Source organism: Elgaria multicarinata, chromosome 1 (assembly GCF_023053635.1).
Source record: "Elgaria multicarinata webbii isolate HBS135686 ecotype San Diego chromosome 1, rElgMul1.1.pri, whole genome shotgun sequence".
In the NCBI taxonomy this organism is placed as follows: Eukaryota; Metazoa; Chordata; class Lepidosauria; order Squamata; family Anguidae; genus Elgaria; species Elgaria multicarinata.
Window position 1 is genome coordinate 94,522,490 of NC_086171.1, and position 144,179 is coordinate 94,666,668.

At 42.4% G+C, this 144,179-nt stretch overlaps 3 protein-coding genes across 4 annotated transcripts in view; 2 read left to right on the plus strand and 1 right to left on the minus strand.

The window, feature by feature from the left end:
- Positions 1–1,149: 1,149 nt before the first annotated feature.
- Positions 1,150–99,662, minus strand: EFTUD2 (elongation factor Tu GTP binding domain containing 2). 2 transcript variants are annotated; one of them, XM_063132965.1, is made up of 29 exons: positions 99,575–99,593; positions 98,802–98,844; positions 97,368–97,482; positions 96,081–96,246; positions 93,556–93,634; positions 83,383–83,458; positions 73,532–73,597; positions 71,365–71,400; positions 68,525–68,615; positions 67,419–67,501; positions 54,657–54,823; positions 53,499–53,623; positions 51,909–51,972; positions 49,683–49,773; positions 47,496–47,631; positions 46,452–46,579; positions 45,145–45,338; positions 38,141–38,252; positions 35,707–35,847; positions 34,598–34,699; positions 34,384–34,466; positions 32,652–32,738; positions 31,844–31,970; positions 30,428–30,515; positions 25,644–25,762; positions 18,699–18,793; positions 2,878–3,031; positions 1,669–1,776; positions 1,150–1,535 (listed from the first exon to the last, which is right to left on the minus strand). In XM_063132965.1, exons 3-29 carry the CDS (start codon positions 97,470–97,472, stop codon positions 1,440–1,442), a joined length of 2,919 nt encoding a protein of 972 aa, XP_062989035.1. In that variant the 5' UTR covers positions 97,473–97,482; positions 98,802–98,844; positions 99,575–99,593; the 3' UTR covers positions 1,150–1,439. The 2 variants fall into 2 exon arrangements, with proteins under 2 accessions (XP_062989035.1, XP_062989026.1); XM_063132956.1 differs by lacking the exon at positions 98,802–98,844 and having other exon boundaries at positions 99,575–99,662.
- Positions 99,663–101,238: 1,576 nt separating this feature from the next.
- On the plus strand, positions 101,239–104,557 carry CCDC103 (coiled-coil domain containing 103). The gene is given in 4 exon segments (XM_063132860.1): positions 101,239–101,709; positions 103,053–103,178; positions 103,816–103,893; positions 103,895–104,557. Coding segments are annotated over 4 exon segments (711 nt in total). The 5' UTR covers positions 101,239–101,572; the 3' UTR covers positions 104,265–104,557.
- Positions 104,558–143,474: 38,917 nt separating this feature from the next.
- The window catches only part of FAM187A (family with sequence similarity 187 member A), a 1,266-nt gene continuing 561 nt past the window's right edge, over positions 143,475–144,179 (plus strand). The window contains exon 1 of the mRNA XM_063116827.1: positions 143,475–144,179. This exon is cut by the window's right edge and continues 561 nt beyond it. Coding sequence (XP_062972897.1) covers positions 143,493–144,179 — 687 coding nt within the window. The 5' untranslated portion in view covers positions 143,475–143,492.

The window sequence follows — 144,179 nt, forward strand, 5'->3', positions numbered from 1 at the left end:
CTCCTTCACGCCATCCCAAGATGCACAAATGGTGAATGGAGACCAGAATGCAGGCAGACACTCTCCTCCTATGCCTTGCTGTCGTTTTCTGCAAAGTGCAGAAATGAGGATGGGGAAAGATTCAAACTCCTGCCACTGCTTGAGAGTGGCAGGAGATCATAGCGTCCCCATTCTCCAGAACGACAGTGGAGTATACAGAAGGACGCTCTCGGCAGAAGGATATCTCCCAGTTTGACATTACATGTCAAGCCGTGGGAGACATCCTCCCCCCCCCCCGGCGATCCATTTGGATAGCGGCTTGAGGGGGCAGCACCCTACCCATGGATAGCATGTGCACGTCCTGGGAAACGTGTGGGGAGCCGCCCATTGTGGCACTCACCAAGGGATGGCACAATCAGTTGCTCCCCACATGCTTCCTGGGATGGGATTATTTCACATGCCTATAGAGCCCCACTGTGCAAGAATGGAAGGGGTTTCTGTGCTCTTGCCTCGTGACTCTGTAGGCATGTGAAATAGTCCTCAGGGCCCAACATATGACACAATAATCAATGATTGTGCAGATAGTCAACTCTGCATACCACTGATTATTTGCATTGGATATTTTTGGGAAATAACCAATCATAGCATGGAAAATGTTTAACTGACAACACAATACTCAATGGTTCACTATTTAACCAACGGGGCACAATTTAAACAACTGTTTATTGTGTCATCTAAACCCAGTCTGTCTCATAAACACACACACATGGGACAGGAACCAAGAGCTAGACCAAAATGGTTTTATCTTATTGCAAGAATTGAAAAATATTAATTCTCTTTACAACCTTCCCTCCATGCAAAAAGCTCATTCAAATGCACAAAGTCAAACTTCAAATGGCTGCCAGGGTGGACATCTAACAGACCTTATCACAGGATGGCCAACATATGTTATCCTATGAAGATATTAAAAAGCCAAATATTTGGGTTGGGTTCTTCTCTTTCTTCATTGCTCAAGCAAGAACTGGTCTGCCCTGGTAGTAATCATGGGTGCACTATGAAATCACAATTCAGTGTGAATGAAAAATATTAAATTTCCCAAGAATCTTTGGTCAGCTCTGCCGATGCTGCTTGGAAAAAAGAAGTGGCTTCAGAAGTGTTTTTTTTTTTAAAAAAAATCCAACAGATGCTTTTATTAGGAAAAGAGTGTTACTGTAAGAAGCTAAGATGACTTGAACATCAAATCTCTCAAGAGACTGAAATGTACTCACAGAAGCAGGTTCTGGGATGGTACAATGCATATTTTACGATTTTAAGTTTGTCCAGGAGAATCATCAAGGGCAGGGATCTGTCCTTACAAAACAACTGTTATGGGGAAAAAGCAGTCTTGGCCATGGGACAACAGCATCAAGAACAAGGGAGTTTTGCCTGTCCGTTAGGGAATGGGAACTGATCCAGCATAATCACATGGGGTAGTTCAGCACCACATCCTGTTTGGCCAGCTCCAGTAACATAGGGTCATCGAAGAACTTGCTGATGCTCACGTCCTCACTTAGTCCCTGAAGAAAAGTGATGTGATGGAAAGCATTAGTTTACGAAAGTTGACTAGATGAGAGAGTATGTGTGTTCTATTGCAGGACGAGAATTGCAGAAGCCAAGACAGATCAAATCGGCCTCCGATTTAAGACTTACCTTCCTGCGCCTGGTCTTGATCATAAACTCTCTGGCCAGATGGGGGGCTGGCTGCGGCTCAAGGGGTCGAATCACAATGCTCTTGTCCAAGGGGTCACCTGGCACAATCTGGAAAGTAGGAAACACACAGTGTGAAGTAAATAATCTTGAGCCAGCCTAGACATACTTTAGGCCTCATCTAGAGTACTGTGTCCAGTTCTGGACTCCACAATTCAAGAAGGATGCAGACAAGCTGGAGCGTGTTTAGAGGCAACCAGGTTGATCAGGGGTCTGGAAACAAAGCCCTATGAAGAGAGACTGAAAGAACTGGGCATGTTTAGCCTGGTGAAGAGAAGACTGAGGGGAGACATGATAGCACTCTTCAAATACTTAAAAGGTTGTCACACAGAGGAGGGCCAGGATCTCTTCTCGATCCTCCCAGAGTGCAGGACACGGAATAATGGACTCAAGTTAAAGGAAGCCAGATTCCAGCTGGACATCAGGAAAAACTTCCTGACTGTTAAGAGCAGTACAACAATGGAACCAGTAACCTAGAGAGGTTGTGGGCTCTCCCACACTAGAGGCATTCAAGAGGCAGCTGGACAACCATCTGTCAAGTATGCTTTAGGGTGGATTCCTGCATTGAGCAGGGAGTTGGACTCAATGGCCTTCCAACTCTACTTTTCTATGATTCCATGACAAGAGAGGTTACTATGAAAATGGCTGTAGAAGTGTATTGTAAAGGCTATAGAAAGCATTCCACTTTTGCCAGCTTCTCCAAAGCCATTAAGAAGTCCGGAGAAAAAGGGGTCAGGCAAGTTGAATAGGGCTTCTATAGCCAGGGAAGTAAAACCTTCAGAACTCCACACAGTTGTTTATCCCTCGCCCATGACTAGCAAAAGTGGATTAAATTTTTGTAAAAAAGAAAAGAAATAGAAGAATTTATGCAAAATAAGCAAACATGCCCATTTGTTTGGCTTGAATATTCAGGACATAGAATTTGTCTTTTCTTGGCACAGAATATGGGGTACGTGGAAGCAGAATACAATTATTTTGTGTACAAAGTGTATGCAGCTCCAGTTCCAAGCTCTATCTGCCATACATAGGGACAGAAAAGCCTGCCATTGAATAATTGAGTATATGGCAGACTGTGAGTTTGAATGAAAGCTTCAGAAATTTGTAGCAATGGCTTCTTCTACTACCTACTGATAAGTCTTCCATGATACTTACTTGCCAGTGGTGGAAGACGGACAGTGAGAATGCTTGTCCCTGCGTATGTGTTCTGAGGTCTGTCTCAAATCCAAATGAGTCAATAGCTGGGATAAAGGCTTTGATGGTGTACAGAGGAGATCCTGGAATTGGTGCATCTTGGGTGACATGGCCTCTACAAAAGAACAAAAAACTTTAATTTTCTCCTTGTTTGCTTGCCTAAGTGTCCCCTCCCAATGTCAACTCAGGAAAGAACAGGTTGCTTACCTGTAACTGTAGTTCTTTGAGTGGTCATCTGTGCAGTCACACATACGGGCTCTGCACTTGCTCTGAGCCTCGTTTTGGGAATATTCCTTAGCAGAGGAAAAAATGTTTTCGGTGGGAACCCCTCCCTCGCCATCTCAGTGCGCACACTCCAGCATGTTCCCGCCTTTCCCCTCAGCTCCTTGAGACCGCCAGTACCATAAACTCAAGACCAAAGGGAACCAAAAGAAAAAAAATCCTTGGTATCGACGTCAGAGAGACATTGACACTGAAGAGGGGATGATGGGCAGGTTGTGTGACTGCACAGATGACCACTCGAAGAACTAGTTACAGGTAAGCAATCTGTTCTTCTTCGTGGTCTCTGTGCATCACACATATGGGCAACTAGTAAGCAAGGCACTTACTGGGGGTGGGAAGGTGTCAGTGCAGGACTGATGAGAGCACAGTTCTTCCGAAGGAACAGTCCTTACACTACCTTGTAATGGTTGGCAAATGTCAACAGAGTTGACTAGGTTGCTGCTCGACAAATGTCATCAAGCGAGACACCCCTCATAAATGCTGCTGACACTGCTACACCTCTTGTCGAGTGTGCTCTAACATGTATCGGAGGCTCCAGCTTAGAAAATTGATAAGTTAACCTTATCATATTGATGATCCAAGACACCTGCCTTTGATTTGGACAAGGATGGTGAGCACCCATGACAGAGGCGTCTGTGTGAACGGCATGCCTCTCAGAAGGTATGGAAGATGAACCCACCAGGTGACTTGGGTTGGGACGGTGAGGTGATAATGCTTTCCATCCTTGCTTGTACTGAAGTTTCGAAATAAACCAGAATTGGATGGGTCTCATATGCCCAGTCAACAATGGCTAAGGTGGACACCATATATCCTAATAGCCGCTGACTTTTGTATGCTGTAAATTGACGGTTCTTCAGAAGCACCTCTGCACTCTGGTCCAGCTTGACTGCCCTCTTGCAAGGGAGGAATGCCCTTGCACTGTCCGCATTGAGTAATGCCCCTATGAATATGATGGTCCGTGTTGGTGTCAAGGAGGATTTCTTGTGGTTGATAGAGTCTCTGAGGTCCTCTAGTAGATTGAGCACAACTACAATGCTGTGTTGCAGGTCTTTCTTGGACTTGGCCACGAGCAACCAGTTGTTGAGGTACAGGTATACCTCACTGCCAAGAGTTCTGAGGTGGCCACATACCACTGCCATGCACTTAGCAAACATGCAGGATGCTGTGGCCAACCCAAACAGGAGTACTTGGAACTCACAGGTGGAAGGGCCGATGGCAAACAGGAGGAAGCATCAGTGGGAAGGATGGATAGTGATGTGAATCTACACACCCTTTAAATCCACTGATGTGAACCAAGCTGTCCTCTTCAAAAGGGAGAGAATCGTTTGTAATGTGGACATTCTGAACTTCTTGGGTCTGATGAACCAGAATCAGAATCAGTCGGACACTCCCATCCCGTTTGGGCACTGTAAAGTATCAAGAGAAAAAACCCTCTCAGGTTCAAAACACAGGTATGCTCCAAATAGCCCCTTCCTTTAGGAGGGCTCGAATCTCTCGAAGCAAAGATTTCAACAGGGCAGTTGTCTTCACAATGTCAATGGGAGGGAGAGTCTTGAAGTCTATTCTGTAGCTCTCTCGGATTATTGTTAGCGCTGAAGAGTCCATAGTTATCCTTTCCCATGCCTCAGTAAAGTTTGTAAGCTGATCTTGGAAGGGTGGGTGACATGTCCCTTCTGCCGGTATGGAGTTGAAGTCAAAGACAACATTTTGGAAAACTGTCCAACTTCCACAGTTGTTTAAACCTATGGGAGGGAGTCACCTTCTTCTGTTGGTTCTGTCCAGCCTGGTATCAAGACACTCTCTTAAAGTGCGGGCGTTGAAAGAAAGGTTGTTGATGGCGTGGCCATCGGCAGTTCTTTCATGCGTGTTGCTGGTACTGTTGGCCAATTCCCATCTTTTACGCAATGTACTTAGTCTTCTGGATACTGTTTATCAGTCTTGGTATTAAAAACACCCTTGCCATCGAAAGGCAGGTCTTCTATTTGGGATCGTGCCTCCAATGTCAAACCCGCTGATTTGAGCCATGCAAATTGCCTTACTGCGATAGTCTCCATCATAAGTTTTGCATCACAGTCCATTTGGTGTTGCGTGGTGTTTAACTAGAGCTTAGACAGATGACCGGCGTTGGACTGGAACACTCTAGCAAGTTCCCCATGGTTCTCAGGGAGGTAGTCACAAAGTGAGCATATCTTATCCTGAAGGAACAGTTGATAAAGGGCCATTAGCATTTGATAGTCATGCAGAGGCCAGGGCTGCCGATGAGTACAGCCTCTGACAGAGAATATTGAGTCAATGTCCCTGCTTGTCAACAAGTGAGTTATATGACTTCAGGGAGCGAATCTGCAACGATTCCACAATGATGGATTCGGGTGGGGGTGCGAAAACAGGAACTCTGTGTCCTTGTTTTACACTCGATACGTTGATTCCAGGCGCCTCCAGGTTGGTGCCGTTGACGAGGGAGCCACCCATGTCTGTTTTACTGTCTGCAACAACATAGGAAGATAGGGTATGAAGATGGGTGGAAGTCTCTGTGAAAATTACATCACACACTGGCTCGTGGATGCGTTCTGCAGGCTGTTCGGTTTCAACTCCCAAAGCCTGAGCCATTCTAAGAATTTGTTTGGAGAACGAGTCCATGTCCTCCGAAGGACATGCACCATCTTGGGGGCCAACCACATCATCAGGTGACCAAGAGATGGATGGACCAATGGTGTCAAAGGAGTCCGACTCATATTCATCCACCGATGTTGGGGAAGAGGGAGGCACTGCCCTTGTCTCAGCAAGGATGATCTCATCCACCCTCGGAGGGGGTTGTGGCACCTTCCCGCTGCCTTTGTGGGGCCTGTGCTGGGTTTGTCGGTGCAGGCAGTGGTAACCTAGGCAGTTCTCATGGGTATGGGGATCAACACTGTGGTGATCCTGATCTTAAGGAGTGATGGCACAGCAGGGGCACGTATCTGATCCTTTCATAGTATGAGTCACGCCTCTTGCGAGGCTGCCAAGGTTCATATCCATATAAATCCGAGAGTGGATAAGACCACTCTGAACATTGTTCCCAGTCTCTCCTGGGGGAATCTAGACCGGTCCCTGTAGGAGTGGTGATAATCAGGATAGCAATTGTCACATCTCATCTGTTTGTGTGGGGATATCTACGTCTGCGATCCCATGAAGGCCGTCGAAGTTCTGCTTCTCTAGACCTTTGTTGCAGTAACCGAGCATGGGGTGGGCGTGGCTTTGAGGAAGTGCACTGTTGACACTGACTGTTGGTATCAACAGGTTTTTGCCATGGCTGCTCAATATCAATGGCCTCCGACGACCGGTCAGGTAGTGGTGGAGCGTGCTGTGCCGAGGATGAGTGATCACGAATTTCCCCTTCTGAGGTTGTGGAAAGCAGTTCGATGGCCAGTGTGTTCCTTATTATTATTATTTATTTATTTATTTATATAGCACCATCAATGTACATGGTGCTGTACAGAGTAAAACAGTAAATAGCAAGACCCTGCCGCATAGGCTTACATTCGGCAAATGTTTCTAGCACCGGTTGAGGTGTTGTGCTAACAGTGGTTGGTAGGAAGATGCCCAATAGATGTGCTTTCTTTTTCTTCCCATTCACATCACTGGGAAATTTTGCCTTTTTCACTTTTTTGGCCAGTTTTTTTGCTGCTGAGATTGCGAGGGAGCAGCCCGGAGTGGGGGATCCCCTCTTACTAGCGAAGTTGCTGCCCTGGTAGGAGACGAAGGTGAAGACGATGCCATCATCATGGAAGCTGTCACTGGTCGCTTGGGTGGTGGGCGACCTGGGGACCGGCTTGGCCACCATTTAAAGGGTCTTTTTCCAGAGTTCAGCACTGAGGCAATCCAATCTGTGTCTCCTTGTCTGTTTGAAGCATGACTGGCAGCGTGGGCAAGCCTTTACTATATGCAACTCGCCCAAGCAAAGAAGGCACAAAGAGTGTCTGTCAGTGGTGGGTAATTTGATGTCACAGCGGAAGCACTTATGGAATGGTGCCTTCAGGGCCATGCAACAAGGAGAAGAGTCCAGAAAAAATCAAAGAAACATATAAAATTAATAATTATTATTTTAGAAAGTACGAACGATATAACAAGAAAAAGAAAAAAAACAGTAGAAAGAACAGTTAGAGAAAAAAACTCAGCTAGGCAATGAGTAAAAACTAAGATGCCTCAAGAACAACAGCTAGTGCCTCAAGGCACTAGCTATGGCGGTCGTAAAGGAACGGAGGGTTAAGGCAGGAACATGCTGGTGTGCACTGAGACGGTGGGGGAGGGGTTCCCGCCAAAAACATTTTTTCCTCAGCTAAGGAATATTCCTGAAATGAGGCTCAACACAGGCGCAGAGCCCATATGTGTGATGTACATGGACTACAAAGAAGAACCAGCTATATACGACTCAGTCTGTCAAAACTAAGATGACAAGTTTACTAGATAGAAAAGAGGTTGAATTGGAAAGAGACACAAATACACCTATGACACATAGTGTAAAGAACAGAACAGAAATTGGATTTTTGGGATGGAAAATTTAAAAGTGCAAATATTTGTTTTGATGAAGTAGACATCAGCCAGCCTAGGTACCCTAACAAAGCATTATGGGGATAGATCAGATGATAATCTCCAACATCTGGTACTAAGACCAGAATGAGCAGTTACAGAGGATACAAAAAACAGCAGTCCCATTTCCTCCTCTCTCCCTGGTAATGTGTAGAACTGCTAGCTCAAATGTTGTTGTTGTTGTTGTTGTTTTGGGGGAGGGAGAACTTTAACCCTGAAGGGCAAAGGCAGGGCAGTGCACCCTGAAAGATGAACTGCTGCTTTGCCCTTCAGGTAATTAAGTCTCCAGCTGGCAATCAAGCAGTTTGCAGAGGTTTGCAGAGGTGCCACACGTGGGCTTGGCCGGGAAACTAGAAGGGAGCCTGGATTGGTTGGTTTGAATCTGAACTGCTGCTTTGCCCTTCAGGTAATTAAGTCTCCAGCTTGCTGGAGGTGTGAGCCTTCGGCGCGAGCCGAAAGGCGAGAGCACAAGGGCTCTCGGCCTGAGGCTCTCTGCCGTGGGCGCAAAGTCGTCAAGCGGAACTGTTACCTCGGAGGAAGAACCCCAGCTGCGGACCGGTCTTCGCTACTTCTGCTTCAGGACATGATCTCCTACAGCGTTGGGTTACTATTTGGCGATGTGACTGCTTTTACATACCCTATCTGTCTGCTTTTCTCTGTGCCTGCCTTCTTGCTTGCATGCCTGCTACTGGTCTTGGCCGGGCTAGTTCTGGTTAATCCTGTCCTGCACTTGTTTTACTTCTCTGCCCACTTGCTATCTCTCTCCTAAATTTCTTCTCTTAATTCCTTTCTCCTCATATCTGTCCTTATGGCTCGTTCCAATTTCATCTCTCCCAACTTAGTTCCTATTCGGTGTCTCCCCTCTTCTCAGCTGCCTTTTTCGTGTTCCTTATGGAATTGTCGCTCTGTTGCTTCTAAGGCCCCTGTCATTCAGGACTTGTTTATTTCGAGGTCTCTTCACCTCCTTGCTCTTACTGAAACCTGGCTTCCTGCCCATGATACCGCCATCTCGGCTGCCCTCTCTCTTGGAGGACTCTCTTTCTCTCACTCGAGTCGCCCAGAGGGTCGGGGTGGTGGTGTGGGTCTTTTATTATCTGGTCTGTGCCAGTTCCAGCCACTTTCCATTCCACCATCACATTGTTTCTCCTCCTTTGAGGCACATGTGGTGAGGCTCTTCGCTCCATTGCGACTGCGGATTGCAGTTTTGTACCGCCCCCCAGGCTCATCCTCAAAATTCCTCTCTGATTTTGATTCGTGGCTGTCCTTTTTCCTCTCTGATAACTGTCCTACTCTTATCTTGGGTGACTTCAATATCCATGTGGATGACCCTCAAGACGCTGCAGCTCTACAGTTTCGCTCCTCATCTTCCTCTTATGATCTTAAGCTTTGGTCTGATGTACCCACACATTCCCTTGGACACTGTCTGGATCTTGTTCTCACTCGGAATTGCTCTGTTTTGGACTTTTCTACTGCTGACTTTCCTTTGTCAGACCATCATCTAGTTTCTTTCAATATTACTCACAATCCTCCTCCTTCACGTCCCGCTTCTCGCTCTTGTCATGACTTGCAATCTATCAATTATGAGGCTTTTTCTCAGTCTCTAGCCTCCTCTCTTCCTTCTGTCTTTTCGGCTGTCTCCGTGGACTCAGCTGTCTCCTCCTTTAATTCCTCCTTATCTTCAACTCTTGATAATCTTGCTCCATCTACAACTCGGATAGTTCGCCCTTCTCAACCCCAACCGTGGCTGACCTCCTTCCTCCGCTACCTTCGCTCTTGTTCCCGGGCAGCTGAACGCCTTTGGCGTAAGACCAGGGACTGGGCGGACTTTGTCCATTACAAATTTGTACTCTCCTCTTTCTCTTCTGCCATTTCACTGGCCAAACAGCAGTACTACTCAACGTTGATCCAGTCAAATGCTAGGCATCCTCAGCGGCTCTTTGCGTCCTTCAATTCTCTTCTGAAGCCTAATCCACCATCTCTCCCCGCCTCTCTGTCTGCTAATAACTTTGCCTCTATTTTCAATGCTAAAATCCAAACTATTCGCTCTGATCTGGCCAGCTCTGCGCCTCTTCCAGTTCCTGTCCCTCATTTGTCAGTTCCTTCTGCAAATTTCTCTGCGTTCCCTTCGGTCTCAGCTGATGAACTGTCTAGAATACTGCGCTCTTCGAAGCCTTCCACTTGTTCTCGTGATCCGATTCCTTCTCGGGTCTTTATAAATCTTATTCCTGCTATCCTCCCTTCCTTTAATTTTTCTTTGTCCTCTGGTTCATTTCCTTCTGCTTTTAAACATGCTACAGTCTCTCCCATTCTCAAGAAACCTACTCTTGATAGGCTATCTCTGTCTAACTACCGACCTGTCTCTTTGTTGCCTTTTGTTTCAAAGATCCTAGAGCGTGTGGTCTACTCTCGTTGTCTTGACTTTCTTTCTAGTAACTCTGCTCTGGATCCTTTTCAATCTGGATTCCGTCCTTTGCATTCCACTGAAACAGCCCTTACTAAGATTACCAATGATCTTCTTATTGCCAAGTCTAAAGGCCTTTATTCTGTTCTTATTCTCCTGGACCTTACTGCAGCCTTTGACACGGTTGATCATGATCTTCTTTTAGATTCCCTTCATGACCTTGGACTTTGTGGCTCTGTCTATAACTGGTTTGCCTCCTATCTAGCGGGTCGCTCTTTCAGCGTGTTGGCTAATGGCAGCTCGTCTTCCTCCTTTCCCCTTTCAGTAGGGGTTCCGCAAGGCTCGGTGCTTGGCCCGTTACTGTTTTCTTTATACATGTTGTCCTTGGGTAAGCTTATTCAATCTCATGGCCTCCAATATCATCTGTATGCCGATGATACTCAATTATGTCTCTCATCTCCGGAACTTTCTTCTGATGTTCACGACCGTATCTCGGCATGTCTTTCAGATATCTCAGCTTGGCTGCTTCATCGTCGTTTGAAACTTAATATGGCAAAGACTGAACTGCTTGTTTTTCCTCCTTAACCTTCTCCTCATTTCTCATTCTCTCTTACTGTCAATGATGTTACGCTTACTCCGGTCAAGGAAGCTCGTAGTCTTGGCTTTATATTTGATTCCTCGCTCTCCTTTATTCCTCATATTGAGGCAGTAGCTAAATCTTGTCGTTTTTTCCTGTATAATATTGCCAGGATTGGATCATTTTTGTCTGTCTCTTCTGCCAAAATGCTTGTTCATGCACTGGTTATTTCTCGGTTGGACTACTGCAACTTCTTCTCTCTGGCCTTCCTTCTTCTCACATCAGTCCGTTGGTTTCTGTCCAGCACTCTGCCGCTAAGATCATCTTCTTGGCTCGCCGCTCTGACCATGTTACTCCACTTCTGAAATCTCTTCAATGGCTTCCAATTCACTTCAGAATCCAATATAAATTTCTCCTGTTGACCTTCAAAGCTTTTCACGGTCTAGCTCCTTCCTATCTCTCCTCTCTTATCTCACACTATTGCCCTGCTAGTGCTCTTCGTTCCTCTCATGCGCTGCTTCTCGCCTGCCCAAGGGTCTGTACTTCCCTTGCTCAGCTTCGTCCATTTTCTTCTGCTGCCCCTTACGCCTGGAACGCTCTTCCAGAACATCTGAGATCCACAAGTTCAATTGCAGCTTTTAAAGCTCAGCTAAAAACTTTTCTTTTTCCTAAAGCTTTTAAAACTTGATGCTGTTTGGACTTTATACTGTTATACTGTTAGTTTTACCCTACCCAGTGCCTGTTTGCATTCTCTTCCCCTCCTTATCGCTCTACTATGATTTTAATAGAATGTAAGCCTATGCGGCAGGGTCTTGCTATTTACTGTTTTACGCTGTACAGCACCATGTACATAGATGGTGCTATATAAATAAATAAATAAATAAATAAATAATAATAATAATTAAAAATCTTTAAAATAAGTAAAAAGAAGAATTCTCCTGCACCACTTTCTGATTATCTTTCTATGCAAAGTGAGAGAGTGGTGCATTGTTGGGGCAGTGAGTCCTTTGCAGTGGGCAAATGACTTTTAAAAAGCGTTTTACACTCATAGCCATCACTACATGCTGGTGGAGGAAATTGATGGGCAAGAGCTAATGCTGTTGGCGTCTTTGCTGAGAGACGCAAGTTTCTATGTTAATGCTGGTATTTCTCCATTTCTTTTCTAATCAAGCTAAGCAATTATGGCGGAGAACATTTAAAGAAGAGGAGCTAAAATACGTTGCCATTACCTATACTTTGGCTATTGGGCAGTATAGAAATGTAGTAAATAAAATAAAAAATAATATAAAAATATTCTTCATGCAGACAAGGAAGGGCATCCCTTTCCCTCTATTCCTCTTTCTGCACACACATAAATAATAAATGCTGTTTTAACTTTGTTTTGTTTTCTTCTGTTGCAAAAAGGGGAGGATTGTGTGCCCTTCCTTGTCTGCATAAAGAAAACAGAAATTTTCTTAGCATGAATTTTTTCCCTCAGAGCTCCATGGAGGACTTTCCTTTACTTTGGGATGCCACCTGCCCCTGGGCCATGTAGACAGAGTTGATTTGTCGCTTCTTCAGGGGAATGAGCCACCGTGCCCTCCCAGACCAGGCTGGTAGAACAGAAGAAAACTCAACGCCACAACTAAAAGGAGTTAAAGTAAACCTATGCCAATGGCATATGAATATGAACCTGATCAACTTGAAAACAAGTTTAAAAAACAGCCTATAAACAAACAAAGACAAACATGCTGGGCAGTAGTGGGAAACAGCCCAGGAATCCCTGCCTATCTCCCCATGTGTATGGCAGCAGCAGAAGCCATAACCACCCCAAAGTCTTCCTCCTTAACAGAATAATACGCTGGGACCATAGCAGGGCAGGCAGAATGCCCTCGTAGAGCTCTGAAAACAAAAATCCACGTTAAGAAAATTTCCTGTTTTCTCCAGAGCTCCATGGAGGGCATTCCTTTACTTTGGGACATAACAAAACATTACATCTACAGGGTGAGTAAGGGACCAGCATCCAATGCACCAGTACTTTCTGCAACATTTTGCACCCAAAAGCAGCATTGGCTGAAGAAGCGGTGTCAATCTTGTAATGCTTAACGAATGTGTGAACTGATGCCCATGTGGCTGTCTTAGTAATAGGATGGGAAAATACTCTTTAAAAATGGCAGATACTGATGACCCCCTCAGGGAATGACCAGTGATCCCCCAGGTGGATCCTTCCCTAAAGTTTGATAGGCCAGCACAATGCATTCTTTCAACCACCTAGAAGACTTCAACACCTTAGGCCTTAATGTCATGGAGTCAAAGGAAATGATCAATGAATTATTTATTTATAACATTTATATACCACTTTTTTTCCTCCAAGGAACCCAAGGCGGTGTACATAATCCTCCTCCTCTCCATTTTATCCTCACAACAACAACCCTGAGAGTTAGGCTGGGCTGAGAATCTGTGATTGGCCCAAAGTCACCCAGTGGGTTTCCATGGCCGAGTGGGGACAAGAACCGACTTCCAGTCCAACACCTTAGCCACTACACCACACTGGCTCTCAGTGTAAGAAATCCTTCCAAGTGGTACTACAGGTCCTATTAATGGAACTTCGTCTGGAAGACAGAAGGCTTTTAAGAACAGATTCCTGATACCCCAGGTTCAACAACCACTGCCTTTTAGCCTCCAGGCTGTTAGTCAGAAGTGGTCTGGATGAGGACCCTGGAGAAGCAGATCCTTCCTGCTGGGCAGTCGCCACGGATCCTGGATTGATATGTTTATCAGTTCCAGAAACCACGGAAGCATGGGCCAATATGGAGCCACCAGGATGACTTCTGAAGTTCTCTAAATTTTGCGTATCATCTTGGGAAAAGTGCTACTGGGGGAAAAGGCTACAGTTCCACAACAGCATCTGTTCTTGCTGCTGTATGACAAGGGAACCTTGACGAACAGATCCCTTGATGGTTTTCCAAGCCTTCTGGTCAGGATCTGAAAGATTTGAGGGTTGAGAGCCTGTTCAGATTCCTTGAGAGATGCCTGACTCAACCAATTTGTTGTGAGATTGGACACCCGCGCTAGATGTTCCACTGAGATGGACTTGTGGAAAGCCTCTGCCCACATTAGGGGTTTCCGGGCCAACCTGTTCAATGTATTGGTCAGAAACTGGGTCAAACAGTACTGGGTTCAGGAATGCGCCCAAGAGTAGTCAGAGTCTGGTCTAAGGTCAGGTTAGGTCCAGGCAAGGTTCAGGAGCTGATCTGCAAGGAACAAGGGCAAAGGCACGGAAGAACAACAATTGCTTCCAGCACCACTCAGGGGCCCTTGCATGTCTTTCATCAGATACACCATTCATAAAAGAAGGGAGAGGGTTATGCATAGGTTTCAAGAAAAGCAGACCAAATATCCGTATTTTTATCCACTTGCAAGTGGTATCGATATACCAGCTGTTCAAATGTTGATAACGTTAAGTCCTCAATCCATTGCATTATAAGGAGGTGAAGATTTATCCTTCTAGAGTAGTAATATCAATCTTTTAGCTGTAGGGCTCAGAAAATCCATTTGTGCTGACCCTGTGTTAACTTTCAAGAAACTGATAGGTAGTTTACGAGGACATGTACATCATTCTATATTAAAGACTGTTTCAATACAAAGTTTATCCTTATTATGATCTCCACCGCAAAGGGGGGGAACTATTGGGCATTGCCAGAACATATGAACAATCATGCAAATTAGACAAACCCTTATTACAGAGGTATTTAACACCTCTGCCCACAGATCCGTCTGTTCAGAACTGAAATCAGCATCGAGGGTGTGACCTGCTGAATATGTGGGTCCAGAGACCAATTGTGATAGGCCCATATTTGTTATGGATGCCATGAACTCCTGAGCTGCACCTGACAAACTGGTCTCAAATGGAATATTAAAGACACCCAGGACCAAAAGCTTGGGTGATTTCGAGACCAGTTCCGTGAGCTCGGCCAGGGAGTCTGATAGGCAGTGGTGTGGGTAGTATACTAACAGAATCCCTACTTTATCCCTGGTCTTCAGACTCAGGTACACACACTCGATGTGATTCAATTCCCGTACAGGGAGTCTGGTCAGGTTAAGATTATCTTTGTAAACCACAGCTACTCCACCTCCCTGCCCACTTTCCCTCACCTGCTCTCTAACACAGTACCCAGCTGGGAGGGCCAGAGCCCATGTCTGGACCCAGGGATTTCCCATTGTTCATACTTATTATTGCTTTTGTAATTTCTCTGAGTCGTACAGAAGCCATAAGATGTTGCCTTTGCATGGGAGCTTCATCTGAGCAAAAGAAGTATTCATATCCTGCTCCGATATCTTGCTACCTTTACTATTCCACTTCATATAAATTCTTAAAAATTTTAAATTTATATCCATGGGTGAAGTATGCATCATTTTATTCTCATCTTTAATAGTGGAAATGACATTTCAATGTTTTTGATGTTTAAGATGGTGTGCCAAAATTTAACTGGAACATTCCATTTTTACCAGTATGCCTGTTGTAGGCAAGTTAAGGAAGATTTAACTTGAGATGTGAAGGTACCTGGACCCATGTGTAAGATAACTGTGTGATCTGGTTCTGGAATGGGAGAAGATGGCATTGAAGCATCTGCACATGTAATCCTGCCCATGACACCAGTTCCTGACAGGGCACCAACAGGCTCAGGAATTTGGTCCATGAGGTCTGTCCAATTCGCTGCCATTATGGTTGACAAGCAATTCTGGATCTTGACATGTCTCTCCTCTGATAAAAACATCCTGAATTTCTTTGTGTCTAGCAGGACCCTTAAATAAGTCAGCTGCTGGGTGGGAATCAGATGACGTTTCTCCATATTGACCACAAAAACATGTTGATATAGGCATGACACTGTGGTCTCCAACAGTCACTTGTTTCTCAAAGGAGACCTGATCAAGATGTCTTCCAGATAAAGGTAGATCAATATCCCTTGGATTCTGACGTCAGCTATGAGAGTTATCAATACCTTGGTGAACAGACATGGCACAGAACACATGCTGAAGGGCAACACTCAATACTGGAAATGACAAAACCTCAAGAATCGGCAATGGCAGTCCCTTATCAGGATGTGCAGATGTGCCTCTAACAGGTCTATCGGTGCGAGGAACTCTGCTTGTTCCAATGTTTCTGCAACTGATCAGAGCATCTCCAGTTTGAAGTGACTTTTCCCTGAGGATCTTGAAACCACCTGAGTAATAGATTCTGTGTGGTCTTGTTACCTTGAAAGAAGGCTGCTGCCTGGTCCTCATTTTTACTGGTTAGGAAGATCTGTTTACAGTCCTTTATTTCAATCAACACTGACTCCAGTGGACTGCCAAAAAGTGTGGCTCCTTTGAAGGCAGAATTAACAAGCTTGGACTATGAACCAAGGTCACAGTGACGTGGCCAAATGTTCCTTCTGGCCAGGGAATTGGATGCCATGACTCTAGCATTGAACTGTAGAGCATCCAGGGCCACATTTGCAAGGAAAGCAGTGGTATATACATTTTTTTTGAGACTATCCTTTAAAGCTTTTTGTATGGACTCTGCCCCTGCCATATTCTCTACCCATAGATAAACTGCACTGGAGAAAAAGAAATTGGTAGATGAAGTCCTGAAAGCTGCAGCAGAGGATTCGAAATGCCTGAAGAGTGCTCCCTCCAAGCGTCTATCACATGGATCTTTAAGCCCCTCTTTCCCATCAGTGGGAATGGCTGCATAGGAAGTGAGTGTTGTAACTGGGAGCACAGTTTATTTGCCATCTTATGGACTGACTTGATTTAGAAGGGTTAGCCCACTCTGCTTTCCAGGCCTCCTTGAAGGACTGGGGTAGGGGACCATCATTGGCTTTGTAGAGGCCTGAGAGAAAGCAGACTCTTTTTGCACTGAGGTGCTTGTGGTCTCAGATGGCACAGTGGTGTCCCCAGAAAGCTGGAGTCATCTAGAAGCTTTGATCAGCAGTGCTGGGAACAGTTCTGGATTAAAGAGTCTGCTCTTTGAATTGGAAGGCTCAAGCTCACTGTTTTCTGAGTCAGACCCATCCCCAACAGAAGAATGTTTGAGCCTTTTTATTACTGTTTTTCTCCCCTGAGCCCTTAAGTGGGGTGTTGCCTTATTGGGACTATTTTGGGCTGCATTAATAGAAGCATAGTTTCTAAATTGCACAAGGCACTAGTTCCCCTCTATTCAGCACTGGTTAGGCCTCATCTTGAGTACTGTGTCCAATTCTGGGTACCATACTTCAAGAAGGATTCAGATAAGCTGGAGGGGATTCAGAGGAGGGCAATGAGGATGATCAGGGGTTTGGAAACAAAGCCTTATGAGGAGAGACTGAAAGAACTGGGCATGTTTAGCCTTTAGAAGAGAAGACTGAGGAGAGACATGATAGTATTCTTCAAATACTTGAAAGGTTGTCACACAGAGGAGGGCCAGGATCTCTTCTCGATCATCCCAGAGTGCAGGACATGGAACAATGGGCTCAAGTTACAGGAAGCCAGATTCCAGGAATAACTTCTTGACTGTTAGAGCAGTACAACAACAGAATCAATTACCTAGGGAGGTTGTGGGCTCTCCCACACTAGAGGCATTCAAGAGGCAGCTGGACAGCCATCTGTCAAGTATGCTTTAAGACAGATTCCTGCAATGAGCAGGGGGTTGGACTTGATGGCCTTATAGGCTCCTTTAAACTCCACTATTCTATGATGTCTCTCCCTTGCCTTGTTGACTGAGTAGGAGGAGGAAGGAACCCCTTGAAATCGATGCCAAAGGGCAGCCCTCATGGGATATAGAGGAGAGGGAGGGGGATCTACGGTCACATTTGTGGCTGAGGGAAGACCTACGCCTAGGTCTACGTTGCTTCTTCTTTTTTCCTTTCTTTTACGGCGAGAAAGAAAAACTAAGGAAGGTCCCTCCTCAGGGGTATCCCGCCCTCTAATTGGTAGGGCCTTTGAAACCAGTATGGGTTCTGAACCCAGGCTGAAAACTGAGCCATGGCCACTTCCCCTACAAGGTCTGGCATTGGGGGGTGGGGGTGGGCCTGCGAAACTCTTGATGCCAAACATGCACCCTGACTGTCAGGCCTGTCTCCACCTGCTCAACGTTTGATTGAGGCTTCTGAGTTTGATCCAGGAGTCTGATCCTGGACAAGTACTTCTTTCTGCCATGGTTGAGAGGGCCAGCAGAGTGAATGGGCCTCAATGTTCTCTGCCTGCCCTGTAGATAGGAAAGGGAGAGGAGCAGAGCATAGTCGGTTGTCCTCCTGGCCGCTGCAGCTGTTGCTTGTTCCAAAGCCACAGTGAAAAGACCTGGGAAAAGCAGTGGGGCAGCAGCATGAGCATGCGCTCTGACAGCTAGCTTCCAAGCTGAATGGAAGCCGGCTGCTTGTGAGTCCACCCCTGGGGAAGCTATGTGAAGCTGGATCCCTGTTATGGAGAGATGGGGAGGAACAACTAGCTGCCCAAGGAATAAAATCAAAAGCTAAAGTAAAATAAAAACTAGGCCTAAAGCGACTGAAAAGCTGGACTGTTAAGAGCACAAGTTTGACTCAACCACATGGCTCATTAGACAGAACTGGTCTGGGAAGGCAGAATAGCTCCTCCCCATGAAGAAGAGGCAAATTGACTCTGTCTACATGGTCCAGAGGGAGGTGCAAACAAAAGTGAAGGATTGCCCTCTGTGGAGCTCTGGAAAACAGGTAATGGGCAACATCTTTAAAATCAACCTCATTTACTGTTTTCTAGCATAATTGCTTAGTTTGACTCAAAAAGTAATGAAGAAATGCCACCTTGACAGAGAAACTTGCACATGTATATTTAACTATACATTTTAACTGCTAAATTTCCATCAACTGCTAATAGGTTTCAGAATACAGGTCCCCAAGAACATACCAAATGGGATTACTTCTAATCTCATCTTAAAACAACAAAGCAACAAAAAGGTTAATGAACATGACTGGCACTTACCTACGCCTGGCCAGGACTGTGTATACTGCAGACACGCAGTCAGCAGGGGCCTGGACCTCCACAAAGTAATATGGCTCCATTAATCGTGGAGTGGCCTAAGGAAAGTAGAGAACCACCACAGAGCAGTGTTCAACTTTCAATCAACATTCCTATAACATTCAACATAAGGCTTAGGGTTTTCAATTCTTTGCCCCAGATCTTTCTCCACCACTTTCATCCCTCCTTTCTCACTCCACCTATAACAATGCCAGACCTCTATATACATCAGATAGATTACAACAGCAAAGTATTCTAAACAGGTGCTGTCTTTGCTCCACTAATACATTCTTTAAAAAATCAGATTTATTAGCAAGATTTTAAATCAGAAGCCAAAAGTGAGCTAGACATGATGAAAACAAGTCCCTGAATAAATAGAGATGTTTTGCATAGAAATATCTATCCATGGCAATAAATAAGACTATTAGTGGCTATATATTACCTTCAGTATCAAAGGCACTATGCCTCTCAATCCCATTTGCTGGGTAACATGAGGGGGAGGGGGCAATGGTGTACATGCACCGTAACAGAGAGAATAGCTCTAAGAGTGCCCCGAAATAGTCTTCACAATAATGTAAGAAAGAAGCCAGACTATAAAGCACATGGTCTTTAATGTCTATATACTCATGCCCATAACACAGAGAACAGCTCTAAAAGTGCCCCAAAATAGTGTTCACAGCAATGTAGGAATGAAGCCAGACTACAAAGCACATGGCCTTTGATGTCTATATACTAATGCCCAGAATATAGGAAACAAACAGAATGAACTTGAACTCTTAATATATGAAGGCTGGATAAGCATCTGTCAGCTGGACAAGCATCTGTCAGGGATGCTTTAGGGTGGATTCCTGCATTGAGCAGGGGGTTGGACTCGATGGCCTTGTAGACCCCTTCCAACTCTGCTATTCTATGATTCTATGATTCTAAGGCAAATATGACTTGATAGGTATAACAGAAACTTGGTGGGATGACGCCCATGACTGGAATACAGCAATTGAAGGATATAACATGTTCAAAAAGAACAGAAGAAATAGAAAGGGAGGCAGAGTTGCACTATATGTTAAAAATACCTATCCCTGCACAGAAATACAGAAGGATGAGCCTGGGAGAAAACAATTACAAACAATTTCAACAAGGAAAAAAGATAGAAGACAACAGAAGAAACCAATGTGGTTTCACAAAAAGCTTAGAGATGACCTGAAAAAAAAAGGATAGATATAGGAAGTGGAAGGAAAGACAGGCTACAAAAGAAAAGTACAGACAGGTAGCACAGAACTGCCAAAATGGCGTCAGGAAGGCTAAAGCTGACAATGAGCTGAGACCACCGAGGGATGCTAAAAGCAATAAAAAGGCTTTCTTCAGACAGAGGAAAGAAATGGTAGTTCATAGAATCATAGAATAGCAGAGTTGGAAGGAGCCTAAAAGGCCATCGAGTCCAACCCCCTGCTCAGTGCAGGAATCCACCCTAAAGCATCCCTGACAGATGGTAGTCCAGCTGCCTCTTGAAGGCCTCTAGTGTGGGAGAGCCCACAACCTCCCTAGGTAACTGATTCCATTGTCGTACTGCTCTAACAGTCAGGAAGTTTTTCCTGATGTCCAGCTGGAATCTGGCTTCCTTTAACTTGAGCCCGTTATTCCGTGTCCTGCACTCTGGGAGGATCGAGAAGAGATCCTGGCCCTCCTCTGTGTGACAACCTTTGAAGTATTTGAAGAGTGCTATCATGTCTCCCCTCAATCTTCTCTTCTCCAGGCTAAACATGCCCAGTTCTTTCAGTCTCCCTTCATAGGGCTTTGTTTCCAGACCACTGATCATCCTGGTTGCCCTCCTCTGAATACGCTCCAGCTTGTCTGCGTCCTTCTTGAATTGTGGGGCCCAACTGGACGCAATACTCTAGATGAGGCCTAACCAGGGCCGAACAGAGAGGAACCAGTACCTCACGTGATTTGGAAGCTATACTTCTATTAATGCAGCCCAAAATAGCATTGGCCTTTCTTGCAGCCATATCGCACTGTTGGCTCATATTCAGCTTGTGATCTACAACAATTCCAAGATCCTTCTCGTTTGTAGTATTGCTGAGCAAAGTATCCCCCATCTTGTAACTGTGCCTTTGGTATCTATTTCCTAAATGTAGAACCTGGCATTTATCCCTATTAAATTTCATCCTGTTGTTTTCAGCCTAGCACTCCAGCCTATCAAGATCACTTTGAAGTTTGTTTCTGTCTTCCAGGGTATTAGCTATCCCACCCAATTTGGTGTCATCTGCAAATTTGATAAGCGTTTCCTGCACCTCCTCGTCCAAATCATTTATAAAAACGTTGAAGAGCACTGGGGCCAGGACTGAGCCTTGCGGTACCCCACTCGTTGCCTCTCCCCAGTTTGAGAAGGTTCCTTTGTAAGTACTCTTTGAGTCCGATTCTGTAGCCAACTGTGAATCCACGTAATAGTTGTTCCATCTAGCCCACTTTTAGCTAGTTTGTTAATCAGAATGTCATGTGGTATTTTGTCAAAAGCTTTGCTGAAGTCAAGATATATGACGTCCACAGCATTCCCACAGTCCACAAGGGAGGTTACCTTATCAAAAAATGAGATCAAATTTGTCTGACAGGACTTGTTCTTGACAAATCCATGTTGGCTTCTAGTGATCACCGCATTGATTTCAAGGTGTTTACAGATTGACTTCTTTATAATCTGCTCCAGAATTTTCCCAGGGATGGATGTCAGACTGACTGGTTTGTAGTTCCCAGGTTCCTCCTTTTTGCCCTTTTTGAAGATAGGGACAACGTTAGCCCTCCTCCAGTCATCCGGCACCTCACCCGTCTTCCATGATTTTGCAAAGGTAATAGACAAAGGTTCTGAGAATTCTTCCGCTAGCTCCTTCATTACTTTAGGATGCAGTTCATTGGGCCCTGGAGATTTGAACTCATTCAAGGAAATTAGGTGTTCTTTGACCATTTGTTTATCAATCTCACTGTTCAACTGCTTAATAAGGATGGCAAATTGATAACAGATAACAAAGAAAAGGCTGAAGTGCTCAATTCCTACTTTGGCTCAGTCTTCTCCAAAAAATGGGTCTATGACAACCCCCCGGAAAAAGTGAAGTACAAGCTGAAGGGGCAGTATTGCACTTTGGGATTGATAAACAAATGGTCAGGGAACACCTAATTTCTTTGAATGAATTCAAATCTCTAGGGCCCGATGAACTGCATCCTAGAGTAATGAAGGAGCTAGCGGAAGAAGTCTCAGAACCACTGTCTATTATCTTTGCGAAATCATGGAAGACGGGTGAGGTGCCGGACAACTGGAGGAGGGCTAAAGTTGTCCCTATCTTCAAATAGGGCAAAAAGGGGGAACCTGGGAACTACAGACCAGTCAGTCCGACATCCATCCCTGGGAAATTTTTGGAGCAGATTATAAATAAGACAATCTGTAAGCACCTTGAAAATAATGCAGTCAATACTAGAAGCCAACATGGATTTGTCAAGAACAAATCTTGTCAGACTAATCTGATCTCATTTTTTGATCAGGTAACCTCCCTTGTGGACTGTGGGAATGCTGTGGACATAATGTATCTTGACTTCAGCAAAGCTTTTGACAAAGTGCCCCATGATATTCTGATTAAGAAACTAGCTAAAAGTGGGCTAGAGGGAACAACTCTTAGATAGATCCACAGTTGGCTACAGAATCAGACTCAAAGATACATCAACGGTACCTTCTTAAACTGTGGGGAGGTAATGAGTGGGGTAGCATTGGGCTCAGTCCTGGGCCCAGTGCTTTTCAACATTTTTATTAATGGATGAGGAGCTACAAGGAATGCTTATCAAATTTTCAGACAACACAAAATTGGGTGGGATAGCTAATACCCTAGAAGACAGAAAACTTTAAAGTGGTCCTGATAGGCTGGAGCACTGGGCTGAAAACAATAGAACGAAATTTAATACAGATAAATGCCAAGTTCTAGGATTAGGAAAAAGAAACCAAATGCACAGTTACTAGATGAGAGATACTTGGCTCAGCAATACTACAAGAGAGAAGGATCTTGGAATTGTTGTAGATCACAAGCTGAATATGAGCCAACAGTGTGATGTGGCTGGGGAAAAAAGCAAATGCTAATAGAATATAGTTTCCAAATCACACAAGGCACTAGTTTTCCTCTATTCAGCACTGGTTAGGCCTCATCTTGAGTACTGCGTTCAATTCTGGGTACCATACTTCAAGAAGGACGCAGACAAGCTGGAGGGGATTCAGAGGAGGGCAACGAGGATGATCAGGGGTTTGGAAACAAAACCCTATGAAGACAGACTGAAAGAATTGGGCATGTTTAGCCTGAGAGAAGATTGAGGGGAGACATGATAGCACTCTTCAAATACTTAAAAGGTTGTCACACAGAGGAGGGCCAGGACCTCTTCTCGATCCTCGCAGAGTGCAGGACATGGAATAATGGACTCCAGTTAGAGGAAGCCAGATTCCGGCTGAACATCAGGAAAAACTTCCTGACTTAATGGAACCAATTCCCTAGGGAGGTAGTGGGCTCTCCCGAACTAGGGGCATTCAAGAGGCAGCTGCACAGCCATCTGTCAAGTATGCTTTAATGTGGATTCCTGCACTTAGCAGAGGGTTGGACTCGATGGCCTTATAGGCCCCTTCCAACTCTACAATTCTATGATTCTATGGGGTCCCCACTGCAGCTGGCTAGTCACTGTAGGAACAGAATGTGGTACTAGATAGGTCTGTTCCAGTGTCTTTTCTTATATTATTAACATAGGAAGGTGTTATGATACTGTCAGACCACTGGACCATCTAGCTTGGTACTGCCAATAGCTCTCCAGGGTCTTAGATGAGGGTTGTTCCCAGCCCTCATGGAGGGCTGGGAACCCTACATGGAGATGTCAGGAATTGAATCTGTGACCTTTTGCATGCAAAGCATGTACTCTGTCATTGAGCTATGGCCTCTTCCCTTAGTCAACTTTGATTACTCTTAAGATATTTCTATATTGCTCTTCAAAATCAGTTTTCAGGGTGGTTTACAATAAAACTTTAAAAGTTCATCAATAGGAAAACACAATAAAAAGCATCAAGCAGAGCAGTTAAAAACAGCAAGAAATATAATCTCAAAGTCCTTTAAAGGGATGTTTTAAAATACAGAACTGGGTGGGAAGCCTGTGGCCCTCCAGATGTTGTTGGACTCCAACTCCTATCAGTCCTTTTTTTTTTTAATATTTTTTTTTTTATTTTAAAACACAAAATAAACATCTTACAAAAACAACAACACAACATACTACATACATTTAACTAAATGTTGAATACATATATATTGAGTAAATATTATCTATTACTTATCCTATCATACAATATACCATTCTTAACATATAAGTGCCCCCCCCCCCCCACCTCGGGATCTATTCCTGCTTCCAAAATCTCATGCTTTCTTCCGCTGGCGGTTTCCCACTTCCTTTAGAAAACACAAATATTAGGAACTGTTTCCAAATTCCTTCAAAATCATTTGATTTAGCTATACCTCTTCTCCATTTAATATTACTTGTCAATTTATCATTAACAGCTATATCCCATACTTCTTTATACCATTCTTCAATAGAATATTCCCCTTGAATCTTCCAGTTCCTAGCTACAATCAATCTCGCTGCAGTCAGCAAATTCGTTATCAGTTCCTTAATTTCCTTTTTACATTTAAAATCTTCTTCAAATAGTGACAGCAATGCAACTTTTGGTGTTCGTTCTATCTTCATTTCCACAATTTCTTCAATCTCCAAAAACACCATCTTCCACAATTTTTGAACATAGTTACATTCCCACCACATATGCAAATACGTTCCTTTAACCCCACAACCTCTCCAACAATTTTCTGATTGCTGATTGTTTATCTTATTCAATCTAACCGGAGTTAGGTACCACTTCCATACAATTTTAAAATAATTCTCTTTTATTCTTACTGACATATTTCTCAATGCTCTTTGTTTCCGTAATCCCTCCCAACCCTGTTGTCCTATTTGTACCTTCAAATCTGTCTCCCAAACCATTTTACCTGAATTATCCTCCATCCCTTTCTCCACCAATATTCTGTTTATTTCACTCATCAACCCTTTTAACACTGTTCTTTTCTCCCTTTCATTATCTTTCTTAACTATTAGTTCCTCTAACTTTGTTAATTCTCTACAATCTCCATTATCTCTTACCCACTTTTTAGTCCACTGTTCTAATTGCCTATAATTCAACCAAGTTAATTTTTTATCCTTCAGAACCTCTTCCATATCCTCTCTTGTGCTCATTCCTCTTAACCATTCCCTTAATTTCATTTTATTTTTTTCTATTAAAACTTTACTTAATCTACTCTTTAATTCCTCCGGGAAATTCTTCAACATTATTACCGGTGACAAAGGAGAGCTGCTTGGAAGCAGCTCCCCTTTATATTTACTCCAAATTTCCCAGTGAGACCTCAAAAGCGGGTTATTTATACTTTCCACCCATTTTTTTTTCCTTCCATAAAAAATACATTTTCCAAATTAGTCTCTATATTACTAGTAACTTTTTCTTCCATCCAATCTAATTCCCCTAATCCTGTAATTGCCTCCACTATATATCTTAATCTATTAGCTACATAGTATAATTTAATATTCGGGAGACCCAATCCTCCCTTTTTTTGGCTCAAATACCATTTACTTTTATTTACCCTCGCTTTCTTATCACCATTACAACTCCTATCAATCCTAAGCAATACATCCAAAGAGTAGGAGCGATGAGAGTTGCAGTCCAACATCTGGAGGTCCAAAGATTCCCCACCCTCGGTGGAGGAGAACAACAACAACAAAAAGATCTGTGCCTGGTATCAAAAGATACTATGCTAGGAGCCTTGGGCATTGGTGCCATGCTAGATGCTGCATGGCAATTCTTACCATGAGGAAGGCAGAATACACCACTCGCCGGGCTGTTGGAATGATCTGCCCACCTCCCCGGTGCAATGGCTCCTGGGCAATGACAGCATCCAGGATCTTGAACTTCACATTGCGGATCACTGGAGCAAAAAAAAAAAGCATAGAACATAGTTAAGAGATTTAGGGCTTTTACATACTACCAAAGGAAGAATCAGAAGGAGATGAGCATCCAAAGCAGATCATAAAGGAGAAAAACAAATTCTCAGGATGCAAAATATATTTACTGACAAGAAGCCAGATGCATTCCGGCCTTTCCTTTATTTTAAGGCCTTCTTCAGGGGGCTGTGACATTAATGATAAAATAGAGAACAATTAAGTGGTGGTTTTTTGCTCCATTGCAGCTGCGGATTGCAGTTCTGTACCGCCCCCCAGGCACGTCCTCAAAATTTCTCTGATTTTGATTCATGGCTGTCCTTTTTCCTCTCTGATAACTGTCCTACCCTTATCTTGGGTGATTTCAATATTCATGTGGATGACCCTCAAGAATCTGCAGCTCTACGTTTTCTCTCATTATCTTCCTCTTATTTATTTATTTATTTATTTAATTACATTTATATACCGCCCCACAGCCGAAGCTCTCTGGGCGGTTTACAACATTTTTTTTGATCTTAAGCTTTTTTGATCTTATGATCTTAAGCTTTGGTCTGATGCACCCACACATTCCCTTGGACACTGTCTGAATCTTGTTCTCACTTGGAATTGCTCTGTCTTGGACTTTTCTGCTGCTGACTTCCCTTTGTCAGATCATCATCTAGTTTCTTTCATGATTACTCATAAAACTCCTCCTTCACATCCTGTTTCTCGCTCTTGTCGTGATTTGCAATCTATCAATTATGAGGCTTTTTCTCAATCTCTAGCCTCCTCTCTTCCTTCTGCCTTTTCTGCCGTCTCCTTGGACTCAGCTGTCTCTTTTTTTAATTCCTCCTTATCAGAATGAATAATTCCTCCCAACAGAATGAAATTTAATAGGGATAAATGCCAAGTTCTACATTTAGGAAATAGAAACCAAAGGCACAGTTACAAGATGGGGGATACTTGGCTCAGCAATACTACAAACGGGAAGGATCTTGGAATTGTTGTAGATCACAAGCTGAATATGAGCCAACAGTGCGATATGGCTGCAAGAAAGGCCAATGCTATTTTGGGCTGCATTAATAGAAGTATAGCTTCCAAATCACGTGAGGTACTGGTTCCTCTCTATTCGGCCCTGGTTAGGCCTCATCTAGAGTATTGTGTCCAGTTCTGGGCTCCACAATTCAAGAAGGATGCAGACAAGCTGGAGCGTGTTCAGAGGAGGGCAACCAGGATGATCAGGGCTCTGGAAACAAAGCCCTATGAAGAGAGACTGAAGGAACTGGGCATGTTTAGCCTGGAGAAGAGAAGATTGAGGGGAGACATGATAGCACTCTTCAAATACTTAAAAGGTTGTCACACAGAGGAGGGCCAGGATCTCTTCTCAATACTCCCAGAGTGCAGGACACGGAATAACGGGCTCAAGTTAAAGGAAGCCAGATTCCAGCTGGACATCAGGAAAAACTTCCTGACTGTTAGAGCAGTACGACAATGGAATCAGTTACCTAGGGAGGTTGTGAGCTCTCCCACACTAGAGGCATTCAATTGGGATCTGGACAAGAATCTGTCAGGGATGCTTTAGGGTGCATTTCTGCATTGAGCAGGGGGTTGGACTCGATGGCCTTGTAGGCCCCTTCTGCCACGACACTGCAGACTTACCTTTGGGAACTGACTTGTGGGGTGTAATGCCACACCTTCCAACTCTGCTATTCTATGATCCTCAACTCTTGATAATCTTGCTCCATCTACAACTTGGATAGTTCGTCCTTCTCAACCCCAACCGTGGCTCACCTCTTTCATCCGCTACCTTTGTTCTTGTTCCCGGGCAGCTGAACGCCTTTGGCGTAGGACCAGGGACTGGGCGGACTTTGTCCATTACAAATTTGTTCTCTCTTCTTTCTCTTCTGCTATTTCCTTGGTTAAACAGCAGTATTACTCACTGTTGATCCAGTCAAATGCTATGCATCCTCAGCGGCTCTTAGCATCCTTCAATTCTCTTCTGAAGCCTAATCCACCATCTCTCCCCGCCTCTCTGTCTGCTAATAACTTTGCCTCTATTTTCAATGCTAAAATCCAAACTATTCGCTCTGATCTGGCCAGCTCTGCGCCTCTTCCAGTTCCTGTCCCTCATTTGTCAGTTCCTTCTGCAAATTTCTCTGCGTTCCCTTCGGTCTCAGCTGATGAACTGTCTAGAATACTGCGCTCTTCGAAGCCTTCCACTTGTTCTCTTGATCAGATTCCTTCTCGGGTCTTTATAAATCTTATTCCCGCTATCCTCCCTTCCTTGCTTCATATTATTAATTTTTCTTTGTCCTCTGGTTCATTTCCTTCTGCTTTAAAACATGCTACATTCTCTCCTATTCTCAAGAAATCTACTCTTGATGTGCTTTCTCTGTCTAACTACCGACCTGTCTCTTTGTTGCCTTTTGTTTCAAAGATCCTGGAGCGTGTGGTCTACTCTTGTTGTCTTGATTTTCTTTCTAGTAACTCTGCTCTGGATCCTTTTCAATCTGGATTCCGTCCTTTGCATTCCACTGAAACAGCCCTTACTAAGATTACCAATGATCTTCTTATTGCCAAGTCTAAAGGCCTTTATTCTGTTCTTATTCTCCTGGACCTTACTGCAGCCTTTGACACGGTTGATCACGATCTTCTTTTAGATTCCCTTCATGACCTCGGATTTTGTGGCTCTGTCTATAACTGGTTTGCCTCCTATCTAGCGGGTTGCTCTTTCAACGTGTTGGCTAATGGCAGCTCGTCTTCTTCTTTTCCCCTTTCAGTAGGGGTTCCGCAAGGCTCGGTGCTTGGCCCATTATTGTTTTCTTTATACATGTTGTCCTTGGGTAATCTTATTCAATCTCATGGTCTCCAATATCATCTGTATGCCGATGATACACAATTATACCTTTCATCTCCGGAACTTTCTCCTGATGTTCATGATCATACCTCGGCATGTCTTTCAGCTATCTCAGCTTGGTTGCTTCATCGTCGTTTGAAACTTAATATGGCAAAGACTGAATTGCTTGTTTTCCCTCCTAAACCTTCTCATCTCTCATTCTCTCTTACTGTCAATGATGTTACACTTACTCCAGTCAAGGAAGCTCATACTCTTCGCTTTATATTTGACTCCTCGCTCTCCTTTATTCCTCATATTGAGGCAGTAGCTAAATCCTGTCGTTTTTCCTGTATAATATTGCCAGGATTTGATCATTCTTGTCTGTCTCTTCTGCCAAGTCTCTTGTTCATGCATTGGTTATTTCTTGGTTGGACTATTGCAACCTTCTTCTCATGGGCCTTCCTTCTTCTCACATCAGTTCATTGGTTTCTGTTCACCACTCTGCTGCTAAGATCATATTCTTGGCTCGCCACTCTGACCATGTTACTCCACTTCTGAAATCTCTTCATTGGCTTCCAATTCACTTCAGAATCCAATATAAACTTCTCCTGTTGACCTACAAAGCTTTTCACAACCTCGCTCCTTCCTATCTTTCCTGTCTCATCTCACACTATTGCCCCGCTCGTGCTCTTCGCTCCTCTGATGTCATGTTTCTTACCTGCCCAAGGGTCTCTACTTCCCTTGCTCGGCTTCGTCCATTTTGTTCCGCTGCCCCTTACGCCTGGAACGCTCTTCCAGAACATTTGAGAACTACAAGTTCAATTGCAGTTTTTAAAGCTCAGCTAAAAACTTTTCTTTTTCCTAAAGCTTTTAAAACTTGATTTTGATCTTACTTTTGTACTGTTAGTTTTACTCTACCCTGTGCCTGTTTGGTGCATTCTCTTCCCCTTCTTATTGTTTTATTATGATTCTATTAGAATGTAAGCCTATGCGGCAGGGTTTTGCTATTTTAGTGTTTTACTCTGTACAGCACCTTCTACACTGATGGTGCTATATAAATAAATAAATAATAATAATATAATAATAATAATAATAGTATTAAAACGTATTTCTTATAGGTTAATTAAGCATATTGCCAGAGGAACCTATGCATATTGGTATTAAAAATCTTATAAACATGACAGAGTGCCATTAAGGCCTATACATATATACTGATATTAAAAATATTATAAATTTGGCCTATTGCAATTTTGAAGAAGGCCTTAAAATAAAGGAGAGGCTGAAAGTTGTTGGATTTCTTGTCAATAAATCTATTTTGCATCCTGAGAATGTTTCTCTCATTTGTTGGCACTAAGATTGATTCAGAATTGCTTGCCAAACCAAAATTCACATTTGTTCACATGTCTCTTCTTGCTATTTCAGTTTATTTCTCAGTTTCTAACTGAACAACAAACAAGCTGACGTAATATAAGGTCTTGTTATCAGAGGTAATTACTTCTGGCGTATGTGACACTATTAGTTATTGTGCAGTTATACCTCCATTTACTTCAGCCTTTGATTTGTTTCTATGTTCAAGACTAGTGGTGAAATAAGAGTTTAACAATTTCTAGCAAGATTGATCTTTGAAATAATCTCTAAGAAAAGTGATCGTACACAAGAGCAGGAAATCTTTTCTGCTAGGCATATTTCATAGTTTCTTAGAGAAACACAATGCTTAAACATCTCAGAATTGTTGGCATTTCAGATGTGTTAAGATCTCATCTTGTGTAGAAAATATGCCTGGGATAGGAAGAAACCCCCCAAGACAGGGTTCACCTTTTTATATCTTTTTACTCACACTCATCACAGAGGGGCCCTTCTCTGGTCCCCCACTGGAAGCCTTGCACAATACTGTCCTTCACAGAACCCAATAGGGTTTTGTCAACCTGTTAAGAAGAAACACATATGCAGCAACAGAAGTAACAGCAACAGTAGGGAAGTTGGTCTCTCTGTGTATAAACTGAAATACTTGGCACCAAAACTCTCATGCACAGGCATGGAGGTGAAATGGTTCCTATTGGAGCTCCATAGCTCCAATGTTCTTCCTTCTTCACAGAGAGCAGAACAGATGACCTGTATCCATTCACATGTAGGCAGGTGTAGTGAGTCTGATACCAGGAGGAATGGTGAGGAATCAGCACCATTCCTCCTGGTGTCAAACTCACCAGGAGAAATGGTGTCCTAAATGGTATTTACACGTGTCCTAAATGTTATTTATAAAATGTAAAAAAGCTTGTTTAAGGGGCAGTTTTACTATTTCTTAGAATAGGCCATGTATATATTGAATAACTCTATAGGCTTCTTACATGGGAAGATTGGTATCAAGCAAGCAGGCACCAATCCACATGTTAACAAATGCTAGCTGTCTGGTGCTGATGAGGATGTAATCCTCATGTCAACAGTTATGCAGTTGCCTAATTTCCTCTGTTTGCTTTTGCTTTTCTGTTCTATGAAGGTTTCTTCCATCCTCTGTCTCCAGTGTTGGAATTTCTTAGTCACAGGGAGGGGTAACTTAGTGCCTGGCAATGCTACTAGAATATCAGAAAAGGGTATAAAAGGTTGGGCTGAGGTCTAAGCAATTTGGCTTTGCTCCATGGGGGACTGTGGACAACAAACTTGGGAGAAGGGTTCTAGGAATGAGCCCTATTACGCTGTTGATTGGGGGCCCCAGCATATGTCAGCTGTAAGGGAGTTGCTAGCTTCATCAGCTGAAGAGATGTGTGAGCTTTGTTTGTATTTTTATTCTGTATCCATTTTCTATCAATAAACTGTCATTCCTTTCATAAATGGTCTAGATTGATCTTGATAATCCAAAGAATCTACTTTGACTGACCCCTGAATAAATCAGGCCTCCAAAATAACGTAGCAGGTGAAAGACTGCTTCAGAAAAGAAGAGAGAGGTGTCTCTTATTTTGTGGCAAGCAAAATCTTTCTTCAGAACAGTGTTTCCTAGTGGGTGGAGTGGAGAACACTTCCAGCGTTCTCGACCACTGGAGAAAAGGAAGAAGGGAGAAAACAAATCTGAAGATTAATACAGCTTTTACCAAGTCATGTGAATGTATTTGTTTCAATCTCCATGAGCATCATTTGCATTATTTATTTTAAGACCACAGGATTCAAAATTGGTGGATGTGAAATGAACTAGTCCTGAATAAGTGGCCTTTGATCACCTTGGGTTCAAAACCAGCCCAAGCTTCTCCTGTAGGGTCCTTACCTCTGAGGGGAGGGTGTCATCTACCAAGATGTTTGGTCCAGTAGCATCTGGCCCAAAGGCCCAGATAGAACGGGCAGCAAGCAAATCCCAATCATACTTGGTCTGGAAAAACTCGCCCAACTTTTTCCTAATGAGACATAAATTTATATATATAATATATAACAAATACAGAAGAGAGGGGGCTCAAAGGTTGGCCAGCTTAAACTTCCTGCCCAATTTTGGCTTGAGCCATTTCCAACAGATACTTGTCTATTAATCCCTTAAACATTTCTTAGGGAAGACTGAGTTCTCTTGGTAATGACTATAACTACCACAATTTTTGAAATATGAGTGTTTTCTACGGCTGCAATATTTAACTAGTTGATTAATCAACTAAAAGCCTTCACACATATTTAAAAGGTGCCCTTGATTAATCAAGCAGCACATTTTTAAAAACTGAATTATTTTTTGTAAAAGTACTCTCTGTGTGCCGGCCCACAGGCCTGGTTTCCTTGATTTTGTGCATTGTCAGGTTATTGATTTTGTGCAATGCAATACGTAACACGCATAGTGGTGGCCTCTGGACACAACTACATTTGTGTTTTTAAACATCTGTTTGCTTCTACATACAAGGTATTGCAAACATGGTAGATGGGACTGCAGTGCCAGGGGCAACTAGGAGCTGCAGTGGCAGAGGATTGTGGCACCCCTGTAGTCACAATGAGTTGAGTTGGCTTGCCAGGTCAAGTGCCTAGAGGTGGAGGGAGTGGGGAAGGATATCTACTCCAAGCATTCTCTAACACTGCCAGCACTTCAGCAAGCTGCATACCTATTCCACGTTATCTGTACCACTTCGTTCTCAATGTCTTCAGCAAGACCCTTTTCCAGAGGCTCAGCAATCATTGTGATCTTGTTCCTGACAAGAAATACAAACATCATTTAGCAGGGAAAGATGAAGAAAGATGAAGGAACATTTTCTAGAACAAAAGGCAATTCATTCTGAAGCTTGTTCCATTAGGGGACTGCTATTAAAATTAGGAACTTAACCTCCCTGGTAGTTTGAAATCACTGCTTCTTGTTCTGCCCTTGATGGTGATGCCCCCTCTTCTATTTGAAGGGTGGGAAACCTACAGTCCTCAGCCTAATTTCAAAAGCCCTCTGCAAGTGATCGGTACAGACCTCTGTCAAGACTCATCTTTCCCTCCTCTGACAGTCTGCTGGAGGGAGAGAAAAGGGGGTGGCCCCACCCACTGCTGGCTTTGGCTCCACTCACTGTTATCACATAGCCCCTGATTGATTTTGCCTGAGGGATTGCCAGCTGTGAACAGAAAATAGGTTCCCACCCCTGCTTTATAGAATTTTCTGGATATCCTCTCTTAACTATCCCCTCTAGAAGGTTTTATTTTATTTTATTTTGGAAAGATCTACCCAACAGGTCCCAACTACCTATACTGTATCTCCTGCTTCTAGAGCTTAGTGTAGAAGGAGCCAAGTAATTCAAAATAGCAAATGAGAGCAAGAGGGACCTGTGGACATTAAACAATGCCTACATGGCTAGTCTGCTTCCCTTCTAGGCATTCTATTGGACGTACCAACACCTTCCTTGGCACTAGCCCTACATATCCCAATTTTATTTTTATTTAATGTCCTTGTTGGCAACTGGGATTGCTTCAAATGAAGTGAGTGTCTTCAGCCAATGCCATCTTAATTTCCTATGAATGTCTCTGGGCCACACATGTGGTTCATAGACATTCTTAGAAAGTGAAGGTGGTAGGCTGTAGGCTGATGCTTTCCACAGCTATGAAGAAAAAGAGACCTCTGTTGCTGCTGTCTGTTAAATTGTGGGGGCTACAGAGGTCACCAGGGGGCTAGAAAGGGCAGCAGTAAGCCTGTGTCAGGGAAGCCAGCAGGGAAGGGGCTAAAGAGATCAATGGGGGCTACATTTATAATGTTCCATGTTTTAATCTTTGTAAACCACCCTGAGAGCTTCGGCTATGGGGTGGTATATAAATAAATAAATAATAATAATAATAATAATAATAATAATAATAATAATAATAATTTTCCAGTGGCACAGAAAACGGGGTTCAAAGGTTCAGAACCCTCCTCTGCCTTATACTCAGTTTTTGGGTCAGGCTACATGTCCACACCACCCATGGCAGCCAATTTGTGATGGTGTCCTGAACAGCTTCTCAAATGTGCCCATGGGGCCAAAAAAGTTGCAGACCCGTTATATATATATAGCCTCTTGAAAAACACCAATGGCAATGCCCAGAAAACACCACGACCCATAGGAGAACATGAATAGTTTGCCAAATGAGGACACCTGCCATAGGGAGGGATTTAAAATGGCTTCCATGTCATACTCCTTCCAGTTCACCTGAAGACTCTTAAAAAATGACATAATCAACACTGGATAAGCTAACGCAGCAAAGGACTAGCCTGCATATTGATGAATAATCCTTTCCTTCTCAAACAGTGATAATGCTAAACCAGCATTTAGAATTTTTTTTATAGCATCACATTCATGGCTCACATTTTAAGATTCTCAAAGATCTTACTTCTTATTGGGTGTCTCAGCAAAACACTTCAAGGAAGATGTTTCCACAACTGTCTCACAGAATGTGACAACAGGATCTGCTACCTTTGAAAAAGGAAAATAGAACTGATAATTTAGGCATGGACAAACAACCTCCCAAGTGGAATTCAGATGGGATAAAGTCAATGTTTGGGCTCACCAAGTCAACATTAGAGATAGGGCAATGTCTTTCATACCTTAATATCAATCTCAGAGTACATTTTCCGTAGGTCATGCATTACACAGTCAAGATATAGTTCGCCTGTTCCCAAGATCACATGTTCCCCAGATTCTTCCACCTGGAGGAACATGCACAGGATAAAACATTATTAATATTATTCTAAATTTCAACAAAATAGAACAGATCATAAAAAGGATAAAAGAACACACACACGTTTTAAAAGTATTGATTTCAATTGGCTACAGCATTCTAGAAAAAGTGGATTATACATAAATTTCAATAAAAACAGACCAAATATCCATATATGTACCCATCTGCATGTGGTCTTATGTGCCACCCTTTCAAGTTTTGCGAGAATTGTTAGGTCCTCCACCTATTGCATTACAGAAGGTGAGCATTTTATCTTTCCTCTGCACTTAAGAAAACAAACAGAATTCTGAACTTTACATGGCTAGCAGCAGAAATGTGTAGTAGGACACAGAATCTCTACAGCTAAAATGAACCATCCTGGTCAGCAGCAGCATAAATTTGAGTACTTGATTGCTCGGGACAAACAACAAATATCACAGCCACCATTTTCAAGTGTGGGAAAACCCAAGCCCTAAGAAGCACAGCCTGGGCCAGAAATTGCAATTAGCAACTGAGAATAGAAATTTAAGACAGAATCAGGTCACAGGAAACACATGCCAAGTAGTACATTCAAATGTAATAACCACAGCTCTACAGCCCATCAGAAAATTTAAAGAACCACTATTTCCTTCTTTAATTGCCATGTTAACTGCAACGACAGGCAAACATATGGAGCATGCCCCAATTGCCTGCCTTACAATATAGCAGATGTGCCGGTTGTGCATCTTAGCAGAGAACTATAAAAGATCCATGCAAAAGCATCTGTCATTCTTGCCTTGACTCAGGCCTCTCAGTCCATTTGTCACAGGAGCACATTCCAAAGCAGCATTATTTTTTATCCTCATTGAAGGAATCAGGTATTCTTATTATATCATTTCCTTGTTGGGACCAGTGTGGCCAAGGAAAGTGACAAATTGCTCCCACTTTCTTCAACTGCTCCCGTTCCCTCTTGCCTACCCACTCTAACCTTCTGACATTGGGATGGGAATCACACACCTTGGTAGTGAGAGAGGGGTAGCTTTTGTTGACCTTCCGTAGGCCATCCAGCATCTTAGGTAGCTCAGAGGGATTTACAGGTTCCACAGCTATTTTGATGACAGACGTGGTATTGAACTTCAAGGGACGGAATATCTGAGCCTGAAACCAAACAGGAATGTATTATTCACCATATTTGCATCCCACCTTTCCTCTAGAGTTCTTGTCAGCAGTCATGGGGTTATAAACAGATTATTCTTACAACAGCCAAATTTATCTTCCAAGGCTAAGGCAGAAATATTCAAACTAGGAAGTGGGCTCCCCTCCAGATGCTGTTGGACTGCAACTCCCATCCCCCCTGCACATTGGGCATTCTTGCTGGGGCTCATAAGAGTTGGAATCACTTTTAAGGGGGATCTAGAGTTTTGGACATCTGGAGGGCCAAGGCTCCCAATCCCTGTCTTAAGGTGTGTGGAACATCTTGAAGGGAGGGAGAAGTTCTAGGGAGGGAGAAGATCCTAATGCAGCTGTGTGTGCGTGCTGAAGAGACTGAGATTTTATGTTTTCTGGAGAGGCAAACAGATCCAAGCACAGATTTCTGAAGTGATCCCTCCAAAGGTTGAACACCCATGGATGAAGGGCCCATTCAGTGAGATCTAGTCACAGACAGCTTGGCCAGTCCACTAGCATATTAGAATGCATTTTACATGCATAGTGTAGAGAGACAGGGTGTGACCCACTGCTCATAATACTAGGAGGGGAATCACGTCCCTGTGTATAGTATCCTGACTGTGATTTTCCTTGGTGATCTACCTTGGTGATTTTCCTTGGTGCAAGGAAACTCCCTTAGGTTTTCACATACTTGCAGTAGTAACTACTTTTAAGGGGGATTTAGTAACCACTGCTGTGCTGTCCGATTGGATCAGAACCAGGTATCCAATGACTAGGTGTTCCAGTACTAGAATAGAAAGGTGGATGCCCCAGAGCTCTAGGAACTTTTATGTGTAGGCACTTATCCTGCTGGTTCCACAGCACCTGTGTGGGAAGGAGCCACACACGGCACTCCATCCCTCCAGGCAAGCATCAGTCATTATGGGAGATCCAGGACAAATAAAAGGAAGTACTTCTTCACACAACGTATAATTAAATTATGGAACTCACTACCACAAGATGTAGTGATTGCCACTAATTTGGATGGCTTTAAAAGGGGTTGGATAAATTCCTGGAGGCAACCGCTATCAATGGCTACTAGCCCTGATGGTTGTGTGCTATCTCCAGTATTCGAGGCAGTAAGCCTGTGTGCACCAGTTGCTGGTGGGAAAAGAACATGCAAGAATAGTGTCCCGCACTAAGGATATATTCACGTTACACTGAATGTGTTCACACTCTATGTACACTTACTAAGATGGTTGTGAGAATCTAACCCTCTCTACCACTCAATGTGTGTAAAGCTCTTCATGTGAGGAAGAGAAGTGGAGATACGCGAATTAGCTCCACCCTCCCCTCATCATTCACATCACTTCTTACATGAGGATGGTGACTGTGGAGAACAGCCTCTTATATCTGTGGAAGTTCTCCCTGAGATTTTAGAATCCTGATTCTTGAAATGAAATCATGATTACCTTTACTTAAGTATTTATAAATGAATTATCATATTGGTAAACTTGCAGGAAAGCAGATTCAAATACACTGGGGAGAGGGTGGGATTGCCAACACTATAACGATAAATCTCCTTTTCAAAAACCAGGGAAAATCAATGATTAAAAAACCTGCCTGTTTAAGATCTGAGTTAAGGCTATGTCATCTTGGGTCAAGCTCCACAAAACCAGGAAATGGAAACCTAAGGTTGATGCCTTAATTGATGTGCCCCATGATCAATGATGATGTTGTGCTTTGCTTGCAAACTACCCTCCATGCACTCACATTTTTCCTTGGTCAGCAATGACACTGCACGTTGTCCTGGTCCCATATTGTCTTATGAAGCAACTAGCCTAACCGCTAGAAGACTTTCTCTCACTGTTTAGCCCATCTTGCCAGCTATAAATGTAAATAACAAACTGGCATGAGTCAGCTCACAGCAGGATGAGATAGCTTTAACTCTGGTCTTAAACCAGCAGGGCTTTTTTAAGCAATGAATTTATAATAGACCATTTATAGTAAACTGTGCTTTATTAAGGTGGGATGTTAATGTTTGAACCAGCCCAATGTCAGCACAAGAACAAACTAGAAAGGCAAATTACCTCTAGAGCTTCAAACTCCTGCTCAACACAACACACACTAAGATGAAAATGCTGGGGAAGGGCATTTTACAAAATTAAGTTAAAACCAGGCAGGGACAGGGCGTCATTGCACAAAACACCATCTTAGTATACTACCAAAGATATGGATAATGCTGTTCTGGCACCTATTTCTACAATCTACAAGACAAGGAAAATGTTGATAACAGCTGCTCTACCTCTTCGTTGCCTCTAGGTTCAGTGATTGTGGCTGTCTTCACAATAGGCTGGTCCACTCCCTCGATAAGCACCCAGTTTCCAGCAGGGACCCTGTTGACCTCTATGTGGTACCTGAAATGGAACATACCTTGATGCATCTCCAGTATTCCTGTCCTTCACTGCAAGGAAACTCCCTTAGGTTTTCACATACTTGCAGTAATAACTACTTTTAAGGGGGATTTAGAGTTTTGCAGGCAGGTTAAACCAAGTTGTTAATGCATTCACATGGGCATAATTTTATTGCCTCTTTCCCAATTGGCAGCTAATGCTGCAAAGGGAAAAAAGGATTACTTGTGTTTGAACAGCTTGAATGTCAGGCTGTCATCAACTGAATGAACCCACTGACACAATTCTACCATTCTATCATTGCCTCACAAAGTACCCAGGAAGAAGTTGATGAACTTTCATTGGTAGTTGTTAAGAAGACTGAATAAAAGTTGGGTTATAGTTGACAAGGGTGTGAATTGATGTGAGCGTGCATGCAAGAAAGTCCTGTTATAAAAAAAAATTGGCATTGTGTGCCAAATTCAGCATCCCAAGAATCTCAGCTTTCATTTGCAATAAGCAAGCTTCTAGCCCTTTAAGTATGCAAAGTGAGGCTGTGTTGTGTGTAATACATTGTGAAATTTTAGGAGGCTGTGAATCAGGGTGAGGAATATCTAGGAGTATGTTCAGCACCCTATATACAAACTTCTTGCCATTATCAGATGCAGAATCTGCACAATAGTCAGTATATATAAGTATGCATAACTCATAAGACTAGTTTTTTTGTTTTGGCAAAACTTTTATTACCCTTTGGTTTGCTAAGCTGCTCCCTCAATCAGCTCCCCAAACACTCAAGTAATTGAAAGTCTGACTCCGGAAGAAGCTTTAATTACTTCTAAAAAAAGAAGTTCCCCAATCCAAGGGAGGAGAGGTTGCTTACCTATAACTGTGGTTCTTCGAGTGGTCATCTGTTCAGTCACACCTATGGGCTTCACGCCTGCACAGATCTTCATTTGGGAAGTTTCTAGCTGATAGAGATTTTTGGGTCGGAACCCTCCCCCATTGCGTACTGCGCATGTGCAGGAGCATTCCCGCCCAGTCCCTCAGTTCCCTAGAGACCGACATTGCGGCCCATGGACTGAAGAACAGTCCCCAAAGAGGAAAAATGCCTATAAACGACACCCAGAGGGGAAGGTGGGTGGGTTGTGTGACTGCACAGACGACCACTCAAAGAACCAGTTACAGGTAAGCAACCTGTCCTTCTTCTTTGTCGCCTTTGTGCATCACACCTATGGGCGATTAGCAAGCTGACTTACCGGAGGTGGGTAGGTGTCTTATTGCAGGACGGACAGCAGAACGGCTCTCCCAAAAGAGCAGTCTGTTCTGGAACGTACGTCTAGCCTGTAGTGTCTAACGAACATTGTTGGGGTAGACCAGGTTGCAGCACGACAAAGGTCGAGCAAGGAGACCCCACATCCAAACGCTGTTGATTTAGAAACAGCCCTAATAGAGTGTGCCCTGATATTACTAGGCAAGTCAATCCTGGCCAATTTGTGAGCCAAGGTAATTGTCTGTACAATTGTCTGTACATGCAGACAGCCTTTGTGTTGACACAGGTTGACCCTTCTTACGTTGTCCGTAACAGACAAACAGGCGAGGTGACAAACAAAAATCTTTCGTGCGCACCTTATAAAAAGCTAACACGCGTCTGACATCCAAGGTGTGTAAGGTGGATTCGAGAGGTGTTGACAGCTGAGTAGGAAAGCATCCCCTTTTGAATGCCGTCCCAGACCTGCCCTGCTGCAGAAGAGGCGGCACACCGAGTTCTTCTGCGTTGCAAATAGGTCGGATGAAGGAATTCCCCAACGCTGAAAAATGATGTGGACAACTTGTTGGTGTAGTTGCCACTCATGCACAGAGGAAATCATCCTGCTGAATTGGTCTGCCAACTCGTTGTCCTTGCCTGCTATGTGGACTGCTATGACAGTGATGTTGCGTTGCAGGCACCCTTCCAAGATCTGTATTGTGAAGTTGACTAAACGAACAGATTTCTTTCCTCCCTGTTTGTTGAGGTGGAAAACCACCGTGGTGTTGTCGGAGGTGACTTGCACATGTTTGTTCCTGATGAGCGATACAAAGGATTGGAGAGCTCTTTGGACTGCGAGGAGCTCTAGCATGTTGATACGACAGGCCTTCTGTTCGGCTGTCCAAACACCCTGCGTTGTCAGTCCTCTGCAGTGGGCTCCCCATCCAAGGAGAGATGCATCCATTGTTACAACGATCACTGGGGAACTGCAGTAGAATGGTATCCCTTGGAGAAGAAGATTTGATTAAGTCCACCAAGACAGGGATGTTAGAACTGTGGTTGGTATGCGTAGAATTTTCCTGTGCGCGTTCGACATCGGGTTGAAGACTCTGATGAACCATAAATAGCGGCGACACATTTTGAGGCATGCGAATGAGTCCCAAGAGCCTTTGGATGGTGTATGCCCTTACGCTCTGTAGTTGAATGACCAGTTTGATTAGAGCGTTGATTCTGTCTTGTGGTAAGTAGGCTCGACTGGTGTCGGCATCAAGGATGGCTCCTATGAATTTTATCGAATGCGATGGGGTGAAATTTGACTTTTCCTTGTTGAGGCAGAGACCGAGGTCTACCAAGAGGTCTCGAATTGTCATGATCTGCTGTGTCAAGCTGTCCATGGACCTTCCTACGACTAGCCAGTCGTCGATATAAGGGTACAGCTGAATGCCCATCTGCCTGAGATGTGCACATACTACCGCCATAGACTTGGTAAAAACGCGTGGTGCGGTGGACAGGCCGAAAGGGAGCATTCTGAATTGGAATAACTGGTCTCCCATCACAAAACGAAGGAATCTTTGGGATGACTTGTGGATCTCGATGTGAAAATACGCATCCTGAAGATCGATGGATGTGAACCAGAACTTCTTGGTGAGGAGTGGGAGGATCTGTGGTATTGAGATCATCCTGAACTTCATGGTCCTCACAAAAAGGTTTAAGTTTCTCAAGTCTAAAATGGGGTGAAGACCACCATCTCTTTTTGGCACAGTAAAGTATTGGGAGTTAAAAAAAACCTTAGATATCGCCTGGAAACACACAAACAATTGCCCCCTTTTGTAGAAGGGCTTTTGCATAGAGATAACAAAGGTTGGGTGAACTGAACGTGTCCCAGTGGTGGTGTTGCCCAGAATTCTATACGATATCCCTCTCCCACAATTTTGAGGACCCAAGAATCTGTTGTTATGTGGGACCATGCTGAAAAGAAAGGGGAGAGTTGGTGACCAAAAGATGTCATGGTGGGTAGGAATTGAAGAGAGTCAAAGCCAGCGTTTGTCGGTGCCGTCGGGTTTACTGCGTTGAGGATGATATTTGTGTCATGGGCTGAGCCCATGGTTCCTTTAAGAGAATATCTTTTGCTTCATCGCAGGGAGAGGGAGAGGGGTTTCTTTGTGTCTGAAAAGGGAGTAGCAAGTGAAATGCCAAGGCTGCGCTGGATGAGAAGTGCCTGGCATCTGATAACGCCTCCCGGGGAGAGTAACAAGTTGCAGCTGTGCAATGTCTGGGAGCATTCCCCCTCCCTTCGGGAGAGGTGTGGGTTGCTATGGGGTTTCTATTGGTCAGGGTGAGTCTGGTGACAAGGGGGTCCCAGAAAGGGATAAAAGGCCTAGGCATCTAAGGGTCTGGTCTTTTTCCTGTGGGTGTCAGGAGTCCAGCATGTGCGTGGTGAGTTAGAGCATCCAGGCTGGGCCGGCTGGAATGCGGAAGTTCCACCCGGCTGCTGAGGGAAAGAGTTCTAGTTCGAGTGGCGTACAGCCAAATCGGAGTGAGCAACAAGAGGTTGAGTCGCAGAGTTATATGTTTGTTTTGTTTTAGTCCATGTTTGGGTACAATTGGGCAAGGGACCTTGCCGGAGTTACGGCTGGTGGGTGGTTAAGTGGGAGTGAGTGCGAATTCTATTAGGCTTGAGCGTGTAAAGGGAGAGGGTAAGGTATTAGTCCCTGCTGTCCTAAGTGTGTCATTCCTTTGTCCATGTTTTCCCCCCAAACCTCTTATGCGTTTATCTTAATGTGTGGACCCTTACGGAAGTGTGTAGTTTGAAGAATAAATGTGTTTGGTCCCTATTTCTGGAGTGTGGCATTGTTTCCTTGAGAACCTAGACTACAAAGGGTTAACAAGAGGCAGCGAAGGAGCGTGTGCCTGCCTGGTGAGTCAGGTCCCCCCTTCTCCGCCTGGGGAATTGCTGAGTCAAACAGAACAATTCCATCACAATTTGTACTGTGGCTGACGTCTGGCTTGGGTGTTAAACTGTTGGTTTTGCTCGAAGGGTTGTTGGCCCGTTTGAAAACGAGAATACTGCGGTGGTTAATTGCGATACCACCTTTTTTGTCTGAACTGTTGAGGTGGAGGTGCTAGCCCCATTTTTTTTTGCTGTCGTTCTAGCTTTTTGCACAGAGTCCATAGCGTCATCCGTCTTGGCGTTGAAGAGTCCCATGCTGTCAAATGGGAGATTTCGATACGGGTTCTCACCTCTTGCAAAAGTCCTGATGATCTAAGCCATGTGTGACATCTGAGCGCTACAGCACTCATCATCGACTTGGCTCCGCAGTTTGTTTGGTGTCTTGCTGTGTTAATTTGTTGTTTGGCTAGCTGTACCGCCTCGGTCTGGAACAGATGAACCAGCTCTCTTTGATCGTCGCTCAAGTGGTCAATTAGGGAGCTTATCTTCTCCCACAAAAAGAGTTGATACCTGGCCATTGTGGCCTGGTAACTGGCGACTTTCAAAGTTAGAGACGCTGTGGAGTACATTCTACGACTCATAAGTTCGAGACAGCGACCCTCTTTATCGACTGGTGCAGTATGTGCCTGTTGCGAGCGGCCTTGAGCCGATTCCACTATTATAGAATTTGATTGTGGATGGACAAAAAAGAACTCTGCCTCTTTTTCCAGTACCTTAAACATGTTCTCTAATTTTTTAGAGGCGGTTGGCAATGTTGCAGGTGATTTCCAGGCCTGTTGTATTGTCTGTGACAACATGGGTAGTAATGATATTGCCACAGGCATTGTAGCTTCCAAGTGGACAGCATCAAAGACAGGGTCTGTGAGTTTTTGAACTGAGCCCGGGTCTTCAAGCCCAGTGATTGAGCCATCCTCTGAATGAAATTGGAAAAATGTCCAAGATCTTCAGATGGGGAAGCTGGATCTTGTGAAACCACAAGGTTGTCCGGAGATGGAAGTGATGGTGGTGCTGAAGAGCACAATGCCGAGTCAGATTCATATCCGTTGGAAGGTGATTCTTGTTGTTGGGAGAGAGCAATGTCTATCTCCCTGTGTTGTACCGAGTCTCTTGACACTGACGAAGATCTCGGTTTTGAACGTGTTGGGAGTGGTAGAGACGGTAATGGTTGAGGTGGCATGGTTGGCATCAGAGGAGGTAAGACTGGTATAACCGGTTGAGGTGGTTGAGAAAAAGACGCCAATGGTTGTTGAGACAAACCAATGTTTGTTGGGCCATTGGTACGGAGATTGACGATGCCAAGGGGCCCAGTAGTACGTAGTGTTAGGCCCTCTGAAGAGTTTTTGGGGATGGACTCAGAGGAGGAGGAAGCAGAACCTTTACAGGCAGAGGCTAGTGTCACGGCTGCTGAACTGGTGCCAGCTGGGAGTGGGGCCAACTCAGAGAATGAAGTGGAAGCAGAGCCAAGTACCAGCGTGCCGGTGATTAAACCAGCAGGGAGTTTGGCCAATTCAGAAGACACAGAGGGAGAAGCAACAAACTTACCTGCACAATTGTTTAGGCAGCATAGGGTGGAAAAGGAAGACTGGCGCAGGTCTCTGCCTATTTATGCTAGACGCCAACTCAATAGGGAACACCTGTAGCTGCCAGGGAGGGGTATTTAGAGAGCTGGGAAGCAACAGGAACTTTGCCAGAGATTAACTGAGCATCCTGGCGAAAGCTCTTGATTCCTGTTTCGGATCGTGGTGACCTTGTATCCTGGTTGAACTTTGGACTGGCTTGGAATTCGTGACCTGCTCCTAGCCTTGGACTTCTGGACTGTTTCTTGGACTCTCTCTACCTCTCGTAAGCCTTTGACTTTTGGAACGGAGCTGGACTCTGCCTTATGTTTAAACGTCTTGTACTTTGACATTAAAGAGTTAACTGTGTTATTTCATAGCACAGATAAAGACAAACTCCACTGTTTGTTTGCTGAGTTTGTGGCCGAATTCTTGGGGTTTGTCTGGGCACGCTGCCCACATCTGTATCTCCGTCTAATTAGCTGGTCTACTGGCAGCTTTCCTGGACACGTGGGTCTTGGAGGCATAGCCCATTCTGAGCGGCGATCCCAATCTGAAGATGGCGAGCGTGATCGGTATTGACTGCGATGGTATTGAGGTTCGCGTTCTTGGTACTGAGGGGAATATGTACTCGACTCTGGAGAGTCTCTTTGGTGGCGTTGCCGGTCTCACTCTCTCGTAGGTTCCGGTGAAAGCCTTGGCTTCCTGCGGGGAGTGCACTGAGGCCCTGACAGCACTGGTGGCTGTGGTGATGAGTCCCGTATCTCTTCTTCCGAGATCGACACATTGTTCCCTATTTTCCATAACTGTGGCTTCTGCATATATTTGTTTTTGTGAGATCTAATTTTCTAGCTTTCTTTCTGAACTGTTTGCCAGATATTGGGCAACTACATGAATGCAGAGACTGGGAATAGATGAGCCATGTAGAGGGAAGGGAAAGCATCGACGGGGTCAGAAACTCTGCAGGTTACTAACACACTCACAGTCTCTGACCAGTGGCAGTCTTGCTCAGCATGTGCACACACAACACACATGTAAACACTACAGGTATTCTCAGCACCAGCCGAGATCCAATACTGTGTGCTGGGTTTTACATTACACCTGCAACTTCACACTGCAACTACAAAGCAGTGACCCTAGCGTAAAGCCTTTCACAAAAGTGCCTACCTTGCTACAGAGATCCAGAGGCGCCCCACAGTACAAATTTGTGAATCCTCTTCATCTTCCAGAGTGTAGTTTTCTCCAAGGACCTTGACAGGCTGCCCTGCATGGATGGTCCCACTCAGCACCCTGCCAAAAGCATGGAACTGGACCCCATCATCTGTACTGTACATCTTCGTGGTGTGGCACATTAGGGGACCCTTTACAAAGGAAAGTTTTTGCAAAAATTAGCATTTGTGTGAAGTACACAAGCAAATGGCGAGGAAAATAGCAGTCATGGTTCAGAGGAAGAGCAGCTGCTTTGCAGATTTGATTCCTGGCATTTTGAACCACTGAATCCCAAAACTGGTGTCTGAGAGTTTCTGTAGTCTCACCGCTGACAGTCAAGTCTGACAGCACTGGATTAAATGGATGTTTGATTTAATTCCATAAAAGGCATTTCATTACATGGGTGCATTACAATACATTCTGAGTGTCACACATTCTCTAATGAACTGTAGCTTTGTAAAGGTGCCAAGAATGACCCTGTGATATACACAAAACAAACTAGACAGGATAGAGGCAGCCATATTTGTTGTTCATGGATCTGCAGTGTTCAAATATAGAATTGGAAGTAGGTCTGATTTTATCCACAGGGGCACATGTTGAGCAGAGTTGAACTCCACTCCCCCCCGCCAATACTTCCACATAGTCCATTGCCCAATCTCTTTCTTTTCCTGCTCATCTCTAATACTAGACATAAACTAGATTCAGAGAAAAATGCCTGGGAACATAGACCATAAAAACACCCAAGCATGGTTGCTATTGCCATGCCTAGTTTGACCTAAATACTCCATTCCTGGCGGCAGCCACAACCATTAAAACTCATTTACTATTTGCCATTTTCCCTGTCTACCAGCAACAGGTTTGGGGAATGGACTAATAATATTCAATGTTTGTTGTTGATAATTGAAGTGTTCTTAGTCAATTTCGGCACAGATTGATTTACATATAGATGCAACATGTGCCCAGCTTTAAAAATCCCCATAAGGCAGTGGACATTGAGCAGGAAGTTGTTCACATAAACTACCTTGGCATGTGGATCAGATGATGCAACTGCAGGCCTGCTTTAGATCATCTACAGTATTGGAAAGAACTTCCAAATCAAAACAAATTGTTTTGCACATAGCTGCTTCCTGGTAAAGCAGTGATTTAAAACCTTCCTCCCTTTTCCTACTGCCAAATGGAGCTCCTCCTCCACATCACCCAGGCCCTGCTGTGTAAGCCAGGCTGTTGCCATTTACAAATAAAGAAGAGTTAGACACAACTCTTACATCTGGGTCACATTCACTCATGGCCTCCCCCAGATCAGAGTCCACTCCGCCTGTGTAGGTATGTTCAATCTTGATCTTTGCTCCTGCTTTTGGGGAGGGGATATGCTGCACACACATATCCACAAAACCTAGAAGAACAAAACTGAGTGAGACAACAAAACAACAATTGAATTGATAAGATTTTCAAAGAGGGGGAGCCTTGTGCCATTTCCCAATTTTTCCCTGGATGGCAACTCATTTCATGCAAAGAACACCTTCCACATTAATTAATCCGAAACTCTACACATTAAATTTGTTCTACGGCAAATTCTAGGGCAATCTTTTCCAATCAGGGGCCCTTCAGATGCATTGGACTACAACTTCTATTGTCCCCATCAAGCATGGCCACTACTGGGAGGCACCAGGTTGGGGAAGGCTGTTCTAGAGTGTGCTTTCTGTTCATGCACAGTCCTGGCCAGACCTGGTTGGGTTTGATTTGTGAGGCAACAGCTGAATGTCTACCCTGCAGAACACAATCAAAACCTGTCTGTGCATTGTATGGCAATGGCCCCGTTCAGACAACACGCTAAACCATACTGCTTAACCACAAAATGGTTAACGGAATGCATTGGTTTAGCATGTTGTCTGAACGGAGCCAATAAGCTTAAGGGCAGGCAAGCTATCTTTTACTGATCTTTCCCTACTATTTATTGAATGGAGCTGACAATTTCTGGTATGGGGCACATAGATGCATCCTGCCCTCTCCCCCACTACCTCCCAAGATAGGGCAAAAGACAAGAGAGAGGCTTTTTAAGAGTTCTAAAACTCATTCACACTAAAATAAAACACAAAAAGTAGGGTCATCCACGGAAATTGAGGTGCAGCAGATTTAAAGACAGACAAAAGAGAAACCAATTCACACAGGTTATTGCCAACTGGGGAATTCTCACAATCCTTCAGTCACAGCTTACGCGTTGTTTAGCTACCCTTTGGTTGAAATTACTTAAGCTCAGCAGTCTAGAAAGGAGATGTCCAAGTGTGAACAACAAGAACAATGAAGTTTACCTGTGAACTCCCCAAAAAATTTCTTGCATACAAGCCTCAGGAGAGGGCGAATGTTGAGTTTCAGCTCTTCTTTGGTTAGGTGGATTCCCAGTTCATCCAGAGTTTGTGGCAGAGTGGTGTCTACATCCCCAACTACCTGTGGAATAGGGTGGTGGGGATGTGAATGGGTGAAAACTGTAAACACTGCAGAAAAGATCTATACTGGACATGATGGTGGGAAGTTACACTAGAAAATTTGAAGCTGGCCAGTACAACCCCTCATCCCATTCTCTTCCATTGAGAAGTTCTGGATGCACACGTTTATTTCACCTACATTCTCTCTCACAATTGTCAACTTGTCAACTTTCTTTTATTACAGAATTCCTTTCCCAAGGAAGCTTGAAGTTGCAGGTTCATGAAAACATCCCTTTCTGTGTTACATTCTGAACTACTTTTAAACTGAGTATGGCTTTTAACAGTTGTATTAATATTTTTGTCACTGTGAGACAAAATAAATGTGAGCAATAAATAGCTTTGCGCTAATATTTTTAAGAAAAGCAATAAAATATTTTAATAAAGTAATCACAATACAATTATCACAGAGAAAAGTTCAGCAAGGCAGGACTGAGAAGATAAACTCCCCCCTAAAATAGGCTGATATCCTGCCTCTTGAATTTTTTTTCATGTGGATATAACAAAAGCTGAGCCCACTAATGTCCACCCATGATGTTTTTGCCCACCAATGGCATATATGACTATTTGCACTGTAGGAAGCAGAGCTGATTATTTCCATGTGACTTCACTGAGCAAGGTCCTTGGAAGAGGTAGCATTATGTATTCCTGAAGTGTGCATGAGAAGTTCAGATGTCAGGCATGCTCTGACAAGACAAGCATAGAATCTCAGAATTGAAAGGGGCTTTGAGGTCAACTAGACCAACCCCCTGCACAATGAAGGATCCAACTACAGCACCCATCCAGCCTCTTCTTCAATGAAGGAGAGCTCACCACTTCCTGGCAGTCTGTTCCACTATGTTTCTCCTAATGCTTCCTGCAATTTCCACTCTCTGGAGCAACATAGAACAAATCTGCTCTGTTATCCATATGACAGCCATTCAGATATTTGTAGGCCACTATCATATCTTAAATCTTTTCTTCTACAGGACAAATATACCCAGTTTCTACTATTGGCTTCTTATAATCATACGACATGGCCTTTGACATACACACAGAAACTTGTATATTCTGATTGGGCCTGTTCAGACAACATGCTAAACCATGGTTAGGCCTTTAACCCTTTTTGCAGTAAATGGTTACTGTGCATGTTATGTAGTCACCATGATTAAGAATGGTTCACACGACACACTAAGTCATGGTTCCATGACTCATTAAGCCATAATGTTTAGCTTAAAATGCTTAACCACCTTAGCCTGTCGTCTGAACAGGGTCACTCTCTCACACACATGCATATTCTCTATATCGGCTCTCTCTTCATTACACAGAGCTGTATATAATGTGTTGCTAAAAAGTTACAGTTCTGTGCCCAGGTAATCCAAATTCTGCATCAAGAAAAGCCGAATTTGGCATCTTCTATACATTATGCAAACTAAACAAATTTGCATAATTTACAACTGTTTTGGTAATTTTGCATAATTTACAACTGTTTTGGTAATTATGGGAGAGGCAAATACACTGATTCCTTTCCCCACAATCACCATGTTTCTGGCTTCTAAGAATTCAGAAGACATTGCCTGCCATAAGAGCTAGAAATATTTTTTTTTCATTAAAGCTAAGGTTCTCAGAGAGCTGAACTCTACATCCATCATGATATTCTATGCTTTTTCTGTCATGTCATGGAACTGTGTAGCATACACCCAAATCCCTTTGCAATAAGTTATGATAGACTGGGTCAGAGCCACCAAAATCCCTCCCTCCCTCTCTCTGGAAAGGGAGGAATACATTTCCTCTCCTGTATATCTTCCTCCTTGAAATGACTAAATCTCTCATATTGTAAAAAGAAATCCACATTACTAACATTCACAATCAGGAGTTGCGCACATATCCACCAGGGCGGATGTAGGTTTTTATTGGTATTACCCATTTTTACTGAACATTTAGTTATTGTTTATCTATAGTAACTTGCATAGTTTTATATTGTTTTTCTCTTGCATGCCACCTTCATTTTTTAGAAAAGAAAGAAAGAGAAAATACCTGAGCCAGTATCTTGTAGAGAGGCTCAAGGATGAATTCAACAAAGCTCCGCTGAGAGCTGCTGGTCGGGGCCTTTTTAGTGAACTTTCTCCTAGAAAATACAAGGTGATGTTTAACTGGTTCTGAACAACATAGTTCAGCAAGCCTAAATAATAAACCTTTCCTGGTAGCTATGTCTGGATGCTTAAGAAAATTTCTAACCAAGTACTAAGACAGTTAATCTGAAAAACAAATACACAAAAAACCCGAATAACGTTCATTCTCCCAACCATGAAGACTGGAAAACATGAGACATATGAGAATAATTGCTACTAAAAGCTCATTTTTTTCCTTTTCTGGAGCACAAGATCACCAATCTCTGGGACTGGATACTGGGCATCATGAAACTGTACCTATTACTTTTTTCTCTTTGAGATGACCCAGTAGATGGGCTTGATTCAATGGATAGGCTTTATAGTCATCTGTGAGGTTCAGAAGCCCTTTTGGACTTGGCGTGCTTGCTGGAGTAATTAGGGATATAAGTATTAGTCTCTTTTTGTCCACATCAATTGCACTTATGTTCATTCATCTTTTCCATTCCGATGCATTGATGTATGTTCATTTGGAGAGGAGGGGAGTGCAGGAAATTTTATGCATTTTTATACATATTTTAGTGTGAAATATGAGTTTTTCAAACAAAAATCTGTAACACAAAATTTGAAAAAATGTGGTATTGGAAGGAAAAATGTGTTCCAATTTGCATATGAGTTTGGGAGGTCTGATTTTGAGTTCACCTCAAAAAGCAGACCCAACAAAATTCTCAAGCATCCTTAGAAATAATTCATCATTATTATTATTATTATTATTATTATTATTATTATTATTATTATTATTTATTTATATAGCACCATCAATGTACATGGTGCTGTACAGAGTAAAAATTCAGAGTCATTTCTTCAGCTCTTTCTACAGTAAACTACTTGGTCTAAAACAGGGGTGGGGAAAATGTTGCATTTGAGGGGCTGATCGGATCTTCCATGGGCTGATGTCGGTGGGCCATGCCCACTGACGTTGTTGCCTTGCCCATTTTGCCTTTCTCCATGCTGCATGGAGAAAGGGACTTGGCTGGTGCTGTGAAGAATAGCTGCTCCTCCCAGCACCAGCATATGAATAGAATGGGCCAGGACTGGGAAGTCATCTGCCACCAAGTCCCCACTGACCGCATTCCTACTGATATTTAGGAGTGGAAAAAAGTGTGCAGGAGAATCCCAGCTGCTATCTAGCATCACAAATTGGATATAACAGAGGAGAGGCCTCCAGAGGTCAAAACCCATCTCCTACAAGAATCCAAGGAGGCTTTATGGGCTGGATGGGGAACCTCCATTGGCCAGATTAGGCCTGTGGGTCGGAGTTTCCCCATCCCTGGCCTAAATACTCATGGGCATGCCTATGATACACCAGGGTAGCCTTCACCATCCTAGTGCCCTCCAGATGTGTTGGACTACAATACCCATCATCCATAGATAGCATGCCCATTAGTGATGCTGGCTAGAGAAAATGGGAACTTAATGGGCTAGAGATAATGGGAATACTTAAAGGTAAGTATCCCACAGAGGAGGGCCAGGATCTCTTCTCGATCATCCCAGAGTGCAGGACACGGAATAATGGGCTCAAGTTACAGGAAGCCAGATTCCAGCTGGACATCAGGAAAAACGTCCTGACTGTTAGAGCAGTACGACAATGGAACCAGTTACCTGGGGAGGTTGTGGGCTCTCCCACACTAGAAGCATTCAAGAGGCAGCTGGACAACCGTCAGTCAGGGATGCTTTAGGCTGGATTCCTGCATTAAGCGGGTGGTTGGACTTGATGGCCTTATAGGCCCCTTCCAACTCTACTATTCTATGATTCTAAGACATCTGGAAGGCACCAGGTTGGGAAGGGCTCCATGTGTGTATGTCTGAATGATTTGTTTAGTACAGGAGGCTGTCCAACATAACCACTGGTCATAATGTGTATGAGTTATGGGAACTGCACATAATACAAATATCCACAACATTGTTGCACCAGACAGACAGTCCAAGGAGAGAAATTGCCTGACCTTTTCTCAGTCTCTTCTCTTAGCTTACACATTTAGTATCCTAAATATAATGATTGCAATGTTTAGATACTGAATTTACTTGGCCTAGGTAAAACTGCAATGGAAAAAGCCTACCAACAAGGAGACCATAAAAGATAGCCAATCCTTACGTCTTGGGGTTAAAGTAGATGTCTCCCCAAAGCCGCTTGGCAAACTCCTGGTAATTGATGTCTCCTGTAATGAACAGAAGGGGAAAAAGGTATCATTTGTGCAGCTGGCCCTTTTGTGGGGGTATAATCACCTGATTTAAATCTCAGTCAATTCTGAGAATCAGACTGACAGCTTTATCTTCAACTATAACATGCTTTGAAGCTACATTATTGTTTCATTTTGATCGTCACCCACCCAACTCAGTAAGTGAAGAAACAAACTGAGGCAAGGTTAGACTGCCATAGTAAAGGGTTTGTAGGAAAACAAGAAATGGCATGAGAAAGAGGAAGAGTATGCATTGTGCAAAGGGATCAACATAGTCAGATGTGGGAGATCAGTGTGGGCCCAACAGTATTGATATACAGCACATTAAGTCATCCTTACAACAACCCCAAAAGGTAAGCCAGCATTACTATCCCCAAATTGCACATGGAAAAGGCTGTGAATAGTGGCTTGCTTGAGACCACGTAGTGAGCTCATGGCAGAGGCAAAATTAGAACTAGGGATTTCCTGGTCCATAGCTCACTCCATTTTTAGCCACTAGCTTACTTATGTGGAATGGAAGGAGCCAAGAAGAAGCTAAGTAAAGACAAAGAAAAAAATATAGGATTGGGGGTAAGAAAAGTGTAGCGCTCAAAAGTAAAGACCAAGATTGCCTAGGAAACTTAACATGCTGTTCGCCTCTAAACTATTGGATTCCAATTTGGAAGGCTTGCTAAACACTTGTTTTGACAAGCAGAAACCTGATCTTTAAGACTTGCTTTTCTCTTTTTTAAAAAATAGAGATTGGCTCTCAAAGGAAGCAAATCAAAGTGCAGCCAGCAGAGTTACTTTAAAAAGATTAACAAAAGAGCAAAACCTTTCTCATAACCTTCAGCACAGATACAGGAAAGTTTCCAACCCTAAGAATAGACCTCTTATGAAGAGGCAGACAGATTCTCCACTAAACTGTACTGCTTCTTTAGAAGCTATATGTAGGCAGATCATAGCAGGCAATATAACCTCAGTCTTTTAATACCTGCAATTTCCTAACATGTATGACTAAGGGGGACTTAATATTTATAAGGGAGAAAATAACAAGGTGTACTCAGAGACATTATTGAGGAAGCAGACTAACCAGATTCCTGTCTATGATGACTCCAGCCATTTAACATAAAAGTTGCTTTTCTGTATAGTCCTTTTGCTTCATCAGTGGGAGTCCCCAGTGTTGGGTTTCTCAAGTGTGATGGGAAATGTGATATATAAATTTAGGCTTTAGCTAGACCTAAGTTTTATCCCAGGATCGTCCCGGGGTCATCCCTGTTCATTTAAATGACAAACAGGATATCCTGGGAGCAGGCAGGGACGACCCCGGGATAAACTTTAGGTCTAGCTAAGGTCATATACACACAATACATAGATACATTTCAACACAGAAAAGTCTAAAAATATAACATACATATACTTAAATAAACTGGAATTAGATTTCACAATATGGTCGAGCCTTTCAGATAGAATCCAACACGAGCCAAGATTTCTTAATGCTAATACTCATTCTGGTTGACCCTTACCATACATGTCAGTGTAGATCTTGGCAAAGGAACCCAGTGTGAAACAAATACTGTATTGCGAGCTGGCAAAACAGACGTTGCCCAGGAGTGGAGAAAGAATCAGGTTCTCGTCTGTGGAATACATGCTGCAAACAAAGAAGCAATTTTAAATCAGACATCAGCTACTTGCTTAGGAGATGACAACAATACATACAACAGACCTGGATTCTAACTAAAAGTGCAAGCTCTTATTGGTAGATTCACTGTTGTGGATTAACTGTAATCTGTGAGAGCAAATTTTATTCAGTGATACAGAGTTAAGGGCATAGCTGTTCAGTTTTTTAGGCTGCAATACCTGGTTGTAAGACCCACTGAATACAGTGGGACTTACTTCTGAATAAACATGCACAAGATTGTGCTGCTAGACTATATTACAGGCACTGTAATATGAAATAAAATATTAAAAAGAAGTAGTCGATTTTGTTCACAGAATTCTTAAGTTCTGTCACATTTCCTTCAATATCTCATGACACAATGGATTTTGATTAAACGCAGTTTTAAAAACATTTAACCAATTAAGAGTGCAATCCTATGCATGTTCAACTTAAATTTAAACTCTGCTGTTTTAATTTCATATTTTAACCTATATCAATTTTTGCTGTGTGGTTTTATCCTGGTCGTGCTTTTTATATTGTATTTGTGTTTTTAAATTGTTGGTTGTTTTATTATGCTCTTCATGGTTTTAATTTTTGTGAACAGCCCAGAGAGCATGGGCTGGCATAGAAATGAAATAAATAAATAAATGTTTAGACAGAAAAAAGACCTACAACTTCCAGCATGCCCCAACCACCTGAGTTCAACTAAAATGGCACAGTTACACTTTATCTGTAAAGGGTTGATGGGGTGGCGGGGGCAGAAGCCAAGATTACAGAATTTCTAAATTTAGACGGGCTCAAGTGATCAATAGCAGATCTTTCTCTAGATTTATATCAGTAAATATAAATCTGGCAGAACATTTAGGATTTTCTATTAAAAAAATCAGGTGTGGGTGTCCCCAAGTTTGTCAGTTTTTTTAAAAAATAATGTAGTGAAGCAGAGTGCTGCTTTGTAACTACAGCTACAACAAATGCTCTGTCCACAATACTCAAAAACACTTTAGAAACGCTTGCCGTTCTATACCTGATTAAGCCGTTTACTTCATCCACTATGTGTCGCAGCTTGTAATAGGCATCAGTAGGAGGCAATTTCAGTTCCAGTATCAGACGGTCAATCTTGTTAATACACACAGTCACTGCCAACCTCTCCTGCACTGCATGTTTGATCAACCGCTCTGTGTTGAGCATGACCTACGGGGACACACAATAGAAGAGGGTGCTAGGTGGGGCGTAAAGAACCAAGCATTGACCCTTCCCTGCTGGGAGAGCAGCCTGCAACAACCAGCAAGAAGTTCACTTTTAGAATATGTGCTTAATGCAGCATTACTTCCTTTAAGCCTGCCCTGTCCAATAACCTTTGACAAAAATAAAACTATCACATGAGAGTGCAAAAGAGGTAAGATTATTATATTTTATGGTGCAGTGACATGGAGGGCTGTGCAAAGATACATTGAGACAGTCAGGAGTTAGAAAGGACCCTATTTGAAGAGGAAGCTGTTAAGTCCGTAATGGGAAGGAAGCTGCTCTCCAATGTTTGGGGAGGGAGGGGGAATCTTAGTAGACAGAGCTATCAATTTTCAATGACAATAGAGTGGGAGAGGATTTTCCTTTCATTTTCAAATTAACCCTAATTAGGTAGAAGATGGCTGCCCTTTGCTGCATTCATAATACCACCATAAAAATGAGAGGAAAGGTCAGATAGTTTCAATCCTGAGACTGAGGCTAGAGGCTCCTTGCCCAACCCTGAACTAAGGAAGACAGCATGTCAATAGACAGGTCTTCCTTGCCTGACTTGAGATACCCATGCTTAATTTTCTCTTGACCCAACAGGACCAGAACTGGAGAGCAAAAAGATAACTTTCTCATGTGTGTGCCGCACAGCCCAAATTCTGTGCCTGGACACTTTGCCCTTGAGCTATGAGATAGACTTGTCAGCAACACTATAGTGGCCCATTTGAGTGAGCACTTCCTCATGGCAGTTCATGTCCCTTTCAACATTGTGGTCACTGTAGCAGAGGATCATTCCTCTCAGGCACAAGGGAACCACGGCTTCAAGTCAGCAACCCACAGAGGGACAACAAGTACAGAAGATAGCAATGGAGATTACTTGCTCATGGAGTCAGATTTGACAGTGCACAAGGCACAACCAGAATTGTGCCTTGTGAATATGGACATGTAAGACCTAATGGCTTCAGATGTGGCAAAACTTTCATGGGATGGGGGAGCCAGTCCTTGAAGGGAAACCTAAATATAAAGAGAAAACCCCCACAAAACAGCCACTCAGGGAATAGTAAGCATAAGGGTCAATATCTGCCTCCTCAGAGCCTTCCCCAGATGAGTGTCTGGAGTGTTAGAGGGCTTCTGGCTTGGGGATTACTCACAATTACCCCAAAATGGCTAAAATGGGTGCCCTCAGGTTCAAGTAGTCCTCTTATGGAAGCCAGACTGGTGCTATGGTTAGAGTAATAGTCTAGGACTGGGGAGACACAGATTCAAATCCGCATTTAGGCATGTAGCTAAATGGTGACTTTTCACCAAACATTAGCTACTGCTAAATGGGAGTCTGTGGTATTGCAACTTGATGAATGAATGATTAAATAAGTTATAGAAATGTGAGATTCACAAGTTTCACGCATAAGAAGCAAAGAGAAATAAATAAAAGTTCAGTGTGATTTAATCTTCATTAGTTTTTAGAAGCAAAACATAAGATTTGCAATCTTGAGCTCTATTCCTGTTAGATCAATCTATTTGGGGGTGGAGATTTGTGTTTGCATTGTCAACTTGTACATTTTAATGTCCTTAGTAAAGTTAATATGTCAAATTCTGGTGTAATTCTGCCTGTTGTTGGTCTGTTGACCATAACAATAAAGATTTGATTTGATGCCAATTGAAATAAAATCATGTGTCCAAAGAAAATACATTTAATCATGAAGCAAATACGTACACTTAAAATTTGAACAGAATGATCAACAAATATACAAAGGTCTTTGTCAGTGGGAAAAGAATTTTATACAGATTTAAAAAAAACCGTTATACAGATTTTAAAAAACGTTTATATGCCCCAGATACATGGATTTCCAATAGGACCTGAAAAACAGAAACAAAAATATTGATTGCCAAACACCAATTAGTACACAGCCCACCTTGAGCCCCCAAATTTAATCTAATTGTAATTATTTACCCAAAATTGACTGTTATAAATCTTCAAAAATATAGCAAAAAAGACAGGGGACTAGGTGTTCCCTCGTGTCTCCAAGAAACTGGTAGATTAAAAAAAACCTAATTAGCTTTTACAAAATGACATAATCCAAGACAACACTCCCACAAAATGCTCACTCTTGAAAAAATATATAATACTGAATAATCTTGACTCCCAAGATTTATAGGAGCCAATTTTTGGTAAATTTTTCCAACTGTGGATCCACCTAAGGAGTTGTTCCATCTAGGTCACTTTTTGGCTAGTTTGTTAATCAGGATATCATGGGGCACTTTGTCAAAACTAAGTTTGCAACTAAGATTGTAGTGCCTGAATTTGCTTTCCTTTCCCCCCTCCTCCTCCCTCCCAGCCTTTTTTGGCTGAATGGCGGCATAAAAATGCTTAAATAAATAAATAAATAAATATAAGCTTTGCTGAAATCAACATATATTATGGCCACAGCATTCCCACAGTCCACAAGGGAGGTTACCCAATCAAAAAATGAGATCACATTAGTCTGACAGGATTTGTTCTTGACAAATCCATGTTGGCTTCTAGTAATGACTGCATTGTTTTCAAGGTGCTTCTAGATTGTCTTCTTTATAATCTACTCCAAAAATTTCCCAGGGATGGATGTCAGACTGACTGGTCTGTAGTTCCCAGGTTCCTCCTTTTTGGAGACAGGGACAATTGCCCTCCTCCAGTCGTCCGGCACTTCACCTGTCTTTCATGATTTCGCAAAGATAATAGAGAGTGGTTCTAAGAGTTCTTTTGCTAATTCCTTTATTACTCTAGGATGCAGTTCATCGGGCCCTGGAGATTTGAACTCATTCAAAGAAATTAGGTAGGGTGACCATATGAAAAGGAGGTCAGGGTTCCTGTATCTTTAACAGTTGTAGAGAGAAGGGAATTTCAGCAGGTGTCATTTGTATCCCTCTTCATCACAGCAGTTAAAGCTGCAGGAGCCATGCCCTCTTTTGTATCTTGTCATTCTACTATAGCTCCTGCAGTTTTAACAGTTGTGATAGAGGGAATTTCACCAGGTGCTGCATGCAAACAAATGACACCTGCTGAAATTCCCTTTTCAATACAACTGTTAAACATACAGGAGCCCTGTCCTCCTTTTCATGTGGTCACCCTAAATTAGGTGTTCTTTGATCATTTGCTTATCAATGTCAAACTGCAATCCTGCCCCTTCAGCTTGTACTTCACTTTTTCCAGGGGGGGTCATAGACCTGCTTTTGGGAGAAGACATTCCAGCACTTCCCGACACTATTCCTGCACTTCTGTGTTACCTGTCTGTACTCTTCTTTTGTAGCCTGGCCTTCCTTCCATTTCTTATATGTGTCCTTTTTTGTTTTCAGGTCATCTCTATGCTTTTTGTAGAGACACACTGGTTTCTTCTATTGTCTTCTTTTTTCCTTGTTGTAATTGTTTGAAATTGAGCCTTTAAAATTTCCTTTTTAAAAAACTCCCACCCATCTTGCACTCCTTTTCTCATTAGGGTCACATGTCATTGGAACTTACTTATCATAGTTCTGAGTTTATTAAAATTGGCTTTCCTGAAATCCAGAGTACGTGTATGGCTACACTCAGCTTTTGCTTCCTTTAAAATCAAGAGTTCAAGTATGATGTGGTCACTTTCCTCTAGAGTTCCCATAAATGGCACTTTATTCACTAATTCATCCTTAATGGTCAGCATCAGTTCAAGGGTAGCCGATCCTTTAGTTCCTTCCTCCACTTTGTGTAGGAGAAAGTTATCAGTCACACATGTCAGGAATTTCTTGGAGGGGCCACTTTTGGCAGAATTTGTCTCTGGGTAATGGAAGTCCCCCATCACTACTACATCATACTTCCTTGAAACACTGGCAATTTGTTTCTCAAAAGTTTCATCCTTGTCTTCTCCTTGATTGGATGGTCAGAAGTAGACTCCAACTACCATGTTCTTTTTATTCCTTGCTCTATTTATTTTAATCCAAATGCTCGCATTGGGGCTCCCAGGCTCATCTGCCTGTATTTCTGTGCAGGGATAGGTATTTTTAACATATAGTGCAACTTTACTTCCTTTTCTGTTTCTTCTGTTCTTTTTGAACAAGTTATATCATTCAATTGCTGTATTCCAGTCATGGGAGTCATCCCACCAAGTTTCAGTTATACCTATCAAGTCGTATTTGCCTTCACGTATTAAGAGTTCGAGTTCATTCTGTTTGTTTCCCATACTCTGAACATTAGTATATACACACTGAAGACCATGTGCTTTATGGTCTGGCTTCTTTCCTGTATTATTGGGAACACTATTGTGGGGCACTATTGGAGCTGTTCTCTGTTATGATGCATAAATCTTCATCCATTGTTGCCTCAAAGTTTACGTCTCGCTCCCCTGTAGGATTCAGTTTAAAGCCTTCCTGATCAAGTTCTTCATGCTGTGGCCAAACACATTCTTTCCAGCCCTTGTGAGGTGCAACCCAGCCCTTGCTAGCAGCCCATCTTCCAAGTAATGCAGCCCATGGTCTCAGAATCCAAATCTCTCATTTCAGTACCACCTTCGTAGCCAGTTGTTCACCCAAAATATTTTTCTTTCCCTCTTCCAAGAACTGGGGGGACGGATGAGAAAACTATCTGGGCTCCAAAGTTCTTGAGTTTCCTCCCGAGCTTCAAAGTCTGACATGATTTCTTCGTAGCTCCACTTGGCGACATCATTTGTTCCCACATGGATGAGGAATAAAAGGATATGTGTCAGTGGGATTTATGAGCTTTAACAACCTTTCAATCACATCTCTAATCTGTGCTCCTGGGAGACAGCATACCTGGTGAGTCCATGGGTCTTCACGACATACGCAGTAGGGAGTCTCTTACGATGACTACTCTTCTCTTCTTCCTAGTCAATTGACCTTCTGCCTCTTGTTCACTGTTGCATGGGGTCTCCTGTAATTCTTCCTCTGCAGGCTGTCCTCCAGTCTCATCTTCCAGCAGCTGAAAGCAGTTACATAACTCTAATGGTTCCACTAATGGAGTGTGTCTTCTAGTTCTTCTGCTCCTGTCACCCTTTTCCAGGGAGTTACCTCTTCATTGGCTTTCCTCACCGCAGCATTCTCCATTTCTGCAACAGCTTGCTGTTGCTCTTCAATCTCTTGTGCTTCTTGTTTCTGTTGCAGTTCCACTGTTCTGTCTAAGAGCTCTTCACTTTCTCTTATTCCCTAGAGGATAGACACTCGCCGCTCAAGTCCTCTCACTTTTTCTTCCAATAGTGCCACCAGCTTGCACTTGTTGCAGGTGTACGCCATGGCGATCTCAGGCAGGCGTACACGAACATTGCACACACTTTGCAGGTCACCACTGGAGACTCCTTTCCATCCACAGTCTCTATTTCCATTTTGTTTCTGCCTTTCTGACTGTATTGGAATTGCCTGTGCTTTGTCCTGTCCTCTGTGAAGGTGAACAACAAACTCCCCTACTATATGAGTGTGTCTTACGAGAAAGATAGGTTGCTTACCTATAACTGTAGTTCTTTGAGTGGTCATCTGTGCATCACACATATGGGCTCTGCACCTGCGCAGAGCCCACATTCGGCAAACTTCTACAGCTGGATAAAGGCATTTTGGGCAGGAACCCCACCGCTCACTGCATATGTCCCACCGGTTCCCGCATTTACCTCAGTCCTCGAAGACCGCCATAGTCCTCTCGGTACCGAAGGAAAAAGAAAGAAACCTTAACCATTAGCATCATTTTTTTTAACATTCACTCCAAAGAGGGAACCGGGGGGAGGGGGGTTGGGTTGGGTTGTGTGAATACACAGATGGCCACTCAAAGAACTACAGTTACAGGCAAGCAACCTGTCTTTCTTCTTCATGGCCTCTGTCCATCACACATATGGGCAATTAGCAAGTTCACTTACCAGAGGAGGGTTGGTATCTCAACTTAAAATCGATGACAGTACTGTGCTTGATCGAACATCCAGTCGATAATGTTGCAGAAGTGTTGATGGTGTTGACCATGTAGCTGCCTTGCATACGTCTGGGATAGCAATCCCCTTGTCAAACACCATGGATGTAGCCACCACTCTTGTTGAATGTGCCTTCACACGTGCAGAAAGTTCTAACCCTGTCAGCTGATAAGCTAATTGGATAGTCTTCACCACCCATGACGATAAACACTGTGGTGAGATTGGCTGGCCTTTTTTATGATCCCCATAACAAACAAAAAGTCGTGGTGACTTTCTATAAAGTTGTGTTCTCTCCTTATAAAAGGCCAAAGCCCTTCTTACATCCAAATTGTGGGTAGTCTGATCTAACTGCAATGTTGGGGATGGAAAAAATACAGGTAATACTATGTCCTGGTTCAAATGAAAAGTAACTATTTTTTGGCAAAAAAGGTATGTCTGGCCTGAGTATTACATAGAGAGTAGCCCCTTTCATAATCACATCTACTGATGTCTCTATAATAGGATGATGATGGATATCCCCAATCACAATGTCTTTCATATCCACGTGGGGATCGAGAACGCTCTCTATGATGATAGCAAGGGGAAGAATAACCCCTCACAGTGGAAGTCAAGAACATTGAGTCAGGTGAACCCCATGTTATTTTTGCATCTGAAGAAACCTCCTCGGACGAAGAGGAGGAGGACAACTTACCCACAGGAGAGGGAGTTTCCTCCCCCACAGCCAGGCAGGAGATAAACACGCAGAGGGAGGAGGTTGCAGGGCCATCAGAAGAGACACAGGTTAGCCAGACCCTTGCCCTGCCTGACGTTCTGGAGTTGGAGGCAGAGACGGAGATGGTGACGCCATCCAGCCCTCGGGAGCGATGGCGAGGAAAGAGGGCTGAGCAGATGCAGGCAATGAGGAGTGTGCATGTGAGAAACCGGCAGGAGAAAGATGCCGAGCCTAAATAGGAGGCAGGTATAACAAGGCACAGCTGGACTCTGGGTGGGGCCAGTCTGGCAGTACTAGAAAAGGAGGAAGCCAAACGCTGGGTTGGTCTGGCAAACACCTTTTCCTTCACTCCGGTTGCTAGTACCTTGCCTTGCTTCCTGACGCTGACCTTGGACTCTCGACTCGGACTGGCTGACGGATTACGCATATACCTGACCCTGACATCCTGGACAACGGCCTCAGCTCTTGACTTGGATTGGACTTCGGACTGGCTATTGACACCGTGATATCGGCATTCCTCATTTCTGCCTGGTGGACTCGGACTGGTAGGCTTAAGTTCCAACTTCCTTGGATTTTCCCTCATGGCTGAACTGCTGCTTCTGCCTTTATCGAGAGAGGGACAGGGGGAATGCAACCCTGTTAATCCTGCTCGATCTCTCTGCAGCTTTTGATACCATCGACCATGGTATCCTCCTGGATCGACTCCGTGGGATGGGCATCGGAGGCACTGTTTTTACAGTGGTTCCGGTCCTACCTACGGGGTCGTTTTCAGAAAGTAGTATTGGGTGACCAGTCCTCGGCCTCTTGGCAATTGAGCTATGGAGTGCCGCAGGGCACCATCTTGTCCCCAATGTTATTTAACATCTATATGAAGCCGTTGGGAGCGGTCATTAGGGGATTTGGAGCTAAATGCCATCAATACGCTGATGACACGCAGCTCTATCTCCCTGTGACAACTGAATCAGGTGAGGCTGTGCAGGTCCTGGACCAGTGCCTAGACTCAGTAATGGGCTGGATGAGGGCCAATAAACTGAGACTGAATCCTGGCAAGACGGAAGCCCTGTGGGTGAGTGGTTCCCGAGTCCAGGAGACAGGCTCATTGCCTGTTCTGGATGGGGTTGCACTGCCTCTGAAAGAACAGGTTCGTAGTTTGGGGGTACTCTTAGACCCATTTCTGTCGTTGGAGGCTCAAGTAGCCGCTACGGCTCGGAGTGCCTTTTACCATCTTCGGTTGGTTCGCCAACTACGGCCTCTTCTGGACAGGGATAGCTTGACCACGGTGGTACAGGCATTGGTAACCTCAAGATTGGATTACTGCAACGCGCTCTATGTGGGGCTGCCCTTGAAGCTGCTCCGGAAGCTAGAGCTAGTGCAGAATGCTGCAGCTCGGCTGTTGTCTGGAGCTGCCCCTTTCCAGCATGTAACTCCTCTGCTGAGGGAACTGCACTGGCTGCCTATTTGCTACCGGGCCAGGTTTAAGGTTCTTGTACTAGTGTACAAAGCCCTAAACAACTTGGGACCAGGATACCTGAGAGAGTGCCTTCTCCCTTACCAACCTGCCCAGTCACTGAGGTCATCTGAGGGCCTGCTCCTGGTGGTTCCACCTAGATCCATCCTCCGATTGGAATCCACCAGGGGGAGAGCCTTCAGCGTGGTGGCACCCCTCCTGTGGAATTCCCTGCCTCTGGAGGTCAAGCAGACTCCGACTTTGTACTCCTTTCGGCGCCTCCCGAAAACATCTTTATTCCAAGAAGCCTTTCTTTAACATGCAGCCTTGGATTTCTGATTTTTGCTTCTTTTTAAATTTTGTTTTAACTGTTTTATTCTGTTTTTATTTTCATTTTACCTTGTACCGAAATTTTTCAATGGGGAGTGGTATATAAATATTCTAAATAAATAAATAAATAAATAAATAAAAGACTGGGACTTGATCTTTGCAGCATCCAGGCTTGTGTTTGCATTCCTGGCCAGAGATTTATGGCCAAATAATTGACCAGTGTAATAAAACACTTAGCAGATAATGCTTTCGGCAACCGGCTGTTTCATAAAACCCCACAACGATCATGACAACCACATCTGTCCCTTCTCCACAGGAATGGATGGGGTCTGATAGATGTCAATTATCTCTGAGACAAACTTCTAATTGGTATCATCAGTAAAGGAGGCAGTGGCGGTATGACAGATTGTGTCAAAACCCCTCAATCCTGAGGTGTTGGTACGGTACCGAAAAAAATCTCCTCCTGCACACCGACATTGAGGGACAATTGCCTGGTGTGGGCAAACCGCTCAGGGACAATGCATCAAGTCCATAGGCCTCTGTAACAGTTTGTGGCTGTGCCTACGGCACTTTCAGTGGGTTTCTTTGAGAACATTTTCTTTATTGATTCACTCAGAGAGTTTGATGGAGGTTTTGCCACCTTAGCCTTTTTGCCAACTTTTTTGCAAGCACAACAGTAAGTGATCTCCCTGGCATTAAAGGCTCCTCCAACTGTTCCTCCCCTTGGGTAGGAGGTAAATTCGAAGTCTGGGCAATAACCGGGGCATTAACAGCAGGCTGAGGCACAAAGGCGAAGATGACATCGCACCCCCTCTGTTATCCATAGATTCTAAAGTCCGTCACCAAAGAATGGCTTTTCAGCCATCTGATCGATGTCTCCTCGTCTGTTTTGAAAAGGCCTGACAATGAGTACAAGCCTCCACAATATGTCCCTCTTTTAAACAAAGAAGACAGAGATCTGGCTACGAAGGTGGTGCCGACGTGAGAGTTTTGGATTCTGGGACCACGGGCTACGCTACTTGGAACATGGACTGCTGGCAAGGGATGGGTTGCACCTCACAAGGGCTGGAAAGAATGTGTTCGGCCACAGCATGAAGAACTTGATCAGGAGGGCTTTAAACTGAATCTTAAGGGGGCGGGAGACATAAACTTCGAGGCAACAATGGATGAAGGCCAATGCACCACAGTACAGAGAACAGCTCCAATAGTGCCCCAAAATAGTGTCCGCAACAATGTAGGAACAAAGCCAGACTATAAAACACATAGCCTTCGATGTCTATATACTAATGCCCAGAGCATGGGAAACAAACAGAATGAACTTGAACTCTTATTACATGAAGGCAAATACGACTTGATAGGTATAACTGAAACTATGGAGACAAGGAAAATGATGGCGAAAGCTTCAAGGCAGCCCTGGCCATGTGTTGAGGGAAAGAGGGTTGTTGTGAGTCAGAGAGAGAGAAAAAGAAATGAATTTAATTTGTTTGAAGGTTAACTCACTGGCCTAGCACCAGCCTACGACTTTAAGGTGATTACCTCGCAGACATATCTTAGCGGGCCCAAGCAACGCTAGGAATGTTAGCTAGTCAGAAGTAAAATACTCTGTTCTCTGCCTTCTAGCTCTTGGCAGTTGTTTATTAATTGCATTCCATCACCTTTTCCCCTAACCGCATAGAGTAACATGTTCGCCTTTTAAACAATTTTGTGAGCAAGTACAAGCTGAGAGGGATTTGTGCAGGGCTATGTGGGATTTGACTTTTCTGCGTTTTTCACATACATGCCTATCTGCACTCCAGTGGCTCAGCAGAAGGGGGTGGGATTTCCTAAATCTCTTGACTTTCTCCATTCTCTGTTTTTTAAACAAATTGCCAATTTTAAATAAAATAAATTACTACTTCTGGCTTAGATTAGCGAGGGATGCTAAAAGCAATAAAAAGGCTTTCTTCAGATACGTGAGTAGTAAAAGACAGAGGAAAGAAATGGTGGTTAACCTGCTTAATGAGGATGGCAAATTGATAACAGACGACAAAGAAAAGGCTGAAGTGCTCAATTCCTACTTTGCCTCGGTCTTCTCCCAAAAGCGGGTCTATGACCCCCCTGGAAAAAGTGAAGCAGAAGTTGAGGGGGCAGGATTGCAGTTTGAGATTGATAAACAAATGGTCAAAGAACACCTAATTTCCTTGAATGAGTTTAAATCTCCAGGGCCCGATGAACTGCATCCTAGAGTAATGAAGGAGCTAGCGGAAGAACTCTCAGAACCTTTGTCTATTATCTTTGCAAAATCATGGAAGATGGGTGAGGTGCCGGACGACTGGAGGAGGGCTAACGTTGTCTCTATCTTCAAAAAGGGCAAAAAGGAGGAACCTGGGAATTACAGACCAGTCAGTCTGACATCCATCCCTGGGAAAATTTTGGAGCAGATTATAAAGAAGTCAATCTGTAAACACCTTGAAATCAATGCGGTGATCACTAGAAGCCAACATGGATTTGTCAGGAACAAATCCTGTCAGACTAATTTGATCTCATTTTTTGATAGGATAACCTCCCTTGTGGACTGTGGGAATGCTGTGAACGTCATATATCTTGACTTCAGCAAAGCTTTTGACAAAGTACCACATGACATTCTGATTAACAAACTAGCTAAAAGTGGGCTAGATGGAACAACTATTAGGTGGATTCACAGTTGGCTACAGAATTGGACTCAAAGAGTACTTATCAATGGAACCTTCTCAAACTGGGGAGAGGCAACGAGTGGGGTGCCGCAGGGCTCAGTCCTGGGCCCAGTGCTCTTCAACATTTTTATAAATGATTTGGACAAGGAGGTGCAGGGAACGCTGATCAAATTTGCAGATGACACAAAATTGATTGGGATAGCTAATACCCTGGAAGACAGAAACAAACCTCAAAGTGATCTTGATAGGCTAGAGTGCTGGGCTGAAAACAACAGAATGAAATTTAATAGGGATAAATGCCAAGTTCGACATTTAGGGAATAGAAACCAAATGCACAGTTACAAGATGGGGGACACTTGGCTCAGCAATACTACAAACGAGAAAGATCTTGGAATTGTTGTAGATCGCAAGCTGAATATGAGCCAACAGTGCGATATGGCTGCAAGAAAGGCCAATGCTATTTTGGGCTGCATTAATAGAAGTATAGCTTCCAAATCACGTGAGCTACTGGTTCCTCTCTATTCGGCCCTGGTTAGGCCTCATCTAGAGTATTGTGTCCAGTTCTGGGCTCCACAATTCAAGAAGGATGCAGACAAGCTGGAGCATGTTCCGAGGAGGGCAACCAGGATGATCAGGTGTCTAGAAACAAAGCCCTATGAAGAGTGACTGAAAGAACTGGGCATGTTTAGCCTGGGGAAGAGAAGATTGAGGGGAGACATGATAGCAGTCTTCAAATACTTAAAAGGTTGTCACACAGAGGAGGGTCAGGATCTCTTCTCGATCCTCCCAGAGTGCAGGACACGGAATAACGGGCTCAAGTTAAAGGAAGCCAGATTCTGGCTGGACATCAGGAAAAACTTCCTGACTGTTAGAGCAGTGCGACGGTGGAATCAGTCACCTAGGGAGGTTGTGGGCTCTCCCACACTAGAGGCATTCAAGAGGCAGCTGGACAACCATCTGTCAGGGATGCTTTAGGGTGGATTCCTGCATTGAGCAGGGGGTTGGACTCGATGGCCTTGTAGGCCCCTTCCAACTCTGCTATTCTATGATTCTATGATCTATGATTCTATGCAGTTTCAACACAATATTCTATGTCTAAAGGCCCTTTCTGACAGATGTCTGGTGAGTCTTTCCTTGAAATCTCTGAGATTCTATAAAATTTCCACAGGCTAATGTATTCTGGTACTGCACAAATTACTTCTGAACTTTAATCCTCAATTTTCCTCTCATTTAAACTTAGTGCTTCTCCTGTTCTCAGTGGATACTATGAACAATTTCTCCTTCTTCTATTTTAAACAAGCTAATTTTGAGTTCTCATCATTTATGTTTAAAACATTTTAGATTTAAAAACTGACAATTCTTGATGAATCCCAGGGGTCCTGGTTAAAATTTCTAATTAAAGATAAGCCCTTTTTCAAGTTAATCCTCCTGTTTGCTAACATCCTCCTGTTTGCTAACAAATCTCGGCCTCAGCACATATACTCACTCCCTCGGCGGCATCAATGAAGAGCACCACGCCATCAGAAATGCGAAGACCTGCTGTGACCTCATCAGAGAAATTTACGTGACCTTTAAGGAGTTAAAATAATAGCACAAAGAATTTCAATATGGTGGCATGCATTTACTGCAGTAGTTAGCTGTATTCATAAATCATCACTTCCCTAAATAAGGAGCTTAAGTGTTCAAACTGAAACAGCTCTCAGAGGTTCAAAAAATGTGGAGGAGCCAAGTTTTCTAAAAGAGGTGCTAGATCTCAAGCTTACATACATGGAATTCCTGGTATTCATGAGTGATACATAATTACTTGCTTTTTGGGGGGTGTTCTGCACTAGCTCAAACTGTTTCTAAAATTTGTTCTTGGGTTTATTAAAGCAAACATTTCCAGACTGAATCCAGGGCAATATTATTATTATTATTTATTATTATTTATTGCATTTTTATACCGCCCAATAACCAAAGCTCCCTGGGCGGTTCACAAAAACTAAAACCATTCAAAGTAGAAAACAAACAGTATAAAAACATGATATAAAATACACATTAAAAAGTGATTAAAAACATACCACACATGATTAAAACATCTTTAAAACATCCTTAAAACATTCTAAAATTTCACTGGATAGGCCTGCCAGAATAGATCAGGAAGAGGGGGGAAGTGGGGGGGGGCGCCTGTTTTGGGTGGGAGATCGTTTGGCACAGAATGGGGCTAGACAGGGTGTCAAAGAGTTGGCTTGAAGGGATGCTCCTTCAGTACACAAGAGGTCTGCTGCACTGTGTAAGACTAAGGTAAAGTCACTTGAGCATCGTCAGAGATAACCAGAAGGATGTTCTCCCTATGCTGATTAGTGGTATTGCAAGACATTTTCAAAATTTGATTTAGTAAATGAGAGAGTCAAGGAGTTCACCATCACAGGTGGTCAATTGCCCTTGAAAAAAGCATGGGCTCAGACTGTTGCATGCCACTCACAGTATAAGTGGATTTTATATTACTGTTTTAGAAGGTTCTCTTAAATTAATTTATTTAAAAAATCCCTCAGCCCAAGCTTCTCACTGGATTATCTCATGGTATAAGTCTCTTAAGCCAGTTCAACTCACCAGGTGTGTCCATGATATTGAAGAGAAATGATTTGCCCTTAGTGTCTGGAAGAACAATGGTCACCGGTGTGCTCTTGATCCCAACTCCCCTCTAAAAAGGAAATAATGAGGATTGAAATCATCGTTTGGCCTGAAAATGGAGAATATGATGCAGGAGGCCAAGAATGTTCAGAGTAGGGTAACTGAAAGATACACGCATTCTGAGACAATAACACTGATGCATTACTCTGGAAATCTGTTACCTGGCAAAAAATTGACATCATGAGAAACTCAGGTCCATAGATAGACCTGAGTTTGTGAATTATCCAGACAGGGTTGTCTATTGGGTGGTATATAAATGTAATAAATAAATAAATAATGGTCAAAGACTTAAGTGCTCAAGATTTTCCCTGCGGTTACTCAAGGAGCCAGCCTTACTAGAGATTCAGTACACATGGTACATACATGCTTGACTTCCCTGCAATGCTGTGCTACAGGATTCCTTCCTCTTGTTGACTTCATTAAGTGCCCTTCTCTTAATTTTCTTCGCTGCCTTCCTTAAAGCTAAGCCAGCAGTAGTAATTTATTTTATTTAAAATTGGCAATTTGTTTAAAAAACAGAGAATGGAGAAAGTCAAGAGATTTAGGAAATCCCACCCCCTTCTGCTGAGCCACTGGAGTGCAGATAGGCATGTATGTGAAAAACGCAGAAAAGTCAAATCCCACATAGCCCTGCACAAATCCCTCTCAGCTTGTACTTGCTCACAAAATTGTTTAAAAGGCTAACATGTTACTCTATGCGGTTAGGGGAAAAGGTGATGGAATGCAATTAATAAACAACTGCCAAGAGCTAGAAGGCAGAGAACAGAGTATTTTACTTCTGACTAGCTAACATTCCTAGCGTTGCTTGGGCCCCCTAAGATATGTCTGCGAGGTAATCACCTTAAAGTCGTAGGCTGGTGCTAGGCCAGTGAGTTAACCTTCAAACAAATTAAATTCATTTCTTTTTCTCTCTCTCAGACTCACAACAACCCTCTTTCCCTCAACACATGGCCAGGGCTGCCTTAAAGCTTTCGCCATCATTTTCCTTGTCTCCATAGAAAAAAAACTACAATTCCCAACATGCCTTTCACTGCGGTACCCAACTTGCCCAATGGGAGTCCTACCCCAGAGGCTCATGGGAAGTGAAGTCTATTCAGCACTGGTTAGGCCTCATCTTGAGTACTGTGTCCAGTTCTGGTAACCACACTTCAAGAAGGATGCAGACAAGATGGAGGGGGTTCAGAGGAGGGGAACGAGGGTGATCAGGGGTCTGGAAACAAATCCCTATGAGGAGAGACTGAAAGAACTGGGCATGTTTAGCCTTGAGAAGAGAAGACTGGGGGAAGACATGACAGCACTCTTCAAATACTTGGAACGTTGTCACAGAGGAGGAACAGGATCTCTTCTCAATCATCCCAGAGTGCAGGACACGGAATAATGGGCTCAAGTTAAAGGAAGCCAGATTCCGGCTGGACATCAGGAAAAATTTCCTGACTGTTAGAGCAGTATGACAATGGAACCAATTACCTAGGGAGGTAGTGGGCTCTCCCACACTAGAGGCATTCAAGACGCAGCTGTACAGCCATTTGTCTGGGATGCTTTAAGTTGGATTCCTGCATTGAGCAGGGGGTTGGACTTGATGGCCTTATAGGTCACTTTCAACTCTACTATTCTATGATTCTAAGTTGTGGTGTACCTCATTGTGGGAAGGTGACAGCTCAAGTAGTGTCACCTGAAACACCTCCCTGAGGACAATGTGCTCCATTTGGTCACCCAGATCTGGGGCTAGTTTCTCAGAGTGTGTACTGAACTACAAGATGCACTGCTCTAGGTCCAGAAATGTGTGTCCTGAACTCTGCTGCTCCTCTTCCTTTCTTAGCTGGCGCTTTGCCACTAGCCGCTCCAATACAAAGACAATAGGGCCCATCTCAGGGCTACCTTCAAGCTCTTCGCACATCTCAGAGCAGAAAGCTGTCCATACTGCCTCCTGGATGGCTGCTCCGAGGCCTACCCGCCTGGTGTGCCGCTGGCCAAGGAACCTTCTGGACCGGCTATGGTTGGGAGGGGCCTGGCAAAATCTCTGGGAAGATAGGTTGGGGCAGACAGCCCTTGGCAGAGGGTGTCCTTGAAAGACGTTCTGGAAAGCAGTTGGGCTGCTGGATGGTCTTCTGAGAAAAGGGACTGTGATCCCTCGGTCTGGCTTTGCATGGTATCCTGACTGCTGGGATCTGGCTGCAGGGGTACTGAGAAGCTTCCAGGATCATCTGCCAGAAAGGATCCTCAGCAGCAGCAGGTGAGTATAGACTAGGGACCTGAAGATAGCTATGGGAACACTGGGGGATAGGAGGGGGCACATGCAGAATGAGGTCCACGGCCATCGATTTAACATCCATGCATCAACCCTCCACAGTGTTATGAATACTTTCGAAACTATTCTGCCAAAACAATTCTGGTATCAGACAAAAAACACCACCAGGTGTAGCTATGTTGGTACAGGTGGCAGCAGGAGTACCATGTTTGACACAGTTCCTGGCATAGACATGTTTTGGCTGCAGGACAGCCCACAGGTGCCAAAGCAATAGGCATTTTGTGCAGCTTGGAAAAGGGGGAAGAGGTGAGGAGAAGTGCTGGGAGAAGTGCCCATGAGCACCAAAGCAATGTGCATTTGGTAGGACTTGGAAATAGGGATAGTGGGGAGGAACATGGGGGAAAGTAGGAGGGGCTGCATCAGGCTGGCTACTGTGGAAACAGAATTCTGAAGATCAACTTTCAAACGGATTTAAATGAGTGTGTAGATTCAGCAAGGTAGAAATGCTTACCTCTTGTTCAGTGAACAGAATATCTGTATAGCAAAGCTGAAAGAAATAACATCAAATCACTCAGAGGTTAGATCACCACAGGTGGAATATTTTCATTTATTTTTACAAAACTATTGGGTGAGCCTAGTGGAGATCTGCAGAAAAAAAATGGGAAGAGGGATGTCTGTACATGAACAGGTCACATGAGGGGTCATGGGAGAGTTATGGGCCCAGTTCTTCCTGATTTGGTAAACCTGTGTCTCAGCTGTACTACTTCATACTACAACGGTAGGCTCACATGACTAAATGCTCCTCTATACAAACAAAAAATCCTCCCACATTGAAAATAAGCATGTCAGGGGAAAGCGTTTTAGCCTAGCATTCTCCATGGCAAATTAATTTTATATGTGAAGGCTTTCTCTCAGTAAAGAGGAGCATTTAAGTCACATTTAAGTTACCTACCTGCAGTCTGAAGTGGTACAGGTCTACCACCTTGGTGAGAGAATTAAACCTTGAACTATCTATTTAACAAGATAGAGGCAATTTCCTGCTGATCTGATGAAACTATGAGCAGGAAATTGCCTCTTTCTTGTTCTCCTTTGTAACTTTCACACCCCATGTATAAACACAATTTTTATGTATAAACACACATTTTTATGTATATAAACATATTAGGCTACAATGATAATCAATTTAAAAACTTTAAATTTAACTAACAAGTTCCCCCCATGTAATAGGGCAGCAAATTTATTTTAAAATATTTTTAGTACAAGTTCTTAACGAAATTGTAGATAAGCAACATCTCACAAGAGGTATTTCCCCTTTTCTCTCATAGAGATGGAATGCCTCTTTCTGCTACAACACAGGTGCACAACCATTAATCAAACACCAGGAGTGATTATTATTATTATTTATTTATGAAGTGCCATCAATATTCATGGCGCTGTTCAGAATAAAACAAAACAAGACAATCTGCCATATGGATTACAATCTAAAATCACAGTAACAGACAGGGGAGGGAGGGGAAAAACCAACTGGGGTAGGTGGCATTAAAACTAAAATATAGACTAGCATGATCATGCTACAATTGAAAAGTGATCAACTACGTGATCAACTAATTTATTTATTTATTTTTATTTATTACATTTCTATACCACCCAACAGCCGGAGCTCTCTGGGCGGTTCACAAAAATTAAAACCATTCAAAATATAAAACAACAGTATAAAACCATAATATAAAAAACAATATAAAAGCTCAACCAGATAAAAACAGCAGCAATGCAAAATTACAAATTTAAAACACCGAGTTAAAATTAATTTATAGACTTGTTAAAATACTGGGAGAATAAAAAGGTCTTCACCTGGCGTCTAAAAGCATATAATGTAGGTGCCAAGCGAACCTCCTTAGGGAGCTCATTCCACAGCCGGGGTGCCACAGCAGAGAAGGCCCTCCTCCTGGTAGCCACCTGCCTCACTTCCTTTGGCAGGGGCTCGTGGAGAAGGACCCCTGAGGATGACCTTAGGGTCCGGGCAGGTACATATGGGAGGAGGCATTCCTTCAGATAGCCTGGCCCCAATCCGTTTAGGGCTTTAAATGTTAATACCAGCACTTTGAATCGGGCCCGGACCTGGACTGGCAGCCAATAAAGTTGGAAAAGGACTGGTGTGATGTGGTCTCATTGGCCAGTCCCTGTTAGTAACTGTGCTGCCCCGTTTTGTACCAGTTGAAGTTTCCGGACCGTTTTCAAAGGCAGCCTCACGTATAACACATTGCAGTAATCCAAACAAGAGGTTATCAGAGCATGGATAACTGTAGCTAGGCTATCTCCATCCAGATAAGGGCGCAGTTGGTATATCAGCCTAAGGTGATAAAAGGTGCTCTTTGCCACGGAGTTCACCTGTGCCTCAAGTGACAGTTCTGGATCCAACAGCACCCCCAGACTGTGGACCCAATCCTTTAGGGAGAGTGCAACCCCATCCAGGTCAGGGCAAACATCACCTTGCCGGACAGATGAACCACCCGCTAACAGTACCTCCATCTTGTCCGGATTGAGTCTCAGTTTGTTACCCCTCATCCAGTCCATTACCGTGCCCAGGCACTGGTAAGATTTCTTTAGCTGCATGACAACCCATCTGTAACTACATTTGGACCACAATACCATAAACCCTCCTCCCTAAAGTAACTTACATCCTGGTCGTACCGTTTCCTGATCTCAGGATGAGTCTGTTCAATCAGGCAGTCCACAAAGCAGGTCTGAAAGGCAACAGAAAAGCAAAAGGGAACAACTGCCATGACACACATCAACGAGCATAAGGCTGCAGAATCTCAAGCACAGTGGCACCATTCGGTCCTGCAGGGTTTCCCAGAAGGCCCTGCCCCCTTTCCTCACAACCACCAATCGTTTGGTGGTTTCCTGGTTTTTGTTTTGTTTTTTACTCATTTTAAAAGGCTGAAATGCCTGTCCTAAGGCTTAGTTACTAGCAGTAAGAGCTTTATGGTAAAATATATTGGTATTTTTGCCTCAGCGCTTTTGCCTTCAGCCCAATCCACTCCTAGAATGCACCCTTCAAGAGCTTCTCTGAAATGTAATTCACCTCTATTTTAAGTCTCTGTACCCCTGAACAAGCTAAATGGGCCCAGGCCAAGAGGCAAGGATGTTGTATCTCTGGCTCTTCTCAGCCTGAATACAATGTGGAATTTTGTGCTATTCACAACATCTAGGCTGGTAAAGACCAATCAACATCAATGGCGACAACACTATTTTATAATTATAATTTTTGAGATCAACCCAGAGAACTTCAGCTATTGGGTGGCACAGAAATATAATACAAAAATAAAGTTTTTTTAGGGTGCAAGTCAGCTGCTCTAAGAGTGATAGGACTTTTTCTATCTAAACATGCATAGGATGAAATATATGGCTTTCTTTATCTAAAAAAGTATCTCTAAGTGATTTACAAGGAGATTAAAATACATAAATACATTGTGATATATATGAACATTTAATTAAAATACATAATAGGCTGTTCAGACAAAACACTAACCATGGTTAGGCCACTAACCCTTTTGTAGCAAATGGTTAGTAAGAATGTTTAAACTGTGGTTATGTAGTTACCATGGTTAGGAATGGTTCACATAACACGCTAAGTCACAGTTCATATGACACACTAAGGCATAATATTTAGCTCAAAATGCTTAACCACCATGGTTTAGCATGTCATCTAATAGAGACATTAATTGCTAAAACGTTTTTATAAAACGTTGTTAAAAATATTAAAGCCAATATTCACAAAACCATAATTAACAAACAAATTGAGCAGCATACTCACTCAAAGTAAAGAGATGGGTCTTTAATTAATGCCTAAAGCAACTAAAGTTGGCCCCTCCTGAATACCAGTGGGGTGGGCAATCCATAATGAGAGTGCCATTACAGAGAAGGCCCACATACGGATTACTGCAAGATGGCAATCTCCACGTCATGTTACAGCCAACAAGGCCTCCTCCAATGATCTTAATGATCACACAGATCCCAAGCTGTTCAGAACTTTCTATGTCGACAGCAAAACCCTCTACTTAACTCTGTAGCTAATAGTGACACTGGTGTGATATTGGCATGGCCAGCTGCCCCACTCAGCTTCCGGGCTGTTGCATTCTGCACCAGCTGCAGCTTCCAAATCAAACACAAGGATAGTCCTACATAAAGTAGATTGCAGTAATCTAAATGTGAGGCTATCAATCAGGACATAAGTAGAGCCACGATGGATCAGACCAAGGGTTCATCTAGTCCAGCATACTGTTTACATAGTGGTCAACAAGCTGTTGATGAGGAACCACAAGAAGAAAATGAGTGCAACAGCTCCCTCCTGCTCATGTTCTCCAGCAACTAGTGTACATAAACTTACTGCCTCTGCTACTGGAAGTAGCACATAGCTGCCCGCCATTTATAGTCTTTTCTTCTAGAAATTTATCTAACCCCCTTTTAAAACCATCCAAATTGGTGGCCATCACTACATCTTGTAGTAGCGAATTTCATAGTTTAACTATGTGCTGTCAACCAAGAAGAAGAGAAGAGTAGTCGTTGTGGGAGACTCCCTGCTGCGTGGGATTGAAACACAAGTATGTCGTGAAGATCCATGGACTCGCCAGGTGTGCTGTCTCCCTGGAGCACAGATTAGAGATGTGACTGAAGGGTTACCGAAGCTCATAAAGCCCACGGACACATACCCCTTTCTTCTCATCCATGTAGGAACAAATGATGTCGCCAAGCAGAGCTACGAAGAAATCATTTCAGACTTTGAAGCTCTGGGAAGGAAACTGAAGAACTTTGGGGCCCAGGTAGTTTGCTTATCCATCCTCCCGGTTCTTGGAAGAGGATTAGAAAGGGAAAGAAAAATACTCCGGATGAATGACTGGCTTCGAAGGTGGTGCCGTCATGAGAATTTTGGATTCTGGGACCACGGGCTACGCTACTTGGAACATGGACTGCTGGCAAGGGATGGGTTGCACCTCACAAGGGCTGGAAAGAATGAGTTCGGCCACAGCATGAAGAACTTCATCAGGAGGGCTTTAAACTGAATCTTACGGGGGTGGGAGACGTAAATTTTGAGGCAACAATGGATGAAGGCCAATGCACCACAGTACAGAGAACAGCTCCAACAGTGTCCCAAAATAGTGTCTGCAACTATGTAGGAACAAAGCCAGACTATAAAACACAAGGTCTTCGATGTCTATATACTAATGCCCAGAGCATGGGAAACAAACAGAATGAACTTGAACACTTATTACATGAAGGCAAATACGACTTGATAGGTATAACTGAAACTTGGTGGGATGACTCCCATGACGGGAATATAGCAATTGAAGGATATAACTTGTTCAAAAAGAACAGAAGAAATAGAAAGGGAGGTGGAGTTGCACTATATGTTAAAAATACCTATCCCTGCACAGAAATACAGGCGGATGAGACTGGGAGCCCCGTCGAAAGCGTCTGGATTAAAATAAATGGGGCTAGGAATAAAAAGAATATGATAAACGGAGTCTACTACCGACCACCCAATCAAGGAGAAGACGAGGACGAAACTTTTGAGAAACAAATTGCCAGTGTTTCAAGGAAGTGTGATGTAGTAGTGATGGGGGACTTCAATTACCCTGATATCTGTTGGGAGACCATTACTGCCAAAAGCGGCCCTTCCAAGAAATTCCTGACATGTATGGGTGATAACTTTCTCCTACAGAAAGTGGTGGAAGGAACTAGAGGGTCGGCAGTCCTTGACTTATTGACCAATAGGGATGACTTAGTGGATAAAGTGGCAGTTACGGGAACTCTGGGGGAAAGTGACCACGTCATACTTGAATTCTTGATTATGAAGGAGACAAAAGTCGAGCATAGCCATACACGTACTCCGGATTTTAGGAAAGCGGATTTTAATAAACTCAGAACTATAATAAGTAAGGTCCCGTGGCAAGGGAGCCTAATGAGAAAAGGAGTGCAGGATGGGTGGGAGTATTTAAAACAGGAAATTTTAAAGGCACAGTTACAAACAATTCCAACAAGGAGAAAAGATAGAAGACAACAGAGGAAACCAATGTGGCTCCACAAAAAGCTTAGAGATGACCTGAAAACAAAAAGGGATACATATAGGAAGTGGAAGGAAGGCCAGGCTACAAAAGAAGAGTACAGACAGGTGGCGCAGAAGTGCCGAAATGGTGTCAGGAAGGCTAAAGCTGTGAATGAGCTGAGATTAGCGAGGGATGCTAAAAGCAATAAAAAGGCTTTCTTCAGATACGTGAGTAGTAAAAGACAGAGGAAAGAAATGGTGGTTCAATTGCTTAATGAGGATGACAAATTGATAACAGACGACAAAGAAAAGGCAGAAATGCTCAATTCCTACTTTGCCTCAGTCTTCTCCCAAAAGCGGGTCTATGACATCCATCCCTGGGAAAATTCTGGAGCAGATTATAAAGAAGTCAATCTGTAAACACCTTGAAATCAATGCAGTGATTACTAGAAGCCAACAAGGATTTGTCAGGAACAAATCCTGTCAGACTAATTTGATCTCATTTTTTGATAGGATAACATCCCTTGTGGACTGTGGGAATGCTGTGGATGTCATATATCTTGACTTCAGCAAAGCTTTTGACAAAGTACCACATGACATTCTGATTAACAAACTAGCTAAAAGTGGGCTAGATGGAACAACTATTAGGTGGATCCACAGCTGGCTACAGAATCGGACTCAAAGAGTACTTATCAATGGAACCTTCTCAAACTGGGGAGAGGCAACGAGTGGGGTACCGCAGGGCTCAGTCCTGGGCCCAGTGCTCTTCAACATTTTTATTAATGATTTGGACGAGGAGGTGCAGGGAACGCTGATCAAATCTGCAGATGACACAAAATTGGGTGGGATAGCTAATAGCCTGGAAGACAGAAACAAACTTCAAAGTGATCTTGATAGGCTGGAGTGCTGGGCTGAAAACAACAGAATGAAATTTAATAGGGATAAATGCCAAGTTCTACATTTGGGGAATAGAAACCAAATGCACAGTTACAAGATGGGGGACACTTGGCTCAGCAATACTACAAACGAGAAAGATCTTGGAATTGTTGTAGATCGCAAGCTGAATATGAGCCAACAGTGCGATATGGCTGCAAGAAAGGCAAATGCTATTTTGGGCTGCATTAATAGAAGTATAGCTTCCAAATCACGTGAGGTACTGGTTCCTCTCTATTCGGCCCTGGTTAGGCCTCATCTAGAGTATTGTGTCCAGTTCTGGGCTCCACAATTCAAGAAGGACGCAGACGAGCTGGAGCGTGTTCAGAAGAGGGCAACCAGGATGATCAGGGGTCTGGAAACAAAGCCCTATGAAGAGAGACTGAAAAAACTGGGCATGTTTAGCCTGGAGAAGAGAAGATTGAGGGGAGACATGATAGCACTCTTCAAATACTTTAAAGCTTGTCACACAGAGGAGGGCCAGGATCTCTTCTCGATCCTCCCAGAGTGCAGGACACGGAATAACGGGCTCAAGTTAAAGGAAGCCAGATTCCGGCTGGACATCAGGAAAAACTTCCTAACTGTTAGAGCAGTGCGACGGTGGAATCAGTTACCTAGGGAGGTTGTGGGCTCTCCCACACTAGAGGCATTCAAGAGGCAGCTGGACAACCATCTGTCAGGGATGCTTTAGGGTGGATTCCTGCATTGAGCAGGGGGTTGGACTCGATGGCCTTGTAGGCCCCTTCCAACTCTGCTATTCTATGATTCTATGAAGAAGTACTTCCTTTTATATATCATCCAACCCATCACTGCAACTAGGCACCTAATTCAGAACATGGACAGCCTCTTCCAATTAAGATGTCACAGAGCAATAGAGCTGTGTGTCATCGCATACTAATGACACCTTTCCCCACAAATCTCTTAATGATTGCACCCAGCAGCTTCATACAGATTAAATAGCACTGGGGATAAAATGATACCCTGCAGCACCGCACAGCATAATTGCCAGGGAACCAAACCAGTCACCCTATGCTATTTTCCGAAACTGTTTCCACAAGTAGGAGCAGAACAACCGTAGCAGTGCCTCCAATTCCCAGTTCAAAGAGATGATAATTCTGGACCAGTTGTAATTTCCAAATAGTCTTCAAGGTCAGCCCCACGTAGAGATTAATCAAGGGTTTAGCAAGACATGAATTATGAAGATTACCATTGTTTGAGAATGAGTGGCGAGCCACACCTGGCTGAAGGGATTGAAGCAAGAGGGGAGACAGCTAGATCGCAGGTGAAGGAAAACTCGTGCTGAGTCTGATCGAGCACGTGTTAGAGCTCACTATTGAGCCTACTATGTGGCAGTGAGGGTGGCAAAGAGACAGTTCTTTTCCACCAGCATTGCAACTTCTCTGTGTTGTCCAGCAGAGCTTTTCCAGGTGGTTCGTGGCCTGTTACACTCTGGGCCAGGCCAAGAGACGGTGGAACCCTTGGTAGCACCCTGCAACAAATTTGCATGGCACTTTGAAGATAAAGTCGCTCAGATTCGTCATGAACCGGACACCACGCTTAACACAGCTCCACTAGTAGAGGTGTTCAGAGTGCCGTCTGGCCCAGTTTTATTGGATGAGTTTCAATTACTGAGGCCAGAGAATGTGGACAAGGTGCTTGGCCAAGTTCGATCAACCACCTGTGTGCTTGACCCTTGACCCTCATGGCTCATTACACCAAATGATGGGATCACCGGCAGGGTCCAGAAGGTGTAAATGCCACTTTGAGAGAGGGAGTGGTGCCAACCTCTTTAAAGGGGGGGGGGTGGTAATCAGACCACTCCTGAAGAAGCCTAACCTGGACCCGGAGGATGTTAATTTTATTTATTTATTTATTTATTACATTTTTATACCGCCCAATAGCCGAAGCTCTCTGGGCAGTTCACAATTACAGGCCAGTGGCTAATATCCCTTTCTTGGGCAAGGTGCTTGCAGGACAACTCCAGGCACTCTTGAATGAAATGGATTATCTAGATCCATTTCAATCGGGGTTCAGGCTTGGTTTTGGAACGGAAACCGCCTTGGTCGCCCTATGGGATGACCTTTGCCGGGAGAGGGACAGGGGAAGTGCGACCCTGTTGATTCTCTTGGACCTCTCAGCGACTTTTGATACCATCGACCATGGCATCCTTCTGGATAGGTTGTATGGGCTGGGAGTTGGAGGCACTGTGTTGCAGTGGTTCCACTTCAACTTGGATGACTGATTCCAGAAGGTGGTGCTGGGGGATTATTGCTCTGTGTCATGGCATTTAGGGCATGGGGTTCCACAGGGCTCTATTTTATCCCCTATGCTGTTTAACGCTTACATGAAACCGCTGAGAGAGTTTAACTGGAGATGTGGGTTGAGGTGTCATCAATATGCGGATGACACTCAGCTCTACCTCTCCTTTTTATCAAACCCAGGTGAGGCAGTGGCTGTTCTGAAGCACTGTAATGGACTGGATGAGGGTCAATAAATGGCCTGGATGAGGGCCAACAAACTGAGACTCACTCCAGACAAGATGGAGGTAGTGTTAGCAGGTGGTTCACCTGTCTGGCTAGGTGATCTGGACAGGGTTGCACTCCCCCTAAAGGATTAGGTTCATAGTTTGGGGGTGCTCTTGAATCCAGAGATGTCACTTGAGGCACAGGTGAACTCAGTGGCAACTAGCACCTTTTATCAGCTTAGGCTGATATACCAACTGTGCCCTTATCTGGATGGAGATAGCCTAGCTACAGTTATCCATGCTCTCATAACCTGAGTAATGGTCATAGCAAAATTCCAGAAGGGTAGCTGTGTTTATTCTTTACGGCTTTGTTGGTTTTGCTGCACACACCAATCAGTTTAGTGTGGGTTGTGGCAGATGCTTTCGTGGACTAGGGGCCACTCTTAGAATGGCTCTAAGCCATGAAAACTCATGTGGCATCCTTAAGGTGCCACAAGACCCTTTGTTGTTATACTAAGGGCTAAACTACACATTACTAATCTCCAGTATTTGAGGCAGTAAGCCTGTGTGCACCAGTTGCTGGGGAACATGGGCAGGAGGGTACTGTTGGACCCAGGTCCTGCTTGTGGGTTCCTGGTTGTCAGCTGGTTGGCCACTGTGTGAACAGAGTGCTGGACTCATTGAGTGCTGGACTTAATGAGTTCCTGCATTGAGCAGGGGGTTGGACTCGATGGCCTTGTAGGCCCCTTCCAACTCTGCTATTCTATGATTCTATGACTAGATGGACCCTTGGTCTGATCCAGCAGGACTCTGCTTATGTTCTTTTGTTCTTACATTCAAAGCCTTTCTTTCCTTCTTTCCCCCCCTTTTGAGCGTAGAATTGGTAACATCTCTTTCTTTGGAAAAAGCTACCACAAGGGAAGCCTTTATCACTTTCTCCCATGCCATCCCCCACCCCACCCCCATCCAGAGGATTTGCTCCTGGAGGTGCTATTCTGCCCTACCGTTAGGCGGAATGAAGCACTCACCACAGGTGGCAGATGCTTGGAGGTGGCAGCAAAGTGCTGGAAGAGACACCTATGAATCACATAGTCTACTCTGTAAATTAGCCTTCCACATTCAGGTGCAGAGCCTCATTGTCAGTGTCTCATCAGTGTTGAAGACAGTTGTCTTTTTTGTACATGGAATGGGAGGGGGCACCATTTTGTTTTTCTCCTCAGGCAGCAAAATATGGCTCAGGTCCAGATTATCTGAAAGACCGTATTCGCCCTTATGAGCCTGCCCATGCTTTGAGATCTTCTGGAGAAGCCCTTCTTTTAGTCCCACCTTCATCACAGGCATGCTTGGTGGGAACATGGGAGAGGGCCTTCTTGGTGGCTGCTCCAGTGCTTTGGAACTCTCTACCCAGGGAAGCTAGACTGGCTCCTCCGTTTGGGCTTTCGAAAGCAGGCAAAAACTTGTTTGTTCCAGCAGGCCTTTGGAGAATAATCTGGTCCTCCATCTATGTTGAAGACTTGTAAAATTGTCGTGTATTTTAAACGTTTGTTTTAATATTGTAATTTTCTATTATTATTATAATATATATTTATTATTTTTATTTATTATTTTTGTACATTTCTTTTCCTAGGTTTAAAATGAATGTGTTTTAAATTGTGTAAGGCCGCCTTGACGCCCAGTATGGGGCAAAAGGCAGGATACAAATAAATAAATACCTCTCGTTTGGATTATGTGGGGCTGCCTTTGAAAACGGTTCAGAAACTTCAACTGGTACGAAACAGGGCAGCATGTTTACTAACAGGGACTGGCCAATGAGACCACATCATGCCAGTCCTCTTCCAGCTTCATTGGCTGCCAGTCCAGGTCTGATTCAAAGTGCTGGTATTAACATTTAAAGCCCTAAATGGCGTGGGGCCAAGCTATCTGAAGGAACGCCTCCTCCCATATGTACCTGCCCAGACCCTAAAGTCATCCTCAGGGGTCTTTATCCGCGAGCCAAAGGAAGTGAGGCAGGTGGCTACCAGGAGGAGGGCCTTCTCTGCTGTGGCACCCCTGCTGTGGAATGAGCTCCCTAAGGAGGTTCGCCTGGCACCTACACTATATTCTTTTAGATGCTAGGTGAAGACCTTTTTATTCTCTCAGTATTTTAACAGTCTATAAATTAATTTTAACTTTGCTGTTTTAAATTTGTATTTCTGCACTGCTGCTGATTTTATCCTGGTTGTGCTTTTTGTATTATGGTTTTATACTGTTGTTTTATACTTTGTTTTTATTTTTTGTGAACCACCCAGAGAGCTTCGGCTATTGGGCAGTATAGAAATGCAATAAATAAATAAATAAAAATAATAGGATCCTGCCAGAAATCCAGTCTCAAATCAGGGATCACAAACGCATAGAGGCTAGAAGGAACCCAGCAGCTTATTTAATCCAGATGTTTTCTGACTTCCTATCTTCTTGGAACCCATTATATAGCAACTTGTCTGCTGAGGATTCTTTTTAATATGTTCTATGGCATATCCTCAGGTCTATTTTTCATGCACAGCAGATGAGGTGTTTGGACTGCAGCATGCTGGAATGCTGCACTTAAAAAGACCAAGATGCCAGGGAAAGGATTCTTACTATCCTTCCTGACATTCTAGTTTTCTATATGGAGTTTCTGGATGGTGCATTCAATCATCTGAGGACCCCAGAGCATCTCTGTGCAGCTTCTTCAAATGCAACTCCTATGTACCTTCTTCAAGTTGGGAAGTTCTTCCTAATATTTAAACTAAATCTACTACCCTAGCTTCAATAAGAAAATAAGTTGCATGGATGACACTATTCTGGTATACTGCATTTTATGTGTGCACAATACCAGTGGGAGTTGCTCCAGGAGCCATCCTATAGACAACATCAGCACTACCTTGGTGAGGACTAGACCTTTGGAAGAACTCCAAGGAGGCCTAAATTCTAACAGGAGAAAACTTTACATTGAATCCAGTTTGTCAACAACAAAACCTTTGATTGTGAGTCTGGTAGCCCACCACATCTATTCCACAGACTGGCTGCCTCTCAGCTTCCTTCCAATTAAGGTGTTAATTGATGCTAACCTTGCCATGGTGTAGGTGCCCACAAAGTGTAACATTCCGGATCAATTCCGAGTTGTCCATCAAGTCTGCTAGGAAGCTAAAAGAACAAGACCAAAGGGGAGAGGGAGCCTTTAGTGATGCACACTGCCAAGCAATATAGAAATATTTTTATTTTGACTCTCTGCCATAGGGACCAAATTAACAAAGCCTGATGATTTCTTGAGAATCTCTGTTCTGTAGCTGTGAATTTAGCCAGTTTAACATTTAAAATAAACACAATAGGCCTCACAAAAGCAAGGACAGAGGATGATTTGGCCAGATCAGATCTGCATCAGCTGGTACACATCTGAGGAGCTGAAGGATTCTAAGTGCATTCAACAGGATCATTGCCCAATGGTGGTGGCGGCAGGGCAGGGAGGAAGCTTCAATAGCTGCTACTTGCTTCTTGCCTCTAGCAAGATGAGCAGCTGGACAGCAGCTGCTCTGGCTGTTGCATTAGTATTACCTCTAGATTGACATAAAGCCATACTGCTGTTCGGCTCTTTCGAAGTGCTGGACTGTCCTGAAAGTGACCACCTCCCAATACTAGTATCATTATCCCCACTAATTGAACGAGCAGCATTGACCGAAACCGTAACTCTACTGGAGAATTGCTGGGAGAGAGAAGACTAAAATGGTCCATAAAACTGAGTAGTGATATCCAAGAAAAATTACACAGTCAGCAAATGATAAACCTATGCCAAGTATTCTGGGATAAATCTGCAAATCATTTAGATGCCTTCCAACAAATTACTACAGAACTGAGGGCTTTTCTGGTAGCACCGACAAATAAAAGCCAACCGACAGCCTACACTGGCTGGTTTGACGCCCAATGTAAAGCGGCTAAGAAAAACCTGTCTAGGGAAATAAGGGAATTCCGCAACAAACCACCTGAAGAAGCCTTAGGAAGCCTTATTAAATGTAGGTCGGATTACAAAAAACTGCTTAAAAACAAGAAAGAAAAATACACTAAAACTCAATGGCAGAAACTAGAACAGGCAATTTCAGAGTGGAATGAAGGCAAATTTTGGGATCTAGTTTCTCGGGGCTCAAATGAGATAAGATCAACACTGGACGTATCTATCTTAAATATATTTTAAAAAATTAAAAAAAGGAAAATCAGTGATTCAGGAACTAGTCCTGTGCTCAAATATTTCTCATTTGGTTTGGTCAGTCTCAACAATGTCTTTGGAAAAATTAAGTCCATGGGCCCGAAAGGGTCATGAATAAACAAGGTAGCCTTTTCTTATAGTCTATTGCCCTAGTAAAATTATAAGTCAGGATGGCCATGGGTAATGAGTAGCTCTATTGAGCTTGTTAGTGAGCAGAAATATGGACTTCACAAAGTTCCAAAATGCAGCCAAGAGACCTGTGTAGCCTAACACAGTGAGTAGATTTTAGCAGGCTTTAGCTGACAAGAGCATACCCCCCCACAAAAAAAAACAAGTGGAAGACATAGCACACTATATGTTAACTTCCCCTCTGTATAGGGACCCAAGAGAGAGACTCCTGAAACCACTGCTGACATATGGAGGCATGAATGCCCAAGCAGAAACAGTTCTCTTCCTCCTTAGTGATACCAACAGTTATGTCACTCATAAAGTGGCCCTGTTTGCACTGGCAGCGAAAAAGATTAGGAAGAGAGAACTTGATAAAATTGCTATAAACTGCCACGGAGACTCAAAGTGCTGAGCGAAATGAGAGCTTTAATCATAGTAAATTTAAGCTTGTCTGTATGGCTCTCTTGGTTATTTTAAACTGTTGTGTACTTTTATAGTTGTATGCTTTTCTATGGATGTATTTGTCATGGCCTTTGGCTAGCACAATAAACTGATGATTGATTGACATGTGGTTAAGGGTGGGCACAAGGGATCTAAAAGAACAAGAACAAAGTGAATATGGATAAGAAATTAAAGATAACAACACTCAATGTTAAAGGTCTCGGGGCAGTGGTGAAAAGGAGAAGAATAGAGCAATTGTTAAATAAAGAAGGATCTGACTTTATCTTTTTGCAGGAGACCCATCAAGTAAAGAATGGTGTAAATGAAATTTGATTGAAATGGTCAGTGTATTATGAAAAATCATTGGGGACTTCAAAAAAAAATGGAGTGGCCATTCTGATTTCCAAAAGAAGTGGATTTAATATGGAGAATGTAAAAAAAGATGGGAAAGGTAGATATCTTATGATTAAAGGGCAAATTGAAGGGTTGGTTAATGTTTATGCCCCAAATGAGAGACATAAAGAATTTTATAAAGAGTTGCTTAAAGAAATAGAAGAATTTAAAGAAGGATATGTTATTTTAGCTGGAGATTTTAATATGGTAATGGATAATAGATTGGATAAGTCTAACCCCACTAGTGCACAAAAGAGGAACAACATTACAATTTTAAATAAGTTGATAAAAGAGAAAAATTATGTTGACGGTTGGCGTTTAATTCGAGGGGGGGAGCCCGGGTTCACATATTATTCTCCAGTTTATAATACTTACTCTAGAATAGATCATGTTTTTGTTTCAAAGGAGTTTGCAACTAAGGTATGTAAAATGGATTTGGGGGTAATTAAGGTAACAGATCACGCAGTGGTAAATTTAGAGTTTACAGTTAAGAAGGATTATAAAGAAGCGTTTAATGGAAGCTGAACACCAGGATTTTTAAATATAATAAAGTCGTGGAGAAAATGCAAAATGAATTGTCAGAAATTTGGAACATTAATGAAAAGGGGGGAAACTCAATGACAACCGTTTGGGATACCATGAAGGCTGTAGCGAGGGATTTGTATCAGAGAAACATGTAAGTTAAAGAGGCAACAGGCTGTAATTCAGCAAAAGTTAGAGGAAAAGATTAAGAAGTTGGAGAAAGAGTATTGGTATACAAAAAACAAACAAAAACTAATAGAATTACAAGCGAAGAAAAAAGAGTTAGAGAACAAAAATTTAGAGGAAGTTCAGAAGAACTTAATTTACATGAAAAGAGAGTATTTCAAAAATAGTAACAAAAATTCTAAAATGCTTGCTAAGCTCACACAAAAGGAAAAGGCTAGGAATTCGTGAGGAATAGTCAAAGATAAGTTAGGGAACTATTGTTGTACAATGAAAAGTAAAATAAAAAAAATTCAGGAATTTTTTCAAGAATTATATAAAGAAAAGGATTTCAGGAAGAAGATGGAAGTTTATATTAAAAATTATATAAAGAAGGGACTGATAAAAGAACATAAAGAATTAATGGAAATGAGTATATCTCAAAGAGAAATTGAGGAAGTTATAGAGAGTTTGAAGGGGGGTAAATCTCCCGGGGTAGATGGTTTGGGAACGGAATATTATAAAACTTTTAAAAAACTATTAATACCAAAATTACTAAATTTGTATAACGGAATAATAGAAGGGGAGAAGATCCCAGAATCATGGGAGCAATCATTAATTATATTAATCCCCAAACCAGATAAGGATTTTACTGTTCCTGACTCATATAGACTGATTTCATTAATAAATCAAGATGCAAAAGTTTTTTCAACTATTTTAGCAAAACGAATAAATTTATAGCTAATTATGTAGGAAAAGATCAATGTGGTTTCTAACAGGTAGACAAATGCGTAATTTAGTTGGAAGAGTTTTAAATATAATAGGGGAGGTAAAAAAGACAAAGATTAAGGCGGGAATATTAGCGTTAGATATATTTAAGGCTTTTGATTGTGTGAGTTGGCAAGCATTAAAGTTAATAAAAAGATTGGGATTTGGAGATAAATTTAAAAGTATAATAGAACAATTATACTCTCAAAATACAGCTGTAGTGGTGATAAACGATGGACTTACAGACAAAATACGAATGTCCTATTTGTATTGGTTATGGAACTAGAGGCCTCCAGAGAGGGAGGAAGCAGCAGCCAGGCATCTCTCCACCGTGCCTGGGTCCAGCTCCAGCTGAGAGCCCCCTCCCTCCTGCTACCAACTGTAACTGCAGAGGCCTCCAGAGAGGGAGGAAGCAGCAGCCAGGCATCTCTCCACCGTGCCTGGGTCCAGCTCCAGCTGAGAGCCCCCTCCCTCCTGCTACCAACTGTAACTGCAGAGGCCTCCAGAGAGGGAGGAAGCAGCAGCCAGGCATCTCTCCACCGTGCCTGGGTCCAGCTCCAGCTGAGAGCCCCCTCCCTCCTGCTGTCACCTGTAACTGCTGAACTTTCCAACTAAGATTGTAGTGCCTGAGTTTGCTTTCCTTTTCCCCCTCCTCCTCCTCCTCCTCCCTCCCAATCCCCTTTCCTTTTGTGTCATGTCTTTTAGATTGTAAGCCTGTGGGCAGGGACTGTCAAGAAATACTTTTGTAAGCCGCCATGAGAGCCTTTTTTGGCTGAATGGCGGCATAAAAATCCATAAATAAAATAAAATAAAATAAAAAAAAAATAAGAGACGATGGGGAGCTCGAAAGGATAGGAAGTATTGAAAAGATAAAATTGAACATGTTTGCAGATGATACATTGATAACGATTAAAAATCCAGTTGAAAAAATAAGAAGAATCAAACAACATTTGAAAGAATTCGAAGAAGTCATGGGATTAAGAATAAATTGGTTAAAATCAGAGTTGACGTTATTTAATTACACTAAAAAGGAAGAGAAGGATTGGGAAGAAAAGGAAATGAGAATTAAGGAACAGATTAAATATTTGGGAATCAGAATTACAAAAAATGTAGATAATTTAGAGAAGGCGAACTTAAATAGATTAAAAAAGGAGGTTATAGATAAATTGATAAAATATAAAAAGTTGAATTTATCATGGTTTGGCAGGATAGCTTTAATAAAAATGAAAATTTTAGCAAAGATTAATTTTATTTTTAGAATGCTACCAATAAAAATATCAGAAATAGAATTAAAAAGTTGGCAGAGTATTATAAATACTTTTTGTAATGGGGATAGGAAAACGAGGATAAATAAAAATAAATGGAATTTAAGCCAAAAAAAAGGAGGATTGGGACTCCCAAACATTAAACTATATTATGTAGCCAATAGGTTAAGACACATAGCAGAAGCAATGTTAGGAGTTGGAGATTTAGAATGGTTGGAAGATAATACTAGAATGGATATAGATTGGAAATTGGAAAATATATATTTTTAGTGAAGGAAGTAAAAACTGGATTGAAAGAATAACTAATCCCTTTTTAAAGTTCCATTGGGAAATATGGAAAAAATATAAAAAGAAGCTACTCTCGAGTATTTCTCCCTTAACACCGGTGATAACGTTAAGGAATTTCCCTGGGAATTTAAAAAATAGTTTGAGTAAAATTTTAATAGAGGAAAATTAAGGAAATTAACTTGGTTAAATTATTGGCAATTGGAACAATGGATGAAGAATTGGGTAAGAGTAAATGGAGATTGTAAAGAGTTGACGAAATATGAGGAGTTAATTATTAAAAAAGAAATTGATAAGCGAGAAAATACAGTGATAAAAGGGTTAACGAGTGAGATATACAGAATATTGCTTGGGAAAGGAGTGATGGAAGATTCGGGAAAGATGGTGTGGGAGACAGATTTGAAGGTACAAATAAGGCAGCAGAGTTGGGAAGGATTATGGAGACAAAGAGTGCTAAGGAATATGTCAGTGAGAATAAAAGAGAATTATTATAAAATCATATGGAGGTGGTATCTAACTCCAGTAAAATTAAATATGATAAATAAGCAGTACTCAGCAGATTGTTGGAGAGGTTGTGGGGGAAAAGGAACGTATTTACATATGTGGTGGGAATGCAAATTTGTTCAAAAATTATGGAAGATGGTGTTTATTGAGATTAAAAGTATTGTAGGAAGAAAGATTGATGAGACACCAAGAGTGGCTTTACTATCTCTTATTATTATTATTTATTTATATAGCACCATCAATGTACATGGTGCTGTACAGATAACACAGTAAATATGGAGATGTAAAGTGCACCAAAGAAACTAAAGAATTGATAACAAATTTGCTGACTGCTGCAAGATTAATTGTATCAAGGAACTGGAAGATTCAAGGAAATTATTCTATTGAAGAATGGTATAAAGAAGTGTAGGATATTGCTATTAATGATAAATTGACATGTAATATTAAAGTAAGAAGAGCTATAGCAGAAACGAATGAATTTGAGGGGATTTGGAGACAGTTCCTGGTATATGTGTTATCTAAAGGTAGTGGGAAACCGCCTCCAGAAGAGGTTTTAAGGTTTTGGAATCAGGAATGATCCCGAAGGGAAGGGGGAGCACTTTGTTTTCTTTTTTGATTATGTTTATGGATAAAATTATATGTTAACATTTAAATAATCAAGTAATTTGTTATGCATTATGACTAGTTTATGTGTGTGATTTTATGTTGATGTATTTTATTTAGTGTTTAATAAAATTATATTAAAAAAAATCAGTTGGTAATTAGTAGTTAGTAGTTAAGGAGAGTCAGGGTCAGTCTGCTTAAGTGGATAGATTAGTGCAGAGTCTGTGGTTTATTGTTTGGGGAATAAGAGGGAGCAGAAGGAGTTATAATAGCACTTTAGAGGGTAGAGTAGGCAAGGATACATGACATATTTATTGTAACAACCAAGTGCAGAGTGGGCAGCCGTATACCGACTGCGTTCATGGTTGGGATACTTTAAAGAAAAAGGTAAAAAGGAGTCTCATGTGAGTGGGTCATGACAAGGCCCTTCCTGGATTTGGAAGATCTGAACAATTTTAGACTGGTTGCACAGGTTCCTTTCCTGGACAAGGTCCTTGAGCAGGTGGTAGTTTACCAGATTCATGCACTCTTGGATGAGACTGATCTTCTGGATCCATTTCAATTGGGGTTCAGGCCTGAGACTATCTTGGTTGTCCTCTATGACCTGTGTCAGGAGAGAGAGAGGGAGCAAGTCCCTGCTGACGCTCCTTGATCTCTCAGTAGCATTCAATACCATCGATCATGGTATCCATGGTACGCCAACTACGCCCGTTCCTGGATAGGGATAGCCTTGCCATGGTCATCCATGCACTGGTAACCTCACGATTAGACTGCTGTAATGCGCTCCATGTGGGGCTATCCATGTGTGTGGTTTGGAAGCTGCAGCTAGTGCAGAACACAGCAGCTAATTTGCTCATGGGGACACCTAGCTCTGCTCATATAAAATCTGTATTAAAAGAACTGCACTGGCCACCTGTTAGCTACCGAGCCACATACAAGGTTATGTTGTTATCCTACAAAGCCCTAAACAATCTGGGACCAGGATACCAGCAGACCGCCTTCCCTTATATACACCCAGGCGACAACTACGATCCTCAGAGAATGCCTACTCACCATTCCAAGATGAATAAAATGCTGCCATGAAGAACCTCAGCGGCGGGCCTTCTCTGTGGTGGCACCCACCCTCTGGAGGACCCTCCCTCGGGCAGTTCAGGAGGCAGGAATCGTAATATCTTTTAAACGCCTCCTGAAGACATACCTTTTTACACAGGCTTTCCCTGGTTTTTAACGTATTGCCTTCTTAACGTTTTAAATTTGTACTTGTTATATTTTATGGTTTTTGGTTGTGCACTGCCTAGAGAGCTTCGGCTGATGGGCAGTATAAAAATGTAAATCATAATAATAAATAATTCTTCTGGAGTGGCTGGGCAAGTTAGAAGTTGGGGGCAATACTATGCAGTGGTTCCACTCCTCCATTGATAGTTGCTTCCAGAGGATGGTATTTGGAGGGTATTGCTCAGCAACATAGAGCCTCCAGTGTAGGGTTGTGCAGAGGTTGATTCTGTCCCATGTGCATTTAACACCAACATGAAAGTGCTGAGTAGGGTCATTTGGAATGCACTGCCATCAGTATGCTGATGTCACACAACTCTAGTTCTCCTTCATCTCAAGAAGTGTGGCGGAAAATGTGCTGAACTGGTGCCTGGTATTGGTAACGGACTGGATGAAAGCCAATAAACTGAGGGTCAGACAAGACTGAGGCACTGCTAGTGGGTGATTCCACTGCCTGGATGGGCAAAGTAGAACTGGCACGATGGAGTCGCACTCTCCCTGAAAGAGCAAATGTGCTGCTTGAGAGTACTCCTGGATTCATTATTGACTTGGTTCTGATGATATGACAACTGACTGCAGGTTAACTGACCCTTGGGGTGCTGCAGTGCATGCTGTTCACATTATGAATATGCAAGTGCTGAGTAGGGTCATTTGGGATGCACTGCCATCAGTATGCTGATGCCACACAACTCAACCCCGGCTAGGGGTTGTCGTGGCTTGTCATGTCATCCAAACCCAGACAGCAGGGGTTATCTGACGGTCAAACAACCCCCAAATAACCCCCACTGCCTTTGGTCAGATGACATAAGCAACAACGACATTATGCCAGGGTTTGCATAATGGCTGCTGGCACAGACTGCAGCTCCTTGAGGATAAATTAAACCCTGGTGGGCTGTCATGTCATGCCAACCCACCACTCAAAAACACAATCCCTGGGAGTGTGTCATGTGTCTTTCCCCCACTACAATGGCTGAACTATCCACACTTGCTACCCATCTGCTGCAACAGGATTAGCGGGCATCCATGTGGTTCCTGTGTTGTCTGATGGGAACTCCATGGGTTTGCAGGAGCCCTTCTCTATGTGCCCCCTCCAAGAAAAGGTAAGAGTGGCGCTTGGGGAATGGGCCTGTGTTATCCCTAAGTTTATGGAACGTTCTCCCCAAGGAAGCTTGCCTGGTGCCAACATTTGCCTTTTTCCCAGTGCCAGGTGAAGACGTATGTATTTCCCCAGGTATTTGGACATTAGTTATGTCCCAATTGTTGTGTGATGCTTTTGTATTGTTCATTTTAGGCTTGGGGGATTTTTGTATTGTGGAGGAAGAATTTTTACATTGTATTGGTTTTAGTTTATGTTTTTATGATATTATTGTGCTGCTTATGGTTTATTTAGATCTTGTTTTGTTCTGTTGTTACGTGTGTGTGTGTGTGTGTGTGAGAGAGAGAGAGAGAGAGAGAGAGAAAGAGAGACAGTCACTTTGAGACTGCTTTTTGCAGCAGAAAGTGATGCATAAATGTAATTAACAACATAAAGAGAAGGTAATTTAAAAGAGTTGTTATATGCCCTAGGGCAACAAAATAGGATCAGATATGAATTTAGAGGAATAAAATAACCACTGACTCCCTTAATGCTCTGTCTGTGAGATGTGAGATGTCAGAAAATATTGATAAAAACACAAGGAACTTCTGGACGATGACAAAAATTGGCACTATGTACAAATGATGAGCATGTTATCTCAAAGATATATAAACTTTTATTAAAGAACGAGACAGTGGATGAGCAGGTAAAAGATTGTATGATAAAATGGGCTCAAAACTTTGGATACAATGTCACAACGGAACAGTGAAAGAATATGTGGGGGAAGGATTTAAAATTCACATATTGTTCAAGATTTAAAGAAAATTTCTATAAGATGATGTACAGATGGTATATGTCTCCTGTAAAGTTAGCTAAAATGTATAAGGGTGTCTCGGGAAACTGCATTTAGTAGTTTTAAAAAAATACTAAATGCAAATGAAACAGGAAGCCTTCCTACTGGGACTAATGGATAAACAGTTAAAAGAGAAGGGGAGGACTCTATTTCTATATATGACAACGGCAGCGAGACTGTTGTATGCACAAAAATGGAAGAACGAAACAATGCCAACAATGAATGAATGGATGTTGAAGATGCTGGAACTGGCAGAAATGGCCAAACTCACATCGATAATGAAAGGTCAACATCCATTTTTATATCTGAATGGAAACTTCTGATAGAATTTTTGCAAGAAACAGAGAAATAATGAATTTGTCTGTGGCTTCAATGTATGAGATATAGTTAAGATAGAAGAAAGATCTGATTATTGTGTTAGAATTTTTGCAAGAAACAGAGAAATGAGGTATTTGTCTGTGGATTCAATGTATAAGATATAGTTAAGTTAGAAGAAATAAATAAATTTGATTATTGTGTTAAATATAATTAAGGAACAAGAGAAAACAGTTTACATTTCTGATATGAAGAAGTCCAAAAGTACACCTTAACCTTAGATGTTTTTAGTGTATCTTTGTGTGTATTTTATGTTTGTATTTCTGTTTGTATTTTATGTAATGATTTTGTGGTATGTATGCCTGATGTTTGAAACAATAAAAATCATTAAATAAAAAAACTGCATACTGTACTCACTCCATTTCATACACTGTGACTGGCAGTGTTTGTTCCATAAGAGAAAATTTCTTCGTCTTCACTGGTTTAATAATAGGTTCTGAAAGGAAACACAAGAATGCCACTTTTTTAAAGGTAAAACTAAGGAGAACCCACCTCTACACACTGTGGTCAGTGGTATGGAGTAGGGTGGGAGTGATGCATTGCAAATGCTTTCCATCCTACTGGTCCTGGAATGAAGTAGACAGTAGAGCTATGACTGGATGCAGACAATACAGCATTAGATGGCCTAGTTCTCATTGAGGCAATGTGTTTGGGCTGTACCACTACAGACTAGAAGTGAGTGGTCACATAACTGCTGCTACATGCAAAAATTCTAACGAAACAAACAAAATAACACAGAGAGATTCACATAAAGCCTTGTACACCCAACTAGTATGTCACAGAGAAGGCTTTGCTGCAACCCTTCTGCCCAAAGTGATAGTTATATACGCACAGGGAGTTTTTTATTATTATATCAGCTTGACTCACACAGAGAACATTTGCATGCTAGTATTTTATGGCTTAGTATCATAAATTTCTTTATACATACAGGGGTGCTGCTATAGTTTTCCAGGTGTGAGACTGACCAGGAATCCACTGGATTCCACACACACCCCACGGGACTTATCAGAGGCCTCTGTGTGCAACCGCGAGGCAAGAGCATTTGCACGCTAATATTTTATTGCTCAGTATCATAAATTTCTTTATACACACAGGGACAGCTGCTGCTCCCCCCTCCCAGCCACTCCCGCCTGCCTCACTCCCAGCCGCTGTCCCCCAACTTGCAGAACTTACTTGAGGCCTTTGTGCGTGCCAGTGAGCCACCTGGACTCCTCTAAGCTAAACCTCTTTTACAACATTAAATCTATAGCCCAGAGAATAGGCTGGGCAGCTCAATGGCCTCAGGCAAGTCCCACGGGTGAGCAGGCAGGGGGCAGTGTCTGGCTATTGGCCCGAAGCAACTTGGCTGCTTCGGCAATGATGTTTCAGTGTCAGCTATATCAAGTGTGTTTATCATGTTGCTCATAGCTCAAAACCTCAAGCGTGCCACACATTGCCATAGTGTTTCAGATATAGATATAGATATCTATGGAGCACCATTCTATCATTGAACCCTCACCTACAGTCTGAAGTGGTACAGCTTTGACAAAGGTTTACTCTTCTAGTTCCTGCTCCGTTTCTGAGACCAATCCAAAGTGCTGATGTTTACTTTTAAAGCCATAAACAGCTCGGAAAACTGATGGAATGTCTATTCCCAACCAACCTGTTCATACATTGAAATTAACTACAGCAAGGATGATGAATGTGCGGCCCTCCAGATGTTGATGGACTCCAACTTCCATCAGCCAATGGTGAGGGATGATGGGAGTTGCAGTCCACCACCATCTGGAGGACAACACAATCCTCAACCCTAATCTACAGAGACCCTCCTCCAGACATGCCTGCCATTTGGGAGAGGGCCTTCTTGGTTGTGATTTCTCATCTTTACATGCTCTCCCCACGTCAGAGAAATTTGCCTGGCACCTACACTGATGTTTTCTCATTGTCAGGTTAAGATTTTTATTTTTCCACTGTATTTTTAGTTCTTATGTTTTATGTTGCTTGAAAAACTTAATTTGTTATCCTTTATGCTGTTTAGATTTTACTGCTTGTTTCATCTTCTGTATACTAGTTTTAAAATTAAAATATGTAATCTGCCCTTGAAATACAACATATTGAAGGGTAGGATACAAATGTACCTTAATGAGATCTAGACAGCTACTAATACACTTATATCAGCCTTTCCTGATGTGGTACCCTCTAGATCAGAAAAGCAGAACCTCTTTCAGATGGAGGGCCAAATCCATTTCAAAGAAGCTCTTGGGAACCACATTCCAGTGGTGGACATAGCCAAAGGAATGGGGCTAAAATACCAAAAAATATCAGTATATTTTAGCTTAAACCTCTTACTGCCAGTATCTAAGCTTTAGGAAAGGCATTTCAACCTTTTACAATGGGGAAAAAACTGCACAAAAGCCAAGAATCCACCAAACAATTGGAGGTTAGGGAAAAGGGCATGGCTTTCTGGGAAACCCTGGAGGGCTGCATTTAGAAACCCAAAGGGCCCAATTTGCCCCCCTCCCCACCAGGTCTGAGTTTTTCTGTCCCTGATCTAGATGTTTTAGACTACAACTCCTATCAGAGCCAGTCAGCATGGCCAATGGTCTGGGATGATGGGAGTTGTAGTCCAAAGCATTTTGCGATTACCACAATGAGGAAGGCTGACTTATGTAGAGAGATGCAATTAAGAAAACTGTTTGAAAGTTGGCCAGATGCCAACTGATATTTTCTCTCTTTCTTTGAAAGGAGCTGACTCCTAGGACACTGGCTCCTAGAAATTTTCTCAGGTGTGCATTCTTTTACAGTTTAGATGGAGACCTGTCCTTTCCACATATCTTTTGGCTGCCCTGTCAATATGCAAATAAAGTATTTTAAACCTGGAGTTATGCCCTCAAATTTCTCACCTGTCAGAGGCTGTGTGTCTTCCTCCTGTACTATAGTCTCCACCTCTGGACCATAGACCTCCTCAGCAGTCGGATAATATTTCTTATCCTCATGCAAAACCACATCCATCCCAGGATGGTCTTCATCGTGGTCTCCCATCTCATCATCATCATCATCATCATCATCCTGAAACAGAATGTTCTCTAGTAACTTCCACCTAGTATGGTCCCAATTACAGAACTTGAAGCTTGTTCCTCACTTGACAACTACAACATCAATACTGAAAAACTTCACACTACACTGTATTTGTCAGTATTTAATGTGCCATAGGACAATCAGTTACTTTTGCAACAACAGTGTAACATGGCTACTCTTGAAGTTAATAACTCAGCACCTTTCTCAGGATTCTCAAACACCTTTGAGGTACCTCAACACCAGGGTGGATTTGATTTAAATCAATTTGATTTAAATCATGATTTAAATCACTACTCAGAAAAGACTCGATTTAATGTGCCTCCCCCTCCCCCAAAGTGCACTCTTCCTCGCTATATTTTACACAACTCAGAGTTACCAAAGACTCATTCTTGCTGGTATAATCTTAATATTTACAACCGGATGAAGGTTTCATTTTTAGAATAGCAACTTTTCAAATTAGCTTTACAGTTATATATATATAAAAATACTGATTTGGTTATACTATTAGAAACACATCATAGATAGATAATTATGAAATTATTGTGAGGTGAACTATCTCCAGTTTAATAGGTTAATCATTCATATTTGGACAACTTTTCTGCTGTACTTTATTGGAAGGAGAAAAATAATGTTACAGAAACCTCTGGAAGAGCATGACATTGTGAATGGATTAATGGAATTCATTTACCAAAAAAATTTAAACAGCCTCATGCTACATAATTAAAAATTAATCCTTATTTCATGATGAATAACCTTTGCACTATAATGTAACTTAAATAGAAAACTATCTTTAGATAGATTTTATTAAAAAAAATCCAATTTAAATAAAAAATCAGAAAAAAATCCATTTTAAAAAAAAATATATATCTAAAAAATCAATGATTTTTATCCACCCTGCTCAACACAGACATTTAACTAACTGCTTAACCAAGTAAGACTAAAACATTTAATTAGCTGACAGCCTTAAATAAAGCCACAAATCATTGGATTCCTGCATTGAGCAGGGGGTTGGACTTGATGGCCTTATAGGCACCTTCCAACTCTGCTATTCTACAATTCTATTATTCTGTTTAGTACAGTTGACATCTGTATCAAAAGTATGGTTTCCATACCTCATCAAGATCCTTTGAATCGCGACCTGTTTCATCATCATCATCATCAGAATCAAGCTCTGGGCCGATATAATTCCCAAACTCATCATACAGGTCCGCATCCATTTTGCTGGAACTGGGAAGGGGGTGGGTGGGAAAGAAAACTATGGAAATAAATACCACAGGGCCAGTTTTAATCCTGACAATGTTATTTCTATATTTTACTACTTCTGTGGTATGCTACTAACCTGATATTGCAGCCTTAATTGTGAGAACTTAATTGTGAGAATTTTATGATCTATTTCTGTTTATTGTAATGTTATAGTTAATTTTTATTGTGAACTTCACATGTACAGACATCACAGATAGCAACCTCTATATAGCTGCCTATCATGGCAGCCTGTTCCCCATTTCCAGTTCCTCAGCCTGTCTGCTCCTTCCCTAGTTTCCCTTCCACAACTCCCAACTGATCTTCCTGAATTCTAGTTTACCCGTGTCCTTCTACAACTTTCTTTTTCCAGAAGAAAATATCTTCAGATGGAAGGCATGGCATACAATTGCCAAAGCTCATTTATTTATTTATTTATTTATTTATTACATTTTTATACCTCCCAATAGCCAAAGCTCTCTGGGCGGTTCACAAAAATTAAAACCATGAAGAACATAAAAACAACCAACAATTTAAAAACACAAATACAAAATAAAATATAAAAAGCACAACCAGGATAAAACCACACAGCAAAATTTGATATAGGTTAAAATATGAGATTAAAACAGCAAAGTTTAAATTTAAGTTAAATTAAGTGTTAAAATACTGAGAAAATAAAAAGGTCTTCAGCTGACGACGGAAGGAAAACAGTGTAGGTGCCAAGCGAACCTCTTAATAACTTTGTTTTATTATATTTTAATAGGACTATAGCAAAAATATTAATTAATGTTTCTAAACAGAAAGTCCTTGGCCCCACTTCTTTCCCATGGCTCATCTTGAGAAATTCTTGTAAAAGAGTAAGCTCACTAGCTACAAATAATTATTTGATTGTATGAATCAATAATTCATACAATAATTCAATAACTGATTGTATGAATAACAGGGTCAAGTTAAAGGAAGCCAGATTCCAGCTGGACATTAGGAAAAACTTCCTGACTGTTAGAGCAGTACAACAATGGAATCCGTTACCTAGGGAGGTTGTGGCCTCTCCCACACTAGAGGCCTTCAAGAGGCAGTTGGACAACCAACTGTCAGGGATGCTTTAGGGTGGATTCCTGCATTAAGCAGGGGGTTGGACTCGATGGCCTTGTAGGCCCCTTCCAACTCTGCTATTCTATGATTCTATGAATACATTAGTATGTATTTGCTAGGCTTATTCTAATTCAGTAGCTCCCCTTTCATAAACACACAATCATTTCCCAACTATTGTGTTTTAAAAAATAAATATATACAAGTTAGCATCTTACCAAAGGTATGTTCTTTTAGGCTGCAAATCTATAAAACACTTAGCTGGAACTAAGTCCCATTAAATTAAGTGGGCATGTATAGGATTGCATTGCTAGGCCCATTAAGCACATACTAATTTCCCCCCACTGTAATCAATGGGGCATGGAAGTGCTTAGATTTGGCCTGGCTGCACCTGTCAAGTAGAAGGCATGTGCCTAAGCTCTTTGACCTCTCCACCCCTTACCCTCTACAGCAGGGGTGTTGAAGCAAGAGCCAAATACCATTTCAGAGAAACTCTGGGGGACAGTTTCCCAGTGGTGGGCAGGCCTGAAAGTAAAGGGGATGGTGCCATAAATATCAGCATAGTTTACGTTAAAGCTCTTCCTGCCAGTAACTTAGGGTTTTAGGAGTCGAATTTCAACCTTTTAGAATTGGGGTGGGGGGGGGGAAGGCTATACAAAAACCAGGAAACCAAACGATTGGTGGCCAAGAGAGAAAGTTGTGGAGCCATCTGGGAAACCGCAGGTGGGCCAAATTTGACCCGTGGGCCTGAGGCTCTGCATCCCTGTTCTACAGATGGCTCCTTCCCACAACTGTGCCAGCGTCTGTTAAGCATTTACTCGGAATTTAGTTCCCTCTCCGCTCAATTGGGCTTAGTCCTAATAAATGTATTTAGGATTACTTGCAGCCCAAGCGGTCATTTCGTGTTTAAAAACACCAATCAAGCCCTTACAGTTGCAGGAGAAAAACACGTGCAGCTAGAAAAGGCATACATACACACGCTTTGTCCTACCTTTAACTTTCCCTCCTCGGCAGCGCTTTCCTCAGCAATGACGGCGCCTCACTAGGCAAATGTGCGTTACTTGCTACGTTCCCCTTCCGGTTTCATGCCGCTGCGACACTAGTGGAAAAGCCCTCCCACTTCCTCCGGATGAGGCTGCCCACTTTATTGCCTGGTTGATTTGCCGCCTTTTTCCTTCTTTTGTTTCGGTGCTTGGGACATATATACAAATATGGTTCTGCTTCTCATGGATATGGATAGGTAAACAGAAAAATAATCACGAAGTGGGTTATGAGCAGGCGTTTACTGCAGCCGGCTTCGATGGCGGAGAGTCCGCCCCACTTCGATGTATTGTGGTTGTAATGGAAATCAACCTGGAGCCCCGTTGCTATGGAAACCCAGGTTTCGCGCTCTGATCACGGCCTCCACACAGTTCCAGACGGGAGCGAAGAGCCTCTTTTCCCTCAGTCTTCTGCCTGGTATCTGTGGGGAGGGACGAGCGGGATTTCGAGGGCCAAATTCCGGGTCTATGTTGTATGTGGAGATACATAAAATTAGTCCAGTGAAACCTCCAGACGTTGGCTGCGGAGTGGCCAGGAGTGGCGTTGTTATTTTGGGCCATCTTGATTACCGCTAAGGGGTCTATCGCGAAAGATCTAGGCTGCAATACTATACCGATTTACCATGGGATTAAGTCTTATTGAACTCAGTGGGGCTTACTTCTGAGTAGACATACATAGGATTGCACTGTACTTGTTTACTTACGTTTATATATCGCCTTTCTGTCAATGTTCTCAAGGCAGTTTATGATTATGCTTCACAATTTAATAGACACCATGCAAATAGGGAAAACGGACAGAGAGGGAAAAGGAAACCAAGGGCCGATCTACACCAGGCAGGATATAACACTTTTAAAACAGTATGAAACCGGTATATGTAATGTGTCCTGGGCCTGAACAGTTGTCATAACCCTTATAAACCGTTATAATAGTAGTGTAGATCCTGGCAAATGTAAATAGCAACTTACACATAAAAGTAAGAATTTTGTGTGAAATGTTGTATGACGGAGGCCAAGAACATAAAAAAAATGTTCCTTAATAACTGAAAAATTCTCCAACCTATGGAATGGAGTTATTCTGTTTGGCTGAGTTCGGACGACACGCTAATCAACTTGGTGGGGGTAATAGGAACAGAATGGGAAAAAACTATTAGCGTGTTGTCCGAACTCAGCATGTATTTCTAATGTTCAGGCTATGACTGCTGTTATTTACGTTGCTAAAATGGCACTACCCATGCATAAAAGAGAGAGGCTTGCAAAAGTATCCCCCACCCCCCAGAAGAGATGTGAGCCTAAAAATAGTCATGTGCTGACTGTTGAGAGGGGGAAACAGAAAACTGATGGGAGGGCCAATGGAATAGAATATTATGGAGGAGGGCATGGCTTGATTGACTTGTAACTGAATAGGAGAACTGTGCAACGTTTTGGTGCAAGTCCCACTGGTACTCATCAGAACTTGGGAATATGATACCTCTTAGGCAGGGGACATCAACAACAGATAAACAGCCAGGTTTTGCAGTTTCAGTTGGCAAGAGTCACAGAAAGTTGGAGATGGTTGAAGATGAAGCAGCTCCCTCTGAGAATCTGACTCTGGATTAGCAGATCTGTGGTACTGATTTGCTTCTGCTGTGCTCTGCTTGTACATATACAAATAAAACAAATTTTACAAATATTCTGTACATCTTCAGTGCTCTCTCCCCAAAGGAAACTGAACCCCATAGTACACTTCCACCCCTGGAACCTCTGGCCATTTGGGAAAGTGGGAAGTGCATAACAGTATGTTTGGATTGTCACTAGTATAGTTTGATTTCTTTACACACAGGTTTTCTCCTCCCCCCTCAAATTAATACCTTTGACCCTGTGAGATTATTTAAGAGTTTATTCCATTCTTTGGGGTGGGGGGAGTTGATACTTAAACAATTTATTGGTTGTGTTGCTTTTAGGTTCCCAAAATGGAGGGCATAATAGATTTCCATGCTTTGGAGAAAGAGTTGGAAGAAGCTATTGCCACTGATGAAAAGTACCAGAGAGAAAATGAGGCCAAGTTCCGAGCAGTGCACCAGAAAGTGGCATCCTATGAAGAATTCAGGTTTCTTGAATTTATAGGAACATAGGATGCTACTGTGTCAGACCATCAATGCATCTAGTTCAGTGTAGTCTAAATTGCTTGGTAGTGGCTCTTTCCCTGTCATACCTGAGGATTGAAACTTGCAGTTTATTCATGCAAAGCGTGTGGGCTACTACTGAGGTTCTATTGTTTTGACATTTATATACCACCCCATAGCCAAAGCTCTCTGGATGGTTGTTGATGTGATACAAAGGATAGATACAGCCTGACCTACATGGCGTACTTTTCAACATTTCTCAGGTGAAAATAGGATGATCTTGTAACATCCCTTTTCTCACATCAAGGATCACTGCCTGGGCTGCTCTTCCTCTGCTATTATACATGGTTTTAGGCTGTTCTAAAAAGAAAGGAGAAATTTATAATTATCCCGTAATATAAGTTGTTCAAAGTTAACTTCATGCAGAGTGCTTCCAGATGAAGGGCTCCTACCACTACAAGTCAAATACGTTATGCATTTATTTTGTCTTTTCCTCAGTGGATTTTTTTTGTGGGGGAAAAAGACAGTAGTGGTATAACCATGGGAGCGTTACTGATGGAAGACAGCATCATAATATGGACTCCCGCTGTAAAATTCTGTGAATGTGGCAGGTCTATTGCACAATAAAAGCCTTGTCTGGAAGCACCCCTGGTGTAGCATATTGAATGACAGCTATAGAGCCTTAAATAATAATAATAATAATAATAATAATAATTAATTAATTATGTTTTTATACTGCCAAATAGCTGAAGCTTTCTGGGCGGTTCACAAAAATGTTAATGTGTGTCCATTACATGTATGTGTACTAGCAATAAAATGCAGCTTCCCCACATCAAGATTGAACTTCTAGATATCTTAGAGAAAACAGGCAAATTATACTGTTTTAAAATACATCCTTGAAATTGATAAAATAGGACAATGATTTATCAGGAACCATTTATCAATAGAAGCTTATGACATGGCAAAGAGTTCCTACTCTAATAATACAAATTGTGGGTTAGTGGAGGTTTTCTCCTTACTGTATAGCCTGCTTTCCACATGTTGCAAAGTACACATAATAAGCTAGAGGTGGCAAAGATGGTAGTTTGTAGCCACCCATAGTTGTGGATGATCAGAGCTTTCTTTTTTCTTTTTTTTTTAGACAAGGGGCATTTAAAAGGGTGCAGTACTCAGACAGGGTGAATGTGATAGCAGACAAGGTTTCTGCTCTTATAATAATTTATAAAAGAGGTAATTATAGGAGACACAGGTCTTCTAATCACAGTAATAGTATGCCAAACTGCTACTGCTGTAATTTCAATAATGCGCTCTTCTCTGTTGCTTGCAGGGATATTGTTCTAGCATCTCACTTGAAACCTCTGGAGAAAAGGGACAAGATGGGGAAGAAAAGAAAAGCGTTGTGGAACTCTTGCACAATTAAAGCAGACTGCAAACAAGAGAGTGAGGAGAATCTATCTCTAGTGAGAACACTTCTCTCTAGGAGCTTTGAAATCCTTGATCCCTTTTGAGTAGAACTTTGGTTTCTCCAAATGTTTCTTAAAAATCAATGATTATTGATTATGGCAGATCTTACCCCAGAGTAAGGGACTGGAACTGAAAGGATTGTTAAATTCAGAAATTGGAAACATCTGACAGTATATGTAGAGCCATGAGAACATTAGTTTTTCTTTATTTTAAATGTATGTTTCTAACCCTTATTGTTTGGTTGAGGATCTATATTCAAAAGCATGCAGCAACAGCAAGAGAGCTTCAGCATCTCTCTCTCTCTCCCCTTGCCTCTTATCCATTTCCCTTTATTATCATATGCCCTGTCATTTATTCATATATTCTTGGCACTCCACTTTAAAAAATAATAATCTATAAATACTCAACCAGCAGTATTCAAATTCAGTATACAAACTGAAAACATAATATGTATGTGACATAGGCATTATCAGTGCATACCACAATGATTTTCACAATTCATTCTGAGTACAGAATTTGACTGGAAATTACATAGTATAGAATTAGAGCTTCTTTACACTAGAATTTTCTATGTTTCAGCTCTTTTAAGGAGTATGTTGTAATTGTGTTCAACAGAAAAAAATGACATAATTGAATCTTAACATGTATAGTTTTGCATCTGCAGAGTTCTACAGAGATTGGAGGAGATGCATGAAAAACAGCCAAACTTGGATCCCAGAACCTGTGCCAGATCTTTCAAACAGATCTTTACTTTGGTCTCCTAGGTGAATTCATAGAAGTACTCACTGAAAAAGCCTGTACCAAAGACCAGGACACAGTCTTGGAGATTCTGGAGAGTTTTCCAGGAACTAAATGTTTTGGACTGAATGTGGAACTCCTGAGTGAACAAGAGAAGGCTGGCTGCAGGCAGTTGTTTGAGAAACTGCAAAGAATGGAGACTGACACTGCCAATCCTCCTGAATTTTCATGTGCTTCAGATGAAGAAAATGCAGCTGTTACACAAATGGATTGCCAAGTAAATGGGCTAGTTGAAAGAAAACTGGTGAAACTGATGCATCTTTACCACGTCTGCTGAATGAGTCTTAAGTTTGTATCACCAGCCACACCACATAGGGAAATCTTCAGAATACAGGGAGGATTGGAACTTCTGTCAGCATCATTGCCCTTGCAGATGAGTGGGAGATGTGAAAAAGTTCATGTACGCCCTTGCAGATCTGCCTTTAATCTCAGTAGGGCTAATGCAGAACAGATGTCCAGTGGAACAGATATCTTTACGACTCGCTTTTTGTCTCTTTTGCACCTGCTATTCAGTTTTTACATGGGGTTGCCGTCTCTAACCATATGTCAATAAATGTATTTATTTATTTATTTAGAGTATTTTTATCCCGCACCTCAGCCAAAAGGCTCTTGGAACGGCTTACAATTTATCAATAAAGAAGACAGTCCCTACCCTCAGGCTTACATTCTAAAAAAGACATGACACATAAGGAAAAGTGGATGGGGAGGGAAGAGGAAATATGTGTTAACTAATAGTTTCTGCTGTGGTTTATCTTGTATCTCTTGGCACAAGTGCTGTTGAACTTCTGGTTTTGCTAGCACCTAGCAAGGCTTAACCTCAGAACATGTTTGCCATGTTATGGCTCAGCCAAAATAGTAACTTTCAAATCTGGGTGCCTTTAAAGGTATACATTTTATTTTTCCTTGAATAACCACAACCAACCCTTCACATCTGGGATTGGAGAAAATGCCTGCTAGGTCAGAAGGCAGAACCTGAAGGCAAGGTTGAGCCGTAGTGCTTCCCCTGCCCCCTGCTTTTATGTTACAAATTAAAGGCCAGACTATGCATTTTATTTCTAGAGGTGCATGATAGCGAGTACGGGGTAGGATGGATTGATGGTCTCCCAATTTTCTAGATGCATGTTACAGCAGTGGAAACAAGCATATGAATATCAGAGCAAATTGTTTTTCAGGTATAGGCTGGAGGAAACATTTGAAACCAGAAATACTTTTGTACACCCAGGCCAATGTTAACTTGGCAATATTAAGTCAATATTTAAGTTTTAAATCAAAGGAAAAGAAAACAGGAACTTTATTAATTGGAATTATAAAGAACACGTGGTCTTGAAGGAAAGGATCAAGGAAAATACCTCTTCCCAACAAAGTAATGAAACATTCTGGTAGAAAATTATTATTTTTTAAAAAAACATCCATCACCTAACCTACGGTAGATTGCAGTGCATCCGTACATCTCCAGTACCATTTGGGGTAGATCTACATGGGGGATTTACTCCAGTGCTATTGCACCTCGCAGATGATTGTGACACATGATATTCTCTTCACAACAACCATAAAACCCACATTTTTGCAAAGTTGCTCTGTGATGGATTTTCCCCTTGCACCAACTTTAGTGCAGTTTAGGAATCTGTAACCTCAACTAACTTTAGCACTGGCTGCGGGGAGCAGCTCTGATAGGTGGAAGGGAAAGTTGTATCATCAAAGGGTGGACACAAGTTGGGAATTGCTTTGCCTTTCATTTTTGTATCTACTCGGAAGTCAGCACCTTGGTGTGGGGTGACTTTTCTTATATTAAAATCTCCATTTCGGCATTGAAAACAACCCGCTAAACATGTCTACTCAGAAGCAATTCACACTGTCTTCAATTGCACTTACTCAGAACAGGAGTGGAGGGAGGGGTGGGAAGTTGGGAATCGCTTTGCCTTTTGATCTCTATCTGGAGGAGTGCACCTGTGCATAAGTGATAGTGAGGTGGAAATTGCTTTGCCTTTTGTTTTTGCGTCTACTCAGAAGTAAATAAATAACATTGTCTTCAATTGCACTTAGCACTGGAGAGAGGGTAGGGGGATTGGTTTGGGGATGACTTTTTTTTTACTCTCCACTCATTTACTGCACCTATGTAGAAATAGTTGATGACATTCTAGTCTACATGTGGGACTCTGCCCACACAACCCAAAATTAATGCAGTTTCAGGTGCCATTTGATTTGCCCACTGAAAGCATTTTTTTTTTTGGTAAAATGTATGTACTATTTCACTGGCTAAGTGTTGCACAAGAGGACCAAATCCAAATTCGTGAACATCCAGTTTAAATAGAATCGCCTCAGAAAGTGTCTCCATTTAAATGGGGTCTTAGACTTCACAAGACCCTGTAATATTGGAAGGAAGGAGCAGGCCTCAAGCAGTAGATGAACAAGGCAGGACAGACTGCTTCATCTAGAAGAACCACAGAAGTCAGTTCCCAATCCATCCATCTTACTGCTTCCTCATTTGCTCAAGTGTCATGGAATCATAGAATAGCAGAGTTGGAAGGGCCTATAAGACCATCGAGTCCAACCCCCTGCTCAATGCAGGAATCCACCCTAAAGTATCCCTGACAGGTGGTTGTCCAGCTGCCTCTTGAATGCCTCTAGTATGGGAGAGCCCACAATCTCCCTAGGTAACTGATTCCATTGTCGTACTGCTCTAACAGGAAGTTCTTCCTGATGTCCAGCTGGAATCTGGCTTCCTGTAACTTGAGCCCATTATTCCGTCCCCTGCACTCCAGGAGGATCGAGAAGAGATCCTGGCCCTCCTCCGTGTGACAACCTTTTAAGTATTTGAAGACTGCTATCATGTCTCCCCTCAATCTTCTCTAGGCTAAACATACCCAATTCTTTCAGTCTCTCTTCATAGGGCTTTGTTTCCAGATCCCTGATCATCCTGGTTGCCCTCCTCTGAACAAGCTCCAGCTTGTCTGCGTCCTTGAATTGTGGAGCCCAGAACTGGATGCAATACTCTAGATGAGGCCTAACCAGGGCTGAATAGAGAGAAACCAGTACCTCATGTGATTTGGAAGCTGTACTTCTCTTAATGCAGCCTAAAATAGCATTTGCCTTTCTTGCAGCCATATCGCACTGTTGGCTCATATTCAGCTTGTGATCTACAACAATTCCAAGATCCTTCTCGTTTGTAGTATTGCTGAGCATTTGGTTTCTATTTCCTAGATGTAGAACTTGGCATTTATCCCTGTTAAATTGTTTTCAGCCCAGCACTCCAGCCTGTCAAGATCACTTTGAAGTTTGTTTCTGTTAGGGATGTGCTCCGCTCCGATTAGGATCAGAGAATCAGAAGCGAATTGGCCTGCTCCGCCTTGCCCAGAGGCGGAGTAGAAGCAGACCGGGGACCCTTAGAAGCATGGCAAAGAGAAGCGGCCATAGGAGAAGCGCTTCTCTTTTCGCGGAGCGCTCCGCCCGCCATTTTGGATAATTTCGCCCATAGGATTGCATTGCGGAAAAGAATAGGGGATAACTGTGTTGTTTTTAAAGCTATCTTTCTGAAATTTCTTGTGCTTAGAGAGTTGTGGCTGGGAGTCATTTTGAGCCTACTCTCAGCACTCTGCGTGGTGCAGTTCGCTTGCTATATTTTTTTAAAAAATCGGGTTAAAAAAAGGGAGAGGTACCTTTTTGAAGTATTGAGAGGCAAATTCAACTCCCAATCCTGATGAGAAATGATGACCTCATGAAGCATCCTCCAATCCCAGCGTTGGAGGGGGGACTAAGGCAGAGCCACCCTGAGAGCTTTCTGCTTTGTGTCTCTTTGTGTTTTGGCGTTCATGGAGAAAGGAGTTAGTTATAGGTGCTGCTGCTGTGTTTGGAATTGGAGGAGATTAGATTAGGATTTAGCTTGGGTTGTGTGTGTGTTTGTTTGCTTGTTTCTGACTGTTTGCTTAGTTTGCTCTGTGTTTTTCCCTTACTTTGATTTTATATAAACTTTATTTTTAATTTTTGGAGTGTTTGTTTGTTTGGTTGGTTCACCCCCCCTTCCCCCTCTTAAAGCCTGACTGTGTTTCATCTTCCTTCTTTCTTCTATATATAAAAAAAAATACAAAAAAAATATTCTCTATTTCTTCTCTCTCTCTCTCTCTCTGTGTGTGTGTGTGTGTGTGTTACTTGGACTGTGTGTATGACTGTGTGTTATTGTGTGAGTGTGCTGTGTGCACTGCTTGTGAAGTGCAAAAAAAGCCAATACAGTTTGAGCATTTCAAATCCAGTTTGGGCAAAGCATACACACTTGTCGCATTTCCCCAAATATATATTATTAGTAGTATTATCAGTAGTATTATATTATTATCATCATGAGAAGAGGGAGCCTGCTTCCAAGTTTTTATCTGTCAAAATGTCAGAGTAAATCCCATGTCTGAAAATGGGGTGTCCGATTTTCAAAATTTCCCAAAAAATCAGGGGAGGCTTGGATTGGCTTGAGTCTTGGCATGTGTGTGTATACATCCATGAGGTGTCACGGTGCCGAACTTGAGGTTTCTAATGTGAAAATTGACGTAGTTCTAGCATGGGACTTGATTTGGGATGAGTTGAAAGTTTAAAGCCCCGCCAAAAATCAGGGGATGATGGGATTTGCTTGAAATTTGCCATAAATGTAGATCTAGATGGCATCTGTGAGGGTGTCTGCTTCCAAGTTTTTATCTGTCAAAATGTCGGAGAACAGTCCATGTTTGAAAATGGGGTGTCCAATTTTCAAAAATTCCCCCAAAATCAGGGGAGGCTTGGATTGGCTTGAGTCTTGGTATGCATGTGCATACGTCCATGAGGTGTCATGGTGCCAAACTTGAGGTTTCTAATGTGAAAATTGACGTTGTTCTAGCATGGGACTTGATTTGGGGTGAGTTAAAAGGTTAAAGCCCCACCAATAATAGGGGGATGATGGGATTTGCTTGAAACTTGCCATGAATGTGGATCTAGAAGGCATCTGTGAGGGTACCTACTTCGAAAAATTTTATCTGTCAAAATGTCAGAGCAAATCCCATGTTTGAAAATGGGGTGTCCGATTTTCAAAAATTCCCCAAAAATCAGGGGAGGCTTGGATTGGCTTGAGTCTTGGCATGCATGTGTATACATGGGTAAGCTATCATGGTGCCGAGTTTGAGATTTCTAACGTAAAAATTGACGGAGATATCGAAAGGGGTGTGAATTGGGGTTACAGGTGATGCGTTAGAGATTAAAGCCTCGCCAAAAATCAGGGAATGATGGGATTTGCTTGAAACTTGCCATAAATGTGGATCTAGATAGCAAATATGACTTGATAGGTATAACTGAAACTTGGTGGGATGACTCCCATGAATGGAATATAGCAATTGAAAGATATAACTTGTTCAAAAAGAAAAGAAGAAATAGAAAGAAAGGTGGAGTTGCACTATATGTTAAAAATACCTATCCCTGCACAGAAATACAGATGGATGAGACTGGGGGCCCAGTCGAGAGCGTCTGGATTAAAATAATCCAGGCAAGGAATAAAAAGAATATGATAATCGGAGCCTACTACCGACCACCCAATCAAGGAGAAGACGAGGACGAAACTTTTGAGAAACAAATTGCCAGTGTTTCAAGGAAGTGCGATGTAGTAGTGATGGGGGACTTCAATTACCCTGATATCTGTTGGGAGACCATTACTGCCAAAAGCGGCCCTTCCAAGAAATTCCTGACATGTATGGGTGATAACTTTCTCCTACAGAAAGTGGAGGAAGGAACTAGAGGATCGGCAATCCTTGACTTGTTATTGACCAATAGGGATGACTTAGTGGATAAAGTGGCAGTTACGGGAACTCTGGGGGAAAGTGACCACGTCATACTTGAATTCTTGATTATGAAGGAGACAAAAGTCGAGCGTAGCCATACACGTACTCTGGATTTTAGGAAAGCTGATTTTAATAAACTCAGAACTATAATAAGTAAGGTCCCGTGGCAAGTGAGCCTAATGAGAAAAGGAGTGCAGGATGGGTGGGAGTATTTAAAACAGGAAATTTTAAAGGCACAGTTACAAACAATTCCAACAAGGAGAAAAGATAGAAGACAACAGAGGAAACCAATGTGGCTCTATGATCTGTGATTCAATGTGATTCTATGATCTGTGAGGGTGCCTGCTTCCAGGTTTTTATCTGTCAAAATCATAGAATCATAGAATCATAGAATAGCAGAGTTGGAAGGGGCCTACAAGGCCATCGAGTCCAACCCCCTGCTCAATGCAGGAATCCACCCTAAAGCATCCCTGACAGATGGTTGTCCAGCTGCCTCTTGAAGGCCTCTAGTGTGGGAGAGCCCACAACCTCCCTAGGGAACTGCCTCCCTAGGGAATTGTCGCACTGCTCTAACAGTCAGGAAGTTTTTCCTGATGTCCAGCCGGAATCTGGCTTCCTTTAACTTGAGCCCGTTATTCCGTGTCCTGCACTCTGGGAGGATCGAGAAGAGATCCTGACCCTCCTCTGTGTGACAACCTTTTAAGTATTTGAAGACTGCTATCATGTCTCCCCTCAATCTTCTCTTCTCCAGGCTAAACATGCCCAGTTCTTTCAGTCTCTCTTCATAGGGCTTTGTTTCTAGACCTCTGATCATCCTGGTTGCCCTCTTCTGAACACGCTCCAGCTTGTCTGCGTCCTTCTTGAATTGTGGAGCCCAGAACTGGACGCAATACTCTAGATGAGGCCTAACCAGGGCCGAATAGAGAGGAACCAGTACCTCACGTGATTTGGAAGCTATACTTCTATTAATGCAGCCCAAAATAGCATTTGCCTTTCTTGCAGCCATATCGCACTGTTGGCTCATATTCAGCTTGTGATCTACAACAATTCCAAGATCTTTCTCGTTTGTAGTATTGCTGAGCCAAGTGTCCCCCATCTTGTAACTGTGCATTTGGTTTCTATTCCCTAAATGTAGAACTTGGCATTTATCCCTATTAAATTTCATTCTGTTGTTTTCAGCCCAGCACTCCAGCCTATCAAGATCACTTTGAAGTTTGTTTCTGTCTTCCAGGGTATTAGCTATCCCACCCAATTTTGTGTCATCTGCAAATTTGATCAGCGTTCCCTGGACCTCCTCGTCCAAATCATTAATAAAAATGTTGAAGAGCACTGGGCCCAGGACTGAGCCCTGCGGCACCCCACTCGTTGCCTCTCCCCAGTTTGAGAAGGTTCCATTGATAAGTACTCTTTGAGTCCGATTCTGTAGCCAACTGAATCCACCTAATAGTTGTTCCATCTAGCCCACTTTTAGCTAGTTTGTTAATCAGAATGTCATGTGGTACTTTGTCAAAAGCTTTGCTGAAGTCAAGATATATGACGTCCACAGCATTCCCACAGTCCACAAGGGAGGTTATCCTATCAAAAAATGAGATCAAATTAGTCTGACAGGATTTGTTCCTGACAAATCCATGTTGGCTTCTAGTAATCACTGCATTGATTTCAAGGTGTTTACAGATTGACTTCTTTATAATCTGCTCCAGAATTTTCCCAGGGATGGATGTCAGACTGACTGGTTTGTAGTTCCCAGGTTCCTCCTTTTTGCCCTTTTTGAAGATAGGGACAACGTTAGCCCTCCTCCAGTCATCCGGCACCTCACGTCTTCCATGATTTTGCAAAGATAATAGACAAAGGTTCTGAGAGTTCTTCCGCTAGCTCCTTCATTACTCTTGGATGCAGTTCATCGGGCCCTGGAGATTTGAACTCATTCAAGGAAATTAGGTGTTCTTTGACCATTTGTTTATCAATCTCAAACTGCAATCCTGCCCCCTCAACTTCTGCTTCACTTTTTCCAGGGGGGTCATAGACCCGCTTTTGGGAGAAGACCGAGGCAAAGTAGGAATTGAGCACTTCAGCCTTTTCTTTGTCATCTGTTATCAATTTGCCATCCTCATTAAGCAGTTGAACCACCATTTCTTTCCTCTGTCTTTTACTACTCACGTATCTGAAGAAAGCCTTTTTATTGCTTTTAGCATCCCTCGCTAATCTCAGCTCATTCACAGCTTTAGCCTTCCTGACGCCATTTCGGCACTTCTGCGCCACTTGTCTGTACTCTTCTTTTGTAGCCTGGCCTTCCTTCCACTTCCTATATGTATCCCTTTTTGTTTTCAGTTCATCAATAAGCTTTTTGTGGAGCCACATTGGTTTCCTCTGTTGTCTTCTATCTTTTCTCCTTGTTGGAATTGTTTGTAACTGTGCCTTTAAAATTTCATTTTTTAGATACTCCCACCCATCCTGCACTCCTTTTCTCTTTAGGCTCCCTTGCCACGGGACCTTACTTATTATAGTTTTGAGTTTATTAAAATCAGCTTTCCTAAAATCCAGAGTACGTGTATGGCTACGCTCGACTTTTGTCTCCTTCATAATCAAGAATTCAAGTATGACGTGGTCACTTTCCCCCAGAGTTCCCGTAACTGCCACTTTATCCACTAAGTCATCCCTATTGGTCAATAACAAGTCAAGGATTGCCGATCCTCTAGTTCCTTCCACCACTTTCTGTAGGAGAAAGTTATCACCCATACATGTCAGGAATTTCTTGGAAGGGCCGCTTTTGGCAGTAATGGTCTCCCAACAGATATCAGGGTAATTGAAGTCCCCCATCACTACTACATCACACTTCCTTGAAACACTGGTAATTTGTTTCTCAAAAGTTTCGTCCTCGTCTTCTCCTTGATTGGGTGGTCGGTAGTAGACTCCGATTATCATATTCTTTTTATTCCTAGCCCCATTTATTTTAATCCAGACGCTCTCGTCAGAGTAAATGTCAGAGTAAATCCCATGTCTGAAAATGGGGTGTCCGGTTTTCAAAAATTCCCCGAAAATCAGGGGATGCTTGGATTTGCTTGAGTCTTGGCATGTGTGTGCATACGTCCATGAGGTGTCATGGTGCCAAACTTGAGGTTTCTAACTTTAACAGAAAAAAATTGTAGTTTTTTTTGTATTTCTGTGCAAGCCGATGGGGGGGGGGGGAAGCGGAGCTCCGATCCGGATCCGGAGCTTCGCAGCGAAGCAGAGCGGACTATAGGCAGATCGGAGTGGAGCGGACCCGATCCGGAAGTTGTGGATCTGGAAGAGAAGCGGATCGGCGGGTCTGTGCACACCCCTAGTTTCTGTCTTCCAGGGTATTAGCTATCCCACCCAATTTTGTGTCATCTGCAAATTTGATAACCGTTCCTTGCACCTCCTCGTCCAAATTATTAATAAAAATGTTGAAGAGCACTGGGCCCAGGACAGAGCCCTGTGGTACTCCACTCATTGCCTCTCCCCAGTTTGAGAAGGTTCCATTGATATGTACTCTTTGAGTCCGATTCTGTAGCCAACTGTGAATCCACCTAATAGTTGTTCCATCTAGCCCACTTTTAGCTAGTTTGTTAATCAGATTGTCATGGGGTACTTTGTCAAAAGCTTTGCTGAAATCAAGATTTATTATGTCCACAGCATTCCCACAGTCCACAAGGGAGGTTACCTTATCAAAAAATGAGATCAAATTTGTCTGACAGGATTTGTTCCTGACAAGCCATGTTTTGTTTTGTTTTAAAAAATTATTTAATACTTCAACATACATCAATTCAATAAAAACAATACTACATAATACATAAATTATTAGATAACATTTGATAACATACATTCTAGTTTATTCTATTAACATAATCATACTTAACATAAAAGTGCACCCCCCACGACGGGATCTTATTCCTGTTTCCAAAATCTCATTGCATCTTCTGGAGGTGCTTTCCCACTCCCCTTAGATAATACAAATTGTAGGAACTGTTTCCATATTCCCTCAAAATCATTCGTTTTTATCATTCCTGGTCTAACTTTTATATTACATGTTAATTTTGTCATTAATAGCAATATCCCATATTTCTTTATACCAATCTTCTATATGATAATCCCCTTGAACCTTCCAGTTCCTAGATATCATTAACCTGTACTCCTTTCGTCGCCAGCTGAAGACCTTTTTATTCACTCAGTATTTTAACACTTAATTTTAACTTAAATTTAAATTATACTGTTTTAACTCTGTATTTTAACCTTATATCAATTTTGCTGCGTGGTTTTATCCTGGTTGTGCTTTTTATATTGTATTTTGTATTTGTATTTTTAACTTGTTGGTTGTTTTATGATGATTTTAATTTTTGTGAACCGCCCAGAGAGCTTCGGCTATTGGGCGGTATAAAAATGTAATAAATAAAATAAATAAAATAAATAAAATAACCTTGCTGCTGTTAACAAATTCGTTATCAATTCTTTTGTCTCTTTACTACAATTTAATTCTCCATATAATGATAACAATGCCACTACAGGTATCTCTTCAATCTCCATTCCTAAAATTTCTTTTATCTCATTAAACACCATTTTCCATAATTTTTGTACAAATTCAAATTTCCACCACATATTTAAATACGTTCCTTTTTTTGACAACCTCTCCAGCAATTTGCTGAATTCAACTTATTTATTTTATTTAATCTCACCGTGGTTAGATACCACCTCCATACAATCGTATAATAATTTTCTCTTATCCTCACAGACATATTTCTCAACACTCTTTGTTTCCATATTCCTTCCCAGCTCTGTTGCCCTGTTTGTTCCTTCAAGTCAGTTTCCCAAACCATCTTGCCAGTACTTTCTCCATTTTCAACTAATATTCTATATATTTCACTCGTTAACCCTTTTATTAATTTATTTTCCCTTTTCTCAATTTTTTTTTTAAGATCAGCTCCTCAGATTTCATAGTCGCTCTATACTCTTCATCATCCTTTAATCATTTCTTCGTCCATTGTTCTAATTGGAAATAATTTAACCATGTTAAATTTCTCTCTTTTAATCTCTCCATTAATTCTTCTCGAGTTCTCATCTTTTCTAGCCAATCTTTTAACTTCATTACTTTTCTCTCTTTTAATTCCCCCCCCCCCAATTTATCTTTTAAGTTTCCCGGAAAATTCGGCATCATTATCACTGGTGATATTGGGGAAATACTCGGAAGTAAATCCTTTTTGTATACTCGCCATATTTCCCAGTGATTTTTTAAAAGGGGTTCTCTATTTCTTCCCCCCCCCATTTCTTTGTATAATCTCTAAAAAATGTATTTTCTAATTTCCAATCTGTATCTTCTCTCTTTCTATCCTCCAACCAACTTAAATCTCCTAATCCTATCATACTTTCGACCACATGTCTCAATCTATTAGCTACGTAATATAATTTTAAGTTTGGGAGCCCTAGCCCTCCTTTTTTTTGTGTTACATACCAACTTTTTAAAATTTAATCTCGCTTTCCTATTGCCACGACAGAGGCTCTGAACAACAGACCCGGCCGCAGCTCCTCCCTGCTCAAGCCAAGCACCACCGCTTGACACGCCTGAGGCAAGGGATAAAAACCACCTTCCTCCAAACTATGTGGAGAAAGGGGTTTAAATGGAGAAGGATTTCACTATATAAAATAAAACACTGTGAGTTATATGTGCTGAGGTGAATGATTGTCAGAGTGGGTGTTAAATAAGTAAACTTTAGATGATAAATGCCAAACAGACACGTAGTTTAAAAACAAAATAATTAAAATTTATTTTTAAAAGTACACAAGCTTTGTTTCAAATAAACCATTTTAAAACCTTTTTGAAACCTGTCATCCAATCCTTTCACTCATTCACATACGTGCTTTCCTTTTTCTCACAGAATCAATCTTGAACTTACTTTATTCTCAGTATTGATTAATATACATCAACTACGTGCACACCACATTCTAAAGACACCACTCTTTACACTGACCCTCAAATTTCCCAGAACTTAAGTACTCTAAACACAGAGAGCACTAAAGACTCTAAGAGAACCTAACAAGTCCCCCTCAATCCCCTCAGTCATTCCCTTATATATCACTCCTCCCCCTCCTCAGACATTCTAACTCCGCCCACTCAGGCCAACATTCTAAAAACCACAGACTTACAAACTGCAGACATACATTTGGGAACAGACTTGTGGGGTGTAACGCCACACCTATCACCATTACAAAAATTATTTAATATACTTTGCCAACTTTTTAATTCTTTTTCTGATATTCTTATTGGTAACATTCTAAATAAAAAATTTACCTTTGGTAAAATCCTCATTTTTATTAGGGCTATTCTTCCAAACCAAGATAAATTTATCCGTTTATATTTTTCTAGTTTGCTCATAACTTCTTTTTTCAAACTATCTAAATTTTCCTTTTCTAAATCTTCTAAATTCTTTGTAAGTTTGATTCCCAAATATTTTATTATTTCTTTAACTTTCATATTTACTCTTCCAATCTCTTTCCTCCTTTTTACTATAATTAAATAACATCATCTCTGATTTTGTCCAGTTTATTTTTAATCCCGTCACTTCCTCAAACTCCCTCAGATGATATTTTATTCTATCCATTTTCTCCAATGGATTCTTAATTGTCAATACTGTATCATTTATTTATTTATTTATTTATTTAGAATATTTATATACCACTCCCCATTGAAAAATTTCGGAGCGGTGTACAAGGTAAAATGAAAATAAAAACAGAATAAAAACAGTTTAAACAAAATTTGAAAGAAGCAATAACAGTAATCCAAGGCTGCATGTTAAAGAAAGGCTTCTTGGAATAAAGATGTTTTCAGTAGGCATGTGCTCCGCTCCGATAAGGAGCGGAGAAGCAGTAGCGAATTGGCCTGCTCCACCTTACCCAGAGGCGGAGTAGAAGCGGACCGCGGACCCCTAGAAGCAAGGCGAAGAGAAGCGGCCATTTTTCAGAGCTCCTAGTTCAGGCGGACCGCTCTGGTCGCCATCTTGAAAACATTTCGCCCATAGGATTGCATTGCGGGAAATAATCGCGGATAACTAGGTTGTTTTTGAAGCTATCATTCTGAAAATTCTTGTGCTCAGAGAGTTGTGGATGGGGGTCATTTTGCGACTACTCTCACCTCTCTGTGTCATGCAGGTCGCGTGCTAGAATTTTTTAAAAATCGGGTAAACAAACGGACAGCGCGGGTCAAACGGCGGTTTTCGCCCATAGGATTGCATTGCGGGAAATAATCACGGATAACTGGGTTGTTTTTGAAGCTATCGTTCTGAAAATTCTTGTGCACAGAGAGTCGTGGATAGGGGTCATTTTGAGACTACTCTCACCTCTCTGCGTGGTGCGGGTCGCGCGCTAGAATTTTAAAAAAAATTGGCGGGAAAAATACCTTTTTCAAAGGGCTGAGGGGCAGAGTCAGCTCCCGGTCATGATGATCCCAAAGTTGGAGGAGGGCATAGGCAAAACGGGTAACTTGGGATTCTGGGAAACTTCTCTTTCTTAATCTGAACGGACTTTTCCCAGTGTTTTTTAACACAGTAGCCCCACCAAATGCACAAACACAACCTGAAATCACATGCTAAGCCAATAATAAGAGAGCACTGCTACCCACCCTAACTTTGGGGAACAACTGAAAAGATGTGGTGCAAGGGGATGAGCTCCCCTAGGGCATCTCATTGTGGACGTGCCCCCACTCTCTCCTGTACTGGAAGGCCATCAGAGCCTTCCAAAGAGAGTAACCCGGTGGAGCAATGCCTATCATGAGTCGAAGTGAGCGTTTACTTCTTAGTGGTGGAGCGATGCCTATTATGAGTTGAAGTGAGCATTTACTTCTCAGAGCTGTTGGTGAAGCAATGGCTTTCTTGAGCTGAACTGGCAGCTGCTTCCCCCTCCCCTGGGCACATCTCCCTCTTACTGGTAAAAGACAGATATAGCCTTTTTAAAAAAGTTCTTCTTGTTGTTTATTCAGCAACACTGCTGCTTTTAATTCCACCCCTCCTTCGTTTATTTATTTATTTCTATTTTATATGCATTACTGGCTTATCCTTGGCTCACTTCCTTATGCCCCCAGAAATGCCAGCTGCATGCCTGCCTGCCTTCCCTCCCTCCTCCCCTGCCCACCTCGCAGGGATGTTGTGTGTGTGTGGCTTTGACTCAGGGGAGAAGTCCTTCCTGCACTCACTTGGAGTTTTGGAAGTTCCAAATTTTGCAGGTTTAAGCCCCGCCAAAAAACAGGGGATGATGGGACTGCCTTGAGTCTTGGCGTGCAGCGTATGTATCCCTGGATAAGCTGTCATGGTGGTGAGTTTGAGGTTTTTTTTGAACGTGCAAATTGACGGAGCTATTGGAAAGGGGTGTGAATGGGTGTTGGATTTTCATAAATTCCCCAAAAATCAGGGGATGATGGGACTGTCTTGAGTCTCGGCATGTGTATGTATCCCTGGATAAGCTTTCATGGTGGCGAGTTTGAGATTTCTAACGTGCAAATTGACGGAGCTATGGAAAGGGGTGTGAATGGGGTGCCCGATTTTCAAAAATTCCCCAAAAATCAGGGGATTATGGGATTGCCTTGAAACTTGGCATCCATGTGGACACATAGATAAGCTTTCATGGTGGTGAGTTTGAGGTTTCTAACGTGCAAATTGACGGAGCTATGGAAAGGGGTGTGAATGGGGTGCCTGATTTTCAAAAATTCCCCAAAAATCAGGGGATGATGGGATTGCCTTGAAACTTGGCGTCCATGTGGACACATGGATAAGCTTTCATGCCGAGTTTGAGGTTTCTAACATGCAAATTGACGGAGCTATCCCAAGGGGTCTGAATGGGGTGCCCGATTTTCATAAATTCCCCAAAAATCAGGGGATGATGGGATTGCCTTGAGTCTTGGCGTGCATGTGTATACGTCCATGAGGTGTCATGGTGCCAAACGTGAGGTTTCTAACTTGAACAGAAAAAAAGTTGTTTACTTTTTTAGCTTTCAATGCAACCCTATGGGGGGAAAAACGGAGCTCCGATCCGGATCCAGAGCTCCGAGCGGAGCGGACATGGGCGGAGCGGGGGCGGGGCTTAGCGGCCCGATCCACAAATCGCAGATCTGCAAGTGAAGCGGAGTGGGGGGTCCGTGCACACCCCTAGTTTTCAGGAGGCGCCGAAAGGAGTACAAGGTTGGCTCCTGCCTGACCTCCAGAGGCAGGGAATTCCACAGGAGGGGCACCACCACGCTGAAGGTTCTTTCCCTGGTGGATTCCAATCGGAGGATGGATCTAAGTGGAACCACCAGGAGCAGGCCCTTGGATGACCTCAGTGACCAGGCTGGTTGGTAAGGGAGAAGGTGCTCTCTCAGGTATCCTGGTCCCAAGTTGTTGTATCATCTGCAAACATATTTATTTTTATTTTTTCAGTGCATCCTACTCCCTCAATATCATCATCTCTCATCACGTTCGCCAATAGTTCTATAACCAATACAAATAAGACCGGTGAGAGCGGGAATCCTTGTCTTGTTCCTCGGGCAAGTTGTATTTTTTCTGTAACTGCATCATTTACTACTACTGAAGCTAAATCCCTGGAACAGGCAGGCTTTCGCACCGGCAGATCCACCCTTGATAATTGTTTTATGCTGAAGCATGTTGTGGATAAGTACTTGGCTGATATTGTAAAGTATGTTTATGTGGTGTACATTGATCTTAAAGCTGCCTTTGACTCTGTCCCATGGGAACGCCTCTGGACCAAACTACAGTCTCTGGGTATTGACCAGAAACTTTTAATATGTATAAAGGCTCTTTATTCTAATACATCTTTGAAAATCAGATTAAGTAGAGGACACCTAACAGACTCAATTCCAGTCACAAAAGGTGTGAGGCAGGGATGCTTGCTTGCACCCCTCCTCTTTAACCTCTATGTAAATAACCTCTATGTTAAAATCCATCTTCCAACAATTGTCAGAGGTTCTTCTGATGACATTGGCAGAGGAGGACTCAGACTCATGGATGCATAGAATGCAAAGGGTTGTAATGAATCTGGGATTTTCAGTACCCTTTCTCTTATCCCAGGGCCATGATAAAGCTAAAACCCTGCTATTGCAAAGGTTAAAGGATATAGAGATGCAGTCTCAGTCAGAAGAGCTTAAGTCCTGTAAAACTAACCCTTTCAATAATTCTTTCACGCCATTTTATTTATCTCTACCAAGTTATCTGGTGGATATACCCAACATTAAATTGAGGATAATCTTTACACAGGCAAGATTAAATGTTCTCCCTTTAGCAGTTCAGCTAGGACGATATAAGAGATTACCAATTAAAGATAGAGTATGTGGATGTAATGCAGTCTCTATTGAAGATTTAATTCATGTTTTGCTTGAATGTCCTATGTATAACAATCTTAGAAATATTTACATTTCTCCCTTGCTAAAATTGCTGAAGGGCTCCTCATCACATGTTAAAGTCTGTCATTTGTTATAAGATGCAAAAAAAATGTTTCTTTTAGAGTATTGAAATTTTTAGCTAAGTCTATGCAGATACGTTCTTCACAATGCATGAAGGGTTTGGGTAGTGACCACTTTTATGATGTTCAATTATTTTTATTGTAAACTGTTCTCTTTTATAACTTGTGTATAATGGCTAACTGCTTGTAACACAATAAACTGACTGACTCTGTCTCTGACCTCCAGAGGCAGGGAATTATTATTATTATTTATTATTATTATTATTTATTTATATAGCACCATCAATGTACATGGTGCTGTACAGAGTAAAACAGTAAATAGCAAGACCCTGCCGTATAGGCTTACAATCTAATAAAATCATAGTAAAACAATAAGGAGGGGAAGAGAATGCAAACAGGTACAGGGTAGGGTAAGCAGGCACAGGGTAGGGTAAAACTAACAGTAGAAAGTAACAGTAGAAGTCCACAGGAGGGGCACCACCATGCTGAAGGCTCTTCCCCTGGTGGGTTCCAATCAGAGGATGGATCTGTGTGGAACCACCAGGAGCAGGCCCTTGGATGACCTCAGTGACCGGGCAGGTTGGTAAGGGAGAAGGAGCTCTCTCAGGTATCCTGATCCCAAGTTGTTGTATCATCTGCAAACATTTTTATTTTTATTTTTTTCAGTGCATCCTACTCCCTCAATATCATCATCGTCTCTTATCACGTTCGCCAATAGTTCTATAACCAATACAAATAAGACCGGTGAGAGCGAGCAACCTTGTCTTGTTCCTCGGGCAAGTTGTATTTTTTCTGTAACTCCATCGTTTGCTACTACTGAAGCTAAATTTTGTGAATATAATTGTTCAATTAGACCTTTAAATCTTTCTCCAAATCCCATCTTTTCTATTATCATCTTTAGTGCTAACCAACTCACACAATCAAATGCTTTAAATATGTCTAAAGCTATTATTCCTGCTTTTATCTTTCTCTTTTTTATCTCCTGTGTTATGTTTATAACTCTTCCAACCAACTTATGCATTTGTCTTCCCGCTACAAAGCCATACTGATCCTTCCCAATATAATTACCTATAAATGTGTTCATTTGCCTCGCCATTATAGCTGATAAAATTTTTGCATCCTGATTTATTAATGAAATAGGTCTGTAAGAATCTGGGACTGTTAAGTCCTTATCCGGCTTTGGAATTAATATAATTAGTGATTGTTCCCACGATGGTGGTATCCTATCTCCTTCTATTATCCCATTATACAATTTAATTAATTTTGGTACTATTATTTTTTTAAACGTTTTATAGTACTCCGATCCCAATCCATCTATACCGGGGGATTTTCCCCCTTTTAATTTATCTAAAGCTTCTTCTATTTCGCTTTGAGAAATATATCTTTCCATTAAATCTTTATCTTCCCTTATCAGACCTGTCTTTATATGTTTATCTATATAGCTTCCCATCTTTGTCTTCAGTGTGTCTCTTTCCTTATATAATTCTTGATAAAATTCTTGAAAAATCTTTATTTTCCCTTTCATTATACTACATGGCTTTCCTAATTTATCTTTAACTATCCCTATCGAGTTCTTTGACTTTTTCATTTGTGTGGCCCTCGCCAACACCTTAGAATTCATATTACTATTCTCAAAATACTCTCTTTTTAAATAAATCAAGTTCTTCTGTACTTCTTCTAAATTTCTATTTTCTAATTCTTTCTTTTTTGTTTGTAATTCTGTCAGGATTTGTTTATTTCTGCTTTGCAAATACTCTCTTTCAAGCTTCTTAATTTCATCCTCTAATTTTCTCTGTATCTCCTCTTGTTGCCTCTTTAATTTACACGTTTCTCTAATACAAATCCCCCTAGCCACTGCCTCCATTGTATCCCACAATACTGATGGGGGATATTCCCCATTCTCATTAATTTCCCATATTTCTTGTAGTTCCTTCTCCATTTTTTCCACTACCTTTTCATATTTTAATATTCTAGAATTTAACTTCCATCTATTAGCTTCTCTATAATCTCTTTACACTTTAAAATCCAAGCTTACCAATGCGTGGTCAGTTACTTTAATTACCCCTAATTGTGTGCTACAAACCTTTGTTGCTAAATCTTTTGAAACAAAGATATAGTCTATCCTGGAGAACGTTCTGTAGACTGATGAATAAAAGGTATAACCAGGCTCCCCCGCTCTTGTCAATCACCATACATCAATAAAATCCTTTTCCTTTATCATTTTATTTAAAATTGTAATATTATTATTTATTTATTTATTTAAGGATTTTTATGCTGCCATTCAGCCAAAAAAGGCTCTCACGGCGGCTTACAAAAGTATTTCTTGACAGTCCCTGCCCACAGGCTTACAATCTAAAAGACATGACACAAAAGGAAAGGGGACTGGGAGGGAGGAGGAGGAGGAGGAGAGGGAAAAGGAAAGCAAATTCAGGCACTACAATCTTAGTTGGAAAGTTCAGCAGTTACAGATGACAGCAGGAGGGACGGGGCTCTCAGCTGGAGCTGGACCCAGGCACGGTGGAGAGGTGCCTGGCTGCTGCTTCCTCCCTCACTGGTGGCCTCTCCAGAGACAGTTGGTAGCAGGAGGGAGGGGGCTCTCAGCTGGAGCTGGATCCAGGCACGGTGGATTGGTGCCTGGCTGCTACTTCCTCCCTCACTGATGGCCTCTCCAGAGACAGTTGGTAGCAGGAGGGAGGGGGCTCTCAGCTGGAGCTGGACCCAGGCACAGTGGAGAGGTGCCTGGCTGCTGCTTCCTCCCTCACTGATGGCCTCTCCAGAGACAGTTGGTAGCAGGAGGGAGGTGGCTCTCAGCTGGAGCAGGACCCAGGCACGGTGGAGAGGTGCCTGGCTGCTGCTTCCTCCCTCACTGGTGGCCTCTCCAGAGACAGTTGGTAGCAGGAGGGAGGGGGCTCTCAGCTGGAGCTGGATCCAGGCACGGTGGAGAGGTGCCTGGCTGCTGCTTCCTCCCTCTCTGATGGCCTCTCCAGAGATGGTAGCAGGAGGGAGGGGCTCTCAGCTGGAGCAGGATCCAGGCACGGTGGAGAGGTGCCTGGCTGCTGCTTCCTCCCTCACTTATTATTATTATTCCTCCTTTCACGGGTGGTGGGGTTTGACTTATCTAAATTGTTGTCCATTACCATATTAAAAACTCCAGACAATATTACATATCCTTTTTTTATTTCCTCCATTTCTCTAAATACTTCTCTGTAGAACTCTCTTTGTCTCTCATTAGGGGCATAAATATTAATTAAAGTATAATACTCCCCTGCCATTTGCCCCTGTATCATAACATATCTCCCTTTCCCATCTCTTTTACTCTTTAATATGCTAAATCCACTTTTCTTCGAGATAATTATAGCCACACCATTTTTTTGAGGTTCCCATTGACTTCTCATACAACACTGACCACTTTAAGCGTAACTCATTTATACCTTCTTTAGCTTGATGAGTTTCTTGTAGAAAGATAAAATCGGCCCCATCTTTATTTAACAATTGTTCTATCCTCTTCCTCTTAACAACTGCCCCTAGCCCTTTCACACTGAGTGTTGAGATTTGTATTTTCTTATCCATAATGTTTTTGTTTTACTTTTTGTAGATCCCTTCTACACACCCACATTATCACCAACAGTACAAAATTAAACTAACACCAACTAACAATCACAATTTTTATTCCCACCCTCCCCTTCTCCCCCCAATTCCCCTCCCTCCCCTCCCCTCTCCCCCCTCTTCTGCTCCCCCCTTTACTTCTCTGTTGGTGAAACACCCCGGTCATGGCTATTACAACCTTTAAGGGGGGGAGATAGAACCCACAGTTCCGATGCAGCAAGCCCTCTCATTATTTATTCTTTTTATCTCCTTCCCTTTTTTCCCCTTTTATTTAAATCTTTTAAGTCCCACTAGGGCCAGGACGTTCTTCATCTTCTCTTTCCGGCTGGGTTGATGACCCACTAGGGCCAGGACGTTCTTCATCTTCTCCTTCCGGCTGGGTTGATGACTCTTCATTGAAGACTTCCGGCTTCCGGTGCTACAAGTTGCAGCCTGTAGCTCAAGCTCTGCAAGAATGCTAAACTTTTAACTTCAAAATCCTTATCTATTAAGCTATGCAAACATCGAACACCAAACAGTAAGATTTGTTTGAGTTACGCTTATTTCATTTTATTAACTTATTTTCTCTCGGGTTAAAAGCTCAGTAGAGCATAGATTCAAGAATGAAACAGCTTTAATTACACAACAAACTTCAGCTGAAGTAAACCGATCTGTAACTGTTCCAGCAAAGAATTTAGAAGACAAACTAACAAACCAACAACCTTCTTGAAGCTTTAGCTTATCAGCGGTCTCTTTCAATAGTTTATCAGTGTGTCTGTACTGTCGACTCATTCTTGGCAAGACCTGGTGGAACTGTTTGGAAAACAAATGCGAGCAGCAATTCTGGAAGCATGAAAGAGTTGCAGTCCGTTTGAAACAGGTTTATGCTGCCGCTACAAGTTGGCTTCCTTCGACAATACTGATTAAGTTTTTAAGTGATATTTTAAACATAACGGTTTTATTACGGTGACCTTTTATTATTAGTTTTCATTTTCTGTGCCATGGTTTTCACCAGAGAACGCTACAAACAGTTGGGCTTGGAGCCTGTGACTGAGGATGTCAGGTCCTTTGATAAGGCGCACAAGCAATTTAAAATTACTGTTTTTTTCTGCCCTTCTGCAGAGGAATTAGAAGAGCCAGAATGTAAATCAAACCCAGCTGCTGAAGGCGTTGAAGGGGCTGAAGGGGTTTCAGACTGGTCCCTGGATCTGAAATGCCCGCTGATGTCTATGGAACTAGGAACTCAGATGGGTGGCAGGGACAGTCTAGCTGCAGAATTGGCATCTGCAGGGGTCGCCCCTTACAGTCCAAGATTTTCACCTCATCATCCAGAAAGCATTGGCCCGAGTCCTAAAAGTATTAACATTCTGACCCCACCACGTAACTCTATAAACAGGAATGGCTTTGCATCAGTAGAGCAATCTGCTTTTCATAGGCTGAATGCCATTAATTAGGGTGACCATATGACCGGATTTGCCCGGATTTGCCCGGGTTTTTGATGGCTAATCCAGGAGGGGGAGGGGAAATCTGGAATTTTTCCCAAAGGGCACCTCTAATGGGAATTAACAAAAATGCTTATGACTCCATTATTTTTTAAGATAAAGGCATGAAACTTGGCACAATGGTAGCTCTTAGGAAGGGCTTTAGTCATACCAAATTTGAAACAGTTCCATTCATCCATTGATTTTTTAGGAATTTTTTAAAAATTGAGGTTTTAAAATTATTATTTTTAAAATCGTCATTTTTAAAGATAAAGAGATGAAAGTTGGCGCCATGATAGCTTTTAGGTAAAGCTTTAGCCATACCAAATTTGAAACAGATCTGGGGCCAGTAGCAAACCCTGTTAACAACAACAGCAGCTTGCAATGAGTGAAGATACAGTCAGAAAAGATATTTGAGGGAAGGGGAGAATGTAACACACAGAGGCAAAAGCTTCAAAGTACAGCAAAACCTACAAAAGTAGGAGTGAGTGAAGTTAATTTCAGATACATTGAATCTCTCACTTGTTCTTTATTTCAGTGATTTTAACATTAAGATACTATGTAGAACAGATTTGTCTTAAATGTGTGCTGTAAAATCAGACGTGACCAAGGCTATGTTTGGGTGGGCACGCCCCCTTGGTACTGGACATGCCCCCTTGGGGGCGACCATGTTGTCCTCCTCTTTGGTTTCCAAAATATGGTCACCCTAACTAATACAATAGATGAATGTTATTCTGAAAAGCAGCTGTTTATCTACTAGCAAGATCTTCTTAGGAGACTTTTCTCCTACTGGTCAGAAGACTTATCCCTGATAAAGACATTCTTAACTGAGTGTAAGGAACTTCTGTCCACCTTAGTGAACTTTGTGCTGGTTAATCTAAAAGGAGGGGGAATACCCTCTCCTAACATGAACTATACGCGGGTGTCAGGCAATAAGTCTAAGTTAAATGATGACGGCATAATCAAATCTCCTTCTCGAGTGTCCTATAACAGGAAGGCTGGAAAAATTCTGTGCAGGAGAGATAAGGATAAAAAGAACAAAATTACACTGCTGAGAAACAAGACACACAGACTCAAATTTGCCAAAGCTACAAATCAATGCAAAAAGGAATCAAAAATCAAGGAAGCCTCAGCAAACATCGAGAGCCCAAACAAAACGGAATATAATTCTCTAGTTGAGCTCTTGGAGGCTTTGACCATGATCATGAAGTCAAATTATTTGAATCCCAATCATCCAGCGAGCATAGCCTATCCTGCAAGGGTAGAAGGAAAAATGGAACCAATTATGGGCAAAGCTGAGTGTGTACAATCTAACAACAAACAATCTGTCTATCCTCAAGATTGTAAGCCTATGCGACAGGGCCTTGCTATTTACTGTTTTACTCTGTACAGCACCATGTACATTGATGGTGCTATATAAATAAATAAATAATAATAATAATAAAGACCCTCAGCCACCAACCACAGTTCATGACAAGGGATCCACCTCATTTTTGATGCCTCCCCCGAAAGATCACGGGGCGACTCTTTTTATGGCAAATAATTCCTGGCAGTTACAACTAATAAAGCAAAACCTGGTCTTCTCCAATTACCCTAAGCCTAAGGGTTTGCTGACTCAGCTGGAACGCACAAATCATTTTGTGCAGCTCATATATGATCTCCTAGAGATTAAGATCAACTCTGACTCCATTCTAAAGGTTGAATACTTTTTTTATAACTACACCAATGCCCGAGCTGTAGTAACCTTCGATTCCTGTGTTACTCCTGCTAAAATCTTAAGTGCCAGAGAGGCGCTATTTAATAAGAATATAATTGTAAATAGACATTTTGTCAACACAATCCCGGCTTTCTATGTACAAGACCCGAGAGGAGGTACTAACCTTGTTAATGCACCTAGCGGAGAACCACCTGTTGGAGACCTAATTGATCTCAGCACGTCCTCAGATTTCTCTGTTAATTTCCTTCCTCAGTCTCCTAAGGACACTCTAAATCATGGAACGCTCTGTACATGTACATCTGTTGAGAATCCACCAATATTCAACACCAATGCCCTTCTTGGTGAGGAGAGATCACTGATTGAGAGTTTTGGAGCCCTTCCAGCGATGGAACAGAATGCGATCATGTCCAGACTATCAGCTTTGACAGCTTTATTATCGAACAGTCATCAACAGGGCCATGAGCGCATTCAACCCAACAACTGTCATCCCATCACCGATCCCTCAAAAGAGAAGCAAAATATCCGGGCCAAGATGGGGTGCATAACTTGTGTTGAAAACTCCTTAGACAACAATCAGAGGAACCTCAAGGGGATCTCAGCTCTAAATCCTGAGATCATAATAAAACCTCCCACAAAGACAGGTCAGCTGTCCACTTCTCCTAACCTTGAAAGGTGCAGGTTTCTGTCCAGTATATCTGGGAACACTTTTACTGAAGCAGGACCTTCTCCCGTAAAACAGAAATGCCCTAGCCATAACACCTTGGATTGGATTGCTATGCAGTCTCTGGACCCTAAAGAGATTGGTTCGCCAAAGACCAAGAATTCTGCTAGGCAAATTGCTCCATCCTCCAACGTCCACGCTTTTACATCCAATTGCTATGTTCTGGGAGACCAGCAGGAAGGGTTGGACACAATTTTTGAACTAGACTGACTACGCTCGGGGCATGTCAACAGCCCACTCAAAATCCTCTCCTGGAACATTGCTGGCTGGAAATCTAAATGTAGAGACCCAGATTTTCTAACATACCTTAACAACTTTGATGTGGTCTTGTTTCAGGAGACCTGGTGTGACGACCATATCTATGTAAATGGTTTTGTGTCCTATTGCCTCCCCGCATTGCCAAGCAAGGGCAAGGGCAGAGCCAGAGAGGGTTTAAGTATCCTGGTATCTTCTTCCCTTGACACTAGGATAAGAGAACTCCCTAAATACTCCTCATCCATTCAGGCTCTGGCCTTGGAACTGGGGGATGTTGGGCTGACCTTGCTAATATTTAATGTTTACTTTTCTCCGACAGCTTGTAAAGAGACTGTACAGGCCAGATGGCTTCAAGCCGAAGGTATTTTCTTAGAGCAGTCAGCTAAATTCCCCTCAGCCTATTTTATAATTGCGGGTGATTTTAATGCAAGAACTGGGACTCATCTCCCGGACACTTCGAGGTGTGGTGGTCTATACACGCTGGGCAACAACAAACTTAGAGTTGGCCAACGTAACTCCAAAGACTCCTTTGTTAATTCTGTTGGAGTCTGTTTGCTTCAGTTTGTGTCCAGAAATGATTTATGTATCTTGAATGGTACCAGTGCTGATGACGCCTGGGGTGAATTTACCTATATTTCCTCTAGGGGAGCAAGCACAGTGGACTATATTTTAGTACACCCACAGCTTAAATCATGGGGATGTAACTTAAAAGTAGCAGTTCGCTCTGACAGTGATCATCTCCCACTGGAGCTCTCTCTTGACAATTTAGGCTCCTCAAAACTGTCCATACATCCCTGTCCCTCTCCTGGTTCTCTAAAAGTAAATTTTGAAGAGGTTATACAGGTTTTGAGTTCCTCCCTTCAAAATTCTGCCAGCACAGTGATGCGCACAAGAACCAGTAGGAACAAATGGTTCGACCGGGAGTGCATTAATCTCCAGAGTTGTATCCAAACAGCTTACTCTGCTTATCACATGAGTAATGACGATCAACTCCCACACTCGTATTTTGTGCTTAGGAGAGAATATAAGAAATTGGTACACCGCAAAAAGACTGAAGCAACCCGTGAATCATGGCAAATGTTGATAGCTGCTTCTGTAACGCGTAGCTGTAAAACCTTTTGGCAGCTTGTATTGGGCGCCCTAAGTAACAGGTGTGATAGTCCAGAATGTTATATTCCAGCCAGTATTTGGGGAAATCACTTTTGTATTGTTTTTAGTGACAGCAGTGATACATTACCCCACCCCTATCTATCTTCTGCTGCCCCGGAATCGCCTCCGGTTGACTCTGCCACTGTGGAAGACTTAATTCATCAGCTTAAGCCTGGTAAGGCTCCCGGCCTTGATGGTATTCCATCAGAGCTGATTCAAAGTAACATCAGCTGGTGGGCCCCATTGTTGGCCTCCCTATTTTCTTTAATTAACCAATCAGGTATTATTCCTGCCGCTTGGCTGAAAGCTTTTATAATTCCAATATATAAAAAAGGACGCAAAGATGATCCATCTAATTACCGCCCTATTAGTTTGTTATCGATAGTGGGGAAGATCTATGCCAGTTATTTAGGCCTCATTGAGTATGACATACTGGGAGTTGAGCAGATTGGTTTTAAACCCAGCTGTTAAACCCTTGGCCACTGTTTGGTCTTGACTCACCTGGCTTACAGATATTCTGCCCCCAAAGGCGGCAAACGTTTTGCAGCCTTCATTGATTAAAAATCGGCTTTTGATACTATATCATGCTTGCGTCTTTGGAACAAACTGGAACAGCTTTCTGTTGATAAGAGACTCCTGTTTTTGATTCAATCCCTCTATTATAACACCACTGCTCAGGTTCGGTGCAGCCCATCAGGTCATTACACAAAAGAGATTGCTGCATCATGTGGGGTTAGACAAGGCTGTGTGCTCGTGCCTCTGTTATTTAATTTGTATTTGTCAGACCTCCCCCACACATTGGAGCCTTTACCATCCCACCCACCTAAGATACAGAACACTAAAGTATCTCTACTTCTGTATGCAGACGATGCAGTTCTGATCTCTCAGACCAGGATGGGCCTCAAGAGGTTGCTGTGCGGCTTTGCCAACTACTGTTCAGAAAATTTGCTTTCTATTAATTATACAAAATCCAAGGTCCTGGTGTTTTCCAAATGCAAGGTTAGATTTTCCTGGGCTATGGAGAACTCCAAGATCGAGCAAGTGGGCTCCTATAAATACTTGGGTATATGGTTTCACGAAACCATCTCTTGGAGTGAAGAGGGAAAACACTCTAAGACTAAAGCTGAACAACATGTAGGTGCAATTACTCTCTTCTTTTTCACAAGGGGTGGGAAATTCATTCCGGCAGCTGTCCAGGTCTTCAAGGCTAAAATCATCCCACAGATTTTATATGGGGCACCAATTTGGTTTCCGTGCTCTAAATCCTCCTTTGAGGGCACCCAGTCATCTTTTCTTAGGATGTTATTTGGTGTTCCCAAATGTGTCTCTGGAGCTGCTCTTAAACTAGAAGTTGGTCTGAATTCTATTAATTGCCTGGCCTGGATCCATGCTATCCATTTTTGGCTTCGCTGTAAGTTGGCACTTCCATCTAATTCTCTAGTATCTAAGATTCTGTTAGACCACTATGAATCTCCTTGGTCAAAGGCCATGACAAGTAAAATCAAGTCAGTAGGCCTATCTCCCCAAATGTTATTATCATGGGATTTAGTTAGTGCCAAATCACTAGTGAAACAGAGGTTGCTTGATATAGATATGCAAGTCCTTCAGAGTGCCGCACAGGGCCCATGTTCCCCCCTGTCCCTCGGACTATCAGCCTCTTTTTGTAAAGATGGGATGCCTTACCTGCGCTGGTTGACTATTCCTAAATACAGAAGAGCATTTTCATTAGCCAGACTTAATGTCCTTCCCTCCAAACTTCTGGATGGCAGGTTTAGTAAAATTTTCACGGATCGATCCGATCGCCATTTTGAAACATTTCGCCCATAGGATTGCATTGCGGAAAAGAAAAGGGGATAACTGTGTTGTTTTTGAAGCTATCTTTCTGAAACTTCTTGTGCTTAGAGAGTCGTGGATGGGGGTCATTTTGAGCCTACTCTCAGTTCTCTGCGTGGTGCGGTTCGCTTGCTAGAATTTTTTTAAAAACCAGTGGGAAAAATACCTTTTCCGAAGGGCTGAGGGGCAGAGTCAACTCCTGGTCATGATCACATGATCCCAAAGTTGGAGGAGGGGATAGGCAAAACGGGTAACTTGGGATTCTGGGAACTTCTCTTTCTTAGTCTGAACGGACTTTTCCCAGTGTTTTTTAAAAACAGTAGCCCCACCAAATGCACAAACACAACTTGAAATCATATACTAAGCCAATAATAAGAGAGCACTGCTACCCACCCTAACTTTGGGGAACAACTGAAAAGATGTGGTGCAAGGGGATGAGCTCCCCTAGGGCATGCCATGTGGATGTGCCCTCACTCTCTCCTGTACTTGAGAGGGCCATCAGAGCCCTCCAAAGAGAGTAACCCGGTGGAGCAATGCCTTTCATGAGTTGAAGTGAGAGCGTTACTTCTTAAGACTGGGTCTTAGCCCTCCAAAGTGGTGAAGCAATGCCTTTCATGAGTTGAACTGAGAGCATTGCTTCTTAAAAGACTGGTCACTACTAGGACCAGTCAAATTGGCAGATGCTTCCCCCTCCCCTGGGCACATCTCCCTCTTACTGGTAAAAGACAGATATAGCCTTTTTAAAAAAGTTCTTCTTGTTGTTTATTCAGCAACACTGCTGCTTTTAATTCCACCCCTCCTTCGTTTATTTATTTATTTCCATTTTATATGCATTACTGGATTATCCTTGGCTCACTTCCTTATGCCCCCAGAAATGTCTGCTGCCTGCCTGCCTTCCCTCCCTCCTCCCCTGCCCGCCTCGCAGGGATGGTTTGTGTCTGGCTTTGACTCAGGGGAGAAGTCCTTCCTGCGCTCACTTGGAGTTTTGGAAGTTCCAAATCCATTTTTCAAGTGTGGAAGAAGATTCATATTAGGTTGATGATCTCTACTCCCCAATTCATGGCATCTTGGGATTTCCTTTGAAATGGCCCCATTGAGCTGTCTGCAGTTTTAAGCCCCGCCAAAAATCAGGGGATGATGGGATTGCCTTGTACCTTGGCATGATTGTGGGTCTAGATGGCATCTGTGAGTGTGCCCACTTCCCTTTTTTTATCTGTCCAAATGTCAGAGAACAGTCCACATCTGCAAATGGGGTGCCCGATTTTCATAAATTCCCCAAAAATCAGGGGATGATGCGACTGCCTTGAATCTTGGCGTGCGTGTGTATCCCTGGATAAGCTGTCATGGTGCCAAGTTTGAGGTAACTTTCTAATGTGCAAATTGACGGAGCTATCGAAAGGGGTGTGAATGGGGTGTTGGATTTTCATAAATTCCCCAAAAATCAGGGGATGATGCGACTGCCTTGAGTCTTGGCATGCATGTGTATCCCTGGATAAGCTGTCATGGTGGTGAGTTTGAGGTTTCTAACGTGCAAATTGACGGAGCTATCGAAAGGGGTGTGAATGGGGTGTTGGATTTTCATAAATTCCCCAAAAATCAGAGGATGATGGGACTGCCTTGAGTCTTGGCGTGCATGTGTATCCCTGGATAAGCTGTCATGGTGGTGAGTTTGAGGTTTCTAACATGCAAATTGACGGAGCTATCGAAAGGGGTGTGAATGGGGTGCCCGATTTTCCTAAATTCCCCAAAAATCAGGGGATGATGGGACTGCCTTGAGTCTTGGCGTGCATGTGTATACATCCATGAGGTGTCATTGTGCCAAACTTGAGGTTTCTAACTTTAACAGAAAAAAAGTTGTATACTTTTTTAGCTTAATGCAAGCCTATGGGGGGGGAAATGGAGCTCCGATCCAGATCCAGAGCTCTGCAACGGAGCGGAGCGGACATAGGCGGAGCGGGGGCGGAGCGAAGTGGCCCGATCCGAAAATCGCGGATCTGGAAGAGAAGTGGAGCGGGGGGTCCGTGCACACCCCTAGTTATTATATGTTGTCTTCCTTCATGCATAAATCTCAGGAACACCGGATATCCCCATGAATAAGCAATTCCCTCCCTCTTAACCTTAGCTATTATTGGTCTAACACTTCTCCTCCATTCAATGGTTTGTGGACACAGATCATTGTAGATTTGAACCGGCGTTTCTTGAAACTTCAGTGTAGTTATTAGCTTTAATTTCTTCATAAACTGCTCCTTTTTATAATAATTAGCAAATCTAACCAAGATATCTCTGGGCATAGCCCTAGCTCTGTTACCAGCCACTTGATGAATTCTCTCAACATCTTGCTGTGTTAGATACATATCTGCAGCCAGCTCCTTAAACCATCCCAAAATGCTTATTCTCAAATTCTCACTTTGCATCTCAGGGAAATTTTTTATGCGTAGATTTGGATGTCTAGAGTGAACTTCAAGGTGAATCAGCCTCAATTCATGCTGATCAAATTTTATACTAAGTTGGATCAGCTGCTGTTGATTCACATCCACCTGCTTCAGTAATTGTTGAACCTCTGCTTTTGTTTGTTCCATATCTTTCTTAAGCTTCAGCATTGATGTTTTCACTTCCTACACATTTTTGATAACCTCTTCTTTATTTTTCTTCATTTCCTGAACCAAAGCTTCATTATTGCTCTGAATCATTTCAATCAGCTTAGAAAAGTTATCATCCTGTGCTGATTTTGGCGCTGTGCCATTCTTCTTGCCTGAATGCTTACTTCCAGACTCATCAGCCATTTTCTCGCCTTCAGCAGTTTGTGAATTTATGGCCAGATCATCTTGTATACTTTCTTTGTCTTTTAATAATCTGGCTGCTGATTTATCAGAGGGGTGTGCTTTGGTTCTGGTCCAACTTGGTTTCCCTTTATTTTTATTTTTTTTCGGCATTTAGCATTCACTTTAACAAATGCTCTCTTCATCGCTCATCCAATCCCCCTTCCTTCCACCTCTGTAAATTATTTCCAGAGCGACTTAATTAATGTCCTCTCTGTGCTTTCCTTCAGATAAGAATTGATTCACTTTCACTTAAAAGACTCTGCGTTACATCAAAGTTATTTATTGTTGTTTCTGTGAAGCCCTCTCTTAACAAGCGGCAAAAGCAAAAGGAAAGAAATCACTTCCCTTCAAATCGCTCCGAGAGGTGCTTTTCACATTTTCGATTGCACAAAGGATTCATAAATCCTTTGTAAAGATTACTCACATTATTGTGCCGATCAGATGGAGATAAATGCACTTCTAGGCATCAGAAATCGAGAACTGAGAAGAGACATTACCACTCCATTGGACTGCTAGGCTCCGCCCCTGACAAATCCATGTTGGCTTCTAGTAATCACTACATTGTTTTCAAGGTGCTTACAGACTGAGTTCTTTATAATCTGCTCCAGAATTTTCCCAGGGATGGATGTCAGACTGACTGGTCTGTAGTTCCCAGGTTCCTCCTTTTTGCCCTTTTTGAAGATAGGGACAACGTTAACCCTCCTCCAGTCGTCCAGCACCTCCCCCGTCTTCCATGATTTTGCAAAGATAATAGACAAAGGTTCTGAGAGTTCTTCCGCTAGCTCCTTCATTACTCTAGGATGCAGTTCATTGGGCCCTGGAGATTTGAACTCATTCAAGGAAATTAGGTATTCTTTGACCATTTCTTTATTAATCTCAAACTGCAATCCTGCCCCCTCAACTTCTGCTTCACTTTTTCCAAGATGGTCATAGACCCGCTTTTGGGAGAAGACTTTTTATTGCTTTTAGCATCCCTCGCTAATCTCAGCTCATTCTCAGCTTTAGCCTTCCTGACACCATTTCGGCACTTCTGTGTCTCCTGTCTGTACTCTTCTTTTGTAGCCTGGCCTTCCTTCCACTTTCTATATGTATCCTTTTTTGTTTTCAGGTCATCTCTAAGCTTTTTGTGGAGCCACATTGATCTGATCCGCCTGCATTTCTGTGCAGGGATAGGTATTTTTAACATATAGTGCAACTCCGCCTCCCTTTCTATGTCTTCTGTTCTTTTTGAACAAGTTATATCCTTCAATTGCTATATTCCCGTCATGGGAGTCATCCCACCAAGTTTCAGTTATACCTATCAGGTCGTATTTGCCTTCATGTAATAAAAGTTCAAGTTTGTTCTGTTTGTTTCCCATACTCTGACATCGCATACTCATATATAGACATCGAAGACCATGTGTTTTATAGTCTGGCTTTGTTCCTATATTGATGCGGACACTATTTTGGAGCACTATTGGAGCTGTTCTCTGTGCTGTGGTGCATGGGCCTTCATCCATTGTTTCCTTGATGTTTACGTCTCCCGCCCCCGTAAAATTCAGTTTAAAGCCCTCCTGATCAAGTTCTTCATGCTGTGACCAAACACATTCTTTCCAGCCCTTGTGAGGTGCAACCCATCCCTTGTCAGCAGTCCATCTTCCAAGTAGCATAGCCCGTGGTCCCAGAATCCAAAACTCTCACATCGGCACCACCTTCGTAGCCAGTCGTTCATCCGGAGTATTTTTCTTTCCCTTTCTAATCCTCTTACAAGAACTGGGAGGATGGATGAGAAAACTACCTGGGCCCCAAAGTTCTTCAGTTTCCTTCCCAGAGCTTCAAAGTCTGAAATGATTTCTTCGTAGTTCTGCTTGGCGACGTCATTTGTTCCCACATGGATTAGAAGAAAGGGCTATGTGTCTGTGGGCTTTATGAGCTTCGGTAACCCTTCAGTCACGTCTCTAATCTGTGCTCCATGGAGAAAGCACACCTGGCGAGTCCATGGATCTTCACGACATACTTGGGTTTCAATCCCACGCAGCAGCGAGTCTCCCACAACTACTACTCTTCTCGTCTTCTTGGTTGACCTACCTTATGCCTCTTGTTCACTGTTGCATGGTGTCTCCTGTACTTCTTCCTCTTCTGTCCTCTTAGCCCATCCATCTTCATAGCAGCCCCTTCTCGAAATCCCAGTCCCTTCCTCCAAACACCTCAAGCCTCCCCAACCCTACTCTTTCCCTGAAAGTTGTTTAGCTGTATTAGCTGAAACTTCTCCCAAGTCTTTTTTCTTAGTCACAGCCACCCATTTCACAATGTTCTTCTCATCAGCCTGGCTTCACCACAGTACCTAGTTTCCAGTTTATCGGGACACCATGCACATTTTTATATGGTAAATTATAAAAGGGGAATTTGTCCTGTTAAAGTAAATAATCTTAAGCCAAAATGGCAGGTTTCCTTTCTCTGTTTCATTTTGATAGTAACTGGCAATAGAACGTAAACATACATTACAAATGCAAAGTAGGTGCTGAACAGATACTATTTACTATCACAGGTAATTACTAAGGTCAACGGGGGGTGGGGGTTGGATGCCAAAGAAGATGGTGGCGTGGTCTTGGAGCTCCACGCCTACAAAGAAATGATTTAAGCAGAAAAGATAAACCAAAGAGAAACAACTCCTTCCCCCCCATCATTTTTATTTTTCCAACATCTAAATGAACATCACACATAATACATACACATACATAACACATACATATAGCAACTACAATTACACTAAAAAAACATTTAGGGATGAGGTTAGGATACATTTTTCTTTTGCCCTCTTCATGCCCCTTAATTTCTTAATTACCCTTCCACCTAACTTACATACATTAGATTCACAGAATTATGCTTCTTTCCCCTTTCCCCCTCTTAATCAAAAATCCACAAACAAATACATCATTTTTCTCTGTCTCTTTCAAATATTCTAGCAAAGGTTTCCATTCCAACATAAACATAACTGCTGACCTTTCTTTCATTATCTCTGTAAGTTTTGCCATCATCTTCAACATCTATTCCTCCATTGTCGGTATCGCTCGATCTTTCCAATTCTGTGTGAATAGTAATCTTGCTGCCGTATACAAAACACTATACAAAAACAGGGTTCCCCCCTTCTCTTTTGTTTGTCTGTCCATTAGTCCAAGTAAGAAAGCTTCCGGTTTCATTTCTATGTTTGTCTTTAATATTTTTTGAATTAAAGCGTGTATCTGAGTCCAAAATGTCTTAGCTTTTTTACAAGTCCACCAAAGATGATAAAAGGTTCCTTCTTTTTTACATTTCCAACACTTACTTGAAGCCCCTTTAAACATTTTTGCTGATTTTACAGGTGACATATACCATCTAATTTATACATCATTTTATAAAAATTCTTTTTAAACTTTGCCCATAATGTAAATTTTAAACCCTTTCCCCAGATATTTTCCCATTCTTCCATTAAAATGTTATGTCCAATATTCTGTGCCCTTTTTATCATAAATCTTTTACTTGTTCATCTTCTGTCTCATGTCTTAATGACAATTTATACATCTTTGCAACAACATGTTCATCATTTGTACAAAATATTTCAAATTCAGATTTTGTTTGTTCAAATCCATGATTTTTCTTGTCTATTTTAAATCTTTCCATAATTTGTGCATAAGAAAACCATTGACATGTATGATCTTCTTTCAACAATTCTTCCCTTGTTTTTAACTTGTATTCACCTTGTGACAATTCTAATACATCATTATAGGTCAACCATTTATACATACTAGTGAAATCCCTTCTATTTAAAAGCCTCTTGCGTTGATACCCATAATGGTTGTTAAATTCCACATTCACCTTTGCTTTGTCATACTACAGGTAACCATGCCAACCAAATCTCAGTTCATGTCCTTCCAAATCCAACATTCTTCTGTTTTTTAATGTCACCCACTGTTTCATCCACAATAAACAGCAGGCAGAGAAATACACTTTGAGGTCTAGCAACCCCAGTCCTCCTCTTTCTTTTGCATCCTGCAATATTTTAATTTTAACTCTTGGTTTTTTCCTTGCCAAATAAATTTAGTTATCTCTCCCTGCCACTGCTTGAATGGTAAATCCAATGTTATGATAGGCACAGTTTGAAACAAAAATAACATTCTTGGTAATACTTTCATTTTAATTGCTGCAATTCTCCCCAAAAGTCGAGGAGAATCAACAGAGTCACACTCCCTCTCCTGTCTTTCTCCCAACATAGGTCATCATACAGGGCGACCAAGGCTGTTTCCATGCCAAAACCAGGCCTGAAACACGACTGAAATGGATCCAGATAATTAGTCTCATCCAAGAGTGTCTGGAGCTGGCCCACAATCACCCGCTCAAGGACCTTGCCCAGGAATGGAACATTTGCTACCGGCCTGTAATTACTAAGATTTTCCAGGTTCAAGGAAGTTTTCTTCAGGAGTGGTCTCACTACCACCCCTTTCAGACGGTCTGGGACCACTCCCTCTCATAGAGAGGCATTAATCACCTCCTTGGCCCAGCCGGCTGTTCCATCCCTGCTAGCTTTTATTAGCCAAAAGGGGCAAGGATCCAGTACAGAGGTGGTTGCACGGACCTGTCCAAGCACCTTGTCCATGTCCTCGAGCTGTACCAACTGAAACTCATCCAAGAAAACAGGACAAGCCTGTGCTCTGGACACCTCACTAGATTCAACTGCTATAACACTGGAGTCTAAGTCCTGATGGATGTCAAAGATTTTGTCCTGGAAGTGCCTGGCAAATTCATTACAGCGGTCCTCAGAGAGTTCTACAATGTCCTTGGGGCCAGCATCTAATAGCCCCTGAATAACTCTGAATAGTTCTGCTGGGCGATAGATTGATGATGTTATAGTGGCCACAAGATATAGTTTTTTTGCTGCCCTTGCTGCCTTTGAATATGCTGTATTGTATGCACTTACCAGTAGTTGATTACATCCATTCAGAGCTTGCCTCCATCTGTCCTCTAGCCGTCTCCTATTTTGTTTCATCGCTCTCAGCTCTGGGGTATACCACGGAGCCGTACGAGCTCTACTCATGAGAGGGCGCTCTGGAGCAATCCTGTCAACCACCCGGGTCATTTCTGCAATCCGCAGGTCAACCAGGGACATTCCAAGTTATAACATTCCAAGTTATAAAGTTGTAGTTTGCCATCATTGTTGCTGTCTTAAGCAGGTTCACCTCTGCTTCTTATTATTTGAACAGTAAAAGCATTTCTTCAACAACAAGAACATTTCTTGTTATGTCCAGCAGATGTCTCTATAACACAGTTATTCAGTCCCACATTCCAAGCATTCCTGTGGTTTACAGGAAAGATACAAGCCTAAGCGAAATCTTAAACATATAAAGTCTTATTTCTTATTTCTTCTGTGATATTTTTAATTAAAAGCTCTTATTCAAGACTTCGTTCCTCCAGTATAAATCTAGTCACATTTCACATCAGCAAAAATTGCTTTCTTTTCTGTAATCTCTCTCTTCCGTTATTTATTTCTTCAATTTATCTTTCTCCAATTGACATTTATGGCAGGAAGAGAGCAAAACAAGGTAAGTAACACTAGCTTCTAACTAATTAGCAAGATAATTGTCTGCTCCTTGTTGCCTTACAGTTCCTTCTGCAGCTCCTGGGATGCTGTATTCACCATTAAATCTTACCCTTTTGCTGCTGTCTCCATCCTTTGACAAAGGTAGCTGCTTGAGAGGTATTCGATTTATTATGATGTTCCCTTTGATCTCCCTTTTTTAATCTGGGAAGATTTCCAGCCAGAGTTCCCTCATGGTGGTTTTTGAAGCTGCTTCTTTAACTCCATAGTTAGAGAGCTAACTTGGAGAGGTCAGAGCGACATCTTCTCAGGGGGTGGAGTCCGAGAAACAACTCCTGAAAATAAATCTTCTGGTCAGCTATAAATGAATCTGTCTGGGAGAACTGAGAACAGGATAAAATACTTCTTTAAAACAATAAACAAAGAAGATAGAAGAACAGCCGTCTTGGGGAGGCAGAAGCTGGAACTGCTGAGCAAAGATAAGATTATAAGTACAGAACAACAAAAAGAAGAAATGACGGTGGTAACAAAAGAAGAACTGGCTGAAAAATTAGGAATGTTTAAATAAGACCTAATGACTGCCTGGAAGGAAATACTCGTAGACAAGCTTGGACAGATGAGATAACAGAAGCTGTAGTTGCTGAACATGCTGATCAGCTTGCCACACATGAGGTAGAAATTAGATCACTAAAAAAAAATAATGACGAAAATAGTTTGAAGTGTGAGGACATATCTAACAGAAATGGCAGAAAAAATATTTGTATTTGCGGGGTGAGGGAGAAGGCAAAAGGAGTTTCTGTTAAAGAATTTTTAGTAAAATGGCTCACATACCTTCTTGTAAAATGGAGACTGAGGACATAGAGAGAGCACATCGGGCGTTAAGACCCAGAAGGCAAGACACAAACTTTCCACAGGACATAATAGTCAGATTTTCAAATTACTCAATAAAGGAGAAGATAATGAAGGAAACAAGATTAATGGAAGAGATAAGACTTATAGACAAGGCTGTGATGTTTCTACAAGAATTAGATCCAGGGACACTACAAAAAAGAAAAATCTAAGCACCTACACAAGGAAATTGAGAGAATAAGGAATCAAACATTACTGGGGCTTTCCCTTCAAACTGACAATACATAAGGGGAAAACATACATAATTACAACAAAATCTGGGATGAAGGAACTCTTCAGGGAGTTAAAAATAAAGCCTCCAGAAGAAGTAACAGAAATGAGTGAAGAACTGAAAGCAGATTTATCCTCAGAAGAATCAGATTCAGATGAGGAGGAGCATGCAACTACAAAGTCCAAACTGAATAAAAAGGTGAAAAGTACAGGAAATACGTCAACAAGAGAGCTACGGGCACAACCATGGAGAAATAAATAAAGATAAGACTTAAAAATCTCATGGACTAAAAATAAAAAATCAGGAGAATATCAAACAAGTATTGGTCAAAAAAGAAAAAAATGTAAAGGCGAAGGGGTAAGAAACATGCAGCCAAACCTATGATGAAATAAGTTGGCTGATCCCCTTTAGAGAGGGAAAGAAGGGATTCCTCTCATATCGCATTTAAATTATTTTTGTTTTATAAGTCTTCTCCCTGATCTTATGTTCTCTTTTCCCCCTTGTTTTATTTATTTATTTATTACATTTCTATACCGCCCAATAGCCGGAGCTCTCTGGGTGGTTCACAAAAATTAAAACCATTCAAAGTATAAAACAACAGTATAAAACCATAATATAAAATACAATATAAAAGCTCAACCAGATAAAAATAGCAGAAATGAAAATGAAATGAAAATGTTTCATTTTTCTGTATCTGTAATATATATATAGAGAGAGAGAGAGAGAGTGAGAGAGAGAGAAAGAAAGAGGGGGAAACTTTGAAGGGGGGGAGAACTAGAAATTAGAATATAAACTTGAGGTTCATCTGGCGTAAAGAAACAGGCATAGAATCTTCCAGAAAAAAGGTTGAGTGAGGGAAGAAATACACTTGGGGCAATTATATGCAGGGTCTGACATCTAGTGGTCGACATAATTATAATCGTTAAAAACTAAAAAAAATGACTCAATGCATCTCTTTAAACATTAGAGGGGAGGGGTGCATAAGAAGAGCTCCAATGTTTAAACTAATAACAAAGATGAAACCAGAGATATTATTTCTACAAGAATTGCATAAACCAAAGATAAACAGTGGAATACTAGGCAGTAGGAAGTGGGCCCATAAATTCTTGGCTGCAAGATCCAGAAGAGCAAGAGGAGTAGGAATATTAACAAGGAAATAAACTTCCAACCAAAAAGAACATTGAAAGAAAAAAAGGGAAGATATATTTTGTAGAAGGGACATATAATGATAAAAAGCTAATAACATTGGCATCCATATATAGCCCTAATACAAACCAAATAAATTGACCAAAATAAACAAATTCTCCCAATCTGGGAAAATTGTTACAGGAGACCTAAACTAAGCTCAAAGAGAGAGGGATACCAGTATTTCATTTCAGTGCATCAGCCCTGCTACCACGGAAGATAACTTCCAAAACCAAAGGGCTAATTCACATATCTGCCTCAAATAGTGGGGCTATTTCTATGTAAGTGGGTAGGGCCAAATGATTTGGTGATCCAGCACATGCTTTTCCAGTATAAAGTACCTCATTAATCTTTGAGCGGATCTACACTGTATACTGAAGGCGCTTCCGTGCGCCTGCAGTGCGCCCCCAAAGCGATTGTGTAGATCCTGGAAGGAAGAGGCGGAGGAAGAAGCGGCTGGGGAATCCGGCCGCGTCCTTGCCGCCGCCGCCGCCCACCTCTCCGCCGGCCTCCTGCTGCCGGCGAAAGAGCCACCCGGGTCGGAGAGCTTCTTCCGCTCTCCGCCCCGCCTTCTTCCGCCGAGTGGCTCTTTCACCGGCAGCAGGAGGCCGGCGGGGAGGTGGGCGGCAGCAACGGCGGCAAGGACACAGCTGGATTCCCCAGCCGCCTCTTCCTCCGCCTCTTCCTTCCAGGATCTACACAATCGCTTTGGGGGCGCACTGCAGGCGCATGCAAACGCCATAGAACCATAGAACCATAGAATAGCAGAGTTGGAAGGGGCCTACAAGGCCATCAAGTCCAACCCCCTGCTCAATGCAGGAATCCACCCTAAAGCATCCCTGACAGATGGTTGTCCAGCTGCCTCTTGAATGCCTCTAGTGTGGGAGAGGCCACAACCTCCCTAGGTAACTGATTCCATTGTTGTACTGCTCTAACAGTCAGGAGGTTTTTCCTGATGTCCAGCTGTAATCTGGCTTCCTTTAACTTGAGCCTGTTATTCCGTGTCCTGCACTCTGGGAGGATCGAGAAGAGATCCTGGCCCTTCTCTGTGTGACAACCTTTGAAGTATTTGAAGAGTGCTATCATGTCTCCCCTCAATCTTCTCTTCTCCAGGCTAAACATGCCCAGTTCTTTCAGTCTCTCTTCATAGGGCTTTGTTTCTAGACCTCTGATCATCCTTCAGTACACAGTGTAGATCCGCTCTTTGTCATCTCTAGTTAAAAGGATCTCAAGTAGCAGAGTTGGGAAAGACTGTGTCTGAGACACTGGACAACTGCTGGTAATCTGGGGGGGGGGGAATCTACACTATTGCTTTAAAGTGCTTTATAACAGTTTTGACAACTGTTTAGGCCCAGGACACACTGCATATACAGGTTTCAAAACGTTTTCAAAGTGCTTTAAAGCACTTTAAAAGCAGTAGTGTAGATCCCCCCCTGGATACTGATCCAGATGGACCATTGGTCTTACAATAGGGCAGCTTCATATATAAAAACAAGAATCCAGAATGGGCTACGAACTGGTTGTTCATACTATCTGTCTCAGAGCTGAATTTGCATTCTAGAACTTATGGAAGAAAAAATGGAAATAGTTCTAGATTCTTTGTCTTTATTGTAGAAGGATAACATGCACCCATACACATTGTTTAATATGATGTTAGAAGGAACTAGGATAAGACTGAGATAAAAAATTATCCCCAGGAGTCCTAGAATGAAGCATCTCCTTATTGGTTTGTTGAATTAAAGCATCCTTCAGTAATAAAATATCAGAATTGAACTCCACAGCTTATAACTAACCTCTCTATAGAACGTGGAAACTACTGGGCAAAGTGTACTACGCAGTCATCAAATGGCTTCAACAGGATTGGCTGGAATTGCAATTGTCCTATGTACTGCTGATGTTCTCTATGCCTTTGCTATAGTGGAAAAGGATGATGTGTTCAAGAAGACCCCTTGCCCAGCCTTTCTGATGTTTGAGAATGCTGCTTACCTGGCTGATATGAGCTTTGAGTTGCCTTGCAATTGTAAACCAGAGGAAATCAGCTCTGTGGTTTGGTACTTTCAGAAAAATATGGGCAGTCAGCAGACTAACGTCTTGACAGACTTTGATGGCACTTTGACAGTGGACTCCAGCCACATCAAGGTGGGCAGTGACATGATTCGGCGCTTCAGCATTAGGATGTTCAGTCTCATTATCTTCCGGGTGCAGGTGGAAGATTCAGGGCACTATATTTGTGGCACAAAGAAAGGAGATTTCTTCTATGGCTATGACATAGATGTACAAGTTTCCAAGGGAATAGCAGTTGTCTTTACAGATAAGAATCAGCATTCCTGGAGAGATGATGAGAAAACACATTTCATGATCTTTACCATCTTCTGGGATTGGACCAAGTGCAACCGCTGTGATGTCAGGGGTGAGCAACGGAGAATTGGTCTTTGCTATGTGAAAAGCCCCTATCTGCTCAGGCGGTACCATACAACCACAGCAGAGGTGGCATCCTGTGGTTCGAGGTCAGTCCCAAAACAGTTTTGGGGT

Excerpts from the sequence above, each read along its gene's own strand:
- EFTUD2 (XM_063132956.1), bottom strand. The coding sequence starts at position 97,472 with ATGGATGCGGACCTGTATGATGAGTTTGGGAATTATATCGGCCCAGAG. Across the intron at positions 83,459-93,555 it reads GTCACAGTGTATGAAATGGA|CTTCCTAGCAGACTTGATGG; the intron begins GTGAGTACAGTA and ends TTGTTCTTTTAG. Across the intron at positions 34,700-35,706 it reads ACCCCTCTCTCACTACCAAG|GTGGAAGAATCTGGGGAACA; the intron begins GTGTGTGATTCC and ends ATGTTCCTCCAG.